The 144,179-nt window shown below is 41.3% G+C and overlaps 3 protein-coding genes across 4 annotated transcripts in view; 2 read left to right on the top strand and 1 right to left on the bottom strand.

Annotated features, from left to right (window-relative positions):
* LOC132893854 (coiled-coil domain-containing protein 9B) overlaps positions 1 to 6,854 on the top strand; it is an 83,556-nt gene extending 76,702 nt beyond the window's left edge. The window contains exons 13-14 of the mRNA XM_060933012.1: positions 1,418 to 1,500; positions 4,860 to 6,854. Of these exons, the coding sequence (XP_060788995.1) occupies positions 1,418 to 1,500; positions 4,860 to 4,886 (110 nt within the window). The 3' untranslated portion in view covers positions 4,887 to 6,854. The remainder of the gene's footprint in view (positions 1 to 1,417; positions 1,501 to 4,859) is intronic.
* Positions 6,855 to 30,691: 23,837 nt separating this feature from the next.
* Positions 30,692 to 32,138, bottom strand: LOC132893853 (uncharacterized). The gene has a single exon (XM_060933011.1). It carries the CDS (start codon positions 31,772 to 31,774, stop codon positions 31,169 to 31,171), a length of 606 nt encoding a protein of 201 aa, XP_060788994.1. The 5' UTR covers positions 31,775 to 32,138; the 3' UTR covers positions 30,692 to 31,168.
* A 10,611-nt stretch (positions 32,139 to 42,749) lies between these two features.
* Positions 42,750 to 104,963, top strand: plcb2 (phospholipase C, beta 2). 2 transcript variants are annotated; one of them, XM_060933993.1, is made up of 31 exons: positions 42,750 to 42,871; positions 43,860 to 43,937; positions 44,904 to 44,972; positions 48,959 to 49,099; positions 54,776 to 54,855; positions 55,155 to 55,208; positions 55,285 to 55,360; positions 55,958 to 56,058; positions 57,531 to 57,691; positions 57,843 to 57,989; positions 59,555 to 59,712; positions 59,958 to 60,040; positions 60,141 to 60,225; positions 62,448 to 62,804; positions 64,175 to 64,271; positions 64,403 to 64,487; positions 66,848 to 66,972; positions 73,829 to 73,980; positions 74,451 to 74,615; positions 74,790 to 74,889; positions 75,007 to 75,111; positions 75,251 to 75,306; positions 75,533 to 75,590; positions 75,732 to 76,289; positions 76,788 to 76,971; positions 78,375 to 78,504; positions 93,312 to 93,376; positions 93,952 to 94,008; positions 97,455 to 97,506; positions 100,850 to 100,948; positions 103,084 to 104,963. In XM_060933993.1, exons 1-31 carry the CDS (start codon positions 42,788 to 42,790, stop codon positions 103,252 to 103,254), a joined length of 3,933 nt encoding a protein of 1,310 aa, XP_060789976.1. In that variant the 5' UTR covers positions 42,750 to 42,787; the 3' UTR covers positions 103,255 to 104,963. The 2 variants fall into 2 exon arrangements, with proteins under 2 accessions (XP_060789976.1, XP_060789977.1); XM_060933994.1 differs by lacking the exons at positions 57,531 to 57,691; positions 59,555 to 59,712; positions 59,958 to 60,040; ... (17 more) ...; positions 100,850 to 100,948; positions 103,084 to 104,963 and having other exon boundaries at positions 57,843 to 57,887.
* The last annotated feature ends 39,216 nt before the right edge of the window (positions 104,964 to 144,179 follow it).

Below are 144,179 nucleotides of genomic sequence, written 5' to 3'. Positions count from 1 at the left end.
CAAAGACATTGAGGTCGTAGGTTGTCTTTTGTGTTGTATTCTCTGCCCTTTGCTCCTCAATAAACTGCTGGATTTGCTCGGCGTTATCAACAGTTACAGGTTTTCGGCTTTCTCCTGAAATGTTTTTTCTTTTATTTCGTCTTCATCAGGGTAGTAAAACTTGCTTTCGCTGTGAACACTGTCGTTATCGCTATCCATGCTGTAAAATTAATGCTATTATACTGAGAAATGCGAAAATTAATGTTGACAAAAAAATTGCTACTATCTTTGTGGTGGTGTTGTGAACGAGCGAGTCGCCAAAGGTCCGTAACCGGGGTCTGTAGGATTCCGGACCGCTCGTGAGCCAATAAGAGCGCACGATTTGATGGAAACCGGACCGCAAAAAAGATACACAGAGGATATTACACGGTTGCACGAAGTTGTGAAGTTTATTTTCGAGTAGTGAACGTATTCAAGAGTGAGTGAAGCGAACAAGTGAAAATATTTTCAACGTGAAAAGATAAACTTCATATCTTTGTGCCATCGTGGAATATTTTTTTATATTATATAGGCACATCCACAAAAAAACAACAACAAGAAGTTAATCAAAAGAATTTTAATTTTGAGCCAGTTCGCCATTTTGACAATGCATGTCTAGCCAATGGGAAAACGCTGGGAGTGACCTCATCGGAGTGAAATATCGGGAAATATGTCACTCCGATCATGAAAAGATAAACTTTATATCTTTAAGCCAACATGTGATTTTCTTTTTATTATATCAAAATATTCACAAAGTACCCAAATTTATCAAAACAATTCATTGATTTCCTCATGAGTGACATATCGAGATTTATGTTATGTACAGTTTTGGTTCTCCATGTCCAGGATGTAGCTCATATGAAAATTACAGGTGGTGTATTTCTCAGTAAAACACACTCATGTCCATATAATATATAAATGTATGGTATTACAGCATGTATAAAATACACCAGATGATATGTGGTTGAGGTTGGAATACAACGTAGATTGGATGTCAGTCCATCACAGGGCAGCATCCATACACTCATTTACACCTGGGGCAGATTAGCGTTGCCAGTTCACCTACAGGCATTTTTTTTGGATGTGGGAGGAAACCAGAGAACCTGGAGGAAGCCCAAGCAAATATGGAGAGAATGAAGAATATTGGAGCAATACCGGTTCAGGGTTTCTTGATAAGTCTGATTAGGAAAATCAGTCTAGTTTACCCAATTAAGTTACCTCCTTAAGAAACTTTTCCTAATTTAGTTACTACTAAGATGTGAACATTTCATGATGAATTTTTGTGCTTGAATAGTTTAACAAGAAAATTGCTCAGAATTATTCTATAGATTGATGGAACTGATCAGGCTACTGGAGTTGTGAATTAGTTACAAGATAATTTATACCCTCTCTCTTACAGACGAGCTGATTGACTCCAGTCTCTCAGTATTGAGTTTGGAATCTGGAGATCCTCTGCCTGTCCACAGCACCAGCACTGAAAAGGTACGAGCAATGGTCCATTAATGGGCCAAAGCCACATCCACTATTGTAGGTGGACTCTTTGAGGCAGTAGTATAACCTACAAGATGTCTCAGTCCTTCACTTTTGGGGAGGGCGAAGCACGTTTCAAATACAAATGAGTCAATTTCTTGTAGTGCATCATGAAAAGGCTGGGTTTAGTAATGCTCTGGCTGCATGCTGATGAGAATTGTTCGTTTGACTTGCAAATTAGAAGTATTGCTGCCTCATGTGGCAGTGCAGCTCATTGAAGCTCCATTAGACAGCTCAAGTGATTCATGAGGTTTGAAGGTGGCACTGTTATTCAGTGGTACTCTTCTTTCAGCTTTGCTTGATTTATTGCACCCGGGTTTCATGTGGTGTGGACAAGTGCCAGGAGGAATCTTAATGACGGCTTCACGAATATTCAGTTTTTATCCCCCGCTGGCCGAAAGGCCCAAATGGGGATTATGTCTTGGTGATTTCCATTCGTGCGGGGAAGGGTGCTCACCTTCTGAAATCAACTCTCACAATTTTTGGAGGAATTTCACGAAACTTGGCAGGATTCTGTTATATGTCGGTAATACACATATTGTAATTTCGTTAAATTGGGTCAGATTTTACCAGAGTTACAGCCCTTGATTAACAAAATTATAATTTAACAATTTCATGACAGTGCTTTCCTTCTGAAATCAACTCCTCTCGCAATTTTTGGAGGAATTTCATGAAACTTGACAAAAGGCATTGTTATATGTCGGTAGTACGCATATTATTTTGTTCAATTCGGTGGCATTTTGCCAGAGTTGTAGCCCTTGAGTAACAACCTTGTACTTTCACAATTTCATGAAGGTGTGCTTGCCTTCTGATATCAACTCCTCTCTCAATTTTTGGACGAATTTCTCGAAGCTTGGCAAAAGGCCTTGTTATATGATGTAATATGCATATTGCAATTTAATTTTGTTTGTGAAAATTTTACCAGAGTTTTGACCCTTGATTTAAATAACTTGTACTTTGACAATGTCATGAGGGTGTACGTTCTTCTGAAATCAACTCCTCTCACAATTTGTGGAGGAATTTCACCAAACTTGGCAAAAGGCTTTCTTATATGACCGTTATATGCATATTGAAATTTCGTTTAATTTGGGCAAATTTTCACCAGTGTTATGCCCTTGATTATTAACAAACTTGTACTTTGGCAATTTCATCAAGGTGTGCTTGCTTTCTGAAATCAACTTCCCTCACAATTTTTGGAGGAATTTCATGTAATTTGGCAAAAAGTTTTTATCCCCCGGTGGCTGAAAGGCCCAAAAGGGGATTATGTCGTGGCGATGTCCGTCCCGGGAAGGGTACTCACCTTCTGAAATCAACTCCTCTCGCAATTTTTGGAGAAAGTTCACGAAACTTGGCAGGATTCTTTGTTATATGTCGGTAATACGCATATTACAATTTCGTTCAATTCAGTCACATTTTACCAGAGTTATGGCATAGTTACCAGTGGGGGATATTGTGCTCTCAGAGCACTCTTGTTATACAGCTTGCACAGGACTTGTGTTACCTTAGTCTTAATTATTTGCTGCACTGTTTGCTTACATTATTATCCCTGTGATTAATTGTAAAGGGTAAGGTTGGGTTTTGAGCTGTAAACCAGACATAAGCAGCAGGTAGTCTTGTATCTAGGTGCCATTGCTTGTTATGCTAGTTTCAATGTTGGTGTGTGTGCGTATTTGTGGTTCAGCAGCTGCCAAGCGATTGTGACAGTATAAGTTCTAGCTAGTTGATGCACACGTACACAGATACCACTAATCTGCTCTAAGTGGTGAACGTCACCCTATCCTTGCTTGTGAACAGCTGAAACTTTCCGATTACCAATGAACTTGTTTACCTGTAGAATGTTCAAGTGGGTTTTTTTTTTTGAGGAGTTCACAACATTTCCAGTCTTTTGTTGCCCCTGTCCCAACTTTTTTGGAACGTGTTGCAGGCATCAAATTCGTAATGAGTGTATATTTATCAACAACAAAGTTTATCAGTATGAACATTAAATATCTTGACTTTATATTATAATCAGTTGTATATAGTTTGAAAGGTCTTTGCAAATCATTGCATTTTGTTTTTATTTCTGTTTTACACAGCGTCCCAACATTTTTTGAAATCAGGGTTGAATTTAATTTTGACAGCATGTTATGCTCAGTCATGGTTTTAGTGTAGCGCACATGAAATTGTATTTGTAGGTATGATTCGTGATTGTACCATTAAAGCTGCAGGAAGCATTTGTAAGGGTTCAGCACAATCTTTTATCACTGAAATTGGTATTAAATGATAAGAAAACTAAATATATGATCTTTTCAAGGAGCCGGAAGTGTATTTCTTCTATACCAACTTTTTATACGCTGCAGGGCAGATCCATAGAATTGGTCTCCTCCTACAAATATTTAGGCTTTGTGTTGGAGGAAGATCTATCTTTTAAACTCCATGTAAAACAATTGCTTTTTAAGCTAAGATTAAAATTGGGGTTTTATTATCGCAATAGTGCTTGCTTTTCTCAGTCTGCCAGAAGAAAGTTGGTAGAAGCTACATTTTTACCTGTTCTAGATTATGGGGATATTTTTTATAGAAACACCACTAAGGCACTTTTACAATCTTTAGATTCTGTTTATCATTCCGCGTTAAGATTTATATCTCGTAAAAATTACTCTACGCACCACTGTGTACTGTATAATCTAGTAGGCTGGCCATCATTACATATTAGACGGCATAAGCATTGGCTCCTCTTTGTATATAAGGCGATACTTGGTCAGTTTCCTTTGTATATCTGTAGTCTTTTATCTTGTAGCAATCAAGGGTATAATCTACGCTCAAGTAGTTACATTCTTTTAAATGTCCCTAAAATGAAGACAGAATTTGGTAAAACTGCTTTGTTATTGTGCCTCAGCTGCGTGGAATGAGATTCAAAAATCACTCAGACTTGCTAGTTTTATGTCTGTCAACGAATTCAAATTTTATCTTAATCATACATTCAATACTGTTTGCACTTGTTTTAATTTTTGATCTTGTTTTATGTATTTACTTAACTACACATTGTTTTCTATGTATTTACTATACCACACATGCAAAATTGTTTGCACTTGTTTTATTTTTGATTTTGTTTTATGTATTTTCTTTTGTATTGTATTCTATATTTTATATTTATTTTATTTTTTCTGTTTTTTTTGTATCTTGTGTGTTGTAATGTGTGCTGCTGCCTTGGCCAGGGCTCACTTGTAAAAGAGATATTTATCTCAATGTGATTTTGTTTCCCTGGTTAAACAAAGGTAAATAAATAAAAAAAAAAATAAAATTTGCTTTTTTTTTCTCTGTCTCCCATCCAGGCTAGAGAGAACGGGAAAATAGTTTAGATGGCGTGGTCTGTCGTGGTCACATCTGTTCAAGATGGAAGACAGAAACCAAACAAAGCAAAAGGCAGGACTGCGGTTTGCCTGTTTTAGTCTGTTCCAGCTTCAGGAATGGTTAGTTGGAGAACTAATAGAAATTAGCACCATGATGTAGTACGGCAGTTCTAAGATCATTAGTTGAAATACTCACTTTTAATGATGTTCAGTGGCTGTTATTAAGTCCATATACACAAACTGACAGTGAAGCATCTGTATTTTGAAAACTGTATGATGGTTACTGAAGACTAAAGATGCCTGTTGTCATTCAGAAAGCGGATTGAAGCAGCCGACTGTGTTGATTGGCTTACACGCTGCTCTTTCACACTAAAAACCTGAACAGATTTGGATCAGTTAGGGTGTGATATTTTGTGCTATTTATTTCATGACGAACAATTTGATTCAATGTTGAAGTGGTTTGCTCACTGACAAGCTTAAATTTCGTTTGCTTCATTTTTAAGTGTGATTCCATGATTGTGGTGCCATTTGGTTCCCACTAATTATTACATTTAAGTTATTCCACGAAATTGAGTTGTACATGAACCATGTACGACGAGATTGAGTGGAGTAACTGTTTTATTCTATCCACATTCACTGGATTTTGAGAAACAGCATTTTTATTTTTTGCAAATTCGATAAATAATTTTATACAAAACGTCCGACAAAATCATTTCCGCTTAGAATGTAAACAGACTGGCGAAATGACAGTAGCAAGTTGTGAAAAATGCTATAATAATACTTGAAAAATAAAAAAAGATACGTTCTTACTATCAAATACTTTTATTCCATATTGTGTTGCTCTTTTGTACGTTTCGGGGGTTTTGTTTTTGAGTTGAGTTTTTACTTTGTCCTCGGTTGGTTCAGCAACACGCTCTGCCATTTTTGTTTTTCTCTACTCATGGTATATAAGCTGATATCCTAGTAGTAGAGTAGCCAATCAGAGTGCGATTGCTCACATCCAGTGAATGTGGATAGAATAAAAGCAAATGTATATTTAAAAAAAAAATAGTCATACATAGGTAACATGTCCTTCACAACAAGATGTATGCCTATTTCAGATAATTTTGTTACTTTTCTTTCCTTTTTGGGCGTACAACAATCATAAACTAAAATGGAAAACAAAATAAATGCTAAACTATAAATAGCATCCGTCATCAAATATTACTCAACCATGTTTCACATGTTCTTAGAATTAAAGTTTGTAATGTATACATGCAGTTAACAGCAATAAAGACCGGTTAAGAACATGCATGTACATACAAGAGAGCAGGGGAAGCTCGTCAGTCTTGACCAGTAACCAAGAACCATTTCTCCCAATTTCTTTCAAAATCGTCCCTTTAGGTTTCAACATCTGGATTAGCCAATTTTGTCGTAGAGTTTTCTTGCATATTTCAAATAACTGAAAGAATTAATAAAACCAGCCTGTCCTAACCCACTATAACTGCACTTTATTCTAAAAAACATAACGTGTAGTTAAAATATTATTTTAGCATTATTGTGCAACTCCATTTAACATCCCATACTTGAAACAACATCTTTCTCCAATGGGTCATTATTTATAAATTGTGAAACATTATATACATTTTACTTGTGTCCCACAATATTCATAAACCCCAACACACTCACTCACCTCTATGAAATATTTGGAATGTATCCAAATTGCATATTCAACAGGAAGTGACATCATCCAAATTTGCCGATGATTATGGAAAGAATAAAAATACGTTCTCTCATTCATTCTACTATATTTCCTTTCTTTCTAGTGATATTGTGGTATTAATTGGTGAAGTCACTTTAAAGTATAACTAGGGCTGGGTGATATGGCCGAAAACTTATATTGCGATATTTTCTGACAGTTTCTCAATAATTATATTTATCATAATATAATATGACTCTAAATTGACCGTAGGTGTGAATGTGAGTGTGAATGGTTGTCTGTGTCTATGTGTCAGCCCTGTGATGACCTGGCGACTTGTCCAGGGTGTACCCCGCCTTTCGCCCGTAGTCAGCTGGGATAGGCTCCAGCTTGCCTGCGACCCTGTAGAACAGGATAAAGCGGCTAGAGATAATGAGATGAGATGAGATAATATAATATTGAACAGTTATTCCACAAAATCGAGTCGTACATGAGCTGATAGCCGACGAGGCTTTGCACTGAGTTGGCTGTAAGCCATGTATGACGAGATTGAGTGGAATAACTGTTTTATTCTATCCACATTCACTGGATTTTGAGAAACGGAGCATTTTTATTTTTTGCACATTCGATAAATAAAAACTTCATACAAAACATCTGACAAAATCATTTCTGCTTAGAATGTAAACAAACCTGTGAAATGACAATAGCAATTTGTGAAAAATGCTGCTATAATTTCATCTCATTATCTGTAGCCGCTTTATCCTGTTCTACAGGGTCGCAGGCAAGCTGGAGCCTATCCCAGCTGACTACGGGCGAAAGGCAGGGTACACCCTGGACAAGTCGCCAGGTCATCACAGGGCTGACACATAGACACAGACAACCATTCACACTCACATTCACACCTACGGTCAATTTAGAGTCACCAGTTAACCTAACCTGCATGTCTTTGGACTGTGGGGGAAACCGGAGCACCCGGAGGAAACCCACGCGGACACGGGGAGAACATGCAAACTCCGCACAGAAAGGCCCTCGCCGGCCATGGGGTTCGAACCCGGACCTTCTTGCGGTGAGGCGACAGCGCTAACCACTACACCACCGTGCCGCCCTGCTGCTATAATAATTCTTGAAAAATAAAAGATACGTTCTTACCATCAAATACTTTTATTCCATATTTTGCTGCTTTTTTTGTGTATTTTTGGGGTTTTGTTTTCGAGTAGAGTTTTTATTTCGTCCTCGGTTGGTTCAGCAACGTGCGCCGCCATTTTGTTTTTCTCTACGCACAGTATATGAGCTGATAGCCTAGTAGTAGAGTAGCCAATCAGAGTGCACAATTGCTCATATCCAGTGAATATAGATAGAATAATATGCTATACAAATACTGCTCAGAGACAAAAGAACATGACGACATATGCAGACTGTTTGGAAGTACTGTATATAGACGTCATGGAGTCAGGGGGCGCTCTTGTGCACACCTGTGGTTGGGTCAGGCTTGTGGGACACCTGTAATCATCACGTGATGCTCCCAACACAGGGCGTCTGTTCATGAGCTCCAGAGCTGTGCTTGTACACTGTTTTTGCTCTTTGCTCCAGAACTCTACCCATATCTGCTTTGCTTTCGTTCCCAGGGTTTTAGCCTCGTTTTCCATATGGCTTTTTTTTTCCTGCTCCTTGCTCCAGTTTTGGGTTAATAAAGTGTTTTTTAAAAACCCATCACCCAGGGTCTGCTCCTTCATCTACTGCTACTGCCGACAGAACGACTGCAATACGATAGGCCTAATGTTTATTAAGCTCGTTCTACTCATCATGTTACATTATACAGACTATTCATTGATGTATTCATGGGGTACAAACACTGCAGCTACCTGTTCATTTTTGGAGGAAAGTTGGCTGATGATATTAATGACCATATCACGATAATGATAATTGATCAATATATCACCCAACCCTAAATATAACATTGGTACTAAAATCATGTGTCAAAATGATCATACTTAACAATTTACTTCAAGTCATTTTTAAATATCCCTAATGTGGCATGACTATGGACGTGTCCTCTTCTAAACTGCGTAAAATGTCCAGGGTTTTGCTTTGCTTTCACATCAAAATTTTCTTCTTGAGTCGCCACACATTCTGTCCGAGTGCTTGCCTTGCTGTAACTCATCTCTTCATGTTCCACCTTCTCCCCCTCCACAATTAGTCGATTGTGTACACGCCCTGTGTGCAACCATTAGCCAAAAAGCTTCTCGGTCATTACCGTCAGCGTGTGTGTAGGAAGCGCTGCACCACCGCAAGAGTAACACATGAAGCCTGAGCACAGCCTAAAAATGCACAAACACAAAAGTAAATACACAGATCAATTGCAGAAAAAAAGATTCTTCTTTTCATCTCAGTGGTCCAGGAAGTGGACCAGATATTCTACCAGGAGTCTAAAAGCACTGAATTTCATTCAGAACTGCTGAAGATTGCACAAATTTGCTTTGCTATTCTCTCCGAGTCCAATGTTTTGCTAAGACTTTTATGCCTCAAGGGAAGTCTAGCCAACCTGGACACATCAGGAGCACTGAAATCTGTCCGGGGAAATAGTGGAGATTTTAAATTTTTTTTAAAAAAATCCCTCCGGCATATAATGCAAGAGATGTAGCTATCACTCTGTCCATCTGTAAACATTTTAGTTTCCGGAGCATAACTCAAAAACTATTAAGAATTATAACTCAAACTATTAGGAATTATTTTCACGAACCCTGACAGTTCTGTTAAGTGGCTAGAGGACTTGTGCCTTTTGACATTTTGGGATTTCGGTCATTTTTATTTTTTCCATGTTTCCATGGCAACCAGTTCAACTTAGGAAAATTTGGAATGGGGTTTCATGTGGGGACCGGGGGGGAATACGTCCTCTCCTGATATGACTCTTGTTTATTCTATGGTGATAAAAAGAAAAATAATATGTAAAAAGTGGTAAAAGTTCGATTATTTTTTTCTTTTAATTTCTATTTGTAAGAAACTTCTTTTAATTGAATTAAAAGGAGATTATTTGGCCATTTAGTTTGATACATTTATCAAGACGAGTCACCACAAGTGCCTGTGTGCCCCGCGCCACTCCGTGCCACCCTCTGCCCCAGTGTCCTCTTGAGTGAAAACCAAAATGTTCTCACCCTACCCATTGTCCTCATGCCATTAGCACAGATCGTAGCTAAGCTTATTTTTTTTGTATGTGCTAGTTTTCAACCGTTAAACCTTTTTACTTTGAACCATGTTATTTATTTAAGTGAAAAATGCACCTATTTGATCAAAGAAACCTTGAGATGAGATTGTGGTGAAAAAAATGATTGTTGCCTGAAAATGGATATTTTCTTAGATCAAATATACAAAGGCTAAATGGCACCCCAATCAAAAAAAAAATCTTTATACTTTTCCTGCATAAAGTACATAAAATCGATTTTGGCCTTACTGCTTGCTACTTCCATGACATTACTACCTACTGGGTTGAACACATTTTGCTAATGTGTTATATAATGATGACTTGAGTACTGTGTGTTTTGACGAAAAGAATACTAATACTACAGGAGGATGATGCAGTCTAAACTGGGGTGACAGCGATCACAATACATCACGGTGTATTTATATTTTAAGGAGACGCGGTCTCTGAAAAAGTAAAGAGTTTTTAAGTCTTGTGGAACTTTCTCAATCATGAGTGTTTCTCACACATCCAGTGATTTTGCAGTCTTGGTAATCACAGTTTATTAGGAGTTATTTTGAAGCTGTTTGGTTTCTGTCTGTGTTATGAGAGGGGAAAAAAAAAGTCGTGGTTAGGTAAACTGATGTGAAATGCTGAAGTCTTTTCATCATAGTGATGGTGTGCGTGCGCTGGGGTGATGTGACAATGTGTTTATTAAGAAAAAAACAACAAGTTTCACAGGAATGTACAAACGAGTAACGCTGACGCTTTCCCTTTCACCCATACATCCTGTATGTTATGTTACCCAAGTTGAGAGGAAAACCATGATTGTTGCTGTACGAGGCAAATAAATGAAAGTGCGACATAAATTAGAGAAATGAACAGGTTTTTTTTTTTTTAAAAGATGAATCCAGATGCTCATTAAGCACAGGAACACTTGCTTTACACGCACTAAAAAGATTAGGTAGAAAAATTATACACTTTTGTGGAAACCTGCTTGCAATAAACAATCTGGAAGGGGAAAAAAAGGATTTTGTATGACTCACCCTTGTACATTTATAACTTATTTAAACCTGACATTGTCTTTCACTAAAGATCAGTAGCAGACAGTGAGATCGGCTACAGTTATCGACATCTTAATGATCTTTTGGCCGTTGCAAAAGTAGAAAAGACTTTCAATACGTAAATTGTGCATGAATAATTACTCAAACTTCCACTGGAGGGGAAAAAAAGTGTTGATTCCTGATTACTTAGCGCATCAGGTCACGTGACACCGGGGGCGGTCCGACCAGGCAGCCGCCCGGGGCAGCATCGCGGCGCGGGGAAAAAAAAAAAGCCCCCCCCCCCCCCCCCCCCCCCAAAAAAAAAGGTCCCCCGGAAAAAAAAAACCAAGACGGGTGAACATTTTGGATGGGGAAGCCCAATACCAAAGTTGCGCAGGTGACGTCATCTGTGTGTGTGTGCCTAACTTGTCGTAGCCCCATAATATGCACAATCCCGCCAGCGGAACGTTGTACTAGTCATCAAAAAGACTTTACTACCATAGTATTACACTACTATGACATTACACAGAGTCTTAAGTAATACATTACGACTTGATCATTGCCATTCTGGTAACAGCAAATTTATAACGGGCCGTGTCCGCGATGTACAACACACGACGAGAAATGTTTAAACGACCATGTAAAGCTGTTAACATTCTGTTGGCTAATACAGAGCCCAACACGGGGGGCGGCACGAGCGCGGGCGGGAAAAAAAAAAAACCCTGAAAAAAAACAAAACAAGACGGGCGGGGGGCAGCAGGGGGTTTCGCCCGGGGAGTAAATCACTCTAGGATCGCCACTGCGTGACACCGTTCCACAATTATTGACACCTTTGTCCACAGTTATCAACACCGTTCCACAATTATCGACATCCAGATGATTGATTATTTTAAAAAAAAAAATCGGTATGTGGTATTAAGTTAACAAAACATAGTTTTTACTTAATTTGTTTTACATAGACTTGTATTTAGTACAAAATATCTTTTATATAAATATATCGATGTTGGTTCTTACATAAAAGAGGAAGTAATTCTAATGTTTTGTAAACAAATGAACAGATAATGTTTAACCTGTGTCAGAAAATCTTTTAGTTCCACTTTCTACCCACTTTCTAAGCATTTTCATAGATCACATTTTGTTAATCATTCGTTGTTGTTTGTATTAATTTCTAGTTTTGTAGTTTACCAATAAATGTTTAACAGGCGATTGACATTGTAACCGCATGAAATTCCAGGTCAAAGGTCGCATGTCATTCCTCGAACCAAAATATAAAATGTCTACTGATATTGTAATATGTGGTAGATATTTACAGCAAACTGCTCAAAAAAAAATCTGAATGGAATAGAAAAATCTGAATATTTCAAGCTTGTAATTTTTTATATGTTAGGAATTTAATTCTGGTCTAATTCTATTTATTGCAGTCGGATTCCAAATACTCCACAAACATTCCATTCTGTTATGAATCAGAAAAAAAAATAAATCACAGCACTTTTATTTTTTAAAGTACTTCATCTACTTCAACAATGTTACACAAAGATCGATCCATAACAGTTGTAAATGTCACTTAATTCTACAGGGTGTCGATAATGGTGGACACCGGTGAAAGTGATCACTATTATCGACACCTCACGTGACTTCTCAAACGCACGTTTAGATACAAAATGGCAACTGTCAAATGAAAGAGTAAGAAACACAATAGGTTTCGACAAGGAGATCATGAAATATTGGTGAATTTGATCAGTAAAAACATGTCCATGATCTTTCCACCATGCTCACCTGCGATGATGACGTCTGGGTTTTCCTCAAATTGCTGATTGTGCTTAAAAAAAAAATCCATCTCCGGTAACGAGCTGTCATCAGACGACAAGATCAAAGGGTGAGGGGGAGGTCTTCCGGTTGATTGATTAACCAATAATAACTGTTGCAACTGAAACTCACCTTTTGTAAAAAAAAAAATTATTGTTGAATCTGAAAAGGTGTTGATAATTATGGACTGTCGATAATTGTAGCCGCCGCTCTAGTTATTTGAAATGAATTTGAACTTTGTGTAGCACGTATTAAACCCTCACTGATTCCCATTTCTGTCCATGATCATATTAGCTCAAGAATTTATTACAGTCTATTTTATATATTCACTTCTTTGGTACTCTCGCCTCCTTGTTTTTGATTGTAACTGACACAAATTCGAGCCAGTCAAGTCTTATCAACTAGGAAACAGATACATGATTGAGAAATGCCCACTTTTCTTGCACTGATTACTGAAATGAAATGTTGTGGTTTGAAGGAGACTGTGTGCATTATGTTAAAAAGCACTACGCAGCATATTGAATGTCTAAATTATAATTTTTAAAGGGTTATTTGACACATTTTAATGCACAAAAAATAAGTATTCATGCTCACAGGAGGAAATCAACCACTTGATCCAAATTGTGTACATGCATACATACGTACATCCTCTCTACAGACGTATACACGGGATATATCGATCACATGCTACTGATTTTTTTTTTTTTTTTTTGTATTTTTGTATGCATATATTTTGGGAAGTGATATTTTGTGCAAAGACAGTTTAAGCAATGTTTACTGCTTTGAAAGTATGTTTATAAGCACTTTATTTTGTATAAATGCTCGCTATGTTCAGAAACGTTACCGCTCAATCTGATGAACACTGTACATTTTGAGATACAAACCCCTTTAAGACTGAACACTTCTGTCACATCACAAAATATCTGAAGTCCAGATTTGATTTGCTTCTGCAGAATCTTGTTCAGTTGTGACGAATGACAAAACGCATTTTGTATTTGCACATATTGTAGAACAGGCCTGAAGCAATACGCTTTGAATAAAAGTAATAACACACTACTTCTTTTGACTGACTTGTATAATACGAACACAAATAATTCAAGGTACGAAGAAGGAAAATGCAACCTGATTCAAGTCAAGTTGAAAATAATATACGTGCCTGTTTATAGTATAAAAAATGACCTAATATGCTAATATTTTCATCGGGAAAATTACTACCATGATTGAGTGATTGGATCAGTGACGAGATATTGTTCCAGGCCTTTTCTGAACATTTCATTACCACTAAATATAAGTAATGATTTTTGCTAACTTAATTCTGAAATATTTCTGTTCACTTGAATGTTGGGATTTTCTGCCTTATTTAAGCATGGATTAAGTGACTAATATTTAATTTTGTACATCATGCTGTAATTAATACATCACCACTTTGTGTCCAGCAGAATTTGAAATGAATTTTGTGTTCTACATGCCGTATTAAACAGATTTTGGCTCACGTTTCTGTACAGGAATCGTATTTATTATATTTTCACGCCTTTGTTTGTGTCATTGTTGTAGTAGTGTAATGTACTCTGAGTAGTTCAACACTAAAGTGGGAAATAAAGAATCAAATTTCTGTATGTGGTTCCTACAGTCAGTAAGGTTCTAATAAATACAGGAATTGAGTTATGATGTTGAATAATCACTCCAGTTGAGTTGGATTAGAAGAAAACGGTTGAGTTAAACTGTAGTTGTTGAAGAGGCTGTGGTGGTTCTGTGCTGGTGACTGAAAAACTTCTTCTTTTGGCTGCTCCCGATTAGGGGTCGCCACAGCGGATCTTTCGTCTTCATTGCTCCGTCTTCCGCATCCTTCTCTACCACACCTGCCATTTTCATGTCCTCTCTCACCACATCCATGTACAGTGCCTTGCAAAAGTATTCTTACCCCTTGAACTTTTTCATATTTTTCCACCTTACAACCATGAACTTAAGTGTTTTATTGAGATTTTATGTGATAGACCAACACAGGGGGCGGCACGGTGGTGTAGTGGTTAGCGCTGTCGCCTCACAGCAAGAAGGTCCGAGTTCGAGCCCCGGGGCCGGCGAGGGCCTTTCTGTGCGGAGTTTGCATGTTCTCCCCGTGTCCGCGTGGGTTTCCTCCGGGTGCTCCGGTTTCCCCCACAGTCCAAAGACATGCAGGTTAGGTTAACTGGTGACTCTAAATTGACCGTAGGTGTGAATGTGAGTGTGAATGGTTGTCTGTGTCTGTGTGTCAGCCCTGTGATGACCTGGCGACTTGTCCAGGGTGTACCCCGCCTTTCGCCCGTAGTCAGCTGGGATGGGCTCCAGCTTGCCTGCAACCCTGTAGAAGGATAAAGCGGCTAGAGATAATGAGATGAGATGAGATGAGACCAACACAGAGTAGCACATAATTGTGAAGTGAAACGAAAATGATAAATGGTCTTCAAAATTTTAAACAAATAAAAATCTGAAAAATGTGGTGTGCATTAGTATTCAGCCCCCTGTACTCTGATACCTCTAAATACAATCCAGTGCAATCAATTGCCTTCAGAAGTCATCTAATTAGTTAATAGAGTCCTACCGTGTGTAATTTACTCTCAGCATAAATACACTTGTTCTGTGAAGGCCTCAGTGGTTTGTTAGAGAACACTGAAGAACAAACAGCATCATGAAGACCAAAGAACTCCCCAGGCAGGTCAGGGATAAAGTTCTGGAGAAGAAGTTTAAAGCAGGGTTGGGTTATAAAAAAAAAAAAAATATCCCAAGCTCTGAACATCTCAAGAAGCACTGTTCAATCCATCATTCAAAAATGGAAAAAGCATGGCACAACTGCAAACCTACCAAGACATGGCCGTCCACCTAAACTGACAGAGCGAGCAAGGAGAGCACTGGTCAGAGAAGCAGCCAAGAGGCCCATGATCACTCTGGAGGAGCTGCAGAAATCCACAGCTCAGGTGGGAGAATCTGTGCACAGGACAACTATAAGTCACACACTCCACAAATCTGGCCTTTTTGGAAGAGTGGCAAGAAGAAAGCCACTGTTGAAAGACAGGCATAAGAAGCCATGTAGGGGACACAGCAAACATGTGGAAGAAGGTGCTTTGGTCAGATGAGACCAAAGTTGAACTTTTTGGCCTAAATGCAAAGCGCTATGTGTGGTGGAAAACTAACACTGCTCATCACCCTGCACACACCATCCCCACTGTGAAACATGGTGGTGGCAGCATCATGCTATGGGGATGCTTTTCTTCAGCAGGGACAGGGAAGCTGGTCAGAGTTGATGGGAAGATGGATGGAGCTAAATACAGGGCAATCCTGGAAGAAAACCTGTTGCAGGCTGCAAAAGACTTGAGACTGGGAAGGAGATTCACCTTCCAGCAAGACAATGACCCTAAACATACAGCCAGAGCTACAATGGAATGGTTTAGATCAAAGAATATTCATGTGTTAGAATGGCCCAGTCAAAGTCCAGACCTAAATCCCACTGAGCATCTGTGGCAAGACTTGAAAATTGCTGTTCACAGAAGCTCTCCATCCAATCTGGCTGAGCTTGAGCTATTTTGCAAAGAAGAATGGGCAAAGATTTCAGTGTCTAGATGTGCAAAGAGAGACATACCACAAAAGACTTGCAGCTGTAATTGCAGCAAAAGGTGGCTCTACAAAGTATTGATGCAGGGGGGCTGAATACTAATGCACACCACATTTTTCAGATTTTTATTTGTTTAAAATTTTGAAGACCATTTATCATTTCCGTTTCACTTCACAATTAAGTGCTACTCTGTGTTGGTCTCTCACATAAAATCTCAATAAAAAACTTTTAAGTTTGTGGTTGTAAGGTGGAAAAATTTAGAGCCACCAATTAGCCTAACCTGCATGTCTTTGGACTGTGGGGGAAACCGGAGCACCCGGAGGAAACCCACGCAGACACGGGGAGAACATGCAAACTCCACACAGAAAGGTCCCCGTCAGCCACTGGGCTCGAACCCAGAACCTTCTTGCTGTGAGGCAACAGTGCTAACCACTACACCATCGTGCTGCTGTTTTCTTTCTCTCTTTTCTAATCTTTCTTCTTTGATACTGCAGTAAATAATGATGCTTAAATGTGCTTGTTCGTTGAGAGCAAATGTTACGCTTCATTTGGAAGCTAATTAATTTGTCGTGTTCTCTGTTAAACAGGAAATAACAGTGTGATTAAATTGCAGCTAATATTCAGAAGAAAATGAACAAATATATTGTACGAGCTCTATTTTTCACTTCTCTCATATTGCATCACGTTTTTATTTATAATTTTTTTTTTTGTAATTCGTTATTGTAACAGCAGCAACCAGTTATTGTATCAGATGAATAATAATTTGTGTTCGTTTAGAAGTTGTGTAATGAAGTATCGGTTCTGAAATAGGATTTCCCCCCCTTTCCTTCATTACCTTTCTTATTTTTGCTGTACATGAAATAATGGGGGCGGCACGGTGGTGTAGTGGTTAGCGCTGTCGCCTCACAGCAAGAAGGTCCGGGTTCGAGCCCCGTGGCCAGCGAGGGCCTTTCTGTGCGGAGTTTGCATGTTCTCCCCGTGTCCGCGTGGGTTTCCTCCGGGTGCTCCGGTTTCCCCCACAGTCCAAAGACATGCAGGTTAGGTTAACTGGTGACTCTAAATTGACCGTAGGTGTGAATGGTTGTCTATGTGTCAGCCCTGTGATGACCTGGCGACTTGCCCAGGGTGTACCCCACCTTTCGCCCGTAGTCAGCTGGGATAGGCTCCAGCTTGCCTGCGACCCTGTAGAACAGGATAAAGCGGCTACAGATGATGAGATGAGGAAATAATGGAAGTTTGATCAGATATACAATATTTTTCCACCAACTTTGTCATATAATAAATAATAATAAATAAGTGGACTTAGCTGTTACAATCTGCTTTAGAATTATTGGCACCTTTTATAAATACAGGTTCAAGAATACCACGAAAAATATTTCTGGCTTATTAGGTTAAGCTCACATGGAAATTTAAGAGGATTCTTGAACTGTAATTGAAATAAGTTGGAAGCAAAGTTATTATATGTGCATGGCACAATTATTGGCACCCTTAGGAATTCTTATGACCAGACTGTAACTGGGAACCTGTTTTAGGACTCATGGATGCCATTAAGTACCAAGATATTTTTAATTAAAAAGAAAAAATAATAATCTCGCTACCATCTACCAAGAAGCTACAACTGAGTAATGATTTGATCTTCCAGCAGGATAATGATCTAAAATGATCAAATAAAAAAGAAGCCTTTATGGGTTGCATGCACACTCAAGCACAGCAAAATTCCTCTTTTGCATTTAACCCATCTGAAGCAGTGAACACACACACATACCCAGAGCAGTGGGCAGCTGTGCTACAGCACCCAGGGAGCAGTTGGGGGTTAGGTGCCTTGCTCAAGGACACTTCAGCGCTGATACAGAGGGAAGGGAAAGTGCTGTTCATTCACTCAACTCCCCTCATGTTTTTCTTGCCAGTATCAGGAATCAAACTGACAACCCTTTGGGCCCAAGGCCGCTTCTCTAACCTTCAGGCCATGGCTGACCCATACAACTGTACACACCCACTACAGACAGAGCCAAGCTTTTGACATGGCCGCCCCAGTTCCCTGACAGAAACCTCATTGTAAACCTGTGTGGTGAGCTGAACATGATGATCCAACAGAGAGGACCCAGGATCCTAGAGAATGAGGAGAAATTCTATATTGAAGAGTGTGTCACATTCCTCGCGGTGTATTTTCCAGTCTCTTTCAGGATTCTAGGAGAGGACTGTGCTGTTACATTGGTTTGGGTGCTTGCACAAAGTTTTAAATGCAGGGGTGCCAATAATTGTAACACACAGCCTCTTGATAAGGATTCTCACAGAACAAAAAATAATTTCAATGGTTATATTTGTCTTATAATTTCAGAGTGTGATTAAGCTAATTACCCACATTAGTTAGCTCATTAAAAAGACATTTTTATTTTTATGACATTTTCTCCATCCTTACCCACGCTGTGTGAGATTGTGGAACTGACTATATGTCGCAGGAACACATCAGTGAAAAGATCACGGTGTAACAGTTGAATATTCCTAAAGAAAAATAAAACACAAAGGTGTTTTGAAAGCTGCTGCTGGTTCTGGCTGTGTACACGGGCCTGCATTTGGGAATAGACTCTTATTAATGGTGAATTATTCATCCCTAAGGCCTGTTGCTCTGGAAATGGATCCCTGGGCTTCCTGAAAGGCGCTTTCCCTTCTGCTCCTCTTTTAATTACATTTTCCAAAAGGCCCTCTCTGGGGCAGCCTCATCCTTTGGGATTCAGTCTTCCACACAAGGCCTACGCTCACGCGGCTGCATGCGCTCATTTCACAGGGGCTGAAAAATGATTCCTGTCTCTGTCAGGATGCTTGGGTTCAAGGGTTGTTTTGCTAGACTGTATCATATTGGGCTGTTTCCATAACATCACTGTGTGTGTGTGTGTGTGTGTGTGTAGTATGTAGGGGTTAGTGATATCATCGGCTTGACGATCATTTTTCAGAAGAAATATAAATTGGACAAGAGTAACTGAGGGTCTATATTTGGACCAGGAATTTTCAACAACAGTGATGCTACTGCAAGTGAATGCTGGATTTTTTACTCGCGCTTAAATGTACAAGAGAGGAAATCTCTGTTTTATCTCATACCAAATGTCCTGTTCCATTCCAAACTTTCACCTAATTAAACTGACTTTGAAAATGTTTTTGTCATTCTCTCATTTTTAAAGCCTGTTTAAGGTTTTTTTTTTCTTTTCATACAGATGTATTATACTGGTATACACTATACAGTTCATGCCCTTAATGTAAAATAATCAATGATAAGGTCGTGGGATAAAACCATCATCACCCCGAAGTAGATTATTTTCCAATAGCAGCATGCGCTGAAAAGTATTAATACATCTATACTACAGCATTTTGCCAATGATTGCAAGTTTTAATAATTAAACAATAATGCATCGTTCCTGTTTATAATTACTCTTAATGTTTTACATTTAACGTCCATGAGAGACGAGTTATATCCTGTTTCATCACTTCATTGAAGCTATAAGCAGTTGTTCCCTCATCAGCCGCTATGCTTTTCTGTCTTTTTAAGTTAGGAATTAAGGTCATGATACCTTGGGGAAAAAAAAACAACACTTTCCCCGTGTCTGAAAACTAAGTTAAAGCTTTACGTCTGACCGCTACAACACTGTCAGAAATAGGGGTACAATAGGAGTCCATTTCTGTCCCCCAAGGTATAGTCTACACTAACATACCCCCTAGAGTTTATTATTGGACCCCAAAGTGACTGTGTGTATATTTTTAGGGCCAAAAAGGTACATATATGTTCCCAAGCAGTATATAAATGGTACAAAGGAGTACCTTAGAGCTGCCTTTCTCAACCGGGGTGCCGCAGCACCCTGGGGTGCCGTCTGGCTTCGTTAGGGGTGCCGTCAAAAAATTATATATTCTAACAATGAAATAAATAAAATGAATTAAAATTCCAAAAAACGATAGTTACACTAATACAGATCATCGCCGCCTCATGCATCATCAAAATTGGTCTCACGGCCCCCTTTCCCATGTCACAACGTCAGTGCCGGGGTCAGCGTATGGTCAGCGTGACTGCGTATATTTTATATGGGGGTGCCTTGAGAATTTGCATACTTCTGAAGGGTGCCGTGACTGAAAAAAGGTTGAGAAACGCTGCCTTAGAGGGTCCTGCCCGAGTGACAGGCCATGGTACCCCTAAAGGTACAATGATGTACTTTATATTTTCTGAGTGTGAAAGCACTAACGCTGGAGACTCATTCCAAAAATACAAAATAACATGTCCTTACTGACAATTGGCACAAGTTGTTACTGTAGAAATGATAAAGTAATAAAACAAGAACCTTATTACGAGCTGTTCTAGAAATGTAATCAACACCTTCTAACCAATCGGAATTGATAATAATTTAACAATGCTGCAGTAGACATTTTTGTATTTAATAACAGTTAAAGTTAGCACATAAACAATCACATATTTTTTAGCTTTACTCAAATCCATTACACAATGAATGAGCAAACCTCGGTGCACCATCAGTCTGTATGGTACAGTTTAATGGAATGACAGCTTCTGGAATAAAAGTCGTGCCTTGATTGATACTTCCCTGTGATCAATACTAATCATCTATAATTTCCTGCTTGCTCATCTTAGGTGAAGTAAACATGAGCTTCCCTGCTTGGCACCGTACTGAATGTTTAGCACAGCGCCATGTTTACTTTTCACTATTTTTTTTCAATGTTTGTTCTTTAATCATCATCTCTGGGTAGCTGCTTTTATAAAGATATACTGTATGATTAGGATTCCTGGGCATGAATGAAAAGAGACCCGCAAGAGCTTGTCACATGGAGTCAGATTTATCTAGCTTATTTAAAAATGCTGATCCAGGATCAGGTTATTGTCCCGTTCAGACAGTATAACTGCAATGCTCGTGGTGCCAAAGATCTTTGAGGGCAGCTCTATTTTTCTGCATTGCATATTTAGGATACAGATGATACCATATAACTCGGTGGTGTAGTGGTTAGCACGGTCGCCTCACAACAAGAAGGTTCTGGGTTCTAACCCAGTGGCCGACAAGGGCCTTTCCATGTGGAGTTTGCATGTTCTCCCCATGTCTGCGTGGGTTTTTTCTGGGTGCTCCGGTTTCCCCAAGAGTCCAAAGCCATGCAGGTTAGACTAATTGGTGGCTCTAAATTGACCATAGGTGTGAATAAGAGTGTGAATGGTTGTTTGTCTCTATGTATCAGCCCTGTGATGATCTGGCGACTTGTCCAGGGTGTACCCCGCCTCTCACCCATAGTCAGCCGGGATAGGTTCCAGCTTGCCTGCTACCCTGCACAGGATAAGCGGTTACGGATAATGGATGGATGGATGGATGGATGGATGGATGGATTATAGTGTATAACTGTGAGCAATTACATTCCTCATGATCAACCATAAACTCCAACACATGGCGGCTGAGCTGGGGAGCTATAAGCAAGCCCACACCAGCCCGCCGCCGCTCACCACGGGCGACTCCAGAGAAGTGGAAAGTCCAGCCCCTCTCGAGGAGCTGGGTCCCAGAGCCCAAGCTGTGCGTGGAGGTGAGCCCGACTATCTCTAGCCGGTACCTCTCAACCTCCTGCACAAGCTCAGGCTCTTTCCCCCCCAGCGAAGTGACATTCCATGTCCCAACAGCCAGCCGCTGTGTCCGGGGATCAGGTCGTCGAGGCCCCTGCCTTCGACTGCCACCCAATCCACACTGCACCAAACCCCTACTGCTACCTCTGTGGGTGGTGAACCCACAGAGCCGCCATGTGTTGGAGTTTACCCCAGTGAACGAGAGGGTCGCCTCTCTGCGCCTTCGGATTGGGGAGAGGGCTCTTGCTGTTGTTTGTGCCTACGGGCCAAATAGCAGTATAGAGTATCCGGCCTTCTTGGAGTCCCTGGGAGAGGTACTGAGGGGTGCTCAGACTGGGGACTCCATTGTGCTACTGGGGGACTTCAATGCTCACGTGGGCGACGACAGTGACACCTGGAGGGGCGTGGTTGGGAGGAACGGCCTCCCCGATCTGAACCCGAGTGATGTTTTGTTATTGGACTTCTGTGCTAGTCACGGTTTGTCCATAACGAACACCATGTTCGAGCATAGGGGTGTCCATAAGTGCACGTGGCACCAGGACACCTTAGGTCGGAGGTCGATGATCGACTTTGTAGTCGTTTCATCTGATGTCCGGCCCTATGTCTTGGACATTCGGGTGAAGAGAGGGGCTGAGCTGTCAACTGATCACCACCTGGTGGTGAGTTGGATCCGCTGGCGGAGGAGGAAGCTGGACAGACCTGGCAGGCCCAAACGTATGGTGAGGGTCTGCTGGGAACGTCTGGCCGAGCACTCTGTTGGGGAGGTCTTTAACTCCCACCTCCGGGAGAGCTTTTCCCAGCTTCCGAGGGAGGCGGGGGACATTGAGTCTGAGTGGACCATGTTCTCTACCTCCATTGTGGACGCAGCTGTTCGGAGCTGTGGCCGCAAGGTCTCCGGTGCCTGTCGTGGCGGCAATCCCCGAACCCGGTGGTGGACACCGGAAGTAAGGGATGCCATCAAGCTGAAGAAGGAGTCCTATCGGGCCATGTTGACCTCCGGGACTCCTGAGGCAGCCGACGGGTATCGGCAGGCCAGGCGTGCTGCAGCTCGGGCAGTTGCGGAGGCAAAAACTCGGAACTGGGAGGAGTTCGGGGAGGCCATGGAGAAGGACTATCGGTCGGCCTCGAAGAAATTCTGGCAAACCGTCCGGCGCCTCAGGAGGGGGAAGCAGTACTCTGCCAACACTGTTTACAGTGCGGGTGGGGAGCTGTTGACCTCGACTGGGGACATTGTCGGGCGGTGGAAGGAATACTTTGAGGATCTCCTCAATCCCACCGTCATGTCTTCCACTGAGGAGACTGAGGCTGATGACTCAGAGGTGGACTCGTCCATTACCCAAGCCGAAGTCACTGAGGTGGTTTGCAAGCTCCTCGGTGGCAAGGCACCGGGGGTGGATGAGATCCGCCCTGAGTATCTCAAGTCTCTGGATGTTGTGGGGCTGTCTTGGTTGACACGCCTCTGCAACATCGCGTGGCGGTCGGGGACAGTACCTCTGGAGTGGCAGACTGGGGTGGTGGTCCCTCTTTTTAAGAAAGGGGACCGGAGAGTGTGCTCCAATTATAGGGGAATCACACTTCTCAGCCTCCCAGGGAAAGTTTACTCCAGGGTACTGGAGAGGAGAATTTGACCAATAGTCGAACCTCGGATCCAGGAGGAACAATGCGGTTTTTGTCCTGGTCGCGGAACACTGGACCAGCTCTATACCCTTCATAGGGTGCCCGAGGGTTCATGGGAGTTTGCCCAACCAGTCCACATGTGCTTTGTGGATCTGGAGAAGGCATTCGACCGTGTCCCCCATGGTATTCTGTGGGGGGTGCTTCGGGAGTATGGGGTTCGGGGCTCTTTGCTAAGGGCTGTCCGGTCCCTGTACGAACGGAGCAGGAGTCTGGTTCGCATTGCCGGCAGTAAGTCAGACCTGTTCCCAGTGCATGTTGGACTCCGGCAGGGCTGCCCTTTGTCACCGGTTCTGTTCATAATTTTTATGGACAGAATTTCTAGGCGCAGCCAGGGGCCGGAAGGAATCCTGTTTGGGAACCACAGGATTTCATCTCTGCTTTTTGCGGATGATGTTGTTCTGTTGGCTTCTTCAAGCCAGGACCTTCAGCATGCACTGGGGCGGTTTGCAGTCGAGTGTGAAGCGGCTGGGATGAGAATCAGCACCTCCAAGTCCGAGGCCATGGTTCTCGACCGGAAAAGGGTGGCTTGCCCTCTCCAGGTTGGTGGAGAAGTCCTGCCTCAAGTGGAGGAGTTTAAGTATCTCGGGATCTTGTTCACGAGTGAGGGAAGGATGGAGCGTGAGATCGACAGGCGGATCGGTGCAGCCTCCGCAGTGATGCGGTCGCTTTACCGGTCCGTCGTGGTGAAGAAGGAGCTGAGCCAAAAGGCGAAGCTCTCAATTTACCGGTCGATCTACGTTCCGACTCTCACCTATGGTCATGAGCTTTGGGTAATGACAGAAAGAACAAGATCGCGGATACAAGCGGCTGAAATGAGTTTCCTTCGCAGGGTGGCTGGGCGCTCCCTTAGAGATAGGGTGAGAAGCACAGTCACTCGGGAGGAGCTCGGAGTAGAGCCGCTGCTCCTCCACATCGAGAGGAACCAGCTGAGGTGGCTCAGGCATCTTTTTCGGGATGCCTCCTGGACGCCTCCCTGGGGAGGTGTTCCAGGCATGTCCCCCCGGGAGGAGGCCCCAGGGAAGACCCAGGACACGCTGGAGGGACTATGTCTCTCGGCTGGCCTGGGAACGCCTTGGTGTTCTTCCCAAAGAGCTGGCCGGGGTGTCTGGGGAAAGGGAAGTTTGGGCTTCCATGCTTAGACTGCTGCCTCCGCGACCCGGTCCCGGATAAGCGGAAGAAGACGAGACTAGACAAGATGATCAACCATTGGTTTGGTTATTTTATCCTATATAATGTACAGTGGTGCTTGAAAGTTTGTGAACCCTTTAGAATTTTCTATATTTCTGCATAAATATGATCTAAAACATCAGATTTTCACACAAGTCCTAAAAGTAGATAAAGAGAACGCAGTTAAACAAATGAGACACACAATATTATACTTGGTCATTTATTTATTGAGGAAAATGATCCAATATTACATATCTGTGAGTGGCAAAAGTACCATATGTGAACCTTTGCTTTCGGTATCTGGTGTGACCCCCTTGTGTAGCAATAACTGCAACTAAACATTTCCGGTAACTGTTGATCAGTCCTGCACACCGGCTTGGAGGAATTTTAGCCCATTCCTCCATACAGAACAGCTTCAACTCTGGGATGTTGGTGGGTTTCCTCACCTGAACTGCTCGCTTCAGGTCCTTCCACAACATTTTGATTGGATTAAGATCAGGACTTTGACTTGGCCATTCCAAAACATTAACTTTATTCTTCTTTAACCATTCTTTGGTAGAACAACTTGTGTGCTTAGGGTTGTTGTCTTGCTGCATGACCCACCTTCTCTTGAGATTCAGTTCATGGACAGATGTCCTGACATTTTCCTTTAGAATTAGTTGGTGTAATTCAGAATTCATTGTTCCATCAATGATGGCAAGCTGTCCTGGCCCAGATGCAGCAAAACAGGCCCAAACCATGATACTACTACCACCACCATGTTTCACAGATGGGATAAGGTTCTTATGCTGGAATGCAGTGTTTTCCTTTCTCCAAACATCATGCTTCTCATTTACTGTAAACCAAAAAGTTCTATTTTGGTCTCATCCGTCCACAAAACATTTTTCCAACAGCCTTCTGGCTTGTCCACTGTGATCTTTAGCAAACTGCAGATGAGCAGCAATGTTCTTTTTGGAGAGCAGTGGCTTTCTCCTTGCAACCCTGCCATGCACACCATTGTTGTTCAGTGTTCTCCTGATGGTGGACTCATGAACATTAACATTAGCCAATGTGAGAGAGGCCTTCAGTTGCTTAGAAGTTACCCTGGGGTCCTTTGTGACTTAGCCGACTATTGCACGCCTTGCTCTTGGAGTGATCTTTGTTGGTCGACCACTCCTGGGGAGGGTAACAATGGTCTTGAATTTCCTCCATTTGTACACAATCTGTCTGACTGTGGATTGGTGGAGTCCAAACTCTTTAGAGATGGTTTTGTAACCTTTTCCAGCCTGATGAGCATCAACAATGCTTTTTCTGAGGTCCTCAGAAATCTCCTTTGTTCGTGCCATGATACACTTCCACAAACATGTGTTGTGAAGATCAGACTTTGATAGATCCCTGTTCTTTAAATAAAGCAGGGTGCCCACTCACACCTGATTGTCGTCCCATTGATTGAAAACACCTGACTCTAATTTCACCTTCAAATTAACTGCTAATCCTAGAGGTTCACATACTTTTGCCACTCACAGATATGTAATATTGGATCATTTTCCTCAATAAATAAATGACCAAGTATAATATTTTCAGCATCCTCATCCTCCTTGACCTCTCTGCTGCCTTTGACACTGTCTCCCACGCCATCCTTCTCAACCGTCTCTCTGAATACTTGGGCCTCACCGACACTGCTCTCTCCTGGTTTTACTCCTACCTCTCCAATAGGAAACAGTATATCACCATCAAGGACTCCAACTCTACCCCTGCCTCAGTCAACCATGGCGTGCCCCAGGGTTCAGTGCTAGGTCCCCTTCTGTTCACTATCTACATGCTCCCTCTTGGACAGATCATACGGCACCATGGACTCAACTTCCACTGCTATGCTGACGACACCCAGCTCTACATCAGCACCAAGCCCTCTGCCCAGCTCCCCCCCTTCCACTTATCAACTGCCTTCATGAAATAAAAACATGGATGACAGCTAATCTACTCAAACTCAACTGCAATAAAACAGAGCTTATGGTGGTGGCCCCTGGCTCACTAGCCAAGAAGGTTGGCGATCTTCGCCTTGATGTGGATGGCTGTACCATCATGCCATCCCCAGAAGCAAGAAACCTGGGTGTCATCCTGGACTCCAAGCTCTCATTCCAGACTCAAATCAAAAACACAACCAAATCTGCCTTCTTCCACCTTAAAAACATCTCAAGGCTCCGGCTATCACTCTCTGACTCTGTGACTGAGACTCTCATCCATGCATTCATCACTTCCCACCTGGACTACTGCAATGGAGTGTTGTATGGTCTGCCCAGCAAGGCCCTGGACAGACTACAGTATGTTCAGAACTCAGCTGCCAGAGTCCTAACCCGCACTAAGCTGTGGCAACACATCACCCCTGCACTCAAACAGCTTCACTGGCTCCCAGTCAAATCACGCATCTCATACAAAATTCTGCTCCTCACCTACAAATCCCTCCATGCACTTGCCCCACAGTACCTCTCTGACCTTCTCCACCCCCACTCCCAGTCTAGGTCCCTGCGGTCCTCTGCCAAGGACCAGCTCTCCATCCCCCATACCAGGCTGCGGACCATAGGGGACAGAGCCTTCTGTGTAGCTGCCCCCACTCTCTGGAAGAGTCTACCACTCCACATATGCCATGCCCCCACACTGATGTCTTTCAAAAAGCATCTCAAAACACACATGTTCACTGAGGCCTTTGGTCTCTAACTGACCCCCCTCCCCCATTTCCTCCTGTAAAGCGACCTTGGGTACCTTGAAAGGCGCTATACAAAGCTAAGCTATTATTGTTATTATATGTAATATCGGATCATTTTCCTCAATAAATAAATAATCGAGTATAATATTTTTGTCTCATTTGTTTAACTGGGTTCTCTTTAAGACTTGTGTGAAAATCTGATGATGTTTTAGGTCATATTTATGCAGAAGTGTAGAAAATTCTAAAGGGTTCACAAACTTTCAAGCACCGCTGTATGTTATATTGTTATGCCACGAAACCTCACTTTTTAGGCATATAAATAGAAGAGTTTACAGTATTGTTCCTCAGGCTCAACTTTCTAAACACCAGTGTTACAGCTTCATTCGTCCAGTAGCAAAAAAAAATAATTTCATAAATCTGATTACGTGAGTAATGAAACTAAAATAAGTCCAGGGTCTTTTCTTCACTATTGCTCCCTGCACTGTAAATGTGTCATGAAGGCACAGCTTGCTCTTTGTTGTAAAATGGCTCCTAAGTCTCTTGGCGCACGTTGCGTGATATCAGCTGCACCTGGGTCCTGCGTTCATAGCATAAACTCAAGCACACACACAAACACACCAAGCTCGGGGCTACTCCCGTGCTCGAGAGGATGTCTCAAGCTGTCGTTTGTGGTGTTAGTTGAGATCAGCAGGTGTGGGAACACAAGGTGGTGTGTATGCATGTACAGTATGTGTGAGTGTGTGTCTGTCTGGGATTGAGCCATCACCACTTGTCCTAATCCTCGCTATATCTCATTCAGATCAGTCCTGAAGCTCTGGTGCCTGTCTAAAGCCCAGGCATTATGCAACTCCATAAACCACATTTGCTATTTGCCTTTCAAAGATGCTTTTGCTTGATGAGCTGTGGTTTCTACAGTTGCTAATGCTTCTAACACTTATACACGTAGTTCCTTTTTGAACACCATTTACAATCCAGGCCTCCCTGAGACATTTGCAGATCGTTAAGTTTGATGGGAATGTAGGGGTAATGAGAGCAAAAGATGCTCTTAGAGTGGATTTCTTCATTAGTGACGACAGTGTCCGCTGGGACATTTGTGCATCCATCTGCCTTTTCTGTCAAAAATGAAGTCATTAGCACCAATATATTCAAAACAACCTGGGCTTAGTCTCATTAAGAGGTTTGATCATGTTGTATCATTGTATTGCTATCGTTTTAATAGCTTAATGCCCAACATATTCAATTTAAAGAGATCAAGCCACAAGGAAATTGATACATGTGATGCCTCTCAGTGCTTCCTATTGATTTGCTCGTATACAACCACTTAATCACTTGTGTGTTCTTCGCTAAAAGGCAGGCTGAATCAAAGAAGCCTATTGGGACACCTTGTTTACAAGAACAGCTGTCAGTGTAGCTACTATATACAATGCAGTGTGTGCATGAGAGAGAGAGAGAGAGAGAGAGATTATGATTATGCTGATCACATCCGAGATGGCTAGAAATGACTCAGAAGATGAATGAGCTCCCAGTATTGTCTCTTGATAAAGGCCCATAAACACTATGGTCCATTACCCTCACCCCATACACACATACGCAGAGACGTACTGTATAAATCATATACGTTTTGTGTTGATTAAACACTTACTACTGCATGTGTCATTATTTACAATTAAATGCTTTCAAACAAATATCCTGTATTTATCTTGTTCTTATTTTTCTTCATCTGCATCCCTTTAATTTCATAGCGATTTAAAGGAAGCCATTTATGTTCCAAGTTTTGTTACCTTAAGTGTAGGCGTCCTGCAACGCTGACTTTATAACATTGTACATTACATAACAGAAGTGTTTTTGCCTTTGCTCATCTGCCTACTGCCCTGCTTCCCTCCATCAAGTGCTTCAATAATCCACAGCTTATGTTAGATGCCATACGAGCAAACTAAACAGTATGTCCAAATCAAATGTAACTATAGTAACCTATGATGGAGTACTATTCTGATGTATGATAGCAGTATGTAGTTCAAGATGAAGTTAAATAATTTTGGTTAAAGAAAACCCCAAACTAGGGGACAAAATATAGACACTTCAGCTATTATAATAAACTCAATGTTCAATTTATAGCCACTGGTTCTTCAGGGTTTTTTTTTTAATTAAAGGGGAAGCCATGGGCTAATGGTTACAGAAACAGCTTTGGGACCAGAAGGTCACCAGTTTGATTCCCTGGAGCAGCAGGAATGGCTGAAGTGCCCTTGAGCAAGGCACCGTATCCCCAACTGCTCCCCAGGCTGCTCTGGATATGTTGTACATTGCTCTAAATAAGAGCATCTGCTAAATGCCTGTAATGTAATGTAAAAGCAGGTTCTATGAGAGTTGTCCAAAATGAAGAGCTTTAAGAAGAACCTTTTCAGGAATCTAAAAACCTCGAAAGAGCCTTTGACTGTAGACATCGGAATAAGATGCTTATCATTATTATGGACCATCAGTAGTGAGGTATTTTTAATTGGTAAAATAAGTTTCTACAAAAATAGGTATAGAAACCATGCATGTTTTTACAAGGGCCTTTATTTGCCTTTGGGGTGGTACACCCGCCCACCCACACACAAGTGTGTGTGTGCCTAGTATACATGATTTTGGTAAAAAGTAGCCTATGCTTGAAAGGTCAGTCAAGGCCTGAGCATGTGTACTATATACATTTACCAAATAGCCTACATGTGATATATACACACTACCGTTCAAAAGTTTGGGGTCACTTTGAAATGTCCTTATTTTTGAAAGAAAAGCACTGTTCTTTTCAATGAAGATCACTTTAAACTAATCAGAAATACACTCTATACATTGCTAATGTGGTAAATGACTATTCTAGCTGCAAATGTCTGTTTTTTGGTGCAATATCTCCATAGGTGTATAGAGGCCCATTTCCAGCAACTCTCACTCCAGTGTTCTAATGGTACAATGTGTTTGCTCATTGCCTCAGAAGGCTAATGGATGATTAGAAAACCCTTGTACAATCATGTTAGCACAGCTGAAAACAGTTGAGCTCTTTAGAGAAGCTATAAAACTGACCTTCCTTTGAACAGACTGAGTTTCTGGAGCATCACATTTGTGGGGTCGATTAAATGCTCAAAATGGCCAGAAAAATGTCTCGACTATATTTTCTATTCATTTTACAACTTATGGTGGTAAATAAAAGTGTGACTTTTCATGGAAAACACAAAATTGTCTGGGTGACCCCAAACTTTTGAACGGTAGTGTATATACATATAAAATGCACGATACATTTACATTGATATTTGCACATACCTGAGCGGAACTCGACACAGGTTCCTCTGAACTAGGAATCCTGGTTAATTGGGAGGCTATATGGAAATTGTTGAATGCTGAATGAAATGCAATATAAAATATTTTCCTCTTACAATGTTTTAATAGCTGGTCCAAAAAAAGTATCACTGTTCTAAAAAAACTGAGATGCTGTTAATTATATTCGTGCTGCAGTTCAAATAAATACGTCTGGCACACTATACCGGTTAGAAACTCTATGCAAGCACATAATAAAGGTGACTTGGGGAAGGAAGCTGGGTGTTTATGCCAATCAGTTTGAAATATAGTGTCCATCAAACAGGTGCCTAAAATGAAAGATTACACTTTGGACGGTTTAATGTTACATGGAAATGTTTTAAGAATAAGTCTGTGTAGTGCATTAGCATCATCATCATCACCATCCTAATCAAGTAGGCGTCCATGCACCAAGCGCTCAATACTTCACATCTTTCCATGAATCCTGGTGCGCGCGCTGCTATGCGCCAAACTTATGCGTCCTAAACCGAGTGCGCCGAAATAGTCCTGCATTTGCACACCGTTAGTGCATGCGGTTTAGAGTCGAAGTGTAAGCTTAAACCAGTGTGCGTCCTTCTGGTGCTCTCTTTTCCGGTCCGTTTTGAGAGCGCGCAGATTTCTCCGGTACCGTCTCGCGCTTTTCTCTTTTTGCGTCACTCGGACTCGTCCTGCTGCCCGGGTCTGGATCGGATCTGTACTGTCCAAAAGCGCTTTGTTTCATCTGATTACTCACAGGCGTGTATTCAATGGCGGTCGAGTATGCGTGCGCTCTTTCCGCAATCTGTGCGGCCGCGCTCTCGTTTCCAGCTCCGGTCGCATTAAACCCCAAGTCTATCTGCGTCCCATTTGCGCTCGTACCGTTATCCGTTTGCGTGAAATTGGTGCTCGTGCTGTTAACGCTGCTCGAGATGTTCTTGGACGTGTTGTTGTTTCCCACGGAGCTGTCCGTCACTCCGAGCCCCTGGCTGGTCGGTTTCCATATTAGGCTGTAATAAACAGCCAGGATGATCGCCGCCAGGGACACGGAGAGCACGTAGGCGAACACGGTGGCCAGCCGGACCCACTTTTTGTTGGTCTTCGCAGCCATCTTGGCTTTCTTGTCCCCTGTGTAGGTGGCCGGCTTGCCCCGCTCCATGTTGGGCATGAAGTCCCTGTCCCGCATGTTGGCCCGGTTTTTGCCTCGGTGCTCCACCACCCCGTCCGTCTTGAAGGCTTTTTAGAGGGTCTGGGAATCTGAGAAATGGAGGAGGTTTTAGATCCAAACGCAAGAAAGACGCACCGGACGCTTTAGGGCCTGCTCGATGCGTTTGTGGCTTAGAGCAGCTTATTTTTCATCCATTTTCCCTCCTCGAAGCCTTCTCAAAAACCCATAATAGTACACCTCATTTCATCCTCATCCTCGTCGGGTTTCCCCCCTTTTCTGCAGCATCCAGCCGCCAGTTTCCAGCAGGTGCGGATATCTAGGGACAGATCAAGCGCGCAAATGCATCATTTCACAAAAGTGCGGATTTAAGCCTGATCACTGATGACACACGCACCACTGCTCGTCCTGTTCAGCATCTGTAGAGCATTGCTCAGCTAAAAATACAGTAAAGGGGGCGGGCGAGGGCTCTTAAAGAGACGGCTATGACACAGCGGAGAACATGATGGGGTGATGATGCTCAGGTGCTCAAGAGGATGCGATCTAGATCTTTGGATATAACTGCAATTAGATTCCCACTGACCGAGAACGAGCATGGGATTTTTTTTAGGAGGAAAGTAAATGCAGAAACTGCATCAATCACTTCATCGATCACTGCATAATTCATCCAGACTTCAGCTCATGAATAAATATGATCAGCTCCTGAGTTATTTGCTGTAAAATACAGGGTACAAACTGCAGCCCTGCATATGGATGTAATTAGTGATTTCCCTGCTCCAGGCCAACTGATTGAACTTCTCAGATAATTTCTAAAAGCTATCCTGTAGCCTTCTCATATCCCCCAGAGTGGTCTCTGTACTGGATATAAACACTGGGTCTTATGTCTACAAGGTGTCAGAATGTAGGCAAAGTGAACCACTAGTGAGCAAGGGCTTAAAAAAGGGGAGTCGGGGGCTTGATCACATTAGTTCAGCACCTTGGATAGCAATAAAAATCCACAGTTATTTATGCAGTTACATGTTCTGAAGAATATTTGCCAGTAACTACGGTGCCTTACATTTCCACATTTCATAGTGTCAAGACCTGGAACTGATCTGGTTTACCATTTCACACAATATGTCGAATGTTTGAAGGTGCAAAATATTTTTCATTGTGATACAAAAGTTAATTAATTATTATTGGCCTATAATTATTCATTCTTCTGGGTCAATATGCAGTAGAACCACCTTTGGCTGCAGTTACAGTTGGGAGGATGTTTTTGCCCATACTTGCTCAAGCTCTTTCAGATTTGATGGAGTCTGTCAACAGCTATTTTCAAGCTTGGGGTTTTGACTGTGCCATTCTAACGCATTCAGATTCCTGGTATTGAACCAGTCCAGTGTCGCTTTGACAGTATGTTTAGGGTCATTCTCCTGTTGGAAGGCAAACCTCTGCCCCAGTCACAAGTCTTTTCCAGACTGGAACAGGGTTTTAGGTTTCTGCCAAGCATCGTGCTTTTTGCCAAAACCAAAATATTCAATTATGGTCTCAGACCAGAAAAGCATTTACCACATGTTTGCAGTGGCGCCAAATGGAATCTCCGCTATACACCACTCAGCCCTAACATTAACCCACTGGCATAATATTGTGTAGGTCCCCCTTGTGCCCCTAAAACAGCTCTGACCCATCAACACATGGACTCCACAAGACCTCTGAAGGTGTGCTGTGGTATCTGGCACCAGGAAGTTAGCAGCTCATCTGTTCAGTCAGATTGCGATCCGGGGAATTTGGAGGTCAAATCAACACCTTGAACTCTGACATGCTGCTCAAATCATTCCTTAACAGTTTTTGCAGTATGGCAAGGCACATTATCCTACTGAAAGAAGCCACTGACATTAGGGAGTACCGTTGCCATGAATGGATGTATTTGGTCTGCAGCAATGTTTAAGTAGGGGGTGCGTGTCAAAGTAACATCCACATAAATGCCAGGACCCAATGTTTCCCAACAGAACTTTGCCCAGAGCATCACACTGCCTCCACCAGCTTGTCTTCTTCCCATAGTGCATTTTTCAAGGCCCAGCACTGCCAAGCTGTTACTCTTGGGCCCTTGAGCAAGACCCTTATCCCTGTCTCCTCCAGCGATGCTGTATCATGGCTGACCCTGTGCTCTGATCCCAGCTGGCATATGTGAAAAAGACTTTCACTGTGCAAAAAATAAAGGCTTCTTCTTCTTCATGACCTTGTTGCCAGTTCGCCAGTTGTTCTTCCTTGTACCACTTTTGGTAGGTACTAACCATTGCATACCAGGAACACTGCAAGACCTGCCCTGTTGGAGATGCTCAGACCCAGTCATCTAGCTATCACAATTGCTTAGATCCTTACATTTGCCCATTTTTCCTGCTTCCAACACATCGAATTTGAGAACTGACTGTTCTCTTGCTGCCTAATATTTCCCACCCTTTGACAGGTGCCATCATAACGAGATAATCAATGTTATTCACTTCACATGTCATGGTTTTAAAGTTATGGCTGATCTGTTTAAATTTACAACTATTTATGCAGTTACTTATATATTCTGAAGAATGTTAGTCAGTAACTACAGTAAAACTACTAGGATTCATACGGTATGTACAGTGCCTTGCATTTCTACATTTTATAGTTTCAAGATCTGGAAATGAATTGGAATTAAATGCAACGTTTGCCATTTTATGAAATATGTAAAATATTTGAAGGTGCAAAATATAATTTTATTGTGATACCAAAGTATAATTAACATTGTTGAAGTCCAGTGTTTCACCAATAAAAGTTCCTCAGCATTACCATGGAAATGTATTTGAAATATTTCTATTTGTACTATTACATTCAGTCAGGCTAAGAATGCACCACCCATTCCCACTGGAACCAGAGTGCTGAAGCTCAAAGACCTGGCCAGAAGTAGATTAAGCAATATGGCATTTCACAAGAGCCAGATGTTCTCCAGCACCTGTAAACTAAAGTGTAACAACAGTGTGAATTACTGTAGAGAATGAAGAAGGTCTGCCATCGTAAAGGTTCTTTACAGTACTTATGCAAATTGGATTACAATTATTTAAGTTTCCTTGAGTGTATATTTTATGATATGCAATACACCTTCTGTTGATACTTGTTTTATCACAGTAGCATCTTTCAGCCAAATTTCAAGGACGTGCATGTATAAGGCGGGACCTTTTCAATGATGTACATTTGCCTAGCCTCTGAAGGACCCATCCTACCAAGGAATCACCCGTGACATTGAGAAACACTATTGTCTGGGTTGTCAGGACTTCTTTTTGTCTTTGACCATTTCCTGTTTCTCTGGGATACATGAAAAAAATGCACATGTAATGGATTCAAACATACAAAACCAATTAAAAGTAGACGGCCTTTCGATTTCATAAAATCAGTGAAATTTAGTTCCCTCTGAAATTTGGTCATTGTAATTATGTTTATTTCTGCAATATCTCCAAAAAAAGAAAAGAAAACCCCAGTTCATTCTGTGGCTGGGAAGTTATTTAATTTGAGGGGATTCCTGAGCAAATAATGTGCATGAAATCGCTCGCTTTGCGCAGTCAAGCAGACAGAAGAAGTCCGTGTGCGCATGTCCGGGTTTACCTTGACCGTGCACTGACAGTTCCATCATTCTGTCACTAAACAAACAGCTGATCACACCGGTGCTTGCTGACCGCCAATATTTATTAGTTTGGTCCTGCGTTTCCTTTCCTTCGCAACATAACATCTTTTCTTCTTGCTTTCCGTTACTGTAGTCGGTTTTTCACATTTCATTTGCACACTCACATCCGCCATTTTTCTCTCCTGTTTCAAAATTGTATCCAACAATGCCTTGTGTGAACGGGGAAAGCCCACCACGTGATGCATGACGTAGTATCTTGAATTGGGTCATGGTGAAGGAGGAAAAAATAGCAGAGAATTTAGGGTCATGTGACCCTAAATTCATTAATTGTTCTATTTAAAAAAACAACAAACAAAAAAAAAACCCTAATAAAATTGGAAGTCTGTGATTTGAATTCAGTAGCTTTCAGTCCACTAAACAAAAATAATTGGATGTCAGGGAAAATTCTTTTTATGACCTACTACACTTGAAAATTCTGAAAGGCAATACAGCTTTAAGTCTCATTATTAGGCATAATGGATTGGAATACAGTTTATTGTCTCTGTAGAAGTGCAATAAAATATTGTGACTTCCCAAGTATGATGCTTCGTGTTAGAAATGCACAAGTATTTCAGGTACAGGAGCTGTACCTGAAATGCTGCCTGAGCAGAGCTACTGAATAGCCAGAGACTTCACCCAGTCCTCAACACTCAACTGTTGACTTGACTATTGGACTGTTTACCCTTCTGCCCTCTGGCAAATGCCATGACAGCATGAGGTGGAAAACTGCCAGGCTATGCAGGAGCTTCTTCCCACAGGCCATAAGACTCCTCAATTCCCTTTAAGAATAAAAAAAATATACAGTACTGTGCAAAAGTCTTAGGCACATGCTGATCTACAAATGCTGTTGACCAAAAATGGCTTAAAAATAATGAAATGAAATGTTTTGATATAAAAACAAATACTATAAACAGCAGTAAGCCATAATAAATGAAACAAAGTCAATATTTGGTGTGAGAAACAAACAAAACAAACAAATAAACAAAATTATATATATATATATATATATATATATATATATATATATATATATATATATATATATATATATTAGGGCTGTCAAATGATTAAAAAATTTAATCATGATTAATCTCAGAATTTCATATAGTTAATCGCGATTAATCAGATTTTTTAAAATCTATGTAAATGAGTAAGGCTTTTAAAGTGAAATGCTACAATTAAAATGGTGAACACATTTTATGCTAAAAGTACTTGTTAAAAACTGCTGGGACAAGAGAAAATGGTAAGGGAGTTTATTCACTCCCATACTAGGCAGTACTGAACATACAAAACACAAAATTGGATTTTGTGATGGATTAGGGAGCTGTAGTCTCAAATATAAAACATGTAGTCACATACTACTGTGTCTCAGTTCAGACATATGTGACAAAAGAAAATAAAAATGAAATAAAACTTCAATTGTGCTGGAGTTGTGTTCAGTCACAGTGCTGTGCAAACAAAAATAAATTGCAGTTGGACTTCAATAAAGACATTTAGTGTCCTATCACAGTCCTACAGCATACTGAACTCTCACTTTACAAAAGTATTTTAGAACTGTAAAGTGCATACCAAAACCAACTCAATCACACTCTTCTTTTGAAATGAAACTTCCCGTTTAACAGACCTTTCTCCATCACTCACACTTACTCTTACTGATCAGTCCCCCCAGGATCCCGCGGGCCTTTTTTGTGATTGTTGCGGGCTAAAATGTCTGATGTTGCGGGGTTTTCCAACAAATTGCGATGAAAGTTGCGGTGTTTTTTAGGTTTTTGTTGCGATTGCATTGCGGGAGGAAGTGAAAGTTGCGAGAAATTGTTGCGATTTTCTCTTTTTGTGATTAAAATTGAGTGATATGTTAAATATTAAGTTATTACTGAAAAACTATTGATTAAAAAAAACAAAGACACTGAGAAATTGTCCTATAAACAACTTTACCAATATAAAAGATTACCAGGACTACAAAAATGCAGAAAAATAAGCTTTACTTATCCAAATGCACCTGTTGGTTCAAAAGTTAAAGTGCAGAGAACCTCACAGCACAACATGAAGTTACCTTCAAATATAATATAAATGCCTCAGCTTTCATGTAAGAAAAAAAAAAAACTATTAATACTAGTACTGTGTGCAGGCAGTCTCTCCTGAAGACTAAATTAAAGAATAATTATAAACTAATAAAATAAATGGCTCAGGCTTCATAGAAGAAAAAAAACAATTTGAACAGAATCTCACAGTATGATGCTGAAGCTGCCTAAACAATGGAAAATAAAATACCATTTTGGCAAAAATGTTGGCATCCATTAATTTCTTGTATTAAGTAAAAAATACGTAAAGTGCACACAGTCCTTCACTGTAAACATAACACACTTTCAGTAACAGCATTTAAGCCTATATAAACACTGACTCGCACATGCAGTGTTGCCAGATACTGCTGACGTTTTCCAGCCAAAATATGTTCAAAACCCGCCAAAATGGACTTGAAACCGCCCAATCTGGCAACACTGCGTGGCGTGCGCGCATGCTGCTTCTCTTGAACGTATACACGGAAGTAAGGTGGAAGGTAGTTTGTCGAAGTCACCTCAAGACGACGCCAACGATTGGTCAAATTTGCGGGAAAGTTGCGGTGATTGGATATAATTGCAACACCGCCCTGAATTCGCGGGGATTGGTTGAATTTGCGTTGAAGTTGCAAATCGCAACATCGCGAAATCCTGGAGGGTCTGATTGAAGCAGCGCGCGACAAGCCTTAACAAGAACTACGGGTGACTCGCAGGGCCAAATTAGAATTTGCGTTAACGGCACTATTTTTTTAAAATCGCGATAAATTGAGATTGCGTTAATGCGTTATTATCACGTTAACTTCGACAGCCCTTATATATATACAGTATACACACACACACACACACTAGTGCATCTCAAAAAATTAGAATACCATGAAAAAGTTCCTTTTTTCATAATTTAATTCAATAAGGTAAACTTTCATATATTCTATATTCATTACATGTAAAGTGAAATATTTAAAGTCTTTTTTGTTTGAATTTTGATGATTATGGCTTATAGCTCATGAAAATCAGAAATCCAGTATCTCAAATTATTAGAATATTCCCTAAGATCAGTCAAAAAAAGGATTTACAATACAGAAATGTCCAACTTCTGAAAAGTGCATTAATTTATACACTCAAAACTTGGTTAGGGCTCCTTTACCATGAATTACTGTATCAATGCGGTGTGGCATGGAGGTGATCAGTCTGTGGCACTGCTGAGGTGTTATTGAAGCCCAGGTTGCTTTGATAGTGACCTTCAGCGTATCTGTATTTTTGGGTCGGGTGTTTCTCATCTTCCTCTTGACAATACCCCATAGATTCTCTATGGGGTTCAGGTCAGGCAAGTTGGCTGGCCAATCAAACACAGTAATATCATGGTCAGCAAACCATTTGGTAGTAGTTTTGGCACTGTGGGTAGGTGCCAAGTCCTGCTGGAAAAGGAAATCAGCATCTCCAAAAAGCTCGTCAGCAGATGGAAGCATGAAGTGCTCTAAAATCTCCTGGTAGATGGCTGTGTTGACTTTGGACTTGATAAAATACAGTGGACCAACACCAGCAGATGACATGGCACCCCAAATCATCACAGACTGTGGGAACTTCACACTGGGCTTCAAACACCTTGGATTCTGTGCCTCTCCACTCTTCCTCCAGACTCTAGAACCGTGATTTCCAAATTAAATGCAAAATGTACTTTCATCTGAAAAGAGGACTTTGGACCACTGAGCAACAGTCCATTTCTTTCTCTCCTTAGCCCAGATAAGACACTTCTGACATTGTCTCTGGCTCAGGAATAGCTTGATATTAGGAATGCGAAAGTTGTATCCCCTTTCTTGAAGATGTCTGTTCATGATGGGTCTTGATACACTGACACCAGCCTCAGTCCACTCCTTGTGAAGCTCTCCCAAGTTCTTGAATCAACATTTCTTGACAATCCTCTCAAGACTGCGGCCATCCCTGTTGCTTGTGCACCTTTTCCAGCCACCCTTTTCAGCAATGACCTTTTGTGGCTTACCCTCCTTGTGGAGGGCATCAGTGATCATCTTCTGGACAACAGTCAAGTCAGCAGTCTTCCCCATGATTGTGGTTGTGTGTACTGAACTAGACTGTATTTTTATGTTTTTGTGCTGTATGCCATACAGATTAAAATTAAAATAGAAAAATGCTTGAAACATTTTAGTTTATGTGTAATGAGTCTATAATATATAACGTTTTCACTTTCTTAAATAACTGATGGAAAATATTGAACTTTTTCATAATATTTTAATTTTTTGAGATGCACTAGTGTGTGTATATATATATATATATATATATATATATATATATATATATATATATATATATATATATATTAGTCTCAGGTCCAGTCAGCGCAGCTTTATAAGGAAATGAGCTGTAGGTTTTACTGAGCATCTTACAGAACCAGCCACAGTTTTTCTGGACACTTTGACTGTCACACTCGCTTCTTAATTTTTCAGTAAAACCCAGCAGCCTTCATTATGTTTTCTTTTTAATCTGAAAAGAAAGTGGTCTCTTATGTAATATGCTGCTCAGATACAAACATTTTTTCTGTGACATTTAGTTTTTTGATGGAAAACGAATGTTTTGACTCAAAAATGTTTTTGTACTGACTCGATAATGTAGTAGTCATAACACAGAAATCTATAACAGTTTGTATGTAAAAAAAAAAAAATCAGGGCCCTAAGAATTTTGCATAATACTGTAAAAACACACATGCATGCACACACCCCTCATCTCCAGCCATTTTAATGAACATTCACTGTTTGCATTTCTTGAGCACTTTATTAATACACACCAGTGACAATGTTTGCATTATTTATTATCACATTGTACAATAAGTCCAGTACTGGAAATAACAGGTGCAATATTTGTCAGGTCTTAGTTTTCTATTTCTGTCTGTTATATTTTTCACTGCACATGGTGCTAGTAGAGATGATATTTTGTTCTGCTGTGCACTACTTGTTGTATGGTCAGAATGACAATAAAGTTCACTTTGATTTTGACTTTGACACTAATGATCCTAGAAGGCGCTTTGCAAAAGCAGCAGTACTGATTAGATACCACAGCAACTCTGACAGCAGAATGCTTTAACCCAAAACCTGGTTCTGTTTGTATGTACAGAACAACAGAAAAGTGAAATATAGTGATACACGTAATAATAATAATAATAATATAATAATAATAATAATAATAATAATAATAATAATAATAATAAAACAACTTTCATACTTATTAAGCGCAAAATTCATACAAATATAAACTAATGCATTGTACATACACACTCATTCACATACATAAAACAAAATGTGTGTGTGTGTATATATGTGTGTGTGTGTGTGTATATATATATATATATATATATATATATATATATATATATATATATATATATAAACAAACAATAACATTTAAAATGTCATATATAGACTATTGTAAGATAATTATTAAAATAAATAACAAACAGTAATGTCATAAATCATAAGCTAACCTAGGTGAGGGGCATTAGGTTAAAAAAAAGATTTTTCATGTGGGAAAATTCATAATTATCAAAAGATACTCTGGACATTGAGAACATTCATCTGTAACCACTTATCCTGTGCAGGGTCGCAGGCAAGCTGGAGCCTATCCCAGCTGACTATGGGCGAAAGGCGGGGTACACCCTGGACAAGTCGCCAGGTCATCACAGGGCTGACACATAGACAACCATTCACACTCACATTCACACCTACGGTCAATTTAGAGTCATCAGTTAACCTAACCTGCATGTCTTGGACTGTGGGGGAAACTGGAGCACCCGGAGGAAACCCACGCGGACACGGGGAGAACATGCAAACTCCACACAGAAAGGCCCTCGCCAGCCACGGGGCTCGAACCCAGAACCTTCTTGCTGTGAGGTGACAGCGCTAACCACTACACCACCGTGCTGCCACATTGAAAGCAATGTTTAATTGATTGTTTTCAAGAACAACAATTGTTTAAGGGTGTTAAAATTTGTGAGAATACTATTTAAAAGAAAATAAGTTTTGAGGTGAATGATTGTTAGAGGAAAGGTGAGTTTTATTTGAGTGGAAAACTGTAATAATTCTGCATAATATTATTTTTTGCCCATTCTCTGTATTGCTATAATTGTGAAGTTGACTAGGGTAAGAAGTCATGCAAGGTAAAGAAGTTTCTTTCTAGTGACTAACCTCCTTCACACACACACACACACACACACACACACACACACACACACACACACACACACACACACACACACACACACACACATATTGCATTTGCCAAATAAAAATACAAAATGTGAACTAATGCATGTTTAATATTCAGTACAGAGTTTGTAATATCACACTTGTATCTTCCAGAAGCATTGTAGTCTTTTATAGTGGCATTTTTATAAGTAACTCTAAAATGTTATAAATTAAGCATCACTGAGCACTGTAAAAGGCTTGGAAAGAATAATCTACTCTTTTTGTAAAGAAAGATTGCTAGCTTTAAGTGATTTATAACAATAGTTCTGAGTTAGGAACAGCAGTGGCTTCGTGTGCCTGGCAAGTTTGGAGAGGTCGTCTCATGCTAACATCTGCCTCCATGATTTACATGTGTTATTGTTGAACTTTCGGACATTTGACTATGACCGAAACTACCCTGGAGAAAGATGATTTAGCCATTTTCTCTCCCTTTGAGCCCAAATGCATTATTATTCAACTGCAATCTTTTACTTTTGAATTTATAATGTTTTATTTTATACCTACAAAAGATTTATCTGGAAACAGTAAAGTAGAAATATTATTAAGGCCTACAAGGTTCTCCCAATGCCATGGAGAATCTCCACTAGCATTATTATGTTGGCAGAGATGTTAAGGTTTTAATCTTTTAACTGCTATTAACATATTTATAAAATGGGAGTGTGTTTTTAAAATCACACAGTCAAAAGTGTATTTACAACCAAAATTAAGCACAACCAATAAAATCAAAGATTCAGTTTAAAAGCTGCGTTAGAAACCAATGCATGCTTTTATAAACGACATCATCCATCAAAATACACTACTATACACTACACTACTATTGTGATATATTATACAAGCCTGTATGTTATCCATATTTGCAAATTTTAAAAGCTTTTTTTTCACTCATACTGAAGCTCATACGAATCACCTGGAATGTTTTGGTTCTCCACCCTCGAAATGCTCATTTGCAAGTCATATGAAAGGTAAGGTGGTTTTAGAAGTGTTGCTTCACAATCTACAGCTGCCACTGTGCATGTCAGCTCCGATGCCCATCACTAAAGAACGAGCTGAGTAGGACACCATGATCAGGAAGCGTTATATTCTCAAAGAACCTGAGATCAAAGATTATTTGGTCAAAGGAGAACGATTCACAAAATGGAAAGAAGTGAGTGTTCAAACTTTCCTCTTCTTCTTCTTCTTCTTCTTCTTCTTCTTCTTCTTCTTCTTCTTCTTCAACACATGCTGTTTCAGTACTTGGATGTTTTGGATACAGTTCCTGCTTTTATCAACTATTGCTGCCATTCTTCACGAGACATTATTAGAAATGTATCTTTGAGTTGATCAGGTCGAGGTTTATTTGTATGTTGCTGTTTTAATCAGAATCAGAATCAGAATTACTTAATCCCTGGAGGGAAATTCAAATTTGCTACCAAGCTCCTGAATCAAAGAAGTAAACATGTCTAAAAATTGAAGATAAAATTGTCTGAAAGAAGAATAAATAAAAATAAAATAAATTTAAGTAAGTTCAGTAACTTAAGTAAAAGCAAAATGAAGTGATTTTATATACAATGATTCCTATATACATATATTGCACCTGAGTTAAGGATAAAGATGCAGTATGTGAGACAGTGTCTGGGTTTGCCTTTGTAAATAGAGGAGATACCAGATGTTCAAACCTAGGACTATTCCATGAGTCAAATAAACTGCGAGTGTCCTACTGTGTTTGTTTATTTACAAAATAATTTGCAGAATTATCTACATCACTAACTAGAAATATAAAGACGAATAAACAAGTCATTCTCAACTTGATTGTTTCTTCATTAATTAATGATTGATCTGTTCATTGATGAAGTCAGTTTGTATCATGCACATTAATCACTGAGCCCTTATTTTGGTTGAATCCTCGATCATTTCTTTGACGCAGTAAATATAGAGTATTTTGAACGTCAGAAAGATTCTGATATGGAAATGTCAACTGCATGATGATTTGTACAAAGCACACTAATTATGTGTACAAGATTGAGTCTACAGTATGTCAGTATTTATATTTAAGTCGTGTATGACTAGAAATTCACTTCTAAAACTCCGTTGTGTTCTTCCTTAACTCTGTAAAGTGCAGTATATTGTTTTGACACATTGGTTTCTAATTCCAGGACTCATCACGCACTGTGCCTGTCACGATGAAGATGGATCCAAAAGGATTCTTCCTCTACTGGATGAACTCCAGCAAGGTAAGCTGTGAAACTATAAAAAGCTCCAGTCCTGAAGCAGATCGTGGAGATTTAATTCCTTAAACGTACATGATTCAACTGACTAGCCATTTGCCATAGTGTATCCGAGCAGGTACATTACTATCAGACAATGTTTAAATACTTACAAAAGACATTTGCTGTTGTTACTTCTTTCTGTATTTAAATTTGTGTTTTTGATATTTAGATGATAAAAGGTCAAATTTTATATTCATACCACAGCCACTTTGACATGATTGAGAGGTGGACACAACTCCTAAAAATTTTCTTTCTTTCTTTCTTTCTTTCTTTCTTTCTTTCTTTCTTTCTTTCTTTCTTTCTTTCTCTCTCTCTCTCTCTCTCACTCACTCACTCACTCACTCACTCACTCACTCACTCACTCACTCACTCACTCACTCACTCACTCACTCACTTTCTGTACCACTGATTTGAACAATGTTGGAAATCAGTCTGCAGTGCTTTGCTCAGCTTAGCTGCCTCTGCAGACTGTAAAAGCACTGACTGTATCATTCCATGAGTCACAATTACATTAAGATATGTTTAGAACAGATGTGCGTGTTATCCAGAACACACACAGAATACAGATATTTAAATAAATAAATAAATAAATAAATACTGTAGTCTGGGGTCAAAGCACTGGGACAATACTGAAACACAGCAGAAGTGCTGTTTCTAATGTGCTGCATGCCATCTTTAGCCAATTCAGACATGGCATTATGTTATTACGTAACATATATTACATAAATACGAGTGAATGTTGATATTCGCAGACTTGCAAAATCACAGCCAGATTCTTTACATATTAATGCATATTACTGGTGTGTGACATTCTTTCATGTTAATGTTACATTATTGTCTTTATGATTATTAGCATTTTTATTTTCATTAAGACTGATCTGTGGTCATAGTGCTGCATTCTTAGTCTGTGTGTGTTTTCTTTTATTGTAGGAAGTAGAAATTGTGGATGTGGCGACCATACGGGACACACGGACAGGGAAATATGCAAAACTTCCCAAAGTAAGTGCCAATTTGTTTCATTTAATCAAAATGTTCTTTCATATCCTGACTGTGTTCTGTGATTACAGAAGCCAAGAGCTTGTGATTGAACTATTTGTATAAATTTGCACACACACACAGACAGAGAGAGAGAGAGAGAGAGAGAGAGAGAGAGAGAGAGAATGAATTTGACTTTGACGTGTCAATATTTTGACTACATTTTTGCCTGATTATCTGAGTCATGTGAAATGCTGGATGAAAAATGTGTTCATGTGAAGCAAAAAGGCAGAGATAGCCCAGAGGCGCTTTGATATTAAAGTAATTTATATTTTGTTCAATCAGAATTGGATTGAATGGTCTTTATTGTGATATGATGTAGTGAAAGTGATGTGAAAGAGCGACATGTGAGTTGCATCAGAGGTCACAAGTCAATTTTCTTCTTTCCTTTTCTTATGCATCAGACCACCCACACTAACCCACACACACCCACACACACACACACACACACACACACACACACACACACACACACACACACACACACACACACACACACACACACAAAATCAGGCACATACGCAAGCAGCCTGTGTTGTTGTGTTGAAGATTTGCATTAAGCCAGATTTGCTTGGCTCTGCTTGGCTTGTATTCACAAATGTTCTTTGCATGAAAAGCAGATGCAAGGGTGTTTAGAGTTGAAATGCTCTCAGCTGTTGCACGAGTGAGTTCAGACCCTGGAGTGAAAGATAAACAGGAGAATTGTACACAGCAAAATCCCCAGTGTTGAATTAACACCCAGAGTGTTGATTTAACACCCTACTGTGTTTATATAGGTCCAACTGGACACAAATTAACTCTTAAAGTGTTAATTCAACACTGAGGAATTTGCTGTGTACATATTCTGGTTATGTGGTTATGTTGGCCAACCACATAAGTATCCAATGAAATATATTCACCAGGTGAAGGCATACTCTGAAAACTCATAATGGCCAGTTGACCATTGAAATGACTTTTTTTAAATGGCCAATATTTAGCAAATGAGAATAATGTTACAAGAAGACTGTATTAATATTTTAAGTATTTGAATATCAAATCTGCCATCCAGAAATCTGCCATCAATAGGTCAGGCCTTTTAATTATTCATGCCCTTGATCTCATGATTTTAAAACTGTAATGTTTACAGCATGTAAATTTAAGAAAACTAGCTCACCCCAAGCCTTGACCTGGACCATTCCAAGAAAGAATCACACTCTATAAATACACAAATGAAATAGGCTTTGATTTTAATGTTTATGTACAGTGCTGAGCATAAATGAGTACACCCCCTTTGAAAAGTAACATTTTAAACAATATCTCAATGAACACAAACAATTTCCAAAATGTTGAAAAGACAAAGTTTAATATAACATCTGTTTAACTTATAACGGGAAAAAGTAAGGTTAATAATATAACTTGGATTACACATTTTTCAGTTTTACTCAAATTAGGGTGGTGCAAAAATGAATACACCCCACAACAAAAACTACTACATCTAGTACTTTGTATGGCCTCCATGATTTTTAATGACAGCACCAAGTCTTCTAGGCATGGAATGAACAAGTTGGCGACATTTTGCAACATCAATCTTTTTCCATTCTTCAACAATGACCTCTTTTAGTGACTGGATGCTGGATGGAGAGTGATGCTCAACTTGTCTCTTCAGAATTCCCCATAGGTGTTCGATTGGGTTCAGATCAGGAGACATACTTGGCCACTGAATCACTTTCACCCTGTTCTTCTTCAGAAATCCAACAGTGGCCTTAGATGTGTGTTTAGTCATGTTGGAAAAGTACACAACGACCAAGGGCACAGAGTGATGGTAGCACCTTCTCTTTCAGTATAGAGCAATACATCTGTGAATTCATGATGCCATCAATGAAATGCAGCTCCCCGACACCAGCAGCACTCATGCAGCCCCACATAAGGACACTGCCACCACCATGTTTCACTGTAGGCACCATCAGAGCATTTTTTAACATAGTTACTGGGAGACCATTTGGTCTCCTAGTCAATGCCAAACCAGCTTCACTGGGAGACCAAATTTTAAACCAAGTTATGTCTTATCATTTGGTTCAATCAGTTGCAATTAATTAACCAAGTACCATGTAAGTATACATTTAACAAGGAAAACGAAGATTTATGTTATAAGATATACACACAAGATCATGTTGGTTAAGAAAAACAAAACTAAAATTTGGTTACTGAGATGGCTGATGTCAGAATCCGATGTCATTACTGTGTAACTTTGAGTGTCTTTGACATAACATTTGTGCTTGGTAATTGCTCTTGATAGCTGTGTAGTCACTGTAGTGTGTTTGTCTGTGTGGTGATTGGTGAACCATTTTGCATCACAGAATATGCCACAGCGGTGCAACCGCATGGACTCTGGGGCCTGTGATTGTATTGCCCAGACCAGTTGGTCTCCTAGTGGAAAATCCTTAAAAAATGCTCTGGGCACCATGCATTTTTCTTTGTATTCCTCACCTTTGCGATGCCATACAGTTTTGAAGCCATCAGTTCCAAAAACATTTATCTTGGTCTCATCACTCCAGAGTATAGAGTCCCAGTAGTCTTCATCTTTGTCAGCATGGGCCCTGGCAAACTCTAGGCGGGCTTTTTTGTGCCTGGGCTTTAGGAGAGACTTCTTTCGTGGACGGCATCCATGCATGCCATTCCTCTGCAGTGTACGCCGTATTGTGTCACGGGAAATAGTCACCCCAGTTTGGCTTTCTACTTCTTTAGATAACTGCAGTGAACTTGCATGCCAATTTTCTTCAACCCTTCTCATCAGAAGACGCTCCTGTTGAGGTGTTAACTTCCATGGACAACCTGGACGTCTCTGTGAGATGGTTGCAGTTCCATCTTTCTTAATTTTTTGTACCACTTTTGCTACAGTATTCTGACTGATAAGTAAAGCTTTGCTGATCTTCTTGTAGCCTTCACCTTTGTGGTGTAAAGAAATTATTTTCTCTGGGGAATTCTGAAGAGACAAGTTGAGCATCACTCTCCATCCAGCATCCAGTCACTAAAAGAGGTCATTGTTGAAGAATGGAATAAGATTGATGTTGCAAAATGTCGCCAACTTGTTCGTTCCATGCCTAGAAAACTTGGTGCTGTCATTAAAAATCATGGAGGCCATACAAAGTACTAGATGTAGTAGTTTTTGTTGTGGGGTGTACTCATTTTTGCACCACCCTAATTTGAGTAAAACTGAAAAATGTGTAATCTAAGTTATTGTGGCAGCGGGGGCATGGTCAAGCGTCGGTCTGTGACCGGAGGGTGGAGTCAGGGAAGGTAAGTGGCAGAATCACTGCACCTGATGTCAATTAACCTGTGTTTGTGTGTCTTCCCCAGTGACCGCGCCCTATATAAGGAGAGAGAGAGAGCAGAGGAAGGGAGCTCTCGCCCCAACCAGACAAATGATGTGTGTGTGCGCGTCTGTGGTACTGGGAGATTGTGAAGGCTGAAAAGCTGAAAATACTGAGTTTTGAAAACTCAGTTCTGGCCTGCCATACTTCTGTGCTCCACCCACCCACTCAAAGTCTTACAGTGAGCTTTTCAGCCTTCACAATCTCCCAGTACCACAGACGTGCACACACACATCATTTGTCTGGTTGGGGAGAGAGCTCCCTTCCTCTGCTCTCTCTCTCCTTATATAGGGTGCGGTCACTGGGGAAGACACACAAACACAGGTTCATTGACATCAGGTGCAGTGATTCTGCCACTTACCTTCCCTGACTCCGCCCTCCGGTCACAGACCGACGCTTGACCACGCCCCCGCTGCCACAGTTATATTATTAACCTTACTTTCATGTTATAAGTTAAACAGATGTTATATTAAACTTTGTCTTGTCAACATTTTGGAAATTGTGTTCACTGAGATATTGTTTAAAATGTTACTTTTCAAAGGGGATGTACTCATTTATGCTGGGCACTGTAGCTTTGACATGACTTTGCTCTATCAACAGCATCAAAAAGTCCGAAACACATTCAACATGGACTTCCCTGACAGTAATTACTTGGCCAAGACCCTGACCATCGTAACTGGTCCTGACACGGTCAATCTCACCTACTACAACTTCTTCGCAGGCAAAGAGAAAATAGTGCAGGTAAGAATTTCAACCATTAATGACTTTCACCACCATAAACATCTAGGCCATCTTAATCTAAATTTGCTAAGTACACAAATAAATTAATTCAAAACAGAAGTTCACTGCGAGCTTGTTCAGTCATTTTTATTTTACAGAATTGGACTTAAATAAAAAAATATGTACAAACCCCAATTCCAGAAAAGTTGGGATATTTTCCAAAATGCAATAAAAACTAAAATCTGTGATTTGTTAATTAACGTGAACCTTTATTTAACTGACAAAAGTACAAAGAAAAGATTTTCAATAGTTTTACTGAACAGCTCAATTGTATTTTGTAAATATGAATGAAGTTAGAATTTGATGCCTGCAACACACTCAAAAAAAAGTTGGGACAGAGGCATTATTACCACTGTATTACAGCACCTTTCCTTTTATTAACACTTTTTAATCGTATAGGATCTGAGGATACTAATTGTTGCAGTTTTGCAATTTCTCAATTCTTGCTTGATACAAGACTTCACCTGCTCAACAGTCCATGGTCACCGTTGTCTGATTCTCCTCTTCATGCTGCATGATGCATTCTCAATAGGAGAGAGATCTGGATTGGCAGCAGGCCAGTCAAGGACACACACTCTGCATCTATGAAGCCATGCTGTTGTAGCCTGTGCAGAATGAGGCCTGGGATTGTCCTGCTCAAATAAACATTGATTTCCCAGGAAGAAACGTCACCTTGATGGCAACATATGTCTCTAAATTCCCAGTATATGCCTCTGCATCAATGGTACCTTCATACACATGCAGTTCACCCATGCGGTGGGCACTGATGCACCCCCATATCATCACAGACACTGGCTTTTTCACCTTTCTCTGATAACAAACTGGATGCTCGTGTTCACCTTTGGCACTGAGAGCTAGACATCATTTTTTCCCAAAAACAAGCTGAAATGTGGACCCATGTGACCACAGCACACGTTTCCATGGTCTTTCAGTCCAGCTGAGATGAGTTCAGGCCCAGAGAAATCAGCGTTGTTTCTGCATAAAATTGTTGAATGGGTTCCTCCTTGTGTAATACAGTTTCAGGTTACATTTCTGGATGCGGCAGCGGACTGTGTTAAGTGACAACAGTTTTCCGAAGTACTCCCGAACACATGTGGCTATATTTGTCACATTAGCATGATGGTTTCTCAGGCAGTGCCGCCTGAACAGAGGCGATTCTAGAGTCTGTTGTGGCAAAAATTTCCAGGGGGCCCTTCTGACCAGTGTTCATCACCAATATGTTATAAATAATCTGACACCAACGAAAAATGTATGAAACCAGAGTTTTTTAAATTCCAAATGTGAAAATACAATGGTAAAGAACAATAAAAACAATAAAAAACAAAATAAATAAGCCCTCAGGCCCCGACTCTCGGGGGGCCCCTGGGCCAGGGGGCCCCAAGCAGTTGCCTGCCTTGCCTGTTTACAAGCTGCGCGTCTGCGCCTGAGGGCTCGAAGGTCACGCATATTCAACAGTGGTTTCCAACCTTGCCTTTTACGCACTGAGGTGTCTCTGAATTCCCTGAATCTTTTCACATTTTTATGCACTGTAGCTTTTAAAAGACCTAAATTCGCTGTAATCTTGTGTTGAGAAATGTTCTTTTTCAATTAACTAACAATTCTCTCATGAATGTTGGCACAAAGGAGTAAGCCACGACCCAGCCTTGTTTGCAAAAACTGAGCCTTTGGTGCATGCTCCTTTTATATCCAAGCATGATACCCTCACTTCTTACCAGTTAACCTGCTTATTGTGGAATCTTCCAAAATGGTGTTGCTTGAATAATCGATCAACTTTTCAGTCTTATTTTGCCTCTGTCCTAATTTTTTTTTGAGTGTGTTGCAGGCATCAAATTCTAACTTCATTTATATTTACAAAATGCAATTAAGTTGGTCAGTAAAACTACTGATTTTTTTTGTATTTTTGTCAGTTAAATAAAGGTTCATGTGAATTAACAAATCATAGATTTTTGTTTTTATTGCATTTTGGAAAATATCCCAACTTTTCTGGAAATGGGGTTCGTAAAGTTTAAAAAAAAAAATCCAGTTAGTGTAGCTTGCATGGCTATTAAATAGCAACAAAAATCAGCAATAATGATAATAGAAATAATGAAATACTGTGTATGACCATGTAATCATAATGAGATTAAATTATACTACATAATAAATATAATAACTTTATTATTTTGGCATGCTCATAATTCTACTGTAGTATGCACCTTTTACTGAAACATAAAATTTTACTCCATACTGCTCAAACAATTGCTGTTTTATTACCTTGTCCCTGAGCCTGACTGACTTCCTAAATTCATATTCATCACCACTTGACAGTCATAAACTGTGCCTGAAGGCTGCCACAAATTTATGAGCTCTAATGCACTACACAAACCAGCTGTGGTTTCTGTGCCTAGGCAAATGCATTTTATGAGTTTATGACCCTAATATCCTGGTCACTGGTGCAGACTTACTGAGTTTGGTCAATATGAAACCATGTGTCTGTGAAGGTACGGTTCAGTCTAAGGTACTTAAATAGCCAACAATGTATGAAAGATGGTTGTATAGTTTAGTGAGGGGATAAACTCCTGTTACTCATGGAAAGCTCAGGGATCTTGTGCCCTCTGCTGGAAAAGACATTAAATGGACAGAAAGGATTGTGCCATAAAAGAGCTAAGGATCAGATCCACATAAAAAATATAAACATATTTGTATGCTGGCCTTGGAAAACCTTTTCATGTGGTGACATTTGGACATCTTCTTCTAGAAATGTTGTTCCCATTTTGATTTATCTTCCTTTAGAAAATGTTTTTCCTTTGCACTTCTCATCAAAAACAGAAGTAAAATTAGAAAGGTATTCGGAAGAGTGCATACCTCTGCCAAGCCATGCATTATCAAGATCAAAATCAAATCACTTGAACCTAGGATAATACTAAAGCTGTACACCAAATTTCATCCAAATTCGTTCACTATTTTTTGAGTTACATTGGGAAAAGGCAAAAAGAATCCTGGATCCGCATGCATATCCGGATTTGCATTAAAATCTAATCAGTTGTTCCTTCCCCGATGGCCCACCTTTCCTCGAAATTTCATCAAAATCTGTTCACTAGTTTTTAAGTTACAATGGGAACAAACAAACAAACAAACAAACAAACAAACAAACAAACAAACAAATGCAGGCAAAAACATAACCTCCTCCAACTAAGTTGGTGGAGGTAATTAAAGTATTTTTAAAGTCTAGTTACCTCCAAAAGTGCAAATAGAAATTCTATTCCACTTCAACTGCAAGAAAACAACACACTGATTGTCTAAAAGGAGCTGCAATAAATGTTAATGCTGTATACATTTCATTTGCACTCAATATAATGTGCAATAAATACAATATAAGAATAAGACATATATAACCATGAAAACAATGTCATTATTCCCACTTTCATTAATAGCTTTCATTAACAAAATTATAATATAATTAGTATTATTATAAATTATAAAAGGAAATATTTCTATATATATTTATTTTTTCTTAAAGTTGACGTGATATAGGTAAGTATGTTACAGACAGAAAATTTAATTGTTGTTGTTGTTTGTTTTTGTTTGTTTTTTTCCATAATTTTTGGCCAGAATTCAGGGACACTAACCATGCTTTTTTAAAATAATTTTTTCCTCTCTTTTGGAAACACTACTCCTGTTTCTTTCCTGATTTTAACATTGAGATTCAACATTATAATTATTAATCTCTCTTATCCGAGTCACAATGGCCTTCAAAAAGAAATGCAACGTACAACCCTGATTCCAAAAAAGTTGGGACAAAGTACAAATTGTAAATAAAAACAGAATGCAATAATTTACAAATCTCAAAAACTGATATTGTTCACAATAGAACATAGACAACATATCAAATGTCGAAAGTGAGACATTTTGAAATTTCATGCCAAATATTGGCTCATTTGAAATTTCATGACGGCAACACATCTCAAAAAAGTTGGGACAGGGGCAATAAGAGGCTGGAAAAGTTAAAGGTACAAAAAAGGAACAGCTGGAGGACCAAATTGCAACTCATTAGGTCAATTGGCAATAGGTCGTTAACATGACTGGGTATAAAAAGAGCATCTTGGAGTGGCAGCGGCTCTCAGAAGTAAAGATGGGAAGAGGATCACCAATCCCCCTAATTCTGCGCCGACAAATAGTGGAGCAATATCAGAAAGGAGTTTGACAGTGTAAAATTGCAAAGAGTTTGAACATATCATCATCTACAGTGCATAATATCATCAAAAGATTCAGAGAATCTGGAAGAATCTCTGTGTGTAAGGGTCAAGGCCGGAAAACCATACTGGGTGCCTGTGATCTTCGGGCCCTTAGACGGCATCACATACAGGCATGCTTCTGGATTGGAAATCACAAAATGGGCTCAGGAATATTTCCAGAGAACATTATCTATGAGCACAATTCAACTGTGCCATCCGCCGTTGCCAGCTAAAACTCTATAGTTCAAAGAAGAAGCCGTATCTAAACATGATCCAGAAGTGCAGAAGTCTTCTCTGGGCCAAGGCTCATTTAAAATGGACTGTGGCAAAGTGGAAAACTGTTCTGTGGTCAGACGAATCAAAATTTGAAGTTCTTTATAGAAATCAGGGACGCCGTGTCATTTGGACTAAAGAGGAGAAGGACAACCCAAGTTGTTATCAGCGCTCAGTTCAGAAGCCTGCATCTCTGATGGTATGGGGTTGCATTAGTGCATGTGGCATGGGCAGCTTACACATCTGGAAAGACACCATCAATGCTGAAAGGCCAGGTTCTAGAGCAACATATGCTCCCATCCAGACGACGTCTCTTTCAGGGAAGACCTTGCATTTTCCAACATGACAACGCCAAACTACATACTGCATCAATTACAGCATCACTGCTGCATAGAAGAAGGGTCCAGGTACTGAACCGGCCAGCCTGCAGTCCAGATCTTTCACCCATAGAAAACATTTGGCGCATCATAAAACGGAAGATACGACAAAAAAGACCTGAGACAGTTGAGCAACTAGAATCCTACATTAGACAAGAATGGGTTAACATTCCTATCCCTAAACTTGAGCAACTTGTCTCCTCAGTCCCCAGACACTTACAGACTGTTGTAAAGAGAAAAGGGGATGTCTCACAGTGGTAAACATGGCCTTGTCCCAACTTTTTTGAGATGTGGTGTTGTCATGAAATTTAAAATCACCTAATTTTTCTCTTTAAATGATACATTTTCTCAGTTTAAACATTTGATATGTCATCTATGTTCTATTCTGAATAAAATATGGAATTTTGAAACTTCCACATAATTGCATTCTGTTTTTATTTACAATTTGTACTTTGTCCCAACTTTTTTGGAATCGGGGTTGTATCTGTGGCCACAGCGCTGTAAAACATTTCAAATTGGTTTAACTTGGAAATGCAAGTTAACTCAATTTGACGATTATCTTTGTTTCAACTCAGAAAAAGTTTCAATTAGTCAAGACAACTAAGTAATTCAAGTCTAACTTTTGAAAACTTGCACAGATTAGTTCAAATTAAAACACTTTTCAGAGCTCATTGAATTAAAGAGAAAAAGTAAGTGGACATAACTAAACAAAGCTGAAATGTTTTACAGTGAACATGAAAACGTAACAGTAATCTTTTTTTTTTCCCCTCCAGAACTGGGCTGATGACATCCTGGCCATCGTCTATAATCCTCATAGGGCCAACGTCTGCAGACAAGTCTACCTGGATAAATTGTAAGAAACCAGATTTCAGAAAAAACATGTGCTCAAGTCACATTAGCTCATTTGTTACATTTTTATGCTGCATTTTAAAATAAGTGATGTACAAGTTTCATGTGCGCAATTCCAGGATCATTGGCTATAATTTCAGCATTTAAGCCATGATCAGCACAGATTTTCCAAAATAAATATCCAGATTATTTGTCAGGGACCGTCGTCTTGACTGGTGGCATGGGCAATACTTCATGTACACACATGAAAGCAACATTTCTTAAACATTCGTTTCATTTTTCTACATCTCTATTTGGTTATAGGTATGTTCGCCTCACACTGCAAACCAACAAGGATGGCAAGATTCCTGTTAAATAGTAAGTATTGTTTATGGTAATGTTTGGTTGTGTTATGATGGTTGTGTGTATCTAAACCCTAACTATTTTCCAACAGTATCTATAAGATGTTTCCAGCTGACAAGAAAAGGGTTGAGAGTGCACTAGCAGCTGCAAAGCTTCCTAAAGGGAAGGTGAGAGAGCTTATCAGTTTCAATGTGTACATTTTTTTTTTTCATTTCATATGTCTTTATGTGTAATAACGACATTATCGATTATGTGACCTTTATGATGTCATGTGCGGTTTAGAAAGCGATCTAATGAGATTTAATTTTTAATTTTTGTTATTTTTGTGATTGACATACGCACTTATATAAGTAAGGAATGATCCATGACTGGGATTATTCGTGATCATCCCCAAAATGGATTATCTTCCTATTACAGCGAGTCCTGATCTGTTTTATTCATCTTACACTACAGAGATTTGCCAACAACTGCAGTTTTAATAATAATAATTTATTAATGAACAACACTTTGTGATTTTTAACCATTTATAGTTACATTTACGGTAAATAATCTGTTACTATAGAAATAATAATGTACTGAAATGAGTGTATTAATATAAACTTATCATTTGAATTAGGGATGACACTACTGCCAGAGCTGCTTTTAAGAAAATTAATCAGCACCTTCACATTCAAGAATTCACCAGCACCATGGTGTAATATTTAATACTTCACATGGATGGTCATGTACTATAGAGCTCACACATTTTTTTTGTGTCTTCTTAGTTTGACTCCATAAAGCTTGAGGTGTTCACTGAAGCTGCATTCAAGACCTTCCTGATGACCCTTTGCCCTAGACCAGAGGTCTATGAAATCTTCAGCACCTAGTAAGACTCGTTCTGGAGCAAATGTCACTTACGTTACTGCTCATTATGTTATTCTTGTCTAAGAAAAAAGCATCTCCTAAGTATACCCTGTGAAATCAACATTAATGATATAGCGATAAATCTGGAGCCCACAAAATCACACAATATACATACATGGGATACATGTTTATGATTCCTCTAGGAAAATTAATTAATTCACTTTCACACAGTTCTTTAATAGACCATTAATTACAGAGGTGGACAAAGTACCCAACTTCATTACTTAAGTCAAAGTACAGATCCCACTGGTCAAATGTTACTCTGATACAAGTGAAAGTTGTCCAGTCAAATTTTTACTTAAGTTAAAGTACTGAAGTACCTGCTTTTAAAAATACTTAAGTATTAAAAGTATAATTTCTGTCAATGCATCATTGTATTATTGCCACAACGCTTACAAAACCTAAAGCCATTACCAAAGACAGAAATGTGAATTGACAAAATGAACGCATGCTGTGCCATCATGGTGGTTTAACGTTAAGCTCGCTAGTCAGTGAAGCTCCACCTGACATGCTAGCAAACTCTCTTCAAACTCTAAATCATATTGGGTAACTAATGCTATGAGATAATAAAGATTTCTACATTCTGTAGAAATTTGGCAAGATTATGCTAAAACATATTTCTGAAAGGACTTCAGATAAGTTAATGTTATTCATGTTAGTGTAACTCCATTTTTACATGCTAACCAACAGTGTCCAAGTTAACTAGCTATGTGTAAACATTAGCCGTAGACAAGGCGATGGCAACTTGGTGGGCAAATCCATAGAAAGTCATGTGACTAACCAGACTGCATAGCTATTGCAACGTAGCTCTAAAAGCACAGACAATTTCATTGCAAGCTTTCTCTTGGAATAAAACATTTACATCCCTCAATATGCTTCCGCAGGTTGGACGGTGAGTTTTTGTAGACTGTGATGTGGTTCGTTTTCGGCAAACAAAGCAAACATTTTAAATGAAACAAATCTTTAATCCTTTCCGAAAACTGAAACATGGGTTCTAGGTAAAGCCATGAGTGCGTGCATTCTCCAGAAGAACCGCCTCCTTCCATTCTGCCATCAACCTATCGTGTTAAATAAAGCTGCTGAGAAATCATTGAGCTTGATTTTATACAGTCTATGGATGTGACGTGACCCTAGTGATTACTGATCGGCTGTCTCAGTGTCACCTGTGAAAAAACCAATCACGCTTTAGAAAAAGAAAAGAAAAAACATCCACTTTCAAAGCTGCTTCATAGTAACGAGGACCTTGATAGAAATGTAGTGGAGTAAAAAGTACGATATATGTCTTTCAAATGTAGTGAAGTTAAAGTCATAAGTTTCCAAAAGAAATAATACTCAAGTAAAGTACAGATACTAAAAAGTGTACTTAAGTACAGTACTCAAGTAAATGTACTTAGTTACTGTCCACCTCTGATTAATTATTATCATTATGCTCAGTTCTAATAAGCCCTACATGACCAAGGAGGTCTTTAGCAAGTTTCTGTATGAGAAGCAGCGAGACTCAAGGCTGAATGAAGAGCTTTACCCACCACTGAGACCTGATCAGGTGAAGGCCCTCATTGACAAGTATGAGCCCGCATCCTCTAATTCTAACCGCGGTGAGTCAACTAATACAATCGATGTCCAAAGTAAGACTGAATGAAGATATTTGGAGCTTGATATACACCATGTACTGAATTTGAATGTGTGCCAGAAATGGCTATTTATCTCTTCTAAAAGCTTAAATGGTTTAATGCCGGCCTTTTTCAGGTCAGATAACTGCAGAGGGTCTACTCTTCTTCCTAATGGGGCCTGAGACAACACCTGTGATGTTAGACAAAATGGCCCAGTGCCATGACATGACCCAGCCCATCCCTCACTACTACATCAAATCCTCCCACAACACCTATCTCACTGGTAACGTAATTTCAATGAATCATAACCAATGACTCATATCCAACAAGCACACTAAACCACATGAGTTGTCTTAGAATTGGAAGTGTGTGTGTGTGTGTGTGTGTGTGTGTGTGTGTGTGTGTGGTGTGTATACAGTACTGTGCAAAAGTCTTCTGCATATGTACAGAAATGCTTTCGATCAAAAATGGCTTAGAAATAATAAAATAAAATGTTTCAACGTTAAAAAAATACTATAAGCAGCACTAAGCCATAATAAATGAAACAAAGTCGATATTTGGTGTGAGACGACCCTTTGCTTTAAAAAGAAAAAGGTAGTCTCAGGTACAATGAGTGCAGTTTGATAAGGAAATGAGCTGTAGGTTTTACTGAGCATCTTACAGAACCAGTCACAGTTCTTCTGGACACTTTGTCACACTCGCTGCTTAATTTTGCACCAAAACCCAGCAGCCTTTATTATGTTTTCTTTTTTAATCTGAAAAGTGCTCTCTTATGCAATATGCTGCTCAGATACAAAATTTTTTTCTGTAACATTTAATTCTGTGCTGAAAATGAACACTTGGAACTCTAAAATGTTTTTGTACTGACTCGGTAACGTAGAAGCCATAAAACAGAAATCTATAACAAAGTTTATATGAAAAAAAATAGTGTGCCTAAGACTTTTGCACAGTACTGTATATCATTAAAACCAAAATTAGAGCAAGCTTCTGATGTGTTCAGCAGAGGTGACAAGAATCCTCTTTTATTTGTAATGATTAACTGTAATATCTGTGACGTTTAACGTGCATTAAACCTAGTCCATCACTAAAATTTATTTTGAAGGATTGCATCTATCAAATAGACTGTATTTCCAATTACAGAGCTATAATAAGTTGTTTTTGGTTGCTTATTTATTTGTTCATTTGGTTACTAAAATTTTTATTTTAGACATCCAATCAAATTCACAGTTAGTTTTAATAATCATGCCAAGCATGCCTTTGACTTTCATTTCATCCGGGTTACCAAAGTCTTGAGTACTTGAATATGCTGAAGTGTCCATACTTTTTTGACTTCCACTCAAATAGATATGGCTGTATACTTCTGCTTTTAATTGAGTAAGATTTTGAAACAATACTGTACTTTTATTTAAGTATAGTTTCTCTGTACTTTTCTCCACCCCTGTGTAGTGTTCAGTAAATAAGCCAGATTTATTATTTTTGACAGGTTTTATACTTGTAAACTGTGCACATCTTTCTTTGGCTTTTGTGATATTCCATTATATTATTCCATTTTATGCTACACTCTGGGCGGTTTCTTCCCACAGTCCAAAGACATGTATTAGGTCAACTGGCTACTCTAAATTGCCCATAGGTGGGACTGTGAGTGTGAGTGGTTGTTCGTCTCTGTGTTAGCCTTGTGATAGATTGGTGACCTGCCCAGGATGTTTTCTCACCTCTCACCTGAAGGTAGCTGGGATTGGCTCCAGCTTCCCCTGTGACCCTGATGGATAAGTGATATAGATAATGGATGGATGGATGGATGGATGTTACTCTCTCTCTCTCTCTCTCTCTCTCTCTCTCTGTCCACAGCCGGTCAGTTCTCAGGTGCTTCCTCTCCAGAGATGTACCGTCAGTGTCTGCTCGCTGGATGCCGCTGTTTGGAGCTAGACTGCTGGAAGGGCAAACCTCCAGATGAAGACCCAATCATTACTCACGGCTTCACAATGACAACTGAGATTCTTTTCAGGGTCAGGTTTCCTCCAATCAGAGCTGGTGCAATCATAAAAATATCTAAATTATGAAATGTTTCCATCTATATCCTTAACTGATTAAGACAGTAGGTTTATAAATGTAAAGTAACAGAGAATGAATAAATGTCTAAACTATATGTAGGTTTAACACAGATGCAAGCTTGGCCGAAAACTAAGCATAGTTTTCAACATATACTTTAATTCACACAATGAATAACTATTTCATCCTTTCTCTGTGGTAGGATGTGATTGAGGCTATTGCAGAGAGTGCATTCAAAACATCTAAATATCCAGTCATCCTCTCCTTCGAGAACCACGTGGATACGTAAGACTCTGTTTCTACACCATGTCCTCATACTCTATATTTTGCATGTTGGCGCGACTGCTGGGAAAACATTTCTCTGAATTCGGATTTGTTTATTTAGAGTCAAACAGCAGGAGAAGATGGCTAACTACTGTAGGACCATATTTGGAGATGCTCTACTCAGTGAACCCCTGGAGAAGTATCCAGTATGTGTCTTCCACCATATTTAGGTCAAATGTTTACACCCAGTTATAAAACTATGGATGATTTTTATGATGGATTTATGATAGATAAAATAAGCACTAGGGGCGGCACGGTGGTGTAGTGGTTAGTGCTGTCGCCTCACAGCAAGAAGGTCCGGGTTCGAGCCCCGTGGCCGGCGAGGGCCTTTCTGTGTGGAGTTTGCATGTTCTCCCCGTGTCCGCGTGGGTTTCCTCCGGGTGCTCCGGTTTCCCCCACAGTCCAAAGACATGCAGGTTAGGTTAACTGGTGGCTCTAAATTGACCGTAGGTGTGAATGTGAGTGTGAATGGTTGTCTGTGTCTGTGTCAGCCCTGTGATGACCTGGCGACTTGTCCAGGGTGTACCCTGCCTTTCGCCCGTACTCAGCTGGGATAGGCTCCAGCTTGCCTGCGACCCTGTACAACAGGATAAAGCGGCTAGAGATAATGAGAGAGATGAGAAAATAAGCACTACAGATGCCACTATATATAGTGCCTTGCAAAAGTATTCATACCCCTTGAACTTTTTCACATTTTTCCACCTTACAACCACGAACTTAAAAGTGTTTTATTGAGATTTTATGTGATGGACCAACACAGAGTAGCACATAATTGTGAAGTGAAACGAAAATGATAAATGGTCTTCAAAATTTTAAACAAATAAAAATCTGAAAAATGTGGTGTGCATTAGTATTCAGCCCCCTGTACTCTGATACCTCTAAATACAATCCAGTGCAATCAATTGCCTTTAGAAGTCATCGAATTAGTTAATAGAGTCCTACTGTGTGTAATTTACTCTCAGCATAAATACACTTGTTCTGTGAAGGCCTCAGTGGTTTGTTAGAGAACACTGAAGAACAAACAGCATCATGAAGACCAAAGAACTCACCAGACAGGTCAGGGATAAAGTTCTGGAGAAGTTTAAAGCAGGGTTAGGTTATAAAAAAAATATCCCAAACTCTGAACATCTCAAGAAGCACTGTTCAATCCATCATTCAAAAATGGAAAAAGTATGGCACAACTACAAACCTACCAAGACATGGCCATCCACCTAAACTGACAGAGCGAGCAAGGAGAGCACTGGTCAGAGAAGCAGCCAAGAGGCCCATGATCACTCTGGAGGAGCTGCAGAAATCCACAGCTCAGGTGGGAGAATCTGTGCACAGGACAACTATAAGTCGTACACTCCACAAATCTGGCCTTTTTGGAAGAGTGGCAAGAAGAAAGCCATTGTTGAAAGACAGGCATAAGAAGTCCCGTTTGCAGTATGCCAGAAGCCATGTAGGGGACACAGCAAACATGTGGAAGAAGGTGCTTTGGTCAGATGAGACCAAAGTTGAACTTTTTGGCCTAAATGCAAAGCACTGTGTGTGGCGGAAAACTAACACTGCTCATCACCCTGCACACACCATCCCCACTGTGAAACATGGTGGTGGCAGCATCATGCTATGGGGATGCTTTTCTTCAGCAGGGACAGGGAAGCTGGTCAGAGTTGATGGGAAGATGGATGGAGCTAAATGCAGGGCAATCCTGGAAGAAAACCTGTTGGAGGCTGCAAAAGACTTGAGACTGGGAAGGAGATTCACCTTCCAGCAAGACAATGACCCTAAACATACAGCCAGAGCTACAATGGAATGGTTTAGATCAAAGAATATTCATGTGTTAGAATGGCCCAGTCAAAGTCCAGAACTAAATCCCATTGAGCATCTGTGGCAAGACTTGAAAATTGCTGTTCACAGACGCTGTCCATCCAATCTGGCTGAGCTTGAGCTATTTTGCAAAGAAGAATGGGAAAAAATTTCAGTGTCTAGATGTGCAAAGCTGGTAGAGACATACCACAAAAGACTTGCAGCTGTAATTGCAGCAAAAGGTGGCTCTACAAGGTATTGACGCAGGGGGGCTGAATACCAATGCACACCACATTTTTCAGATTTTTGTTTGCTTAAAATTTTGAAGACCATTAATCATTTCCGTTTCACTTCACAATTATGTGCTACTCTGTGTTGGTCTATCACATAAAATCTCAATAAAACACTTTTAAGTTCGTGGTTGTAAGGTGGAAAAATGTGAAAAAGTTCAAGGGGTATGAATACTTTTTCAAGGCACTGTATGCGATAGGTATGAGTTCCAATCTATTTGGGAGCTTATTTGATCAGATTCCCACACATGAAAGCTGGTGTAATGGGTTATATTGGGTGTTGCTTACAGTTGAAGCCAGGCCACCAGATCCCCAGTCCTTCTGAGCTGATGGGAAAAATTCTGATCAAAAACAAGAAGGGACCCACAGGCCCAGCCAAACCTCCACCAAAGAAAGCACAAGAGGAGGCTCATAGTGAGAACACCGGTGAGAAGAATCACACGCTGTTTCATATAAGCAGTCATGTTTTACTTAACCCTGAACAGTCAAGTGATGTGTTGTGTCTTTCAAAAGTAGAGCAGCCTGAGAATCCTGAGAACCATCACAATGAAAATGAAGAGCACCACGATGACCAGCACGATGACCATCATGATGAACACCATGAAGATGAGGAACAAGATGAGGAAAAGATGAAGAACTCAGATGAGGTATTGGAATTATATGATTATGATAAACAGTTACTTTCAAATTACAAGATAATGTATAAATTTGAGGGTAAAAATATCCAATATTATTCTATCCACATTCACTGGATATGAGCAATCGTGCGCTCTGATTGGCTACTCTACTACTAGGCTATCAGCTCATATACCATGAGTAGAAAAAAACAAAATGGTGTCACGTGTTGCTGAACCAAAATGGAGAATGAAATAAAAACTCTATTCGAAAACAAAACCTCAAAAAATACAAAAAAAGCAACAAAATATGAAATGAAATTATTTGATGGTAAGAATGTATCTTTTGTATTTTTCAAGAATTATTATTATTATTGCATTTTTCACAAATTGCTACTGTCATTTCACTGGTTTGTTTACATTCTAAGCAGAAATTATTTTGTCAGATGTTTTGTATAAAGTTTTTATTTATCGAATTTGCAAAAAATAAAAATGCTCCATTTCTCAAAATCCAGTGAATGTGGCTAGAATAAAACAGTTATGCCACTCAATCTTGTCATATATGGCTTATAGCCAACTCAGCACTACGTTCCTCATTGGCTATCAGCTCATGTACAACTTGATTTCGTGGAATAACTGTTAAATATTAAAAGTTAGTAACACTTCATGTAAAGGTAGCATTTATAATGCTACATGAGAATATCAACTGACATTCATTTTTAAAATTGTATTTATTTATTTATTTATTTGACAATTTTGATGTCAGGTTAACATAATACCTGAGTCAGTTTACACTTTCCAGAGTAACCTAAAACATCATCACCTCACTCTGTAACTTGGTGTATTTGGGCTATTGGTATGTCAGAGTCACATAATAGAATATCAAAACCAAATTCACTCTAATTTTAGGTCAGAATAAATACATAACTCTTATGGTATTGTATTATAATGTGGTGGACGCAAGTGCAGGCTTTTATTTAAATAAAAAATTAAATCTAACCAAATCAAAACAAGACATGGTCATGTGTTGTACTCTGTGAGAGCTTATGTGAGTCCAAGGCTGATGTGACAGATGTTGCTATAGATGTTCATAAAAAATATTATAAATATTAAAATGAAACTCACATAAGACCACAGTGTACACAATTTATATTTCAGTCTGAAAATAAGAAATGTAATTTACATTAGAGTCAGAGAAAATACACACAACTCAGTCCCTGTAATGTGATAACATTGTCATAAGTAGCCTATATATTAACCTACATTATATCATGTAAAACTCTGAACCCTTATTGACATTGTTACTGTAATTTATTTGTAACATTCTGCTTGTGTTCAGTTATTAATTGAAATCAACAGGATTTGACAATGTTTACTGTTTGGATCCTTTTTGCATTTGTTAGGGTACAGCTGGACAGGAAGTAACGGCTTTTGAGGCAATGTCTTCAATAGTCAACTATATTCAGCCAAACAAGTTCATCTCCTTTGAGCATTCTAGAAGTGAGTCATGTCCAGCCTGTATTTTTTTAAATACTCATGCATTAATTCAAACTCAGTTTCCTTTCATAATTGTAACGGGAAAAAAAATCCAAACTTGTCATTTACGATATTCTCTGATTTTCCAAGCGCAGCAAAGAACAGGAGTTATGCAATCTCATCTTTTGTGGAAACCAAAGGAGAGAGCCTGATCGCCAAGAGTGCTGTGGAGTTTGTCGAGTATCCTTTATATTTCATGAACCAATGAAATTTAAGAATCTTAAAAAATTTAATAGCAAGTATAAAGAAAAAACTGCACACCTTTCATGGTACCATACATTTATTTTGGCAAGTAAATTAGGGCATCTACTTTATTCATATCAGTGGTAATTTTTAAACCATTGATTAGAAACAGATTTATTTCAGCTTTAATTCACTCGATCAGTGGATAAAAAGTTTACCTACACCACGTTTACTATCTCTTTAAACAATATACCGTAGAAGATTCCAGAAATCGATGCGACTTTTATAAGCTTCTGATTGGCTAATTCCTGTGGTTCTAAAAGGGCCTGTCTTTAGAGGTGGTGCTATTTTGCCTTTGATACCATGATTAAATCCAAGCAACTCAGCCAAGACTTCAGAAAAAAAAAATTATGGCCCTCAACAAGTCCAGTTCCTTCTGAGGAACAATTTTAAAACAAGTGAAGGTACCACAACCATCTGTACTAACAACACAAAGACAATGCATCAGTCAGGAAAGAGGCACAAATGAGCTCAAATGAATGAAATTTTAGTCTGAAAATTGAACTTTGGTTCAATTGAACCCCAAGCAACAAAGGAACTTGTGAAGGAGTTGTAGGCATCAGGTACCTAATATGTACATTCACCATTAAGAGAGTTCTACATCACCATGGGCTGAAAGGCTGTTATGCAAGAAATGAGTCCATGTTCGACCATGTGTGTTAGATTGTTAGACCACAATAATCAGTGTTATATAGAGAAAAAGAGGCTTTTAATCCAAAGAATAGCATTCTAACCATGAAGCATGGGGATGGCAGCATCATGTTGTGAGGTTCTGCTGGAAAGGGGACTGGTGCACTTCAGAAAATAAATATCAGGCATCGTGAGGAGGGAAAATTATCTTGATATACAGTACTGAAGGAACTGCTCAAAACATAAACCAGAAAGTTAAACCTTGCTCTCAAATGGGACTTCCAGCAGCATACCTCCAAAGTTGTAACAAAATGGCTTAAAACCATCAAAATGAAAGTTTTGGACTGGCTATCACAAAATCCTGACCTGAATCTTTTAGAAAATTTGTGGACTGAAGTGAAAAAGCATGCCTGATCAAAGAGGCCTTTAAACTTGACTGAGTTACACCGGTTCTGTCAGGAGAAATGAGCTAAATATTCCAGCAAAGTATTGCGAGAAGCTTGTGGAAGGCTACACTAAGTATTTGATTCAAGTTCAAGCAATTAAAAGGCAACTGCTAACTACTACAAAGTGTATGTAATCTTTTGACCCACTGAAAATCTGATATAGTGAAAAAAGCATTATATTGAAATGACCTCTTATGGAAATAAAGTAGGTGCATGCATTGATCTATTGATCAGCCGTGAGTTGGCCTAGTGGTTAGCGTGTCCACCTCTCCATCGGGAGATTGCAAGTTCTACTCATGGTCGGGTCATACCAAAGACCATCATAAAAAATGGTACCTACTGTCATCTGGCAAGGCACGCTGCAATACAGATGCGAGTGGGGAGTCAAACTCTTGCAGTTACCTGAGGACTAGCCCCCCACTGTAACCCTAGCTATGTAATAGGCGAGAGGCCGAGGGCTATGGAAACAGAGATCGGCGCCACCGTATGCGCCACATGGTGTGGGAAGGACTTTGATTTGACGCATTGATCTAACATACAAAATGTATGGTGGAATAAACATGAAATATATGAAATTGTGAAAAATTGAGTTTGAATGGCTTTAGCCGAGGCGTATGTAAACATTTAGCCTCAACTGTATATGAGCCAGTCCTGCTGTATCTCTATTGCTTTAGTTTAGTATCTGAATTACTTTTACTATTTAAAAAACATGATAGTATATATATATATATATATATATATATATATATATATATATATATATATATATATATATATATATAATCTCATTATCTCTAGCCGCTTTATCCTGTTCTACAGGGTTGCAGGCAAGCTGGAGCCTATCCCAGCTGACCATGGGCGAAAGGCGGGGTACACCCTGGACAAGTCGCCAGGTCATCACAGGGCTTATATATATATCTCTCATCTCATCTCATTATCTCTAGCTGCTTTATCCTTCTACAGGGTCGCAGGCAAGCTGGAGCCTATCCCAGCTGACTACGGGCAAAAGGCGGGGTACACCCTGGACAAGTCGCCAGGTCATCACAGGGCTTATATATATATATATACACACAGTACATAGACATTTAGATGAAGACTGAAAACAGCCATGTTGTTATAAGAGCACAAGTGCATTCTACACAATTACAGTCCAAAAAATGTCTGTGAATTTACCATGTTCCTCACACAAGCATGAGTGAATTCCTTTACTGCATCCTTCAGATATAACAAGAGACAGATGAGTCGAATCTACCCCAAAGGAACACGTATGGACTCTTCCAACTATAACCCTCAGCCTTTCTGGAATGTCGGCTGTCAGATGGTGGCACTGAACTACCAGACCATGGGTAATATGACCTCTTACTTCGATCACTGTACTGACAGTACATTAAAGAGATGTTTATTTAGCATTTATTGAATGAGCCTTGGCTGGCAGCCATTTGTAAAAGTCATGAGGTTTTCTGCTATGGGAGTCTTGAAGACAGGGGACTTTATGCTTTCCAATAACATGACAGGAATAGGAATTAGAGAGGAGAATCAACAAGAACCTTCAAAGGTGGCTAGGAATCCATTATAATCAGTGAAGTTCAAGCTACATAAGGTTGGCTAGCTACAGTTTCCACTTTTATCGGTTGAGGAAGAGGTCAATGTGTCATAATGATATACAAAGACTCCATGGATGATTGCATCAGAGAAACAGGGATCACAACATGATCAGCACAACGGATGTATCTGCTGAAACTAAAATGATCTGAAATTCGACCCACCCCTTTCTAACAGTATTGAAAAGCAGACTCAAAAGAGAGGAGTCATGAGACAAGCTGAATTTCGAAACCTGGAGAAAGAAGGATGGAGATTCAGAGAAGTGGAGCTTGCATCATAAGGAATCTGGATAAAATGAGATCTCCCAAAATAGAAAATCATATGGACAGAATTATGGAAGCTGGCACCATTATGCATCTCATTTCAATTCTGTTCAGTTAATGACACACTTCCAACTCCAGTAAATTTGTACAAGTGGGGAACAAGGAAATACCAACGGAACAGCTTTGCAGGAGATGGGCACCATGGCGCACATCCTGGTAGGGTGTAAAGTTGCATCACCCAAGGGATATACTGGTGTAAGCATGATAAAATGTTAATGTCACTCACTAACACCTTAGAGCATGAAAGATACAAGAAACATCCTTATGAGACAAATGGCAACTGTCAAATTTGTGAGAGAGGGAGAAAAGCCTTCAACTACAAAAAGTGTAAAGAAGAACCTCAAATAGCTCAGTCATGGGACATGACATTGGACCTGGGAAAAAGGATGTCCAAACAACTCTGAGGCCAGACATAGTCATGTGGTCAAAAGAAGCCAAGAAAATCATCCTTTTTAGAGTGACAGTCCCACGGGAGGAGGGATGCGAGCACATTTTTGAACGATAAAACAACAAGTACCGAGACCTACTGCAGAAGGCACAGAATATCACTGGCTTGAATATCACAATCCAAAATACTGGCTAGAGGAATTTGTTGCTCATTTCATTCATCACAATATTTCATTTAATATTCATTATGAGCTCTACTTTTCCAAACTCACTGCAGAACTAAAGGTAGTAGCATGCAGAGCACGAAGTTTGCCTTGAAGCATGCTTACTTAATCGTCCAAAAAGTTAAGATAATCAGAAGGAAGCGTGAAGACACGTGTCAGACACAAGGGCCACAGCTTCATTTCATCTGGTCTATATGTGCTTGGAAAAGATTATACTGAAATGAGCTGTAATACACTACTGTTCAACAATTTCTCACTATCCAGAATTCACAGCCATCAGAAAGTACTTACCATAAAGCGCCGTACAGTATGTACAGTATGTACACTCAGGATTTTATTAAGGCTGGTTTGACCACAGTCTGAAACATGATTTAAAATCAGCTCCACTTGATGTAAGTCACACTTGCATCTAAAAACTGTTCAGAAGCATGCCATGTGCTGTCCTGGCAGTGGCATAACCAGAAGTTACGGTAATTTCAGAGAAATGAGGAAGTATATTAAATAAAATCATGATTGTTTTTCCCAACGGTACAATCAAATTGGTAAGATGCACTCATGCATTTCAGGTGGCTATCATCCCCAGGAGCAGGGATTGACACGAAATTCTTATTTAGCCTTCATTTATGGGACCATCTACCACTAAACAATCTTTCTATAGTAATAATGCCATCATGGAATACATGTAAGATGTTGAAAAAAGATTGAAATAACATTTTAATAATAGGCAAAAATTACACCATATATTATAAATCCTAATCTACATTTCTTATTATACAACATTGCAATATATTGGTCTAATTTGTTGTCAGTACAAAATAAATATATCAAAATTTCATATACCATCTCATGTCAATATTGACTTGTAACACCTGTATCGTATATGTCTCGTATTGTGGTTTAGTGTATCAGATCATGTCTAGAAGGCAGGAATGGCTATTCCCAGTCAGGGTGCGCTGCAGGGGGTTCCCTCCACAGTCGCTGTGGAGAATTATCCATCCATCCATCCATTATCTGTAGCTGCTTATCCTGTGCAGAGTCACAGGCAAGCTGGAGCCTATCCCAGCTGACTATGGGTGAGAGGTGGGGTACACCCTGGACAAGTCGCCAGGTTATCGCAGGGCTGACACATAGACAACCAACCATTTACACTCACATTCAGACCTACGGTCAATTTAGAGTCACCAGTTAACCTAACCTGCATGTCTTTGGACTGTGGGGGAAACCAGAGCACCCGGAGGAAACCCATGCAGACATGGGGAGAACATGCAAACTCCACACAGAAAGGCCCTCGCTGGCCGCTGGGCTCGAACCCAGGACCTTCTTGTTGTGAGGCGACAGGGCTAACCACTACACCACCGTGCTGCCCTGCTGTGGAGAATGCCAGCATCTTTTGGAATAAGGAGGAAGAGGAAGGCAGTGGTTTTTAGGATGGGGAAGCAGCAGAAAGAGACTCTTGGAATAGGAATGGAAAGGGAAGGAGGAGATAATCTGGAAGCCAGGAGGTGATGGGCAGTGACTTGGCCACTACTGCTGACCCACAATCATCTGAGGAACATTAGACATCACCTGAAGATCATATGTTCTGGCAAAGGCATCAGTCAGTGAAATATTGTGAAATAACTGAAATCGGAGCATCCCCAGATGTACTTACTGATACAAACTGCATTTTTTTGTCTTATTAAAAATAGAGAGGCTGGTGAGGGTATGACTGTTTATACCTGCTGTAATGTAAGTGATAATAGGAATGAACTTGTCTTGCTTAAATTTTATTAAAATAATAGTTGGAGTTATTGGAAATTAATTGGAATACTGTAATTGGAGATGAACAACATGTGGCAAGACATAAGAATCCACAGTTAGACTTTGGGCAGATGAAGTATGGGCTGCCAAAATGGATTTGTTATTCAGTTTTGTATGCTATAATGTCCTACTGTCAGAAAATGTCCACAAGATGACAGTATGTTACAGTAACTATGACAGATCAGTTTATTCTCATAATGGACCTCATTTATGAATCTTTATTTTGTGGAGTATAAATGATTTCATAGACTAAACACATCTAAAAATTATTGCAAGATATAAAAACATTTCAGTAATACTAATTTACTCATGATCATATGTTAAAGGTAGACTGCCTTTCAGATTTTCCAAGCTTAGGTCATAAAAAGAATTTTCCCTACACTCAATTATTTTTGTTTAGTGGACCGAAAGCTACTGAATTTGAATCACAAACTTCCAATTTTATTAGTTTTTTTTAAATAGAACAATTAATGAACTTAGGGCCGCATGGCCGTAAATTCTCCACTATTTTTTCCTGCTTCACCATGACTCAATTCAAGATACCATATCATGCATCACGTGGTGGGCTTTCCCCGTTCACACAAAGAATTATGGGATATAATTTTGAAACAGGAGAGAAAAATGGCGGACGTGAGTGTCCGAATGAAATGTGAAAGACCGACTACAGTAATGGAAAGCGAGAAGAAAAGATGTTACGTTGCAAAGGAAAGGAAACGCAAGACCAAGCTAATAAATATCGGCAGTCAGCGAGCACCTCGGTGTGATCAGCTGTTCGTGTAGCAACAGAATGATGTAACTGTCAGTGGACAGTCAAAGGTAAACCTGCGCATGCGCACACGGACTTCCTCTGTCTGCTTGCCTGCGCGAAGCGAGCGATTTCATGCACATTATTTGCTTGGGAATCCCCTCAAATTAAATAACTTCCTAGCCTCAGAATGGCCTGATATTTTGTGAGGTATTGCAGAAATAAATATATATATCACAATGACCAAATTTCAGAGGGAACTAAATTTCACTGATTTTATGAAATCGAAAGGCCGTTTAGCTTTAAAGTGCCATTCCACCATTGGATGTATTCTTTGGCATAAAATACAATATATTTTATGACAACATGACTAGACAGAGAAATCTTTTAGCTTCAAAATGATATATCAAACATAATTTTTTGACAACGACAAGTATATTAATTTTGCGACTAAAGTCACCTACCCTTTTAATTTCCGCGCGGTAGTGAAACGTGATGTCATCGGCAGGCTCCCCTTCTTGTGTACCACGTCACGTGTGACGTGGCACAGATTATCAGCAATGGCGGATAGAACGCGATTTCCACTTGTCGATTGCTGTGCCGATATTCACCATCGACCGTCTCCTTTGGGCATCACTTGCTATTTTCCTTCGCTTCTTTTCCGAAGCTGACAATCGCGTTCTATCCGCCATTGCTGATAATCTGTGCCACGTCACACGTGACGTGGTACACAAGAAGGGGAACCTGCCGATGACATCACGTTTCACTACCGCGCGGAAATTAAAAGGGTAGGTGACTTTGGTCGCAAAATTAATATACTTGTCGTTGTCAAAAAATTATGTTTGATATATAATTTTGAAGCTAAAAAATTTCTCTGTCTAGTCATGTTGTCATAAAATATATTGTATTTTATGCCAAAAAAATACATCCAATGGTGGAATGGCACTTTAATGAATGCTAGTCATCCTTAGCGCATTCATGTAAGAGCAAAACACACAAAAGACAAAATGGCAACTAAATGAAGAACCAATTCCTCCTAAGCTCGCCATGTGCTAAATCTTTTAGTAACGCACAATTTAGCTATCAATGTCTCGATTATGACAGGCACAGACAAACCCTTCCTTATTTTTATAGGATGCCATTTCTTTCTATTTTTTTTATTGAAATCTTTCTTAATTTCTGACTTTATTTTGGATTGCTTTCTTTCACAGTTTCCTAATTAGATGTGTGTAAATTTGAAATCAATATATTATTTACAACCCCGATTCCAAAAAAGTTGGGACAAAGTACAAATTGTAAATAAAAACGGAATGCAATAATTTACACATCTCAAAAACTGATATTGTATTCACAATAGAACATAGACAACATATCAAATGTCGAAAGTGAGACATTTTGAAATTTCATGCCAAATATTGGCTCATTTGAAATTTCATGACAGCAACACATCTCAAAAAAGTTGGGACAGGGGCAATAAGAGGCTGGAAAGTTAAAGGTACAAAAAAGGAACAGCTGGAGGACCAAATTGCAACTCATTAGGTCAATTGGCAATAGGTCATTAACATGACTGGGTATAAAAAGAGCATCTTGGAGTGGCAGCGGCTCTCAGAAGTAAAGATGGGAAGAGGATCACCAATCCCCCTAATTCTGCGCCGACAAATAGTGGAGCAATATCAGAAAGGAGTTTGACAGTGTAAAATTGCAAAGAGTTTGAACATATCATCATCTACAGTGCATAATATCATCAAAAGATTCAGAGAATCTGGAAGAATCTCTGTGCGTAAGGGTCAAGGCCGGAAAACCATACTGGGTGCCTGTGATCTTCGGACCCTTAGATGGCACTGCATCACATACAGGCACGAAATTATTATTGGAAATCACAAAATGGGCTCAGGAACATTATCTGTGAACACAATTTACTGTGCCATCTGCCGTTGCCAGCTAAAACTCTATAGTTCAAAGAAGAAGCCGTATCTAAACATGATCCAGAAGCGCAGACGTCTTCTCTGGGCCAAGGCTCATTTAAAATGGACTGTGGCAAAGTGGAAAACTGTTCTGTGGTCAGACGAATCAAAATTTGAAGTTCTTTATGGAAATCAGGGACGCCGTGTCATTCGGACTAAAGAGGAGAAGGATGACCCAAGTTGTTATCGGCGCTCAGTTCAGAAGCCTGCATCTCTGATGGTATGGGGTTGCATTAGTGCGTGTGGCATGGGCAGCTTACACATCTGGAAAGATACCATCAATGCTGAAAGGTATATTCAGGTTCTAGAGCAACGCATGCTCCCATTCACATGACGTCTCTTTCAGGGAAGACCTTGCATTTTCCAACATGACAATGCCAAACCACATACTGCATCAATTACAGCATCATGGCTGCGTAGAAGAAGGGTCCGGGTACTGAACTGGCCAGCCTGCAGTCCAGATCTTTCACCCATAGAAAACATTTGGCGCATCATAAAACGGAAGATACGACAAAAAAGACCTAAGACAGTTGAGCAACTAGAATCCTACATTAGACAAGAATGGGTTAACATTCCTCTCCCTAAACTTGAGCAACTTGTCTCCTCAGTCCCCAGACGTTTACAGACTGTTGTAAAGAGAAAAGGGGATGGCTCACAGTGGTAAACATGGCCTTGTCCCAACTTTTTTGAGATGTGTTGTTGTCATGAAATTTAAAATCACCTAATTTTTCTCTTTAAATGATACATTTTCTCAGTTTAAACATTTGATATGTCATCTATGTTCTATTCTGAATAAAATATGGAATTTTGAAACTTCCACATCACTGCATTCCATTTTTATTTACAATTTGTACTTTGTCCCAACTTTTTTGGAATCGGGGTTGTAAAATTGACAGCGTAATCTTTATATAAAATTGTCGTAATCCACACCAATTATACAATCTGAAGCCTATCAGTAGAGTTTCACACAAGTGAGTTTCCTTCGACGTAAATTTACATAAACCCAGTATCCAGGATATGAACATTTTTCCTTTTTGGATTATTAACCTTATTTTCATGGATAACACCTCTGGTAAACAATAACCAGTTGAATAAATGAGGCCCATTGTCACAGTGAAATGAATTATAAACTTAATTGGATGTGCTTTGATATGTAGATTTTCCCATGCAACTGAACATGGCACTGTTCGAGTATAACGGGAGGACTGGGTACCTCTTAAAAAATGATGTGATGCGGAGGAATGACAAGACATTTGACCCCTTCACAGACAAGATTGACACCAATGTGCCCAACACACTCTCAATCAAGGCAAGTCAGCTCAATTTAAACACTGGATCCTAAGCTTACAGCTAGCAGTGAGCATCTAATAAAAAATGTACAGCGATGGTTCCTGGCTCTATGGTCTGAAGTAAATGTCTAAATGACCGTAATAAATTGAAGACACTATTGAACAGTGGTCATTAGTCAAGCGTGTATTTGAGTGTTCTATAGCGACTTGCTATATTACTGCGTAATATAATAATCGACTTTCTGGTCAATTTATCCAAGTAAACTGGCAATTCAGTGTATAGAGAAGGTATGTTTATGTTGTATTCCTTTTTCTGACAAACAGAAAAAGTCCTTGGTTTGTCACTGATTAAATGTAGTGATTACTGATTATCATTTATAACAGTGTCTTCACATTTCAAGCATTTAAATAATATAAGGAATCTTGATGCATTTTTATGTTTTGTAATAGGTTTTGATGAACATCTCCACTCTTTCCCATGTGTTTACAGATCTACTCAGGCCAGTTCCTGTCTGATAAAAACGTGAAAACAGCAGTAGAAGTGGAGATCATTGGCTTGCCTGGAGACCCAAAACGCAAATATCGCACCAAAAACACGGCCACACCAAATGCCATCAACCCTGTATGGAATGAGGAGCCCTTTGTGTTTGAGAAGGTGTGGAAATATATTTTAAATGCCACATATTTAATCATTTAATCAAAAAACGATAACTATGATTTTTTTAACCTCAAAAACACCAGAAATTTCAAAAATGCCCAGAACATTTCTCTTATATTATTTTGCAGTTTGAGTTTTTTTTAAACATGTCTGATGTCTCTTGGCAAACAGATTCTGTTGACAGAACTGGCTTCAGTCAGGATAGCGGCTTATGAGGAAAACGGGAAATTCATTGGGCACAGAATTATTCCCATAGATGCCATCCAATCAGGTTAGTGAAAAGAGTTCAGAGTCCTACATTCAACATCTGCGGATTGACAAATTACAAAATATAAACTTAAAAAAATGTCCTTCTGCTTTGTGTATGATATACTGTGTGTGTGTCCAGGATTCCATCATCTTTGTCTGCGTAGTGAGAGTAACATGCCTCTGATGCTGCCTGCTCTGTTTGTCTACATTGAGGTGAAGGATTACATCCCTGCTGCGTTTGCTGGTACGCACAACCACAAAAGCATAAATAAGTTCTCTGAAATATTTACATAAAAACTTCTCTAAAATAATTACTTTGAGTTTTTCCAAGTGTTTTTTTTTAAATCAGTGTTATAATTCTGTCTGCATGTTTGTGTTCTCAGATTTCACAGACGCTCTCTTCAATCCAGTGAAGACCACAAAGCCTGCAAAACAGGAGGCAAGTAATAACTGCAACACAGCATGCGGTTACACACAAAATTGGCGTTTAGCTTTAAGATCACACAAAAGTTTACACTAAAAAAAAACCTTTTACTAATTCTACAGAATAATATCTATATATTAGGAAATGGTTGATGCCTGTCATTGGCAATGAAAGCAGACTAAAGTTTTGTCACATATTGTGGCAGGAGTCGTTTATCTAAATAATCTTAATTTGCTTCCAGAGTGCTAACTATGTAAGCAAATATGAGATGCCTGGTGCAGCAGCTGTTCCAGCCACAGGTAAGAAATATACACAAATGGGGTATGTTGCATTAATCAGAGATCAGCATCATATTAAATAGTAAAATTTGCAGACTAAATATTTATAGCCTTTCACTTTTTGCATTTATAGACCTTTTTCCTCTAACCATCTATTTACAGTGCCTGAGGTTGATAAAGCCCCAGCAGAGGGCGATGCTAACCCTGCAGAAACACCTGCTTCAGATGCAGAGCCTAAATCAGATGCCCCAGAGTCCACTGACGGAGAAAATCCCAAGTCAGATGACCAGCCAGAACCAGGGGATCAAGAACCACAAACATCTGAAGCTGAGCCAAACCCTGAGGCTCCTGCGACCTCAGAAGAGGCTCCTCCATCTGAAGCACCTCCACCCACCGAAGAGGCTCCTCCCACTGAGGAACCTCCATCTTCTGAAGAGCCTCCGCCCACTGAGGCACCTGCACCCACAGAAGAGGCTCCTTCTACTGAGGCACCTGCACCTTCAGATGAGGCACCTGCACCTTCAGACGAGGCACCTGCACCTTCAGACGAGGCACCTGCACCTTCAGACGAGGCACCTGCACCTTCAGACGAGGCACCTCCACCTTCAGACGACGTACCTCCATCTTCAGATGAAGCACCTGTACCTTCTGACGAGGCTCCTGCAGAAACTCCTGCACCATCTGAAACCCCTGAGGCAGAGAATCCCGCTGATCCAAATGGTGAGCCCACTGCAAATGTGGAGCCAGAACCACAAGTTAATGCAGTTCCAGACTCTGCGGAGCAGGATGCTCCTGTAGTTGACTCTGCAGCACCTGCGGAGGTTGCTGCCACTGGTCAAAGTGCAGAAACCTCCACGGCAGCGGATGCTGCTGGTGCGGCACCTGAGGGTTCAGGGCTTTGTGGAGCTCTTGGTAGGCTGTGTAAGATGTGAACCAGAGCACAATAAGTTATCTTCCAATGGTAATGGCTTAACAATACACACACCAGTAGATGTCTAAAGCAAAATATCCTATATACATGTATATTTCCTGTCAAATATATGTATGAAAAAATTATTTTAAAAAACTTGTACTTGCATGCTTGAACTTGTATTGCTTGAAATGACCTAAAAAGAATTAAAAATCCCACTGTCTCACTTACCATATTTGTCTCTCTGCTGTCTCTCACACAAAACCATTCACACTCACAACCTCACTCACAAACATGCACACACACAGAGCTGGCCTCTGTGACCTGTGATGAACTGCAGCAGCACAAGAACTACCTGAAGGTCACCAAGAAGCAGGAGAAAGAGCTGAAAGAGGTGGAAAAGAAGTTCCAGAAGAAGTCCGAGGAGCTAACTCAGAAATACAGTGACCTCTTCAAATCCCTCAAGAAGAAGACTTCACCGAAGAAGAATGAGTAAACAGAGAGCTACCACTGCTTTTATTTATTCAGTCCTGTTGAGAATATCTATTTCTGTGAATTGGCAATCTTGAGGGCGTGGATATTTTCCTGTGTCTTTGTGAACGTCGTGCTGTTGTGTTATGTGTTGTGGCCTGTGCTGTGATTTTGCTTTCTCTGTGAAAATGGTCTTAATCTGAATCTTCAATTAACCCCTTAAATGCCAATGATGACTCAGTACATCCAGACATGCATTTCTCACTTTCAGAACTACATGCCTATTAGTTTCAATACAGTTAGTGAACAAGTCATAATCACTGAATAATATACTTTAAGCTGAATAACAAAATACAATCTGTGGGTTTAAGGGGTTAAATCAGCTATGTGACTATAACATTACTTGACAATCATGCCGAGAGTAAAACTAATACATATATATATACTAGCAGGTTGCCCGGGTTTTGCAAAATTCTGGGTTGCCCCCAGACTTCCATGTCAAATTTGGTGAAGATCCATCGAGAAATGGTGATGTTAACCCAAGACAAACAAAAATCCAAACATCCACCTCCCAGGGGCCCACTGGGGACCCCCTGGGGCCCAAATATGGAATTTCTGAGTTCTGCCAAATTGTGGCTATCTCCTGTACCTACGTGCCAAGTTTAGTGAAGATATGTCAAGAGTTTGTGTTGATAAATGTAATGTGAAAGGCATTGAGGGATGGGGTGGGTGGATGTTGTGCCCCTCAGGGACCTCCCTGGGGCCTGTACATGAATTTTGTTTATATCTGCAAAATTTTGGGTCATCCCCTAACCTACGTGCCAAATTTGATGAAAATCCGTCAAGAAATGACGATGTTAACTCAAGACAAACAAAAAACAAACAAACAAAGATTACCTTGCCCCCCCCAGGGACCTCCCTGGGGCCCGTAGATGAATTTTGCTTATATCTGCAAAATTTTGGGTCATCCCCTAACCTACTTGCCAAATTTGGTGAAAATCCATTGAGAAATGACAACGTTAGCTCAAGACAAACAAACTTTGCCGCTTACTATATAAAACATGTGCGTGTGTATATATATATATATTATAATTTCAGAAAGAATTGTCAAGTGTACAATCCATGGATAGGCTACATTGGATAGTGAGTAACTGACACTGTATTGAACTGATCACTCAGACTGATATCTATAATCTGTGATCCATAAAGCAGGAATCTACTCCTAGGCATGATTAAATCCATTCATTCACTATTTTTTTATTTACAATTTACTATTATTTAAGCATTGGAGTTAAAGCAGTTCAGTGCACCTGATCACTTGTTTTCCTGTAAGTGTGTTTTCTCCAATCATTATTTTTATTGAAAAACCAAATTGACTGGGTCTGGGGAATTTGTAATGATTGACTCATTTCCTTGGTGTTCAGAGCAGGGGCTGAGGGGCCAAATGCAGGGCAAATCAATGAGCTGAAAAAAAAGCTGCAGACAGAGCTTCGATCACTGTGGGTGGAGAAGAACGATCAGCTGAAGAAGAAGAAAGAGCAGCATGCCTCTGAGGTACCAACCTGCACTTATTTCCACACCAAGATATTATAGATGTAGACTAAGTGCTCTTTTGCTTTTTTTAGAAGTTATTTAATAAATGCTTAACACTGCTAATATCGGTTCATAATAAAAGAAAGGTCATAGGGTCGAGTTAGCATTATGCAAAGTAGATTGTGTACTACTCTACACGTTCTAGATAGTTCATTCTAGTTTTCAGCAGGATTAACCTTTTGGCTTAGTTGAAGTGCAAATGAGGTTCAGCAGATAAATATTAATAGAGCTGAGTCCAACACAGTGTTAAAAAAAAATGCCTAGTTCATCATTTCCTTATCAGCAAACACTTTTGTGAGTGCTCTGATTATCAGAATGAAGGCAAGCCTGACTCATGAGTACTGAACATTGATGGTGTTTGTGTCTACAGCACAGTGAACCCATCCTTAGTATAGAGAGTCAGTTTTTCCTGCTTTAAATCACCTGATTCATTCATGTATGATGAATCACACGTTTCAGAGCAGGAAGAGTTTGAAGAATGCCTTGTCCAAAGTTACTTCCTTTAATAATAATAATAATAATAATAATAATAATAATACAATGTGTTTCAAAAGCTAAAGAACTGGCTCTTGGCCAGGAAAGCTGTTTTGAAAGCAGCACCAACACTTTGTTGGTCTAGAACCAAGAATTGCTTACATCAGGGGCTGGAGGCAGGATTCTCACAACTAACAAGACCAATGACAACTTTGTGACCACCATTTAAAAAAAAAACAGAAAAAACCCCAGAGTTCGTGTGGCATCTAGACCCTGTCCACACGTAGCCGGGTATCTGCTAAATTGAAGATATTTTTCTATGTTTTGGCCTGTCATCCACATGAAAACACATCAAAAACGAATATTTAAAAAAACTCCGGGCAAAGTGAAGATTTTTGAAAACTCTGTGTATGCCTTTTCGTGTAGACAGAGATAACCGGAGTTTTGCGTTTTAGAACGTCACAATCTGCGCCAAAAAATGACAACAAATCTGCCCTGACGTCAAACGTGCGACCTTTGTTTACTGCAGAAGCCAGATTAAGCATGGACAAAGAGTAATGGATCAGAGTAGTGCCTTGAAAGCGTTAATTATTGTGCAGGTGCTATTTACATGTTTAATTTTAGAAGCCCAACTACTGATAAGATTCCCAATCAACGTTTTCTTGCGTCTTTTGAAGTTTATACTCCAAAATTGTGTTTAGAAGCAATTCTGTCTCCGAGTCTGTCCAGACGAACGAGCTTGGCGCCATGTTTTATGTTTAGGCGGAAGTGACGCCAACAGAGGGCTATTCTGATGTGATTAGGGGGTAGGATTTGGGGAAATAATGCCATTTACAGGTTTGGAATGCTTATGAATGTGATTGAAAACGCAGATGTTCGGTTATGTGTGGAAGGGATTTTTTTCGAAGACGAGGTGGTGTGGATAAAACATTTTTATAAACGGAGGGGGGGAAAATGTTCGGTTTTAAAAATACCCGGCTACGTGTGTACATGGCCTCAGTCTCCGTTGGTTTATTTGTTTGTTCTCAGTAACTTAGCCTTTTGGGAAGTAGTTTAAAACTGAGTGAGTGTTTGTTGCTTGTTTGAGCTTTAACGTTCTTGGTGTTTAGTTAAGCTAAATATTGGTAAACAATTAGCTGTTTGTAGATTTTTGTCTACTTGGTTCTGGTTATTAGTTACCAGTTCATTTGTGTGGTGCACGGTTTTGTGTATCACAGTTTGTTTGCCATTGTGTGTAGCCTGCATGTGTGAAAGAGAACTAGTGGCCTAGCCTGTAATTTCTTTGTGCCTCAAATTTTGATTGTTTTTGTAGCTGCTTGTGGCCGCTTGGTAGCCCTTTGCTGTGTATGGTATCCTAGCTTGTTTTTTTTTAAACCCCTATTGTGGCAGAATAGGTAACGCATAACTATACTTTTGTGTGAAGTGGGCATAGTGTTTGTACTGGTTTGTGAGTTTGAGTGAGTTAAAATGGCAACCCCTGAAGGTTTTATGACGAAGCCGTCTGAGGAAGTGTTGTCTAGTTTAACCAAGGTGCAACTCTGTGCAGTGGCTGAGCATTATCAACTGGCCTTAACTACTCAAGAGAAAAGCTTGAGAGAGACATTATTTCAGTCTATAAGGAGCCAGCTTATACTTAAAAGAGTGTTAGAATCAGAGGCTCCTCCTTCAGACCAGTTACAATTTGAGAAATTGAAGGCTGAGAGGGAGGCTAGGGTTCTTAGAGAGAAAGAGATGGACTCAAAGAGGGCTTTAGAGGTTCGCAAACTCGAGCATGAGCTCGAGTTGAAGCGTATGGAGAATGAGGAGCGAGAGCGAGAGCATTCTTTGATCTTGAAGAAGCTTGAGCTTGAACTGAAACAACCCATTCCTCCTGCCCGTCCGCAACCTGGTTTTAATGTCACTAAGAATATTCGCTTTGTCCCACCCTTCATAGAGAAAGATGTCGAGAAATATTTTTCTCACTTTGAGAGAGTAGCAACCACTCTTAAATGGCCCGAGGAGGTGTGGCCTCTGTTGCTTCAATGCGTTTTTATAGGGAAGGCACAGGAGGTGCTCTAAGTTTAGAACAGGCTATGAAGTATGAGGATGTGAAAGCGGCCATCCTCCATGCTTATGAGCTTGTCTCTGAGGCTTATCGCCAAAGGTCTAGGAAGACCAGGAAGACAGAACAGCAAACGTTTGTAGAATTTGCATGTGATAAAGAGCGTCTGTTTGACCGGTGGTGCTGTTCACAAAAAGCGGATTCCAGGGAAGACCTACGACAACTTGTCCTCGTAGAGGATTTCATGAATTGTCTCCCTGAGGCTGTGGCTGTCCACCTGTATGAACAGGAAGTGCAAAAGTTGAACGAGGCTGCTGTTCTTGCTGATAAGTTTGTTCTTACACATAAGTGTGTACTTGGTAGTGGCTGGGTAAGCCATCAGAACAGAACACGACCCCCTCCTAATAGTCAGCAACAGTCTGGAGGGGGAAATGATGCTCCGCGCTCATCTCCCCCTGCTAATGTTAGCTGTCCTACTACTAACAACACAGGGGTCATTTGCAACTATTGCAAGAAGGTAGGCCATATGAAATATGATCGTGTAGAACTTCGTAAGAGGAAAGAGAAAGAGAAGGCCAAGAGTTTTGGCCTGGTGGCTTCCTGTGGAAGTGCCCTGTCTTCTTTAAATAATACTCTGAGTGTTGGGCCTATGGTTGCTTCTAAGCAAGATAAATGTGAAGTTGATGCAGAGTACACTCCCTTTGTTACCAAAGGCTCTGTGTCTTTGCCTGATGGGCATTGTAGTGTGCCAGTACGTATACTAGTGCATCTCAAAAAATTAGAATACCGTGAAAAAGTTCCTTTTTTTCATAATTTAATTCAATAAGGTAAACTTTCATATAGTCTATATTCATTACATGTAAAGTGAAATACTTAAAGCCTTTTTTGTTTTAATTTTGATGATTATGGCTTATAGCTCATGAAAATCAGAAATCCAGTATCTCAAATTATTAGAATATTCCCCAAGATCAATCAAAAAAAGGATTTACAATACAGAAATGTCCAACTTCTGAAAAGTATTTATACACTCAATACTTGGTTGGGGCTCCTTTACCATGAATTACTGTATCAATGCGGTGTGGCATGGAGGTGATCAGTCTGTGGCACTGCTGAGGTGTTATTGAAGCCCAGGTTGCTTTGATAGTGGCCTTCAGCGTATCTGTATTTTTGGGTCGGGTGTTTCTCATCTTTCTCTTGACAATACCCCATAGATTCTCTATGGGGTTCAGGTCAGGCAAGTTGGCTGGCCAATCAAACACAGTAATATCATGGTCAGCAAACCATTTGGTAGTAGTTTTGGCACTGTGGGTAGGTGCTAAGTCCTGCTGGAAAAGGAAATCAGCATCTCCAAAAAGCTCGTCAGCAGATGGAAGCATGAAGTGCTCTAAAATCTCCTGGTAGATGGCTGTGTTGACTTTGGACTTGATAAAATACAGTGGACCAACACCAGCAGATGACATGGCACCCCAAATCATCACAGACTGTGGGAACTTCACACTGGGCTTCAAACACCTTGGATTCTGTGCCTCTCCACTCTTCCTCCAGACTCTAGAACTGTGATTTCCAAATTAAATGCAAAATGTACTTTCATCTGAAAAGAGGACTTTGGACCACTGAGCAACAGTCCATTTCTTTCTCTCCTTGGCCCAGATAAGACACTTCTGACATTGTCTCTGGCTCAGGAGTAGCTTGATATTAGGAATGCGAAAGTCGTATCCCCTTTCTTGAAGATGTCTGTTCATGATGGGTCTTGATACACTGACACCAGCCTCAGTCCACTCCTTGTGAAGCTCTCCCAAGTTCTTGAATCAACTTTTCTTGACAATCCTCTCAAGACTGCGGCCATCCCTGTTGCTTGTGCACCTTTTCCAGCCACCCTTTTCAGCAATGACCTTTTGTGGCTTACCCTCCTTGTGGAGGGCATCAGTGATCATCTTCTGGACAACAGTCAAGTCAGCAGCCTTCCCCATGATTGTGGTTGTGTGTACTGAACTAGACCGAGAGATACACTGTGTTCATACTGTTTTACTCAAACTCAAAATGAAATATTCTAATATTTTGAGATGTTTTTTTAATGTTTTTGTACTGTATGCCATAGTGATTAAAATTAAAATAGAAAAATGCTTGAAAGGTTTTAGTTTATGTGTAATGAGTCTATAATATATAACGTTTTCTCTTACTTAAATAACTGATGGAAAATATTGAACTTTTTCACAATATTCTAATTTTTTTAGATGCACTAGTATTAAGACACTCGGGCAGCTCAGTCTTTTATGCTGTCTGGGGTTTTGCCTTTGTCTGACAGTACTTCCACCGGAACACATGTTCTAGTCAGGGGTTTGGCAATGACTCCTGTTCAGGTGCCATTACTGTACATCGAGTTTGTCTCTCTTCAAAACTGGTCAATGGTGATGTGGTGGTGGGAGTTCGTCAGTGTCTCCCTGTACCAGGTATTTCATTTATCTTGGGCAATGATTTAGCTGGGGGGAAGGTTTGGGGTAACACCGAGGCCGTCTCGCCACCTGTTGTCTTTGATTCGGTGCCTGAAGTACCACCAAAGCCTGATCAGTGCTCACGGCGGCATCCTGATGTGTTTCCTAGTTGTGCTGTCACTCGTGCCATGGTAAAATGTGGCCTTGATTCTGATTTGGTGTCTCTAAATGACATTTTTCTTACTAAACCTGATGTTGTGTGTAGTGGTTCTTCACCATCACCTGTAGGGGAGCTAGAGACTACCAACACTAACTTGGATGACTCCACTGGAGGTGGTGATGACTCAGATGTTGAGAGTAAGTCTGTGAGAGTAGCCCCTCCTTTGGGAGTGATTAATGGTGAGTCAGAAGTCACAACTTTGAGTTTGAATGAGCTTGAGCGCTGTTTTTTGCCTGACTTGTTCAAGGTTTCACGTGAAGATTTGATTAGAGAGCAGTTGATTGACTCTTCTCTTAAACCTTTATTTGTTTTAGCATCTCAAGAGAAACCTGAGGATGAATCCTCCTACTTTGTACAAGATGACTTGTTGTGTAGAAGGTATGTATTTCAAAAAGAGACTTTTACCAACTCTTTTGTACAGGTAGTAGTTCCTTGTAAGTTCAGGAAAGCAGTGCTAGATCTAGCTCACAACAAAGTAGCTGGACACACTGGAGTGCAGAAGACATATGACAGGATTGTGCATTGGTTTTATTGGCCTAAGTTGAGGAAAGATGTTGCCTCCTATGTAAAATCATGTCATGTGTGCCAGTTAACCGGCAAACCTAATCAACAGATTCCTGTCGCGCCATTGCAGCCCATTCCTGTAGTGTCCAATCCTTCTGAACACCTCATAGTTGATTGTGTGGGTCTATTGCCTTGCTCTAAGGCTGGACATCTTTATCTATTGACAGTGATGTGTCAATCTATGCGTTATCCTGTAGCATATCCACTTAGGTCAATGACGACTAAATCTGTGTTGAAGGCTCTTACCAATTTCATGTCAATTTTTGGTATTCCAAAAGTCCTTCAAAGTGACAGAGGGTCTAATTTCATGTCAAAACAGTTTGCTAGGGCATTATGTCAATTGAAAGCCAAACATAATATCTCAAGCGCTTACCATCCCCAAAGTCAGGGTGCTCTCGAATGTTTCCATCAGATGCTCAAGTCTCTGTTACGGTCTTACTGTGTAGAACTTGGGTCTGATTGGGAGGAGGGTCTCCTTTGGCTTCTCCTAGCAATTAGGGAGGTTGTTCAGGAGAGCACGGGCTTTAGCTCTAATGAACTAGTATTTGGACATGCTGTGAGAGGGCCAACTGCTGTCTTAGCTGAGGAGTGGTGTACAGCTGAGACACCTATGAACATGTTGGATTATGTTAGTGGATTTCGCTATCGTTTGTAAGCTAGAGCTGCTGCTAGACGTAAACTGGGTAAAACTCAGTCCAAGATGCAATGTCTTTATAACCTCAGGGCGAAACAATGTAGTTTTAACCTTGAGGATAAAGTTTTAGCTTTGTTGCCTCTTTTGAATAGTCCCTTTCAGGCTAAATTCAGTGGCCCGTACGAAATTGTGAAATGTTTCAATGATCACAGTTATGTTCTTAGTACGCCAGATCGGCGGAAAAAGGTGCAGGTTTGTCATATTAATCTTTTGAAACCTTATTTTTCTCCCTTACCAGTTGCACCTGTTGGATTAATTGCCATTACGCCTCTAGGGGGCTCTAGTGATCCAGATCATGTGATCTCTTTGGCAGATAATGGTTCTGAAAGTCTTGATTTTGTCAGTGAGGAGTCTAGTGAGGGCGTGAGAGGTCCATCACAGGCGACTGTGGAGGGTCGTCTGTGAAATTCTGAGTTCCTGGCACAGTTAACTTTACATCTTTCCCATTTGAATGATGTGGAGAAAACAGATATCATTGGGTTGATTGAGTCTTTTCCTGCTCTGTTCCCTGATGTTCTGACCTGTACATCTGTGATTGAACATAATGTTGGTGGAGCTTTGCCAATTAAACAGCATGCCTATCGTGTCAATCCTAGGAAGAGGGAATTGTTGCAGAAAGAAGTAGACTATCTGTTAGCCCCGAATCTTGCTGAACCTAGTTTTAGTGCATAGAGTTCACCCTGTTTATTAGTGAACAAACTAGATGGGACCTTTTGTTTTTGCACTGACTATCGTAGACTGAATTCAGTTACAAAGCTAGACTGTTATCCATTACCTCGATGTGATGATTGCATAGACCGTGTTGGCTCAGCCAAATTTGTGAGCAAATTTGACCTTCTAAAAGGATATTGGCAGGTCCCTTTAACAGCCAGGGCTAAAGAATTATCTGCCTTTTGTAACATCTGATAATTTCCTGCAGTATCGTGTTATGCCATTTGGGGTCAGAAATGCTCCCGCCACTTTTCAAAGGCTCGTCAACCGGGTCTTGGCAGGTATGCAGGGTTGTGAGGCATACCTTGATGATGTGGTTCTTTATAGTACCAACTGGACTCATCATTTAGACCAGATCAATGAACTTTTTACTCGTCTTGCTACCGCTAATCTACCTATAAACCTTGCCAAGTGTGAGTTTGGTAAGGCTAGTGTTACTTATCTTGGTAAGATAGTTGGTGGAGGACAAGTTCGACCAGTAGGAGCGAAGATTGAAGCCATATGTAATTTTACTATACCTGAGAACCGCTGGGAACTCCGGAGGTTTCTTGGTATGGCAGGTTACTATAGGGCCTTCTGTAAGAATTTTTCTTCTGCCATTACACCTTTGACAAACCTTCTGAGTCCTAAGGTTCAATTTAATTGGTCTTCCAGATGTCAAGAAGCATTTAATAATGTTAAGCTTTTGTTTGCTTCTTCCCCTGTGCTATCTGCTCCAAATTTTGACCGTCCTTTCAGTGTTGCTGTTGATGCCAGTGAGAGTGGCGCTGGAGCAGTTCTGTTACAGGTAGGATTAGATGGGGTAGAACACCCGGTAAGATACTTTTCAAAGAAATGTAATCACCATCAGCAAGCCAGGTGGAGAGAGAAGCGCTAGCTTTAATTCTTGCAGTACAACATTTTGAGGTCTATTTGGGCTCATCTTTGAGTCCAATAGACATTTTCACTGACCATAACCCATTGGTCTTTATTGATCGTATGCAGAACCAGAATCAGCGCATTATGCTTTGGAGCTTAATTTTACAACAATATCCATTAAAAATTCAACATATCAGAGGCAAGGACAACATTGTGGCAGATGCGTTGTCCAGAGTCTAAAATCACATGTGTTGTTGTTTTTTTTATTTCTACTCTGGTTATGTAAAGTTCTGTAGTATGGGTGTTGGTTAGTATGGGTACTGATGTGTTGCATTTCCCTAGTCCTAGGGAGCCCCAGGATTTGGGATAATATGGCACAGGAGGTCTTTTATTTATTTATTTATTTATTTATTTATTTTATTTGTTTGAGGTTTACTTATAGCAAACCTCTTAGGGAGGGAGGTGTGACGCCCATCAGCACCCCCTTCAGGTTGGCCCTGTCAGTGCACAGGCATGGGCTGAACCTGAGCCTAAGTGCTTTATTGTCTGCACCTGTATTTAGGGTGGGGCTATAAAAGGGTTTCTGTCTTTCTCTCAGGGGGGGCTGGAAGCACTTCTTTTCGGTTTTTGTAGGCACTATTTTTGATATTTTCTCTCACACAGGTACTTTGACTCCTTTTTCAATCTGTCCCCCTTTACATTTCTTTAGCTCTCACTTTCTCATTTATTTACCTAACATACTGATGCATTCATTCACCCACTCATGCACGACATCGACCATTATCTTTTTCATACCCCTATTTGATTATTAATACTGGTAGTAATAAATTATTGATTTGAACCATTTTGTGTCTTGTCCCTCATTATGTGATGGTAAACGAGTCTGCCGTTACACTAGTTTGTGGAACTCATTCATACCAAGAGAAAAATGCACATGACTAAAACACACAAAGTTTAATATCAAGAAGAATGTTATGCATTGATACAAAATATACAGTATAACAGTGCTGAAAAATACAAATGAAATTAATTTGATAGATGGAACAATTGGATAACCAGTAGAATATAGCTGATAGCAAGCATACACTGAGAGGTTAAATTTAGGCAAATACATATCCTGAATAGGCGGTGGTGTAGTGGTTAGCATTATCGCCTCACAGCAAGAAGGTCCTGGGTTTGAGCCCAGCGGCCGGTGAGGGCCTTTCTGTGTGGAGTTTGCATGTTCTCCCCATGTCTGTGTGGGTTTCCTCTGGGTGCTCCGGTTTCCTCCACAGTCCAAAGACATGCAGGTTAGGTTAATTGGTGGCTCTAAATTGACCGTAGGTGTGAATGTGAGTATGAATGGTTGTTTGTCTCTGTGTGTCAGCCCTGCGATGACCTGGCGACTTGTCCAGGGTGTACCCCGCCTTTCGCCCGTAGTCAGCTGGGATAGGCTCCAGCTTGCCTGCGACCCTGTAGAACAGGATAAGTGGCTACAGATAATGGATGGATGGACATATCCTGAATACTGGGTTATGACCATACTATATAGTATTATATAGTATATTATAATTACTGAAGTTATTATGATGAAGATACCTTTAAGCAAAAGTGGATTAAATTAATTTCTTGGATTTTTTCCCCTATCATTCCTTGTGGTAGACTCTTTCTAATCCTGTGGTGTGGTTTATAGCAGAAGTGTCAAAGGCATAACTGACAGGCTGTAAATCTGGCAAAGTTTCTACTCGTGATTGGACTGATGTGACTGTTCACTGCTAGTCAGACACTTTTGGTGTAGTCATGACCATGTGTGTAATCACATAGTTCTCTAACACATCTAGATCATCATCCTTGTGCTAGTCCAGTTTGTGAGGATGATTTTCTCAGATACCATGAGGATCTATTAGGCTCCAGGCCAGTACTCTATATCATTAAGCTAAATTACACACTTGGTTATACAACTGTGCAGCATGTGTTATATGTGACAACATGGCAATCACTTGGTAAATCTTTCTTTTTAATTCTGAATACAGCAATGTCCTTTAACTGAATCACATTTAAAGCGCATATTACACAGTGCCTTGAAAAAGTATTCGTACCCCTTGAACTTTTTCACATTTTTCCACCTTACAACCACAAACTTAAAAGTTTTGTATTGAGATTTTATGTGATAGAACAACACAGAGTAGCACATAATTGTGAAGTGAAATGAAAATGATAAATGGTCTTCAAAATTTTAAACAAATAAAAATCTGAAAAATGCGGTGTGCATTAGTATTCAGCCCCCTGTACTCTGATACCTCTAAATACAATCCAGTGCAATCAATTGCCTTCAGAAGTCATCTAATTAGTTAATAGAGTCCTATTGTGTGTAATTTACTCTCAGCATAAATACACTTGTTCTGTGAAGGCCTCACTAGTTTGTTAGAGAACACTGAAGAACAAACAGCATCATGAAGACCAAAGAACTCCCCAGACAGGTCAGGGATAAAGTTCTGGAGAAGTTTAAAGCAGGGTTAAATTATAAAAAAAATATTCCAAGCTCTGAACATCTCAAGAAGCACTGTTCAATCCATCATTCAAAAATGGAAAAAGTATGCCACAACTGCAAACCTACCAAGACATGGCCGTCCACCTAAACTGACAGAGTGAGCAAGGAGAGCACTGGTCAGAGAAGCAACCAAGAGGCCCATGATCACTCTGGAGGAGCTGCAGAAATCCACAGCTCAGGTGGGAGAATCTGTGCACAGGACAACTATAAGTCGTACACTCTACAAATCTGGCCTTTTTGGAAGAATGGCAAGAAGAAAGCCATTGTTGAAAGACAGGCATAAGAAGTCCCGTTTGCAGTTTGCCAGAAGCCATGTAGGGGACACAGCAAACATGTGGAAGAAGGTGCTTTGGTCAGATGAAACCAAAGTTGAACTTTTTGGCCCAAATGCAAAGCGCTGTGTGTGGCGGAAAACTAACACTGCTCATCACCCTGCACACACCATCCCCACTGTGAAACATGGTGGTGGCAGCATCATGCTATGGGGATGCTTTTCTTCAGCAGGGACTGGGAAGCTGGTCAGAGTTGATGGGAAGATGGATGGAGCTAAATGCAGGGCAATCCTGGAAGAAAACCTGTTGGAGGCTGCAAAAGACTTGAGACTGGGAAGGAGATTCACCTTCTAGCAAGACAATGACCCTAAACATACAGCCAGAGCTACAATGGAATGGTTTAGATCAAAGAATATTCATGTGTTAGAATGGCCCAGTCAAAGTCCAGACCTAAATCCCACTGAGCATCTGTGGCAAGACTTGAAAATTGCTGTTCACAGACGCTCTCCATCCAATCTGGCTGAGCTTGAGCTATTTTGCAAAGAAGAATGGGAAAAAATGTCAGTGTCTAGATGTGCAAAGCTGGTAGAGACATACCACAAAAGACTTGCAGCTGTAATTGCAGCAAAAGGTGGCTCTACAAAGTATTGACGCAGGGGGGCTGAATACTAATGCACACCACATTTTTAAGATTTTTATTTGTTTAAAATTTTGAAGACCATTTATCATTTTCGTTTCACTTCACAATTATGTGCTAGTTCGTGGTTGTAAGGTGGAAAAATGTGAAAAAGTTCAAGGGGTATGAATACTTTTTCAAGGCACTGTTTATATATATTATCCACATTCACTGGATATGAGCTATGAGCAATTGTGTGCTCTGATTGGCTACTCTACTATTAGGATATCAGCTCATATACGGTACCATGAGTAGAGAAAGAAATGGTTGAGTGCATCAAGTCAGATATATCACTTTGTTATTAAGTATTTAAAACCAACAGAAATAACAAAAGAATACACCCCCCCTGAATATCTCCTGTTCCACACTCCAGCCCAGTCGATAGCAGTAATGCACCTTTAAGTTGGTTTGCCAACTGCCAAAAAAACCCTAAAGAAGAAGGAGAAAATGGCAGAGCGTGTTGCTGAACCAACCAAGGACGAAATAAAAAGTCTACTTGAAAACAAAACAAAAAAAATACAAAAAAAGCAACAAAATATGAAATGAAAGTATTTGATGGTAAGAACGTATCTTTTTTCATTTTTCAAGAATTATTACAGCATTTTTCACAAATTGCTACTGTCATTTCACTTTTTTTTTTACATTATAAGCAGAAATGATTTTATTGGATGTTTTGTACAAAGCTTTTATTATTGAATTTGCAAAAAATAAAAATGCTCTGTTTCTCAAAATCCAATGAATGTGGATAGACTAAAACAATTATTCCACTCAATCTCATCGGCCATGGCTTATAGCCAACTCGGCGCTACGTGCTTCATTGGTTATCAGCTCATGTACGACTCAATTTCGTGGAATAACTGTTAAATGTAGATTGATTTATAATATATGGTGTAATTTTTGCCTATTACAAAAATGTTAATCTTTTTTCAACATCATAAATGTATTTCATGATGACATTAATACGGAAATATTGCTTGATGGTAGATTGTGTGAAGGCTAAACAAGAATATATATATCTGTAAAAAAATTAAGAGGCCACTGCAAAATTATCAGTTTCTCTGGTTTTACTATTTATAGGTATGTGTTTGCGGAACATGAACATTTTTTAAATTCCATAAATTACTGACATTTCCCCCAAATTCCACATACAAATATTGTCTCTTAGAACATTTAATTGCAGAAAATGACAACTGGTCAAAATTTAAAAAAAAAAGATGAAGTGTTTTCAAAAAAATCAAGAACACATTCAATTTTGAACAACATACTAATGTTTAAACTTAGGATGAGCTCTGAGATCAATATTTGGTGGAAAAACCCTGACATTTAATCACAGTTTTCATGCATCTTGGCATGCTCTCCACAAGTCTCTCACATTGTTCTTGGGTGACTTTATGCCACTCCTGGTGCAAAAATTCGATCAGCTCTGTTTTGATTGATGGCTTGTGACCATCCATCTTCTTCTTGATCACATTCCAGAGGTTTTCAATGGGATTCAGTTCTGGAGATTGGGCTGGCCATGACAGGGTCTTGATCTTGTGGTCCTCCATCCACACCTTGATTGACCTGGCTGTGTGGCATTGTTCTGCTGGAAAACCCAATCCTCAGACTTCGGGAACATTGTACGAGCAGAAGGAAGCAAGTTTTCTTCCAGGATAACCTTGTACATGGCTTGATTCATGTGTCCTTCACAAACAAAAATCTGCCCCATTCCAGTCTTGCTGAAGCACCCGCAGATCATCACTGATCCTCCACCAAATTTCACAATGGGTGTGAGACACTGTGGCTTGTAGGCCTCTACATGTCTCCGTCTAACCATTAGACAACCAGGTGATGGGAAAAGCTGAAAATTGGACTCATCAGAGAAGATGACCTTACTCCAGTCCTCTACGGTCCAGTCCTTATAGTCTTTAGCAAACCTCAGCCTGGCTCTTCTTTGTTTCTCATTAATGAAGGGTTGTTTTCTAACTTTGCATGACTTCAACCCCACCTGGAGGAGCCTGTTTTGAATTGTCTTTGCTGTGCACTTAACTCCATCTGCAATTTGCCATTCATTTTATAGGTCACTTGATGTCATCCTACAGTTGTTGAGTGACATTTGAAGGAGTTGACGATCATCTTGGTCAGTGAAGAGTCATTTTCACCCTCTGCCAGTCTGTAACTTAAACATGTAAACATGTGATTTTATGAAAAATAATTATTTCTTAGGGATTTTTTATTTTTATTTTTTAATTCACTTGAGTTAAAGGTTACATTTTTCTACAATTTTCATTGTGAGATTATGCTTCTACAATAAAAATTGAATTTATTTTAAGGCTTTTAACACATCTTAACCAGGGGTGCCAATAATTGTGGAGGGTGCTGTGTGTGTGTGTGTGTGTGTATGGCTGGCTACATTTTTTCCATTGGTCCATCTCTGTTTCCATCCCTGTGTCTGTCTGAGATGATTCTCATTAGCATGATATCTCAAAAACGAGTGGTTGAATGTTTCTAGGTTTAATACAGAATTATCATTATCATTTTTTTTTGTAATTGGTTTATGTTGGAGTTGGAGTGCAAGAAGGGATGTACTGATTCTGCCTAACCTTTTGATATTTTATTCTATGATAAACAGTAAACTCACACCGTAACTCCTGCATCATCAAATTAAAATACACATATGCTCTGAGCTTTCTCAAAAGTAATCAATAATTGTTGCATCCAAATACTGTGCAGTGTGCCATCATTTTTGCAGAAGTCTTGAATTCAATTCAACTCAAAGGGGACAATCTGGAAAGATGCCACCATGTGGAGGACGTTACTGTTGATGCATCAATATTACCCCAAAGTGGCATTCTAGTTTATTATACCTGTTCTCTCAGTTCACTGGCAGTGCACCATGATCACGTGTCCTCATTAATCCCACCTTAGTGGCGCTCTTTAGAGGGGATGCCTCCTCTAATCAAAGGATCTGCATGGATCAAGGAAGTCAGCAGGACTTCACTTGCACACCAGTACTTCTCCATAAGCACTCATTTAACTCCATATCAACCTGCCAATGGCTGCAAAGTAATTCTTTGTGCTGTATTAGCATATGCTGAACTTCAAAACTGTGTGATATCATCATAGCATCAAGCTATGTACACTCGTTGGCTATAATTTTTATTTCCATTTAAGAAAACGGTAGGGTATTGAGCAATTTCCAATACAAAATTAAAACTCATAATTAATAAATGGCAGAGTGGTAGTGGGCAGATGGGACAGCTTGTGGGTGTCTTGTGGGTGTAAGTGCAACTTCCTGTGTTCTTTCTGTGTTAAAGTGTTTGACCAAGCTGCTGGAGTTGGCTACAGAGAGACACGCCAGTGAACTAAAGGCACTGAACAGGTTTGTGTGTGTGTGTGTGTGTGTGTGTGTGTGTATAAGTGTATACCCTTGACCTTTTACGAGAGAGAAAAACACACAAATGAGTGATGAGTCACCTTGTGTTGCAAGCTATCTAGCTTTCTCATTCTACTAATGGATTGGAGTGCATTTTGTGTGTATGTGTGTGTGTGTGTATGTGTGTGTGTGTGTGTGTCTGTGTGTGTACACGCGCGCACACATACTTATTACCCTTTGTGCTGTATGTGTTTTGATTATGAAGCTATTCTCTGTGATTTTATGTACCCATACAATCCATATTGTTTCTTCAGAATTTTTGTTGTACGTTCTGTTGTGATCAAAAAGGGAATCAGAGTGTCTGAGTGTTGTAATGTGACTATTTTTTTTTTGTTCTGTGGTTTTGTTCTGAGAGAGTAAATGTGTCCATGTACAAGTGTGTGTGTGTGTGTGTGTGTGTGTGTGTGCGCGCGCCGTTGTGTATAAGACTCAGATAAAGTGTGTGTGTGTGTGTGTGGGGGGGGGTTAGATTCCAGTGAACAAAGCTCTGTATCAGTGTCATGCTGTATTCCTCTTTTCAGTGACAGTAAAGAGGGGAAGAAGAAAGAATCAAAGAGCTCAGGTTCTGAGAAAAGCAGGTAAGGTGATGCATTTCTCTCTCTCTCTCTCTCTCTCTCTCTCTCTCTCTCACACACACACACACACACACACACACACACACACACACACACTATCATCTTGGTGTTGAATAGCAACCTGTGTTTAAACTCTGTCAGTATTTGCCATGACTAATATTCAGAATGGTGGCACGGTGGTGTAGTGGTTAGCACTGTTGCCTCACAGCAAGAAGGTTCTAGGTTTGAGCCCAGTGGCCGACAGGGGCCTTTCTGTGTGGAGTTTGCATGTTCTCCCCGTGTCTGCGTGGGTTTCCTCCTCCTGTAGGCTCCAGTTTCCCCCAAAGACATGCAGGTTAGGTTAATTGGTGGCTCTAAATTGACCGTAGGTGTGAATGTGAATGGTTGTTTGTCTCGATGTGTCAGCCCTGCGATGATCTGCCGACTTGTCCAGGGTGTACCCCGCCTCTTGCCCATAGTCAGCTGGGATAGGCTCCAGCTTGCCCGCGACCCTGCACAGGATAAGCGGCTACAGATAATGGATGGATGGATAATATTCAGAGTGTAACATCTCGTCTCGTCTTCTTCCGCTTATCCAGGACCGGGTCGCGGAGGCAGCAGTCTAAGCATAGAAGCCCAAACTTCCCTTTCCCCAGACACCTCGGCCAGCTCCTCGGGAAGAACACCGAGGCGTTCCCAGGCCAGCCGAGAGACATAGTCCCTCCAGCGTGTCCTGGGTCTTCCCCGGGGCCTCCTCCCGGGGGGACATGCCTGGAACACCTCCCCAGGGAGGCGTCCAGGAGGCATCCGAAAAAGATGCCCGAGCCACCTCAGCTGGTTCCTCTCGATGTGGAGGAGCAGCGGCTCTACTCCGAGCTCCTCCCGAGTGACTGTGCTTCTCACCCTATCTCTAAGGGAGCGCCCAGCCACCCTGCGAAGGAAACTCATTTCAGCCGCTTGTATCCGCGATCTTGTTCTTTCTGTCATTACCCAAAGCTCATGACCATAGGATGACCTACGTTCCGACTCTCACCTATGGTCATGAGTGTAACATCATAAATGTATTTTATCAAGCAATAATTAAAACATACAGTCTCCTTAAATATTTCTTTCTCTTGTCTGAATGTCTTAATATCGGCTCATATTTTCTTAAAATAAACAAAGCACTGAGAATTCACTAACAAACAACAAGCTGATACAGTAAAAGTGGCGTGTTGTTTTGCTTAATATTCTTTTACTATGTCTTACTTTTAACAGTTGTTAGTTTTTCAGTTTGGGTTTTAAAATATACTCACTTAATCTAATGTATGCAGAATACTCAAAATGCAGTTCTAAAGCAGCCCAGTCCAGAGTAAATGCAGAAACACAAGCCTGATCAACATGAATGTGGCATGTATGTCAAGACTACACTATATGGCCAAAAGTTTGTGGACACCTTCCCATGACACCCATACAACCTATAACTAAGAGGCCTACCCCAAACACGTTGCAGTATGACAATGCCCCTGTGAACAAAGTGAGCTTCATGAAGACATGGTTTGCCGAGGTTGGAGTGGAAAAACTCGAGTAGTCTGTATGAAGCCCTGACCTCAACCCCAGAAAAGAACTGGAATGCTAACTGCATCCCAGGTCTCCTTACAGGCATCAGCGTCTGACCTCACAAATACCCTCTTACCCTCTTGCCAACAGCCACATTCCAAAATCTAGTGGAAAACCTTCCCTGAAGAGTGAAGGTTATTATAACAGCAAAGGAGGACTAATCCTGGAATGGGATGTTTGAAAAAAGCACCTATAGGTGTGATGGTCTGGTGCCCATAAACTTTAGGTCATAGAGTGTACCGCTAGGTTTTGAAATTCCAAAGAGCCCATTAGACTGTTATTATTTGTGTATTCATGAAGACACAATGCATGTGTTCTGTGGTGGGTTTCCCAAAAGCCTCTTAATATCAAAGAGCATCTTAACTAAGAGAGAGAGAGAGTGTTCATTGTGCTGCTCGCTCTACCATTTAACGATGATCTTTGTGCTGCGATGCGTTTGGGAAACTCAGGCCTGGTTTTTCCAAAAACCAACACAGCAGATAAACAAAAGGGCTCGATAATACTCAGAAACATGAGGTGGACAAATAGTCAGATGATCCTCAAACAGGCAAAACATCCAAATTCTAGAAACAGCCAGATAACAAAGGCTTAGATCATCACAGATGCAATGTCTCTACTGAGACTCTAGAAAGCTCTAGAAAGCTTTGCATACAAATGGAAAGGATTCAAGCATTTTATGGCATATTAAACATGATGAAAAAACCCCCTAACAATAGTTTATTTTTCCATTCTGTTTCTTTTTTTCTTGATACCTGATAATTATCCACTAACTAGAAAGCCATTCGCAACTCAAGGCCAATTTATGCTGACAACCCAGTCCTTGCAGATGGTGTCGCAGATGGCGTCTGCGAAGCCCCCCCCTTCGCAGACGCTCTGCGCGCACCTCCCAAAAATTGTGACCACCGCAGACAGCCTCGCAGACAAGAGGGCTCTGATTGGTCCACTCTACATCCACTGTACATGCACTTCCGCTTCCCTACTTTCCCGGTTTGGTTTATTTTCACGACCGCCATTTTTAAAAACACGAGCGAAGATGGAGCAGCACGAAGAGCGGTTGATCGAGGAAGTGAGGAAGTACGTACATCTATACGACTTCAGTTCTAGTCATTATAAGTAACCGGAGGATAAACACTCCACTAACCACACCCACCAACTACTCCTAGCGATTTCGCAACTTCGCGCCCCCTTGCGTTGTGGCGGTGAATAACATCGTGCACGCCTATTACTCTCCGCTCAACGATAAATTACAACTGTCTGCAAAAAGCTATCTGCGAAAGCCTTATCGCAAGAGCATGCAGAGGCCTTCACACTTCAGGCCAAACTGGCTCTTGACAAAAATACAAACAAACAAATAAAAATAATAATATTCAAAGACGGGGCGGCACGGTGGTGTAGTGGTTAGCACTGTTGCCTCACAGCAAGAAGGTCCGGGTTTGAGCCCTGTGGCCGGCGAGGGCCTTTCTGTGCGGAGTTTGCATGTTCTCCCCGTGTCCGTGTGGGTTTCCTCCGGGTGCTCCGGTTTCCCCCCACAGTCCAAAGACATGCAGGTTAGGTTAACTGGTGACTCTAAATTGACCGTAGGTGTGAATGTGAGTGTGAATGGTTGTCTGTGTCTATGTGTCAGCCCTGTGATGACCTGGCGACTTGTCCAGGGTGTACCCCGCCTTTCGCCCGTAGTCAGCTGGGATAGGCTCCAGCTTGCCTGCGACCCTGTAGAACAGGGTAAAGTGGCTACAGATAATGAGATGAGATGAGAATATTCAAAGACCTGTGCTATCTCCTGCTATCATATCAGTCACTTAAAACTGATTCAAAGTTTTGTTTATATAGTTTGACTGTACATCATGTAACACCCTGCTAATGTGTTATAGCTTGAAGAAGAGCAAGAGTACGGAACAGCTTGACAATAACGATGGTGCACAGGTAATTAATACTGACAGTGATGTGTGAAAGAATGAGAGATTGATGAGGGACAAATGGGAAGAATGAGAGAAAGGTCATCCATACAAGAAAAAGACAGAGAGAAGAGAAAGCATGTGATCAAATGTGTCCAAACCAGTAACCATGGCTACTGTAATGAGCTTGTAGACAAAAAGAGAGATATACTCTTACACACACACACTGAAATCAGGGCACCCTGACCAAAGAGCAGTTTGTTGTGAGCATATGGGATCTGACTAATTCTCTATCACATCCTTGCTCATCAAAATTCATTCAGTGGTTTTGTAGCACCAAATCATTGTGGAAATCTGGATTGTCAGAGCAAAGTTTAAAGAGGACATGCCATGGAACACTTTTCTTATTCTTTTTGTTTGTGCCTTAAGGGCGCACTGGGCCTTTCAAAGTGGACTGTTATCTTCCCAGTCTGTAATGGCCATAGAAAGTAAATAGTCAAGTCAAGTTTATTTTATAGCGCTTTTAACAGTAGACATTGTCACAAAGCAGCTTGACAGAATTTTAGTGACTTTAAACATGAGCTACTTTTATCCCTAGTCTATCCTTAGTCTATCCCCAGTGAACAAGCCTGTGGCAACATTGGCATCTCGTTTTCTGTTAGAACTTGGTAAAGAAAAATATAAATATATTATTTACCAGCTTAAGGTTGGTCCGTATGGTGAAATACCATGACCTCAGCCTTGAATACTGACCTCGGCCCAGAGGGCCTCACTCAGTACTTTCAAGACCTCGGTCACGGTATTTCACCATACGGACCTCCCAGCTGGTAAATAACATATATGTATTAATGCACTCATTCTAATGTGTTACATGACAATGTACGCAGCCACTGACACAAAAATATGCCATTGATCGGATGAATTTTTCCTGTGAAAACTATATACATTAAACATTTACTATTTTTTAAAGAAATCTCTAGTATCAGTGTTTTGTAACAGTAAGAGGTAAATATGTTATTTTTAAAGTTTTCCAAGAATGGAAAGGCTTCAAGACAGAAGGTTTTGCAATTTGCAGTTTCTTTGTGACATGATAAGTTCTATTTTTATGCCCCCACCACTTAATAGTAGAGACATTGTGTTTTTGGGTTTTCTATCTGTGCATCCATCTGTGCATCCCTTTGAGATTCTTGTTAACATGAAATCTCAAGAACGAGTGGTTAAATGTTTATAAGATATATATGGAATTACCATGGTAACCATCAGACGAACTGATTTGTTGTATACTGTATATAATTGTTTCTTTATTTCTGTTGTATCTATTAAGGGGTTTTGAGGCATACACATTAGTAAGAAGAAAGATCATCAAGTTCTGCTTGTTGTCTCATTAACTTAAAACTAAAGTGAAGAAAATAAAGTCTTGTCAGGGATCAGTTGTTTATAGCTGTTATTATTTAAATGATTAAAAGGTATTGTACATGTTCCACAATATTAAATGTGAATATAACTGATTTTTAAAAAGTATGACATGCCGTTCATTATATTTAAAAAAATCACTGTGGTGTAAGAAGAATAAAACACTTCCAAGCATTCTGTTATTAGAAATTAATCAACTTTGGCCTATATCTGATTATTTTCCAAAAATAGCATGTTCTGTCATATTTTATTCTTTGCATAATGTTGGGGCACTACTGAATTTTCAGATAAGTATGCTCCGTAGATACAGTATACAGTGTCTTGCAAAAGTATTCATCCCCCTTGGTGTTTGTCATGTTTTGTTGCATTACAAGCTGGAATTAAAATGGATTTGCGGGGGTGAGCACCATCTGATTTACACAACATGCCTACAACTTTAAAGGTGAAAATTGTTGTTTTATTGTGACACAAACAATAATTAAGATGAAAAAGCAGAAATTTGGAGTGTGCATAGGTATTCACCCCATCAAATTCAATACTTTGCAGAGCCACCTTTTGCTGCAATTACAGCTGCAAGTCTCTTGGGGTATGTCTCTATTACCTTAGCACATCTAGCCACTGGGATTTTTTGCCCATTCCTCAAGGCAAAACTGCTCCAACTCCTTCAAGTTAGATGGGTTGTGTTGGTGTACAGCAATCTTCAAGTTATGACACAGATTCTCAATTGGATTGAGGTCTGTACTTTGATTAGGCCATTCCAAAACATTTAAATGTTTCCCTTTAAACCACTCCAGCGTAGCTTTAGCAGTATATTTAGGGTCATTGTCCTGCTAGAACATGAACCTTCGTCCCAGTCTGAAACCTCTAGCTGACTCAAACAGGTTTTCCTCCAGAATTGCCCTGTATTTAGTGCCATCCATCTTTCCTTCAGTCCTGACCAGCTTTCCAGTCCCTGCAGATGAAAAATATCCCCACAGCATGATGCTGCCACCACCATGCTTCACTGTAGGAATGGTGTTCTCAGGATGTTGGGCTTGCACCATGCATAGCATTTCTCATGATGGCCAAAAAGATCAATTTTAGTCTCATTTGACCAGAGAATCTTCTTCCATGTATTTGGGTAGTTTGCCACATGCTGTCGGGCAAATTCCAAACGTGTTTTCTTCAGCGATGGCTTTTTTTCTGGCCACTCTTCCATAAAGCCCTGCTCTGTGGGGTGTACAGCTTAAAGTGGTCCTATGGACAGATACTCCCATCTCCGCTGTGGATCTTTGCAGCTCCTTCAGTGTTATCTTTGGTGTCTTTGTTGCATCTCTGATTAATGCTCTCCTTGCTCGGTCTGTGAGCTTTGGTGGGCGTCCTTCTCTTGTCAGGTTTGTAGTGGTGCCATGTTCTTTCCATTTTGCTATAATGGATTTAATAATGCTCTGTGGGATATTCAAAGTTTGGGATATTTTTTATAACCCAACCCTGATCTATACTTCTCCACAACTTTGTCTCTGACCTGTTTGGAATGGTCCTTGGTTTTCATGTTGCTTGCTTAGTAGTGTTGCAGAGTCAGGGTCCTTCCAGAACAGGTTGATTTATACAGGCATCATGTGACAGATCATGTGACACAGATTGCACACAGGTGGATCTTAATCAACTAATTATGTGACTTATGAAGTGAATTGGTTGGACCAGCTCTTATTTAGGGGTTTCATACGAAAAGGGGTGAATACTTATGCACACTCCAGATTTCTGTTTTTTCATCTTAATTATTGTTTGTGCACATCTTGTAATGCAACAAAACAGGACAAACACCAAGGGGAATGAATACTTTTGCAAGACATTGTATCTGTAGCTACAAGCATAGATGTTGACAATGTATGTGCATGCATTCATTTACATAAATGTATGTGTGAGAAATATGTGCGCAGCATGAGTCTTGTAAATGTGTCTGTCCCTTCTGTCTTCAGTCTGCATCTAGCGATGGAATTTCATTACAAGAGCAGGAGCAGAAACTTAAGAAGAAACAGGCTGAAACTCTGGCTGACATCAGAAACGTGAACAGTCAGGTAACTTCCATCTCCATCTCCACCATCCTCCTTTAACAGAAAAGTTGGACAGCTGACTGAGAGACAGTAAATTATATGGCGTATAGGTAGAAGTGAATGCATTTAAAAGTTGTTTAATTATCATCATGCAACAGAATACAATTCATATACTGAGGAGATTTTTTTTTTTTTTAAGAACTGCACCAAGCAATAATTTCCCCTGGTTCAAGTTTCTCTTTCCTCATCAGAATATATAAATTTGTTCAAAGAGTAATCATAGTTTTTCATATCACTGCACCACACCTTCATTTTTATCCACTCCATTACATACTGCGCATGTGTTCGGAGTCCACCTACACCATGCTTCCTTTCACTGCCAAATCTGTATAATAAAACAGACAGCACTTTGTCTGTGGATGGTTCTTAGACAGACTGATCAGTGGTGGGTTTCCCAAAAGCCTCTTAATGCTAACAGCATCTTAACTAGGAGAGAGAGTGTTCATTGTGATGCTCGCGCTACCATTTAGCAATGAACTTTGTGCTATGATGCTTTTGAGAAACCCACCCCTGACCTCTCTAGACACGTGCTATATGACATCTTGATATTAACACTGGAAAAAATAACATCAAGTGAAAATAATCTTGAATATAGTCATATTTGTCAAGTGTTTCCTAGTATTATATGGGCACGAGTGTTGTACTGGGAAATACACCACTCATATTTTTCATACGAGCTACATCTGGGACATGGAGAACCAAAACCTTGACACAAATCTCTATATGTCACTTGTAAAGAAATCAATGAATTGTTTCGATAAATTTGGGTACTTTTTGTTTGTGAATGTGTCTATATAATAAAAAGATCTGAGTGATATATTTAAATAATATTGGCTGGCTTTGAGTGGTATATTCCACTTAGCTAGCATGAGTGGTATATTCCATTCAGCTAGCATGATATTGAACTCGTCTTTGACTCGTTCAATATCATATTAGCTGAATGGAATATATCTGATATACCACGGAAAAAAAGCCAGCCAAGATTATTATTATAATACATACACATTCGGTGGAACAATTATAGATTTTACAAATTGTCACCGTCACTTGCTAGTGCAGAAGTTTCACGTGTAATACATATCTTATGGCATTTTCGATTTCGACAGTTTACTGTGGGTGCTGTTAGCGAACAAAGAAATGCTTCTGCGCATGCGCAGCAGAAAACTTTCTCGCTGAATATTCGCATCAGCTCCAACATGACATCATGTTGTCTTGACAACCATGCAATATCGTAAACCATATTCAACGTTCAGTTGGGTAGAGTGACGTAATACATGTAGGATAAGCGATATACTAACAATATCGCATGCTATCAACCTGAATGAATGAAACCTGCTAGAAGGGAATAGAACACATTTTTATTCCATCGAAAAAGTGTCCTGTATGTATAATAATTCCCAATATTTCACTCCGATGATGTCACTCCCAGTGTTTTCCCGCTGACTAGACACACGTTGTCAAAATGTGAACTGGTTCAAAATTAAAATTTTTTTGATTAACTTGGAAATGTTTATGGATGTTTCCATATAATATAAAGAACATTACAGAGTGGCGCAAAGATATGAAGTTTATCTTCTCATGCTGAAAAATATATCACTCGTTCACTTCACCCACTCATGAAATATACGTTCACCACTCGAAGATAATCTTTGTGCAACCATGTAATATCCTCTATTTATAAGATTACAGTAAACCAAATATATGATTATTAAAGCTATTACCAATTTTTAAAAACTAATTTCAAGCATGGAAGAGTCTTGTTATTTTGGTAAAAAAAAATATTTTTTTCTAATTTTCTGCATTTATTTCTAGAAAAAGCAAAAAGAACAAGAAAATTTAAAGATTGAAAAGTGTGATAACTTAAAGAAGGCTGAATATTATTATGTGCATATTTATAATAATCACAAAATAAGAAATATTAGATCAATTTGCCCATATTCAAGATATATTCGCTTGCTAAGATATGATTTTTGCAGTGAAGAAGGCTCTGACTCAAGACCTGAATATGCAGTTTATATATGCATTATGAAAGTGTAATCAAGCCAAACACCAATGAACAACCTTTAACCTCTTATCTTTTCAATTCTGCACACCTTCAGATGAACCAGCAGGCTGTATCAGAGCATGGTAAGAAGATGTGGTCTCTACCAGGCGATCTTAAGGAAGCAGTAAATTCCTGTGTGGGCGCTCACTTTCCTGAGCATGTGGATAAGGTTGAAGACACCAAGTCAGACCAAAGTAGCCAATACGGCCAAGTTTACAGAGGCTAATGTCCAGTCAGCTGCTTTTCCTTAGCTCTCCTTATCATTTCTGCAAGCGTATTTGGAAAATTTTGGAAAATCATTCTGCAGGAACTTGATGTGTTTGATCCTCATGTTTCAGTCCATATGTTGATACAATTTTTGAGTGAAATGAGTGCAATGTTCCAGAATTTCTCCCAAGACATTTATAGTAAAGCCATTAGCACCATGCTTTAAAGATTTCTCAGGATGAGGGTGAATGTTGATTCTGTAAAAGCGACGATCACCTGCAGCGCTATGCTGTTACAGAAATGTGTTAGTTGTGTTTTTAGGGCGTATTGAATAGTTATTACAAAGGACATTGATCTATGGTCTTCATTTAGCACTTTTTAGCCAGTTATTTACGCAGGCATTTTGGTATGTGTACATTTGGAACACATATACAGACAAATGTCTATGGACTTCCTATTCATATAGTACATATCAGGGCTTTGAACCGGTTCAAGGAACGAAAACGAAAACCGGGAACTTTTTCTATTTCACATGGAACAGAAACGAAACCAGAAACTTTATTATTTTTTATGTTCCGGAACAGAAATGCTTATTAAAAATAATGGTAACCGGTTAATACCGGTTTTTATTTCGTTCCTCAAAGTTTCCGTAGCCTACAAATAAAAAAGTCATTCTTCTCCTGTGCAAGTTTCTATGACCCGCTGGGGTTCACTTCCTGTGTGACGTTCGCTGACTGAATGGAGAGAGCGGGAGGGTGGACTACTATCACGTCTCCACATCTTAAATCTCATCTCATTATCTCTAGCCGCTTTATCCTTCTACAGGGTCGCAGGCAAGCTGGAGCCTATCCCAGCTGACTACAGGCGAAAGGCAGGGTACACCCTGGACAAGTCACCAGGTCATCACAGGGCTGACACATAGACACAGACAACCATTCACACTCACATTCACACTTACGGTCAATTTAGAGTCACCAGTTAACCTAACCTGCATGTCTTTGGACTGTGGGGGAAACTGGAGCACCCGGAGGAAACCCACGCGGACACGGGGAGAACATGCAAACTCCGCACAGAAAGGCCCTCGCCGGCCACGGGGCTCGAACCCAGGACCTTCTTACTGTGAGGCGACAGCGCTAACCACTACACCACCGTGCCGCCCGCCACATCTTAAATAAGAGGAAAATATTGCAGTCTGTCGTTATTCGAAAACGTCAATTTCAAACATGATATCAATATATTTGTCCACGTTAATGAGAGGCTCGCGAACATTAAATGACGTTAACCTCTATTAGCCTATCAATGCAAGGCCTGACTAGCCTTTGGTAACACACTAAACGAATTATCTTTCATTTTTGGCACTTTTTCTGTTTGTGTAGATGGGAAGACATACTGAGAATCCAAATCGCCAACATCTGAAATAATAATTGTTTTGAATTATTTTTTGTCTTATTTAATGAAGGTTGTAATAGAATTAGCCTACATTTGGCTTAAGCCGGATGAGACAGAGACATAATTTTATAGCCATTTGTTAAACAGCTGACAGGGAACGTAATTAACCGTTCCGGGAACTAAATTTTTTTGTTCTAACCGGTTCGGGAACGTCTATTTAATGGTGGAACCCAAAACCGGAAACGTTAAAATTCTGTTTCTGTTTGGAACGAACCAATAGGAAAAAAATTCTGGTTCAAAGCCCTGGTACATATAGAATATAATTAAATGTTACTTATTAAGGAGCTAAAAGTGTCATCTCACTAATAGTACAAATACACTTTAAAGAACGCTTAGACTGAAATAATAGTGTATTCCCTTCATGTAATAATATTTCTATTTGATCTTATCTAAAAGGTAATAAATGTTTACAACTAGGTAACTGTGTGTCATTTATTTTAATATGATAATATGGCAGAGATGCGATGAAATATGAGACATTATGAAAGTTATTAATGTTATGAGAGATTCTGGAAAAGGCTAAATGCAATCTGATGATAGAAAACACAGTTGCAGTTTCTCATTAAACCTTTACACATTTCAGTCAACAAATGGCACCAACCCACATGAGTAATAGGCACTGAGGGGAAAAGTCGCTGTTTCTGCATTACATTTACTGAGTGCAGTCGCTCTGTTTGTTCATCACAGTTTAGTCTGAACGTGTTTTTTGAAAACACTCCACACCTACACATGCATCTCTCTGTCTCTGTCGTTCAACCACACGATTATTGAGCCGTTTTAATGAAACAATGTCCTACATAATATATACATGGGTGGATCTATTAATATAAGGCTGAGCAGGTTTCAGTAAAAAGATTGTCAGGCAAGATGTTAATTATTGAACAGATTGCTTGAACATGCTGGTCTACTGTAAGTATTAAAATTTATGGGCTAAAAAAAAAACTATCTATCTATCTATCGCAGCAGGAGGTAATCATGCTAAATATACAGTGCTGTGCAAAAGTCTTAGGCACCTTGTTTTTTTTCATACAAACTTTGTTATAGATTTCTATTTTATGACTGCGACATTATCGAGTCAGTACAAAAACATTTTAGAGTTCCAAACTCTGTGGCTGGTTCTGCAAGGTGCTCAGTAAAACCTACAGCTCATTTCCTTATAAAACTCCACTCATTGTACCTGAGACTGCTATTTTTTTTTAAAGCAAAGGGTCGTCTCACACCAAATTTTGACTTTGTTTCATTTATTATGGCTTACTGCTGTTTATAGTATTTTTTAAAATATTGAAACATTTCATTATGTTTAAGCCATTTTTGGTCTACATCATTTCTTTACATGTGCCTAAGACTTTTGCACAGTACTGTATGTATGAAATATAATAACAAATGTCAGCTGGGTGAAGTATTCTGTCAGGGATGGGTTGGAGTCAGATGTATGTGCAGAAGAGTTTTATTAATAAAAATCACAACAAGCAAACAATCCAGAATGTCAGGCAAAACTGGAAACGGGAAAACAGGCGAGGCACAAACAGACTATCATAGACTAGGCAGGAATCAAACACGAGAAATAGGAAATCAGGGATCAGAAAACCAGGAGAACAATCAAGGAGCAAGGCTCGGTAAAGTGTCAGCAATGCAACTCAATACTTCGCAAAGTAAATGTGCTTTCACAGTCTTTATATAGGCGTGCTGATTGCACCTTAATCCTGTGCAGGTGTGAGTCATTTACGACGTGCATGTGAGAGTTCGCTTGGCACGCGCGCTGTCTGGAGCGCGCCCGAGAGTCTGTCTGATGCACGCACCAAGGTGCACAGGTGTGACAACAAATATCAACGTGATTCCCATAATTAACTGCTACAAGTGATCAGGGAATGTTTGTATAGTATGTATGTTTGTGTTTGAAATCTTAACATTTTTATACATACATGTTATATGTAACACTTAACATTAAGATTCAGTCAACAAACATTATTCATTGCATTAGTTAACATTAACAAACCATGTTTGCTGAAGCATTAATAAACCAAATAACATTTACATTACAGGCATTTAGCAGAGGCTCTTATCCAGAGCGATGTACAACATACCCAGAGCAGCCTGGGGAGCAGTTCAGGGTTAGGTGCCTTGCTCAAGGGCACTTAAGACATTCCTGCTGGGCTAGGGAATCAAACAGGTGACCTTTTGGTCCCAAAGCTGCTTCTCTAACCATTAGACCATGGCTTCCCCAATAATAATTAAGTAAATAATAATTATTTATTTAAGTATTAGCAAAATATACCATTCATTATCCGTAACTGCTTATCCTGTGCAGGATCACAGGCAAGCTGGAACCTATCCCAGCTGACTATAGGCGAGAGGCGGGGTACACCCTGGACAAGTCGCCAGATCATCGCAGAGCTGACACATAGGCTACATCCACACGACAACAGCAACGAGATGTTATTTAAAAAAAATATCGCGTCCAAATGGGCAACAATCAGTAAAATATCGGGTCCATATGGCAACGCAACGCTTGCTGAAAACGATGCAATACACATGCCACACCTCTAGGGGCGCTGCAAGACGGTCCCTTCGGAGACACCAGAACAATAGAAGAAGTAAGGACGCATGCGCATAATGCGCGAGACTTCATATTAGCCACAAAGTCAGGAAAATCTGTTTGTAAAATTACATTATAATGACCAAATACAATGAAAAGTATTTTTCCAGTCTCACCTGTGAAAGGTAATCCCATGTGATCTCGTTTAGACAGAAAACCTGTTGGTACAGTTAAAGGCAGCGCATGAATCTTTATTCTCTGCTTTGACCTCTCCAATATGGCGGCGAGGATGACGTATGATTCTACGCGGAAGGCGGCGTCTTTAATGGTCCAGAATAAATTGAATACTACACGTTGATGGATTAATTTGTTTCTCACCTGTGAAAGGTAATCCCATGTGATCTCGTTTGGACGGTAAACCTGTTGGTACAGTTAAACGCAGCACATGAATCTTTATTCTCCGCTTTGACCTCTGCAATATGGCGGCAAGGATGACGTATGATTCTACGCGGAAGGCGGTGTCTTTAATGGTCCGGAATAAATTGGATTAATTTGCTCCTCTACGCCCTTTTTGAGGAATGTATTGTCGGACTTAAATCAACATCTGAAGAGGTGAGATCGCTCCTTTTTTTCCCTATTTTTGCTGGCGGGATTGCACCATTACACAATAAGTATTCACAGTGAAAATATTTTGTAAGCGCGTTTCATGAACCAAGTTATAGGATTTGTTGACAACTCGCATCGCAGTGAGATCATTGGCACTACTGGTGTTAAGAATCAGACCATTTCATAAATGAATATTTTGCTGTAGAGCTGCAGTGTTTGTACAATTGCATGTTTTTGCTTCACTATTACTGTCACTATTCTGCTTCTTGCATTACTACTGTGAACTAACACTGAACATAATAATAATAATAATATCCAAGCTCGTGTTTCACTCTCACTAGTGCTCTGTAAGGCTTTTTCCTGGTGATATTCGTTACACTTCTACCCGGCGTGAAGCACTCACAGTCATGTGGTTGTGACGTCATCGTAAACAAATCCATTCTACTCATCCAGACGACTTCACAACGGCAACGTTGCCAGATCTTTCCACTCTGGAACCCGTTCGAAAGATTGCGTTTTGGGCACCCAAAACGCCGGTGCCATGTGGACGCCAGGCCTAAACGATAAGCAATTGTATCGGAGTCACCTGAATCCGTTGCCGTGTGGACAGGGCCATAGAGACAAACAACCATTCACACTCACATTCACACCTACGGTCAATTTAGAGCCACCAATTAACCTAACCTGCATGTCTTTGGACTGTGGGGGAAACCAGAGCACCCGGAGGAAACCCACACAGACACGGGGAGAACATGAAAACTCTACACAGAAAGGCCCCTGTCAGCCACTGGGCTCGAACCCAGAACCTTCTTGCTGTGAGGCGATAGTGCTAACCACTACACCACCCCAAAATATACCTGTTTTGATGAATGTTTCTTCAATCCATGACTAAATATACATAAGTCCACATAAATCACATAAAATAAAAAGGTTAAACTAGAAAATGGGCAGCACGGCGGTGCGGTAGCATTTCTGCTTCACTGTTGAACTCAGTCCTGAGCTCAGGTTACTGTCTGTGTGGAGTTTCATATGTTCTCCTTGTGTTCTTGTGGGTTTCCTTCAAATTCTCTGGTTTCCTCCCACCAGCCAATAAAACATACAAGTAGGTGGATTGGTTGTGCTAAATTGTCTGTGGGTATAAATGTGTATAACTATGCGTGTAAATGGCAATGGACTGGCATACCATCCAGGGAGAAGTATCCCGCCTTAATTCTCCTGCCTTGAAGGGTTAGCTCTGCCTTAACCAGGAGAAAGCAGTTACTGAAGATGAATGAATGAATGAAATAGCAAGATGTTCCTAAATGCTGATAACACTGATGGTTGGTTTCCAGGTGTAAATACTGAAACTTTCTTCAGCATAATTTCTGAACTATTATTCAGGTAGGTGTTCATGTTGATCATTGTGGGCTTGATTTTACTCATTGATGGTATGACCATTGTTAAATACAGGTTGACTATTTGTTTAAGGGTGGCATGGTGGTGCAGTGGTCAGAACTGTCACCTCCCAGTAAGTAGGTTCTGGGTTTAAACCTGCTGGTCAACTGGGGCCTTCCTAGTGGAGTTTGCATGTTCTCCGCATGCCTGTGTGGGTTTCTTCCCACAGTCCAAAGACATGCAGATTAGGTCAACTGGCTACTCTAAATTGCCCATAGGTATGAATGTGAGTGGCTGTCCATTTCTCTCTGTTAGCCCTGCGATAGATTGGCAACTTGTCCAGGGTTGCCAATCTATTGCAGGGCTAACAGAAAGAAATACCCCACCTCTCGCCCAGTGTCACCTGGAACTAGCTCTAGCTCACTCGTGACCCTCAGTAGGGTAAGAGGTACAGAAAATAGATGGAGGGATGAATTATTTGGTTTATTATTGAAAAAAATCAATTAATAAAAATGTTAGTTTGTTAATAGCTTTGTTAATGTCACTTATGATGTATTGATAATGCTGAAATACATGGCTTATTAATCATGTTAAGTAATAAAGTTTAAAAAAAATTAAGCCACGTCAGTTATGGAAACCTTAAAATAAAACATGACCATATTGTATATAATCTCAGTTGTGCATACTTTGTAATATAGAATATGCAGCACCATGTCTTAACATAAAAATAAATCTGAATGTACATATAATCTGATCTCTTATGATATGTAAGCATCTCTTTTTACTTCATGCCTCTTAAAAAAACACACACACAAAATGCAGTTAGCCTATGTCTAGACAGAAGCAGCTTTTATTAATGAGAAACAGCCTGGCTTTTGTTTTGAGGCTTCAGAAATATGTGGCATGTGGCTGTGCTGCTGGTCTCTGTCACGTGGCCTGCAACCATGCAGTTTGAATGCAATTTTCTCCTCCTGTTTTGAAAGGAAGAGTGGAAGAGAGCTGTACTCCCAGCCTTATTGAACACACAAATGCACTCTGCGACACTGTTGTGTGAAGCAATTTATTCAAACTGACAGATTCAGCTCCAATTTTCTTTAATTACACTTTTATGATTTCAAAATACTAAAATGGTTCACTCTCTTTAAATAGCCCAGGCGAGTGAAGAGCTTTGACATATACCGTACATAGTTCTGAATGTCTGAAGTGAATATCTGAAGTTCGTCTATGACTAACAAATACATTTAAAAAAAAAAGATCAATATCAACCTTCACTCTTCAGGGAAGGTTTTCCACTACATGTTGGAGTGTGACTGCGGGGATTTGTGCTCATTCAGCCATAAGACCATTAGTGAGGTCATGTTGGGTGAGAAGATCTTGGGTGTTGTCAGTGTTCCAGTTCATCCCACTAATAGTCAGTATTTTGCTACTTAAAAAAACTTCATAAATCTTGATTTTACCCGAATAACAGTGTACAGAAAATTGGTGGAAACAATAGAACCAAAGGTTATTTACTACATTTGCTAATAGTTAAATCCAGATTATTTTCAATATTAGGAGTACATTAAAAATGGATCAAAAAATAAATCTTTTAATTTAAAAAATTAATATAAAAAATATCATCTCATTATTGGACAAGCTGAATTTGAGGTTAACTTTGATGATGGCTTAAAACAGGCAAAATCACTGAGCCAAGCCTTTTAAGCCTAGAATAAACAATAAAGGACTCACTGAAGAATCTTCTTTATGTGGTATGTGTTTATGTAGCGCTATAGTACAGGTTTGCTATATTCATTATAAATATGCCAACAAATAACCAAGATATTCAGACAATGGGAACAAGTGTTTTATTTTTATTTTCGAATAAAATGTTGGTTAAAGATTAAGGTGATTAATTTCTATTTCAACTTTGAGAACTTCGACTTTGCCCACTTGATGTAGAATTTGATATTTTAAAAAATAATAAAAATATTGCTCCATTGTTTCCCTTTCTTCTTTTCACCTCTTATGTGTTAAACCTCTTGTACATCCATCCATCCATCCATCCATCCATCCATTATCTGTAGCCGCTTTATCCTGTTCTACAGGGTCGCAGGCAAGCTGGAGCCTATCCCAGCTGACTATGGGCAAGAGGCGGGTTACACCCTGGACAAGTTGCCAGGTCATCACAGGGCTGACACAAAGACAAACAACCATTCACACTCACATTCACACCTACGGTCAATTTAAAGCCATCAATTAGCCTAACCTGCATGTCTTTGGACTGTGGGGGAAACCGGAGCACCCGGAGGAAACTCACACAGACACGGGGAGAGCATGCAAACTCCACACAGAAAGGCCCTCGCTGGCTGCTGGGCTCAAATCCAGGACACCTCTTGTACAGTTTGGAGCTATCTACATAACAGCCTTTTGACTTCAGTCAGAGCTTTAGATAACCTGTCCTCCAAAGCTGGATCGATCTCTTTCCACGTGTTCATAGCTGTGGTGAGTGTATTTTATACTTTTTGGAGCTATTTTGAACTCTATGGATAACTTGAGCTCAGTTCCCTTGTTTGCTCATGATAGCTGTCACTCATGCACAGTGTGGAATCACCCTGCAAGGGGCTGAGAGCGACATTTTCCTCTCAGTGTTTCCCCCAAGAGTTTATCATGCCTCTCTTCCCATACCTGCTCTCCACCACTGAACATGCAGAATTAGGACTCCACTAACATGCATAGAGGGGCTGTGATTTGGAATTTACTCTATAACACCATTCCACCACCACCACCACCCATATCAGTTAAGTGGTACCTCCATGGCCACTTTTGGCCCTTTTCCACTACCCTTTTTCAGCTCACTTCAGCTCGCTTCAGTTCACTTCAGCCCGACACGGCTCGCGTTTCGACTACCAAAGAACAGCACGACTCGGCTCGCTTCAGCCCTGCTTAGCCCCTAAAACTCGCACGGTTTTGGAGTGGGGCTGAAGCGAGCCAAAGCGAGCCGAGTGAGGCTGGGGGCGTGAGCAGACACTCCCCTGTGCACTGATTGGTGAGGAGGAGTGTCCTCACATGCCCACACACGCCCCGCGAGCACGCTGGGATCTGTAAACACCGTAAACCCGGAAGAAGAATAATTACGAATTACGAGAATTTCTGGAGCCTTATGCGCCTCGCCTCATCTATACGCTCTTGCCAGTATCTGTTGGCGTTGTCAGTGACAACAAGCCACAGAACCAAGACCAGCAACACTAACGACTCCATGTCCTCCATGTTTATTGTTTACTATTCGGGTCGTGAGACTACCGCTTAAAAGCTCACTGTCACTGTTTGCGCCGCCTAACGACATCACGTGACGTCCACCCACTTTCGCTAACTCCACCCAATGTGTCCACCCACTTCCAGCCAGCATGGTTCAGCGCGGTTGTAGTCGAAATGCAACTCCAACAGCCCCGCTCAGCTCGACTCAGCCCAACTCAGCACGGCACGGCTCAGCCCGATTCAGCCGCATTGGTAGTGGAAAAGCGGCATTTGACTCTTTTCTAGAGCCTCTGACTTTCAAATCTGTGGCTCATCATGGCTAACACAGTCAAGTGGCTCTCCCTCAACATGCCACTCATTGTTGAGCTTGTTACACAGACTCAAGTGGAGTCTCCCTTCAAATGCCCTCATTGCATATAATTGATTATAGAGATGCTTGTGGTCCCTTTATAATGTGTTTGGTCTATTTGTATGGTGGACTTATAGATTTTTTTTTTTTCCTGAGGTCTTGACTGTGTTGTCTAGATTTCCCCATGGTACCAAGGGTATGCCCATAAATACAGCCACAGGTGCCCTCCCAATTAACTCTTCCTGCTTAAAGTCATTAGATCAATTTCTGGACTCTTCTGGACTGTTTTAAGAGACAGCCAACTTAGTGTATATCAACTTTTACTTGACAGTATTTCTTATATAGTGAATTAAAGCTGAAATAAATCTATCTCGAATTGATTGATCAAAAGATGGTAGGTTCTGTTCAATTGTACATGTGAGAGGGCTAAAATTGTTCCTCCTGTTTTGCATGTTAAGGATATCAGATGTGCAGTGCAGCCACAAGATTGGCTGGCATCAATGGACATGTGGTTTGCCTTCCAAGGACAGGCAATCCAATTAAAAATCCTACCCTACACCACTTCTGTCTAGCACTTCTTTCGAGGGTGTTCTTGAGATTTATGTAGGTGGTCCTGTCAAGAACACTAGGCTTTCTAACCACAGCTGCAATAGTAGTTCCCTGGGGCTTGTTTAAATTAAGGGACTTTTAAAAGTGGGTTATTAGCCTGTGTCTAAACCCCAAATACCACTGACAAAGATTTGTCATTGTACTTGAGACCTACTAATGTCTGAACACCTTGACAATTTATTCCCCAAATATATTTGTTGTCCTAAATAAATTTGGTAAAATTCGGTCTTTGCACCTGCACCTGTGGGTTTGGCCCCTTGGTCACTTGGCTATTTGCAGGGACTGCTAGACAGTGGAAAGATGTACATAGAAGCCATGGTGTATGATGTATTTTAGCACTTTGCTGGGGCCTCATAAATTTGTCACAATCTTTCTGAAAGAAGTAAGATGCCTTCATCTACCAAGCTCGCCCAAAAGCCTGATGCTGGGAGTTCATAGTTGTACTTGAGGTCCTTAAAAAGGACTCAAAAAGGATGCCAAATTGAAATGCGTATCTCTAATGACAGCCTTTATGCACTGTCAGAAAATAAAGTCCATTATTGTACCTTTAGGGGTACAATGGCTTGTCACTGGGGCAGGACCCTCTAAGGTACTTATTTGTACCCTTTATATACTGCTTGGGAAAATATAAAAAGGAACACATTTTACCTTGAGGTGTAATAATGAGCCCTAGGGGGTACGCTAGTGTAGATTGTACCTTAGGGGACAGAAATGGACTCCTACTGTACCCCTATTTCTGACAGTGTGCTACCACATCAGCAAAAAAGAGTGGGAGAACTTACCTTTATAAATTCACCTTGTATGCAGTGATGGCCAGACAACTGCGGAGTGGTGATCTGGTTAAACACAAGGTTTGTGCCCCAGTCATATAACCTACTTTTGTTAAAGGTCCTATGTGTAAGAAATTGTCAGAATTTAACTTTAAAACATTCAAAAAGTAACCAAAATTATTGACAGAATGTGAAGAAATGACAGTTTTGACATGATGTCAAACACGTCGCTATATGGTGATGCAGAGATATCTCATGAAGTTAGCACATAAACCAGCTAGCCCCGAGATAAGACACGCCATCTGTCTCATAATACTACTTTGTACCTGAGCAGGCAGTAGTAAGTCACTGTCATGTCCCAGTCTGCCCTCAGACCAACATGAGAGAAGCTGCACACATGATAAAGGTTAGAGAAGCAGTTTTGGGACCAAAAGGTTGCTGGTCCAATTCCCTGGACCAACAGGAATGGCTGAAGTGGCCTTGAGCAAGCCACCTAACCTCTAACCGCTCCCCAGGCTGCTCTGGGTATGTTGTACGTCACTCTGGATAAGAGTGTCTGCTAAATGCCATTAATGTAATATAATGTAATGATGTCACTGCATGCACACACGCAAATGGGATCCAGGCACCAAAACATGGATTTGTGGCTATTTTTGGAGAAGGAAAAAGAGATAGATAAGGCACCAAACTGGAAGAAACTGAATGGCAATGATGCACAGCAGCTGTTAAAGAGTGGATCACAGACCCTCGTCTCATTTTTGGACTGAGTGCATACATTTTGCACGAGTTTAAAAGTTACAACTCTTGTACAGTAACTCATGAACAGTTTCACAGTGGCTGTGTGGAAGATCTACTAATGCTGACTTAGCAATTTGCAAAATATATATGTAATGGATATAAATGTCATTGTTTTATTTCCTGTCATTTTAAAACCGGTTTCTTATGATAAGGGTGGACACTCCAACTTTCTGGTGATATGCCCCTTATTTGTTTGGAATGTGGAGTATGAATTCACCAGGTAGCCACATTCTTACACATAGCACCTTTAAGCAATCAATAGACCTTCCAGCATTCCATGAGAGGAAACTCAGTAAGCATTCCTTATTATGCCTTGCAATTGTACTACTTTATTATTTGGTCCACATGGAAGTGATTTGATCAAAATATCAACTATTCATCTGTCACATCACTTTGAGCATTACTTAGGGGAGACTCACATAGGGGGGCGGCACGGTGGTGTAGTGGTTAGCACTGTCGCCTCACAGCAAGAAGGTCCGGGTTTGAGCCCCTTGGCCGGTGAGGGCCTTTCTGTGCGGAGTTTGCATGTTCTCCCCGTGGCCACGTGGGTTTCCTCCGGGTGCTCCGGTTTCCCCCACAGTCCAAAGACATGCAGGTTAGGTTAACTGGTGACTCTAAATTGACCGTAGGTGTGAATGTGAGTGTGAATGGTTGTCTGTGTCTATGTGTCAGCCCTGTGATGACTTGGCGACTTGTCCAGGGTGTACCCCGCCTTTCGCCCGTAGTCAGCTGGGATAGGCTCCAGCTTGCCTGCGACCCTGTAGAACAGGATAAAGCGGCTACAGATAATGAGATGAGATGAGACTCACATAGGAAGTCAAGTCAAGTTTATTTGTATAGCGCTTTTAACAATAAGTATTGTCGCAAAGCAGCTTTACAGAATTTGAACGACTTAAAACACGAGCTAATTTTATCCCTAATCTATCCCCAATGAGCAAGCCTGTGGTGACGGTGGCAAGGAAAAACTCCCTCAGACGACATGAGGAAGAAACCTCGAGAGGAACCAGACTCAAAAGGGAATCCATCCTCATTTGGGCAACAACAGACAACATGACTATAACATTAACAGTTTTAACATGAAGTCAGTTTCGTTGATGTTATAAACAATTCATTGATGAAAACTTAAGTGTTAAACTGTTCATGACAACTGCAGTCCTAAAGTTAGCAAGTCAACTGTAGTCCTCAGCCATAAAACATATACATATTACATATTACTGTAAGCGTCCAGAGCGTCCTCCAGGTATGACTTTCAACTGTCCACATGGGGCCATCCTCCACAGGAGTGATATGATGAGACTCCAACCAGACACAGGGCACCAGGATGGATCAGGAAGTCTGCGCTTCTGCTAGTCGTATCAGTGGTATTTATTTGACAACATCATACTGTCACTTTGTAACTTTGTTGAAGCCCCTGACATGCATGTGCCCCTGTACAAGGAGGGATCCAGGCGACATTCACTGCCCCGGCAGCTATCAGGCGTTCACAAAAACACAGTTACAAATGTGACTTGCAATATATAAAGCAAAAGAACAAGTATGCTTTCAAATCTATGTGCATTTGTGGTTCATTTACTTAGAATAATGTCACATTTACTGTTCATTCCCCTTCCTTTTGGTGAGTATTACTACTAAAGTAAGCAGTATAATTCAGCAACAGTGAAGACATGAACAGCTTGCTGCATTCTTACTTTGCCAAGACTGAAGCCATTTTGTTAATTGGCGGTGTTTTAGGGTTTCTGGTTTCCTTTTCAGCAAGTAAGATACATGTATGCTTGATTGGATATTGTGCTGATATGCTGATTTTTTTTTTTCATAAAGCACTGCTCAGAAATACCCTCATATGTATTTTTTCAACTTTATTCAAAGCTTCTTGGCTTTGCACTGCACTCAACTAAATGTCTAAATGAGCGTTATTGGGAAGCTCTTTCAGTCCGCCATACTTTTCTTACCTTCCCCTTTGTTACTTGGTACACATTTTCTGCAGGCTGGCCAATGTGTGATTGCTATGTCCTTACACCCCACGATGAGTGCAAGGGTATGAGTCAGTCACTGTGAGTCATTTTCAGTCTTACAGAATTATCATCTTCCAGAAACCCATGAACATTTCACCATATCAAGCTGGTGGCAATGGAGTCTCCTTGTCCTGGCTTACCTCTCACAAGCCACTTTGGTAATTAACATGCTAATGAAGAACAACAACAACTATTATTATTATCTCATCTCATTATCTCTAGCCGCTTTACCCTGTTCTACAGGGTCGCAGGCAAGCTGGAGCCTATCCCAGCTGGCTACGGGCGAAAGGCGGGGTACACCCTGGACAAGTCGCCAGGTCATCACAGGGCTGACACATAGACACAGACAACCATTCACACTCACATTCATACCTACGGTCAATTTAGAGTCACCAGTTAACCTAACCTGCATGTCTTTGGACTGTGGGGGAAACCGGAGCACCCGGAGGAAACCCACGCGGACACGGGGAGAACATGCAAACTCCGCACAGAAAGGCCCTCGCCGGCCACGGGGCTCAAACCCGGACCTTCTTGCTGTGAGGCAACAGCGCTAACCACTACACCACCGTGCCGCCCTAGTATTATTATTATAGTTCCTTTCGGAGAACCCAAGGATGCTTTACCTAGTGAAATAATAATTAAAAAAAAATTAAAAACAAAAGGCATGAGCGAACAAGGGAGTTTTTACGTTTATTGAAGGAACCAAGGGAAGGAGCATTACAGATAACCAGACGGAGAGATTTCCAGAGAGTGGAGGCAGCTACACTGAAGACTCTAGACATTCTTGTCTAGGTGTGTGAATGTGATGAAGTGAAACTATTAAGGGAGAACAAGTTAATCAGCTTATTTGTACACTTTCTGGTGTTTCATATTATGCACAGTGATTATCATTCTACACCCTAAGATATAAATAAATAAAACAAGTCTTCCTCAAGCTGTTTTGTGTGCTAAAGAGTTATCATATACTAGCATGGTGGTGTAGTGGTTAGCACTGTCGTCTCACAGCAAGAAGGCTCTGGGTTCGAGCCCAGCAGCCGATGGGGGCCTTTCTGTGTGGAGTTTGCATGTTCTCCCCGTGTCTGTGTGGGTTTCCTCTGGGTGTTCCGGTTTCCCCCACAGTCCAAAGACATGCAGTTAGGTTAACATGGGGTGGCCTTAGGCTGAGGTGCCCTTGAGCGAGGCACCTACTCCTCAACTGCTCCCCGGGCGCTGTTAGCATGGGTGCTCACTGCTCTGGGAATGTGTGTGCTCATTGCTCATGTGTTTGCATGTGTGTGTTCAGTGCTTCAGATGGGTTAAATGCAGAGAGGAATTTAGCAAGTGTATGTGTGATGAATAAAGTTTAGAACCCTACCCTATCAGAAGGGGGTCAAGAAGAACCTTCTTAGCAAGGTTCTTCTTGACCCCCTTCTGATAGGGTAGGGTTCAACAAAGAGCCTTTTAAGGAACAACCTCAAGGAACAACCAAAGAAGAGTTTGAGGTGTAACTTGTGGGTTTTAATAAAATGCTATAACACAAAACAAGACTGATAACTGGAAAGAAGGAGAGCATATATATATACAGTGTTAGTCAAAATTATGTTAACACAAATAACAGAAACCATTTATTCACAAAACATACATCATATGCACAAGAAGATTTACAGGACGGTCTCAACCTGTTCGCCATCGTGTTCAACACACAAAAACCAGCGAGCAACAGTACCATTTAAAGAATAATAAAAATAATCCATTAATGTTAACATAATTTTGACTAACCCTATATATATAGTGTGTATACTACCATGAACCATTCACATTAAACTAGAAAGTGGTAGGAAAAGGACCATACAGAGTACTGAAAATGAATGAACTTTAGATTACATGTAATACAAGCACATAGAGCAGAAATAATTCAGATTTTGATCACAGAAATGTGACAGAGGGAAGTGGCAGAGCAACAGCACACTATTCCTATAATGCGGTGCAAAGACTGAAAGGTTGTGAGTGCTTATAAAGTGCCCTTGATTGTGCTTGGAAACAGACTGCAGCTGTTAATATTCGAGCCACATGGAGAGCTGAGCACACACTGCCAGGGGCAGGTTGGTAGCAGAGGCATATACAAATGTCCAAAGGTTAAGGCTGTAACCTATAAATTTCAGATTAACATCCATGAACAGGGGGCGGCACGGTGGTGTAGTGGTTAGCACTGTCACCTCACAGCAAGAAGGTCCAGGGTTTGAGCCCAGTTGCCAGTGAGGGCCTTTCTGTGTGGAGTTTGCATGTTCTCCCCGTGTCTGCGTGGGTTTCCAAAGGCATGCAGGTTAGGCTAATTGGTGGCTCTAAATTGACCGTAGGTGTGAATGGTTGTCTGTGTCTATGTGTTAGCCCTGTGATGATGTGTACCCCATAGTCAGCTGGGATAGGCTCCAGCTTGCCTGTGACCCTGTAGGACAGGATAAGCGGCTACAGATAATGGATGGATGGATCTATAAACAGGGTGGCATGGTGGTGCGGTGGTTAGCACTGTTGCCTCACAGCAAGAAGGGTCGGGGTGCAAAGCTCATGGCTGACTGGAGCCTTTCTCCCCCTGCCTGTGTGGGTCTCCTCTCATAGTCTAAAATATGCAGATTAGGTCAACTGGCTACTCTGAATTGCCCATAGGTGTGAATGGTGGTTTGTCTCTGTGTTAGATTGATGACCTGCCCAGGGTTCAGCCTGCCTCCTGCCCGAAGTCACCTGGAATTAGCTCCAGCTTCCCCCATGTCCCTGATGGATAAGTGGTATACAAACTGTAAATGGGAACTAATTACAGGTTGCAACTAAAGTTTGCGAGCACGGATATGAAAAAGCATTGGAACACACACACACGCTCCATAGGATTGATCCAATGATTCATTTGATCCAATTCTTTGGATTTGTTGCTCTATGGAATCAATTTTGTGCCAAAATGTTCATACAATACTTTTGAAATATCAAACAAAAATGACAAATCAAAATATAAAAAAACAAAAAAAAGTCAATTTTTTTTAGACTGGCAAACAAATTATTCATGTAATCATGCAAAATATCAGTCTATTACTCTTCAGAAACCTTTTATTTTTGTTCCGCGTCTCTCTCAGTTTTGCTTGACGTAATTTATTTTGGTTGCGATTCCAGCTTTCTCGTTTGCGCGCCCTGACTTTTTGCTTGCAGTTTTGGCACAAACTTCACATGTGGGTGGGCTGTCCAGGAATGCATTCCCATTGGCTAACTTGTGTTTGACTGACAGCTACGCTCAGCCATTCCCTACTCGGATTCTGGCGGACTGTTTGACGAGTGACCGATCCATTGACGGTAAACAAGGATCGAGTGGACTTCAGTGGCAACTATGATATTGAATTTACACTTTGTTGAATTAATTCAATATCATAGTTGCCACTGAAGTCCACTCGATCCTTGTTTACCGTCAGTGGATCGGTCACTCGTCAAACAGTCCACCAGAATCTGAGTAGGGAATGGCTGAGCGTAGCTGTCAGTCAAACACAAGTTACCCAGTGGGAATGCATTCCTGGACAGCCCACCCACATGTGAAGTTTGTGCCAAAACTGCAAGCAAAAAGTCAGGGCGCGCAAACGAGAAAGCTGGAATCGCAACCAAAATAAATTACGTCAAGCAAAACTGAGAAAGACGCGGAACAAAAATAAAAGGTTTCTGAAGAGTAATAGACTGATATTTTGCACGATTACATAAATAATTTGTTTGCCAGTCTTAAAAAAATTGACTTTTTTTGTTTTTTTGTATTTTGATTTGTCGTTTTTGTTTGATATTTCAAAAGTATTGTATGAACATTTTGGCACAAAATTGATTCCCTATTGCTCTATTGCCTCATACCTAATTTCTTAAAAAAACTAAATATTACTTGCCCTGTTATCACTTTGTTACTGGCTGCTGTCACTAAAATTGTAGCTCTGTGTCATGCCTGTGCAAAGAAAATGAATGCTCTGTTAATTTGTCGCTTGCCAATGTGAATGTAGGATAATGTAGCAGCATGGGTTATAAAGTAGCTGCCATCTGAGAGATGGTAAATGTGAGATTGAATAAGACTGTCCATTAATATTTAGATTGGATTAATTCTGGCTGAATATTGATTAATAATTGTTTAAAAATGTACCCACATGGCCACAATAAGTAGATAAACAGGCCTTAGCCAGGTTGGAGCTAATTAGAATGTTATTTTCAGTGCTGTTCTTTGTATAATGCTTTCTATTTTGGTCAGCAAAGCAAGGTACTGACTCAACAGCCCCCCAAGTTTCTCTGGTAAACATGTCCAATCTGGTGTTCCTGATGGTACAAGAGCGTTCCAGACTTGGTTCTATGCTATATGTCCAACCCACACATCCTTCCTCCCTTCCATCTTCCACCTCCACCTCAGAATTCCTCGGTTTGCTCCCTGTTGTGCGGGGTATTGAATTGCATGCTATTTGCCAGGCTGAACAGTCATCATAGCGTCGTCTGTCAGGATTGCCCAGTTCATTAGTGCTACCCTCTCACACCGCCTCTGGGCCATCTGGATAATGGTGATGGCCAAAGTGATGACCAAAGTAATTAATAATCAGAATCAGTTATGGCGTGGCAGGATGATGATGATGTTACTCTTGTGGAAATTGGGTTTAAATGTTTCTGCAGGACATTATTCATTCTCTGTGAAAGGCCATCCTGTCAGATGAAAAGATGTATCGCTGTCATCTTGGGAAACATGACATTCAGATATACTGTTTTCACCTTATTCTGTCATTAATGCAATACTTTAGTCAACCAATTAGTTAAAGCCTTGTGGGATTTTATAAACCTACCAAGATGTCAAGTAACTATATCAGAAGAAATATTCACAAAAGGACAGTCACAGGAGACAGGACACATCTTTTAGTGTGTTCTCTGTGTAAATACAATTTGTACTGCATGTATCTTGGATAGTCAAGTGGGTGTTATATGTTTATAGTAAGTTTAAGAAACCCGTATTCATTTTGATCAAAAGTTTGTTTCTAATACTTGTGTATATATAATGCTGATCTTCTTCTTCTTTTGGCTGCTCCCGATTAGGGGTATTTGACATCTCAGTCTCATCTCTCTTAGTTTAATTCCCAAGCTCTCCACATGTGCTGTCCCTCTGATGTGCTCGTTCCTTATCCTGACCAACCTGGTCACTCCCATCACAAACCTTAACATCCTCAACTCCACCACCTCCAACTTTGCCTCCTGTCTCTTCGTTAAGGGTACGGTCTCCAATCCATACATCATAGCTGGTCTCACTACTGTCTTATACATCTTACCTTTCACTTTTTCTGGGACTTTCCTATCACAAATGACTCCCGAAATCCTTCTCCAACTGCTCCACCCTGCCTGCACTCTCTTTCTCACCTCACTATTGCAGCCCCCATTTTCTTGCACAGTTGACCCCAGGTACTTGAATTCACCAACTTTCTTTACGTCTACTCCTTGCATCTTCACTACACTCTCATCCCCATTCTCAGTGATGCACATGCATTCTGTTTTGCTACTGCTCACCTTCATTCCTCTTCGTTCCAATGCATACCTCCATCTCTCCAAACCCAACTCAACCTCCTTTCTACTTTCACCACAGATTAGATTAGATTAAATTAGATTAGATAAAACTTTATTGATCCCTTTGGGAGGGTTCCCTCAGGGAAATTAAGATTCCAGCAGCATCATTACAGATAAACAGAGAAAATAAATAGAGAAAACTTCTAGATAAATTACAATACATTATTTACATATACAAATATAAAAAGAATAAGATATGAGGAAGAGGGGGGGAAGGAGGGGGGAAGGGAGGGGGCGGCGGCAGGAGAGATATTGCACTTTATATTGCACATTATATTGCACATTGTCCGGTATTGCTTATTGTTAGGCTAGGCTACTGCTCCTTCCCATCCTCTGTCCTCCTGTTACCCCTCCTCCCCCCCCAGAGAGTAGTTGTACAGTCTGATGGCGTGAGGGACAAAGGAGTTAAGTCTGTTCGTCCTGCACTTGGGAAGGAGCATTCTGTCACTGAACAGGCTCCTCTGGTTGCTGATGACGGTGTGCAGAGAGTGACTGGCATCGTCCATGATGTTCAATATAGTTTGTCCATAGATCTCTTCTCTGCCACCGTCACCAAAGAGTCCAGCTTCATGCTGACCACAGAGCTGGCCCGCCTGATCAGTTTGTTCAGCCTGGATGTGTCCTTCTTGGATGTGCTGACCCCCCAGCACACCACGGTGTAAAACAGGACACTGGTGACCACAGACTGATAGAACATCCACAGGAGCTTCCTGCGGATGTTAAAGGACCACAGCCTCCTAAGGAAGTATAGCCTGCTCTGTCCCTTCCTGTATAAGTGATTGGTGTTGCAAGTCCAGTCCAGCTTGCTGTCCAGCCACAGCCCGAGGTACTTGTAGGAATCCACAGCCTCCACCTCGACTCCCTCGATCAGAACTGGTCATGACCTTGGTCTGGACCTCCCAAAGTCAATGACCAGCTCCTTGGTCTTCGAGGTGTTGAGCTGCAGATGGTTCCTGTTGCACCACACAGCAAAGTCCCTCACCAGGCTCCTATACTCCTCCTCTCTGTCATCACTGATACACCCAATGATGGCTGTGTCATCGGCAAACTTCTGAATGTGACACAACTCCGAGTTGTAGCAGAAGTCCGTGGTGTACAGGGTGAAGAGAAGAGGGGCCAGCACCATGCCCTGGGGTGCTCCGGTGCTGCTAATCACAGTGTCAGACGTGATGTCCTTCAGCCTGACATACTGCGGCCTGTCAGTGAGGTAGCTGGAGATCCAGGTGACCAGGTAGGGGTCCACTCGCATCCTGTTCAGTTTGTCCTGAAGTAATAGGGGCTGGATGGTGTTGAAGGCACTCGAGAAGTCCAAGAAGAGGATCCTCACTGTGCCATTTCCCTTATCCAGATGCAAGTGGGCTCGGTGTAGCAAGTAGAGGATGGCATCTTCCACACCGACACCTGTACGGTACACAAACTGCAGACAGTCCTGGGCATGTTGTACCTGGCGTCTGAGGAGGCTGAGGAAGAGCCGCTCTGATGTCTTCATCAGATGTGAAGCGAGCGCCACCGGTCGGAAGTCGCTCAGCTGGCTGGGCTGATTCTTTTGGGGAACTGGAACAATACATGATGTCTTCCAGAGGGTTGGCACTCTCCCCACCTGCAGGCTGAGGTTGAAGATGTGTTGGAGTGGTTCACCCAGTTCAGCAGCACAGGTCTTCAGTAGTCGGGGACACACCTTGTCCGGGCCTGCTGCTTTCCTGGGGTGAAGCTTCCTCAGTTGACCTCTGACCTGGTCTGCAGTAATGCATGGAGGAGTCTGTGTTGAGGTGGGGGAGGAGGGGGCTGCTGTGATGACTGGGGGGAGGTGTGTTGAGGGAAGAAGGCGAGATGGCTGCAGTGAGGGAGAGGGTGGGGGGGACGTGGGCTGGTTGAACCGATTGAAAAAGTCATTCAACTCATTCGCCCTCTCCACTGTCCCCTCAATGACTCTGGTCTTTGTATTGTGGCCTGTGATGGTTTTCACACCTTCCCAGACCTCCCTCATGCTGTTCTCCTTCAGCTTCTGCTCCACCTTTCTCCTGTAGCTGTCCTTAGCTTCCGTCATGCAGCGTTTCACCTCCTGCTGTGCTGCTTTCATTACCTCCCTATCCCTGCTCCTGAAGGCGGCCTTCTTCCTGTTGAGGACAACTTTGACTTCTTGTGTTACCCATGGCTTATTATTAGGGTAACACTGTACAGTCTTAGCGGGGGAGACCACGTCTGCACAGAAGTTAAGGTAATCCGTCAGACAGTGTGTCAGCCCCTCTATGTCCTCACAGTGTGGGCTGAGAAGCACATCCCAGTCCATGATTTCATAACAGTCTCTGAGGGCATCTTCCATTTCAGGGGACCACTACCTGATGGAGCTAGTTGTTGCAGGCTGACTTTGAACCAGGGGGGTGTACTTCGGCTGTAGAAGAACCAAGTTGTGGTCAGACTTCTCTAGTGGGGGGAAGGGTGTGACTCTGTATGCATCCCTCACATTAGCATACAGCAAGTCAATTGTCCTGTTGTTCCTTGTTGGACAATCCACAGCCTGGTAAAAAGCAGCCAAAGTAGAGTCCAAAGTAGCATGATTAAAGTCCCCAGAAATGATGATAAATGCCTCAGGGTGCTGTGTCTGCAGCCTTGCTGTGACAGAGTGAATCCTCTCACATGCAGCGTCTGCGTCTGCCCTCAGAGGGACGTAAACACAGATGGTGATCACATGACTGAACTCCCTCGGCAGATAATATGGCCTCAGGCTAACGACTATCAGCTCCAAGTCCGGGCAACATAAAACTGTCTTTACAGAGATATGTCCCGGGTTACACCAGCGGTTGTTAACATAAACGATGAGTCCCCCACCTTTGCTTTTCCCGCATGTGTTAGTGTCTCTGTCAGCTCTCACAGCAGTGAATCCCCACAGGTCCACGTTAGCATCTGGTACGAGGTGTGTTAGCCATGTCTCCATAAAGATAAATAAGCTGCTCTCATGGTAAATCCGCTGGTTGTTCAGAGCGGAAAGCTCGTCGACTTTATTCGGCAGCGAGTTCACATTCCCCATGATAACGGAGGGAATGGATGGTTTGTAGCACCACCGGTTGTCCACTAGCCTAGCCTTTAGCTTAGCTCCAGCCTTGCAGCCCCTGGGTTTCCTCCTCAGCTCGGCCAGGATGGGGTGTCATATCCCGGCTCGTCCCATTGTTTTCAGGGCCAGCAGCTCCTCTCTCGAATAAGCAAGAAAACTAGCTCCTGGTTGCATGTTAAAGTTAAATATATCCATGTTATATAGTAAAACACACTGTCTTCGTAAGAAGAGCAGAAAAGTTAAAAAAAAGGTGGAAAAAAAAGAGGTTTAAAGAGCTAAAAACTACTGGAGAGGCAGCCGTTTCGCACAGCGCCCATTATTATTATTACAATAATAATGTACATATCACAATATCATCCGCAAACATCATGTTCCATGGTGACTCTTGCCTCACTTCGTCCATCAAGCTATTCATCACTATGGCAAACAAGAAAGGACTCAAAGCAGATCCTTGATGAAGTCCCACCTTCACCTTGAACCATTCAGTCGTTCCAACTGCACACCTCACTGCTGTTTCACTGTTCTCATACATGTCTTACACCATTCTAATATACTTCTCATTCACTCCATACTTTCTCATACAATACCATAACTCGTCTCTCGACACTCCATTGTATGCCTTCTCCAGGTCTACAAACACACAATGTAGCTTTCTCTGGCCTTCCCTGTACTTCTCCATTAACATTATTCAAGCAAAAATTGCATCTGACATGCTTTTCCTTGGCATAAACCCGTACTGCTGTTCACAGATTGCTACCTCTCTTCTCAAGCTCGCCTCCAATACCCTTTCCCATAACTTCATGGTGTGGCTCATCAATTTTATCCCTCTGTAATTACTGCAGCTCTGTACATCTCCCTTATTATGTATATATAATGCTGATGTATTTATGTATTTTTAGCTATGGTTAATTTCACAATTTCCCATGATATGCAAGTATCAAGTGCATGATAAAGTGCATGGCAGTACAATATCAGAAAACTACAAACAGGTGTCTTCCACTTTTTCCACTATGCTTCAACATAAGTATATATAACATATAGCAAGTAGTTATTAATATACATATTAACATTAATATGTAATAACATAACATTATAATGTAACATTACATTACATTATTAGATATTAATGTATATTAATTAATATACATATTAACATATTAACAACATTATGTTATTAATTAACTAATATTAATAACTAATTTATGTTATTAACTAATTGTTAGAAATTATATATGTCTATATGTTACAAATAACTACACTGTAAAAAATGATTTGTTGTTTTAACTTAAAGTTAGTACAAGGGTTGCCTTAAGGGCTGCCTTAAAATTTTGAGTTCACTGAAATTAATATAGTAAGTTCACAACAGTTTAACTTACTATGTGAATTTCAGTGAACTCAAAATTTTAAGGCAGCCCTTGCACTAACTTTTTTAAGTTAAAACAACAAATATTTTTTTACAGTGTATATAGCTGTGGCAGCGGGGGCGTGGTCAAGCGCCGGTCTGTGACAGGAGGGCGGAGTCAGGGAAGGTAAGTGGCAGAATCACTACACCTGAGGGCAATTAACCTGTGTTTGTGTGTCTTCCCAGTGACCGCGCCCTACTTAAGGAGGGAGAGCGAGAGCAGAGGGAGCTCTTCGCCCAACGAGATGCCGATTGTGTGTGTGTGTCTGTGGATTTAAAATAGTTGTTCACTGAAAATTGTGGCAATAAAAACGCTGTACCAACCTAAACTCTGTCTTGCCATCTTCTGTGCTCCGCCCTTATATGAGAACCGCTACAGTAGTGCCGAAACCCGGGACATCTGGAGCGCAGAAGCCGAACAGCCCCATGGAGTCCTCCCCGTTCGCCAACCTGGTCCACGCCCTCGCCATGGCCCAGCAAAGCCAGCACCAGGCGCTAGTCACCCTCTGTAAGGAGCAGGAACAGCGGTTCAAGGCCCTGGTGTTGGCCCAGCAAGAGGATCGTCAGGCGTTCCGGCACCTCCTCGCGTCGGCGGGGTCTACCAATGCTCCCACCGCGGGCCCATCCCCCCTCACCCTAACAAAGATGGGCCCGCAGGACGACCCCGAGGCATTCCTCACGCTCTTTGAGCAAGTCACAGAGACCTCGGGGTGGCCGATGGATCAGCGCGCGGCGCGCCTCCTCCCCCTGCTAACAGGAGAGGCGCAGCTGGCCGCGCTACAGCTCCCCGCTGACCGCCGGCTGGCCTACGTGGACCTTCGCCGGGCCGTCCTCCAGCATGTGGGGCGCACCCCCGAGCAGCAGCGTCAGCACTTCCGCGCTTTACGCTTGGAGGAAGTCGGCCGGCCGTTCGCGTTTGGCCAGCAATTCCGGGACGCCTGCTGGTGGTGGTTGAGGGCCGACAACCGCGACGCCGAGGGGATCATCGATCAGGTGGTACTGGAACAGTTCATCGCACGCTTGCCAGCAGGAACCGTGGAGTGGGTCCAGTGCCACCGCCCGGCGTCGCTGGATCAGGCCATCGAGCTGGCGGAGGACCCTTTGGCGGCTGTCCCGGCGGCAGGACAGCAGAAAGCCTCTTCTCTCTCTCCCTCTCCTCCTGTGTCCCGTCCTTGCCCCATTCCCCCACCGCAGAGACGGGGGCCGGCGCCACCCCAGCCGGCCCGCCGCACCCGTGGTGCCCTCCCGTTTCTCCCTTCTGTGTCTGTCTCTCCCCCCCTCAGGTGAGTGAGCCCCAGAACACCGGTGCGGAGAGGAAGCCCGGGCCGGTTTGCTGGCGCTGTGGGGAGCCGGGCCACCTCCAACAGTAGTGCACGGTAATGGAGGTGGGCGCGGTGGTTCGGATCCCCGACGCGCCAGGAGCCGCCCTCGATCGGGCCGGAGCGTATCGCATACCGGTGAGTATTCAAGGGGATACATATCAGGCGTTGGTGGATTCTGGTTGTAATCAAACCTCAATTCACCAAAGCCTGGTGCAAGACGAGGCATTGGGGGGAGCATAGGGGGTGAAGGTGTTGTGTATGCACGGGGATGTTCACAGCTACCCTTTGGTGTCGGTCCACATTTTTTTCCGAGGGGAAAAATTTATAGTAAAGGTGGTGGTTAATCCTCGCCTCACCCACTCGATAATTTTGGGGACTGATTGGCCGGGATTCGGGGAGTTGATGAGTCATTTAGTGAGGAGTGGGTCCTGCCATAGGTCAGCAGGGGGAGGTCCCGGTGTCGCCTTGGCGGGAGCAGCTGTCACAGAGCCGTCTACATCATCTCCGCGTCAGAGTGAGGAGCCACAGGCTCCTCCTCCCTCTGTTGGGGAATCCCTGGCGGATTTCCCGTTAGAGCAGTCACAAGACGAAACTCTGCGGCATGCATTTGACCAAGTGAGAGTAATCGATGGTCAAATGCTCCCGCCGAACGCCACCCCGTCCTTCCCCTATTTTTCTATTATGAAAGATAGATTATAACGAGTGACACAGGACACTCAGACGAAAGAGCAAATCACACAGCTTTTGATTCCAAAAAGCCGCCAGGAATTGGTATTCCAGGCGGCTCACTTTAATCCCATGGCTGGACACTTAGGGCAGGATAAGACACTAGCCCAAATAATGGCCCGATTCTATTGGCCGGGGATTCACGGCGATGTCCGTAGGTGGTGTACGGCATGCCGCGAATGCCAGTTAGTAAATCCAGCGGCCATTCCAAAAGCGCCTTTGCACCCTCTACCATTAATCAAGACCCCGTTCGAAAGAATTGGGATGGATCTCGTCGGGCCATTAGATCGGTCAGCACGAGGGTACCGCTTTATATTAGTTCTGGTGGATTATGCAACGCGGTACCGGGAAGCAGTGCCTCTCCGCAATATCTCAGCACGCAGTATTGCGGAGGCACTCTTCCACGTCATCTCCCGAGTTGGAATCCCGAAAGAGATTCTGACTGATCAAGGCACCTCGTTTATGTCATGAACACTGAACGAACTGTATGGGTTATTAGATATTAAGCCGATCCGCACCAGCGTGTATCACCCACAAACAGACGGTTTAGTTGAACGGTTCAATCGCATCCTCAAGAATATAATTAGAAAATTCTTAAGTGAGGACGCACGTAACTGGGATAAATGACTCGAACCCTTGCTGTTTTCAGTGCGAGAGGTCCCCCAAGCCTCCATGGGGTTCTCCCCGTTTTAATTATTATATGGGCATAAGCCGCGCGGCATTTTAGAAGTGCTGCGAGAAAATTGGGAGGAGGGACCTTCACCAAGTAAAAATGAAATTCAGTACATTATTGACCTGCGCACAAAGCTCCACACACTCACACACCTAACCCAGGAGAATTTGCGGCAGGCCCAAGAACGGCAAACCTGCCTGTACGACAAGGGTACGCGCCTTAGAGAGTTCGCACCGGGAGATAAAGTACTCATACTGTTGCCCACATCAAGCTCCAAATTAGTCGCCAAGTGGCAAGGACCCTTTGAGGTCACACGGCGAGTTGGGGACGTTGACTATGAGGTGAGGTGAACGGACAGGGGTGGGGCGCTACAGATTTACCACCTCAATCTGCTCAAACTCTGGAACGAGGAGGTCCCCGTGGCATTAGTGTCGGTGGTTGCGGAGCTGGGGCCGGAGGTTCAAAAGGGAACATTAGCATCACGTACCTCTCCGGTCCCCTGTGGAGACCACCTCTCCCCAACCCAACTCGCGGAGGTTGCCCAGTTGCAGACTGAGTTTTCGGACGTGTTCTCGCCCCTGCCCGGCTGCATCAACCTCATAGAGCACCACACTGAGACACCCCCGGGGGTGGTAGTGCGTAGCCGCCCTTACAGGCTACCCGAACACAAGAAAAAAGTGGTTCAGGAAGAACTCGAGGCCATGCTCGAAATGGGCATCGTCGAGGAGTCCCACAGTGACTGGAGCAGCCCGGTGGCCTTGGTACCCAAAGCCGACGGGTCGGTCCGGTTCTGTGTGGACTATAGAAAAGTCAACGCGGTGTCTAAATTTGACGTGTACCCAATGCCTCATATTAATGAGCTGCTCGATCGACTAGGCACGGCTCGCTTTTATTCGACACTGGATTTAACAAAGGGATATTGGCAGATCCCCTTGACTCCACTATACTGAGAAAAAATGGCCTTTTCCACACCGTTCGGCTTACACCAATTGGTCACACTTCCTTTTGGGCTGTTTGGGGCGCCCGCTACGTTTCAGCAGCTGATGGACAGGGTCCTCCGCCCCCACGCCACCTATGTGGCCGCCTACCTCGACGACATTATTGTCTATAGTAATGACTGGTCGAGGCACCTCGAAAATCTGAGGGCCGTCCTTAGGTCGCTGAGGCGAGCGGGTCTCACAGCCAACCCGAAGAAGTGTGCGATTGGGTGGGTGGAAGTACGGTATCTGGGCTTCCACTTGGGCAACAGGCAGGTGTGTCCCCAAATTAACAAGACAGCAGCAATTGCGGCCTGCCCGAGGCCCAAGACCAAAAAGGGGGTGAGACAGTTCCTGGGGCTGGCTGGCTATTATCGTAGGTTTATACCTAATTATTCGGACGTCACCAGCCCGCTGACTGATCTGACTAAAAAGGGGGCACCAGATCCGGTCCAGTGGACAGAGCAATGCCAGCGGGCTTTTTCTGAGGTAAAGCCCGCACTGTGTGGGGGGGCCACTTTTACACTCCCCTGACTTTTCTCTCCCCTTTATGTTGCAGATGGATGCGTCGGACAGAGGGCTGGGGGCTGTTTTGTCCCAGGAGGTGGAGGGGGAGGACTGCCCAGTCTTGTACATCAGCAGGAAGTTGTCGGTGCGTGAGGGGTGCTATAACACCATTCAAAAAGAGTGCTTAGCAATCAAGTGGGCGGTCCTCGCCCTCCGTTACTACCTGCTGGGACGCCCTTTCACCCTCTGTTCGGACCACGCGCCCCTCCGGTGGCTCCACCGCATGAAGGATGCCAACGCGTGGATCACCCGTTGGTATCTGGCACTCCAACCCTTTAATTTCAAGGTGATCCACAGGCCAGGGGCGCAGATGGTCATGGCGGACTTCCTCTCCCATCAAGGGGGGGGGAGTCGGCTGCAGGCCGGACGGTCGCCTGGCCTGAATCAGGCAGTGGGGGTATGTGGCAGCGGGGGCATGGTCAAGCGCCGGTCTGTGACAGGAGGGTGGAGTCAGGGAAGGTAAGTGGCAGAATCACTACACCTGAGGGCAATTAACCTGTGTTTGTGTGTCTTCCCAGTGACCGCGCCCTACTTAAGGAGGGAGAGCGAGAGCAGAGGGAGCTCTTCCCCCAACGAGATGCCGATTGTGTGTGTGTGTGTGTGTGTGTGTGTGTGTGTGTGTGTGTGTGTGTGTGTGTGTGTGTGTGTATTTAAAATAGTTGTTCACTGAAAAGTGTGGCAATAAAAACGCTGTACCAACCTGAACTCTGTCCTGCCGTCTTCTGTGCTCTGCCCTTATATGAGAACCGCTACAATAGCACATAGATATATAAATTAAAAAAACTGACTGGAATATTTGTCTTGTATATGCATCAGAAATACAGTTCATAACTCAACTATCAACACCGTGTTATTTATGATGGATTTATAGCAGTAATAATTTATAGCAAGTCTTTGGCAGATCGTTTGGTTTGCATGCGTGTTAAGGAACACTTACACACTTGAGTGCCTCTTTCAAGAAGTCGCCACATTATTGAGCCATGTCCAAAAATATCTAAGTGAAAATATTCCCAACAGGATGTGAATAGCTCGCTCCATGGCAACACCATTTGCCAAATGACCTGGCTGCCATGTGCTACTTAGTAAACCAGCTGAGGTAACATGGCTGATAAATTATGAATCTTAATTGTTTTTTAAGAGAGTACAATAAGATGGCCTATTGTATGTGGTTACATTGCAGCCACCAGTTGCTTGGTTTACTAAAGCTAATCCTTATACCGTAGGTATAATTCATGTAGAGTTATGACCAGTTAAAAATTCCATAAAAATTATAATAATGAAGAATAATGATGATCACTGTATAATCTACATTGCAAATGTAATGTACTAAGCTGTACTATAATATGCTCCACTTTAATGTTCTGTACTATATTACTCTACAAACATTTAAACCCACCTGATGATCATTTTCTTGCTTGTTCCCGAAGTGCTACTTTCCAGTTACATCAGCCCCTGCATTTTCCTGAAAAACAAACCGTGTTCCCATGGGTAATAAGAACAAAACAATACTGAGAGACACAATAACACTTGGATAGCTTAATGTGCAATGATATCCTACACCTGCACCTATAAGTGGCACATTCACAAGTTCCACAACAATTAGAGCCATGTGCAAAAATGTGAGGAGTGCTGAGAAAGCTTTGGGGAAATCAATCACTCCATCAACAACATACCATCTGAGTCTTTTCAGTGCGTCAAGGCTGAGCTCTGATGTTTTTAATTGTTACTCTTCAGCTTTAGAACTGAACAGATAACCTTAGAGGTTCATGATAGGTACAGAAAGGAAAGCTAGCAAGTTTTTTTTTTTGGGGGGGGAACGACTTTAGCATTCCCAGAATGTAAAGGCTTTATAACCATGAATACTGAATTCAAGCTGTCCAGTCTTCTCTGGGTCTTCAAAATTATCTCATGGTTTTTAGTCCTCATGTCTATTGCTCTATTCAATATCAGCTTATCCAAGTGAAGGTCCATTGAAATTGCTGGTTCTTAAAGCTAGACGGCCTTTCGATTTCATAAAACCGGTGAAATTTAGTTCCCTCTGAAATTTGGTCATTGTGATGTTTATTTCTGTAATATCTCAAAAATAAACAGGCCATTCTGTGGCTGGGAAGTTATTTAATTTGAGGGGATTCCTGAGCAAACAACGTGCATGAAATCGCTCGCTTTGCACAGTCAAGCAGACAGAAGAAGTCCGTGTGCGCATGCGCAGGTTTACCTTCTTATGCTTCTTTTTCTTCTTTTGGGTTTTACAGCAGCTGGCATCCATTGTTGCATTACTGCCATCTACAGGTTTACCTTGACCGTGCACTGAAAGTTACATCATTCTGTTGCTAAACGAACAGCTGATCACACCGAGGTGTTTGCTGACCGCCGATATTTATTAGTTTGGTCCTGCATTTCCTTTCCTTCGCAACATAACGTCTTTTCTTCTTGCTTTCCATTACTCTAGTCAGGCTTTCACGTTTCATTCGCGTCCTCTATTTTTCTCTCCTGTTTCAAATTTGTATCCCACAATGCCTTGCATAAACAGGGAAAGCCCACCATGTGATGCATGATGTATCTTGAATTGGATCACAGTGAAGCAGGAAAAAATAGTGGGGAATTTAGGGCCACATGACCCTAAATTAATTAATTATTCTATTTAAAAAAAAACAAATAAAATTGTGATTCGAATTCAGTAGCTTTCAGTCCACTAAACGAAAAAAATTGGGTGTCAGGGAAAATTCTTTTTATGACCTACAATTGAAAAATGAAAGGCAGTCTAGCTTTAATGTGAGATTACTAACAAAACAATCCTTTACCCATGTCTATGGCATCTTGTGTACTGTAGCAACTATGTATCAACTGCTTTGGAAAATTTACATTTTCCAAAGCAGTTGATACATAGTTGCTACAGTACACAAGATGCCATAGACATGGGTAAAGGATTGTTTTGGCTCAGTCCAAAGTAAGCATGCTAAAAATGCATCTGTTATGTGTTTGTCCAATTTATTAAGCTGTCAGTTGGATGAATTGTGTGCACTGTCAAGGGCAGAGAATCTCATCAGGTCATCTAGCTGCTGCAGTGTCTCACTGACATGGCCCCAGATGGCCATATTCACAATCACATTCATCTAATTTCACATATTCTAAAGGTTTTCAACCTTTTTTGACCAGTGACCCCATTTTAACTACCTAAAATACTCACAGCCTCCTCTCCCACGCACATGCATTTTTTTTTCCAGTGAGTCTGGAATCATAGGCCTACTCATTTGAAAATCTATGTTGAATGACTTAAAATAAAAAACTATGAAGTAAACTTTTTGAAATTAAATCTGTGATTTTAACAATTCACATTCATTGGTATTGTATTATTGTTTTAGTGTTATACACTCACAGTCCACTTTAATAGAACACCTGTACACCTGCACATTCATGCAGTTATCGAATCAGCCAATTATATGACAGCAGCATAATGCATAAACTCATGCAGATACAGGTCAAGAGCTTTGGTTAATGATCACATCAAACATCTGAATGACGGAAAAAATATTATCTCTGTGACTTTCACTGTGGCATGGGTGTTGGTGCCAGATGGGCTGTTTTGAGTATTTCATAAACTGCTGAAGTTTTACCCCCACAACAAGTGTCTAGATTTTACACACAATGGTGCAAAAAAAATATATAAAAATATTGAGTGAGCGACAGTTCTGCGGGTGGAAACATCTTGTTGATAAAAGAGGTCAGAGGAAAATGGCCAGATTGGTTCGAGCTGTCAGGAAGGATATAACAACTCATATAATCACTCTTTACAGACGTGGTGAGCAGAAATGCATCTCAGTATACATGACAAACCTTCAGCTCCAACCACATCAGGTTCCATTCCTGTTAGCCAAAAACAAGAACTTGACGCTATCATGGACACAGGCTCACTGAAACTGGACAGTTGTAAAGAGTGCTTATTTGAGTTACTATAGACTTCTTGTCAGCTCAAACCAGTCTGCTCATTTTTCTCTAATCTCTCTCATCAACAAGGTGTTTCAGCCAGCAGGCCCTCCTTTCATAGGATGTTTTTTGGGGTTTGCACCATTCTGTGTAAACTCTAGAGACTGTTGTGTGTAAAAAAATACATAAATAAATAAAATTCCAGGAGATCAGCAGTTTCTGAAATATGCAAACCAGCCCATCTGGTACCAACAGCTTTTTCAAGATGACATTTTCCTGATTCTGATTTTTGATGTGATGATTAACTGAAGCCCTTGACTTGTATCTGCATGATTTTATGCATTGTGCTGCTGCCACATGGTTGACTGATTAGATAGCTGCATAAATGAGCAGGTGTACAGCTGCTTCTCAAAATCCAGTGAATGTAGACAGAATAAAACAGTTATTCCACTCAATCTCGTTGTACATGGCTTATAATAGCGTCTTGTCACACACACACACACACACACACACACACACACACACACACACACACACACACACACACACACAGTGCCCTGCAAAAGTATTCATCCCCCTTGGTGTTTGTCCTGTTTTGTCACATTACAAGCTGGAATTAAAATGGATTTTTGGGGGGGTTAGCACCATTTGATTTACACCATACCTACCACTTTAAAGGTGCACATTGTTTTTTTTATTGTGACACAAACAATAATTAAGATGAAAAAATAAAAATCTGGAGTATGCATAAGTATTCCTCCCCTTTTGTATGAAACCCCTAAATAAGAGCTGGTCCAACCAATTCACTTCATAAGTCACATAATTAGTTGATTAAGATCCACCTGTGTGCAATCAAAGTGTCACATGTTCTGTCACATGATGTCTGTATAAATTAACCTGTTCTGGAAGGACCCCGACTCTGCAGCACTATTAAGCAAGCAACATGAAAACCAAGGAGCCTCCAAAAAGGTCAGAGACAAAGTTGTGGAGAAGTATAGATCAGGGTTGGGTCATAAAAAATATCCCAAACTTTGAATTTCCCAGGGAGCACCATTAAATCCAGTATAGCAAAATGGAAAGAATATGGCACCACTACAAACCTGACAAGAGAAGGTCGCCCACCAAAACTCACAGACCAGGCAAGGAGGGCATTAATCAGAGATGCAACAAAGGAACCAAAGATAACATTGAAGGCACTGCAAAGATCCACAGCGGAGATGGGAGTATCTGTCCATAGGACCACTTTAAGCTGTACACTCCACAGAGTGGGGCTTTACGGATGAGTGGCCAGAAAAAAGCCATTGCTGAAGAAAACAAGTTTGGAGTTTGCCCAACAGCATGTGACAGACTCCCCAAACACATGGAAGAAGATTCTCTGGTCAAATGAGACAAAAATGTTAGGGATGGTGGAGGTGTGGTGAGATAAGAATCCACAAGCAGAACACAGACAGTAATCCAATAAATAAGGTGCTTTAATCCAGAGAAAAGGGCGTGGCAAAAACGGAACAAAAACAAATGGCAAAAATAGTCCAGGTAAAAAGAGAAAAAAAACTTGACAAAAACACGAGACAAACAAGGACAAAAACGCTAGAGTAAAAAAAACATAGGACTGGAGACCAGGGGTTTAAGCTGTGATACGTGAAAGGTGGGGTGAACAGGTCGCATGCTGAGTGGTAAAGCCAGTCTGACAGAACATGGATTGATTACCTTGTTGATGAGGAAAAGTCCTAGGTACCTGGGAGCCAGCTTGCGGGAGATGGTTTTGAGTGGCAGGTGGCGTGTGGAGAGCATGACTCGTTGCCCCACCCAGTAGGTGGGCGCCTTAGAGAGGTGTAATTCCTGCCTCTTGGATGCTAGGGCAGAGCAAATGAGTCTTCTCCGGGCCATTGCCCACGTCCTCCTGCAGTGGCGTATGAAGATCTGGACTGAGGGTATGGTGACCTCTTCCTCCTGGCTGGGGAACAGTGGTGGTTGGTACCCTAGTGAGCACTGGAATGGAGAGAGACCTGTGGCAGAGGAAGGGAGAGTGTTATGTGTGTATTCAATCCAAGGTAGGTACTTGCTCCAAGAACTGGCATCCCTGGACGCCATGCACCTGAGCGCAACCTCCAAAGCCTGGTTAGCCCGTTCTGTCTGGCCATTGGTCTGTGGGTGGAAGCCCGAGGACAGACTACAGGTGGCCCCAATGAGTTTGCAGAAGGCTCTCCAGAACTGTGCAGTGAACTGAGGACCCCAGTCAGAAACTATGGCGGTAGGCAGACCATGTGGGTGGAAAACGTGGTGGATGAGTAGTTCTGCGGTCTTTTTGGCTGAGGGGAGCTTGGGCAGAGGAATGAAATGGACGGTCTTGGAAAAATGGCCAATGACAGTGAGGATGCATGTATTGCCACCTGAGTTGGGGAGTCCTGTGATGAAGTCCAGGGCGATGTGAAACCAGGGTCAATGAGGAATCGGGAGGGGTCTTAGCAAGCCGGCAGGGGGTCGATTGGCTGTATTGTTCCAGGCACATGTGTCGCAGGCTGCCTCGAACTCCTGGACATCTTCCTTGATGGATGGCCACCAGAAGCGCTGTTGGACGAGCGCCAGGGTTCGAGCAGCTCCTGGGTGACAAGCCAACTTGGAGCCATGACCCCACTGCAGCACCTGGGTTTGCACAGAACAGGGAACAAACAGATGGTTAGGTGGTATGTTGCTTGAGTTACCTTCACCAGAGTCCTGCTCCAGGGCCTTCTGCACAAGCATCTCAACCTCTAGAATGGCGGCTCCCACCAGGCAGCATGGAGGAAGGATGATCTCGGGTGGCTTGGACTCCTCTTGGTGGGAGGAGAACATCCTGGACAGGGCGTCGGGTTTGCCGTTCTTGGAGCCTGGGTGGTAGGAGAGCGTGAAGTTGAACTGGGAGAAGAAGAGAGACCAACGGGCTTGACGGAATTGAGACGTTTGGCAGACTTGAGGTACTCCAGGTTTTTATGGTCAGTCCAGACTAGGAAGAGGAGATCCGACCCCTTGAGCCAGTGCCTCCACTCCTCCAAGGCTAGCTTGATGGCCAACAACTCTCTGTCGCCGAGGTTGTAATTACGTTCAGCAGGGGACAGCCAATGAGAGAAGAAGGAGCAGGGGTGGACCTTGTTATTGCTGGCTCTCTGGGAGAGAATGGCTCTGACCCTGGACTCGGAAGCGTCGACCTCCACGATGAACTGTTTGGTCGGGTATGGTGAGAATGGGTGCTGTGGTGAACTTGCGCTTGAGCATGGAGAAGGCTTTCTCTGCTTCCTCCCCCCACTTAAATGAGGTCTTAATCGAGGTCAAGGCAGTGAGAGGTCCGGCCACCATGCTGAAGTCACGGATGAAGCGCCTGTAAAAATTAGCGAATCCCAGGAAACGCTGGAGCTCTCGTCGTGAGGATGGGGTCATCCAGGTACATGAAAACAAAGATGTTAAGAAAGTCCCTTAGGACATCGTTGACGAGTGCCTGGAAGACTGCGGGCGCATTGGTCAGGCCGAAAGGGACCACGAGGTACTCGTAGTGGCCAGTGGTGGTGTTAAAGGCCATCTTCCACTCGTCCCCCTCCCTGATCCTGATGAGATGGTAGGCATTGTGTAAGTCCAACTTGGTGAATATCTTGGCTCCCTGGAGTAGTTCAAAGGCCATAGTCATGAGCGGTAGGGGGTAGTGGTTCTTGACCGTGATGGCGTTGAGACCTCGATAGTCAATGCAGGAGCGGAGCGACTTGTCCTTCTTTTCCACGAAGAAAAATCCCGCCCCTGCTGGGGAGGAGGAAGGGCAGATGATCCCAGCTACCAGAGACTCGGAGATGTACTTCTCCATGGCTTGCCTTTCAATGGGAGAAAGAGAGTAGAGTCGCCCTTTGGGTGGCACCGTTCCAGGCAGGAGGTCAATTCCACAGTCATAGGGTCTGTGAGGAGGGAGGGACACTGCTTGGGTCTTGCTGAAAACAAGTCTTAAGTCCAGGTATTCCAGAGGCACATGAGAGAAGTCGGGAAACTCGTTGGCTGAAGGCTGCGTTGGTTTGGCGGGAGGCAGAGCGGAGTTCAGGCAGGAAGCTAGGCAGAAATGGCTCCAGCCTAGGATGGTATTATCGGCCCAGTTTAGGTGGGGGTTGTGCTGCATTAACCAGGGTAATCCTAGGATGATGGGTACGTGGGGGTTGTTCATGACATGGAATTGGATGGTTTCAGAGTGGTTGCCGGAAATCCTCAAGGTGAGCAGGGCGGCAAGGTGGGTGATGGTGGTCAAGTCAGTGCCATTGAGTGTCAGGACTGTGAGAGGGACATTGAGGGCGAGTAGCGGAATTCCCAGACGCTTGGCAGTGGCGGAGCAGATCAGGTTCCTGTCCGCCCCTGAGTCAATGAGGGCCTGGAGATGGTGATGCTGGTTGTTGTGGATGATGATGACAGGGAGTAACAGCCGATCAGTGGGAGGCTGGTTCCGAGTGTTGCCCACCAGGGCCCCTTGATTCACTGGTGGTCTCGTTCCCTTTAGCGGGCAGGCTCAGCAGATGTGTCCTCGCTGACCGCAGTAGAAACAGGCCCCTGTGCTCCACCAGCGCTGTTGTTCCTCTGCTGACACCCGTACCCGGTCTACCTGCATAGGTCCGACGGACGAGGCGGGAGGTGGAGAGGAGGTGAAGCTGGGGCGGGTCTTCTCTCTCCTCCATTGCTGGAACTGGGTGTTGACACGGTTGGCGAGGTCCATGAGACTGGAAATGTCCGACGGCAGTTCCCGCGATACCAGTTCATCCTTAATGGCGTCAGACAAGCCATGCAGGAACGCGTCGACCTGGGCGCTCTCGTTCCAACCGCACGATGCCGCCAATGTCTGGAACTCGATGGCATAGTCCGAGGTAGACGGGGACCCCTGCCACAGCTCCATGGGCTCTCTAGCTGCCTCCCGGCCTGAGCGGTCAAAAGTTTGCCTCATCTCCTCGGAGAAATCATTAAAACAGGAACAAAAGGGTGCATCGGCGTCTCAGACCGCTGTTCCCCACTCTCTGGCCTTGCCGGTGAGGAGCGTGATTGTATATGCTACCCGGGAGCGTTCTGTGGGGAAGGCCAGAGGTTGCAGCTCTAGGATCAAAGAGCATTGAGATAGGAACGATCTGCAAGTACCTGGTTCTCCATTGTAGGGCTGAGGTGCTGGAAGTCTGGGTTCGTAGAGAGGAGCTGAAGTAGGAGAAGGCTGGGCAGGGGTAGGCACGGCTTGATAGCGCTGCATCTGTGTGGTGAGGAGATTGAGTGAGTTGGAAAGAGTGGCGAGGTTCTGGGTGATCTGCTGGAGGTCTTGTTGATGGGTCCTGAGGAAAGTCTCTTGCTGCTGGATGGTCGTTCTCAGACGGGTGAGTTCCGCTGGATCCATGTTGGCCAGAACGTACTGTTAGGGGAGGTGGAGGTGTGGTGAGATAAGGATCCACAAGCAGAACACAGACAGTAATCCAATAAATAAGATGCTTTAATCCAGGGAAAAGAGCATGGCAAAAATGGAACAAAAACAAATGGCAAAAATAGTCCAGGTAAAAAGAGACAAAAAACTTGACAAAAACACGATACAGACAAGGACAAAAACGCTAGAGCAAAAAACCATAAACAAGAAAAAACCCTCAGTGCAAAAACCATGAACTAGAAAAAACCCTTAGTGCAAAAACCATAAACTAGAAAAATAGCTTGAGCAAAAACCATGAAACACAATAAAGGCACAGAAATGGCTAGAATAGCGAAACGAGACGTTCTGGCAAAGTCAGGGTCTGAGAATGGCTTATTTATACACAGCAGAGAGAACCAGGAAGTGAAGTGCAGGCTAGATGGAATTCCCGTCCCGGATCCGAATTAGCGCTGACCTGGGAGATAAGTAATCTCTGGAGTGGAAGTCTGGGGTGGAGCATGACAAAAAAATTGAACTTTTTGGCCATCATGGGAAATGCCATGTGTGGTGCAAACCCAATACCCTGAGAACACCATCCCTACAATGAAGCATGGTGGTGGCAGCATCATGCTGTGGGGATGTTTTTCATCTGCAGGGACAGGAAAGCTGCTCAGGACTGAAGGAAAGATGGATGGCACTAAATGCAGGACAATTCTAGAGGAAAACCTGTTTGAGTCAGCCAGAGGCTTGAGACTGGGATGAAGGTTCACGGTCCAGCAGGACAATGACCCTAAACATACTGCTAAAGTGATACTGGAGTGGTTTAAAGAGAAACATTTAAATGTCTTGGAATGGCCTAATCAAAGCCCAGACCTCAATCCAATTGAGAATCTGTGGCATAACTTGAAGATTGCGGCACACTAACGCACTCCATCTAACTTGAAGGAGTTAGAGCAGTTTTGCCTTGATGAATGGGCAAAAATCCCAGTGGCTAGATGTGCTAAGCTAATAGAGACATACCCCAAGAGACTTGCAGCTGTAATTGTAGCTCTACAAAGTATTGATTTTGAGGGGGTGAATACACTCCAGATTTCTGTTTTTTCATCTTAATTATTGTTTGTGTCACAATAAAAAAACAATGTGCATCTTTAAAGTGTTAGGCATGCTGTGTAAATCAAATGGTGCTACCCCCCCCCCCCCCCCCCCAAAAAAAAATAAATAAATAAATAAATAAATAAATCCATTTTAATTCCAGCTTGTAATGCGACAAAACAGGACAAACACCAAGGGGGATATTTAGAATGCTCACAACATCTGGAGTTTAACTAATACTGTACTGCATGTTGACTCAGCTACAGCCTGAAATATAACTGTTTAGATTATGGGAATACACTGCAAAATATAACATGAATTTTGTAACATGTGGTGTTTCTAGATTAAAACCATAGAAATATAATTCAAAATACTAACTTTGTAACTTTGATGAACATCCCCAAGGTTTAAAACCTATTGCATATTCTTTCATTACCTGCAACCTGTGTATGCCTGCCTTTATTCAGTGTCTGTTGTGCAATAATTATTTTGTTGTTTGTCCACATGAGCCCTACAGACTAAGGCAAAACATTTTCAATGATATATGCAAAATATCTGATTACCCTTAGCTAAGTGGCTTGCAGATGTATCTTTCCCAGTTATTTAGACTGAGAGGAAAAGCAGCACAAGGGGAGTGAAAAACAGTGAAATGGGGACCTGTGTTGTTTTGCTGTTTATTCAGGGGAAACAGCTTTATACCTGTTTTTGCGTGGTTATATCTCTAATTGCATTTAGGTATTTGACAAAATCCTTCTTCGTTATCAAATCATGTAAACCGATTTTAAAAGAATATTACCTTATTACTAATAATGGAAATGTTTCAAACTGTTGTTTGCATGTAAACATTCACTAAAGACATGGTTTGGTTCCTGGACACAAATTTTCCATGAAGGGAATTTTAAATAAGGAATTAATTAACATACAGTACCTAACACACACACACACACACACACACACACACACAGAAAGAGAGAGCGAGTGCTTGTGAGGACATTCCATAGTTATTAAATGCAGATAGCTAATGTTATGACAACAGCTGAACTTCATTCTAAAATTTAATTCTTACCTTAAAGCAGATACACAGAACCTTTATTTTTAAATAAATTTCTGAGTGGATAGTATCCCCATTCTTGACTCTTGTATGCTGCATAAATGGGAATAAAAAAATATATTTTTTGAGAGTTAAAATCGACTGCAAAGTTGGCATTCGAGCTGCCCCGCTGAACCAGCCAGCCCTGAGTGCGTGACGTCACAGCGGTAACCGGTTTTAAGGCCGAGGCCTTTTACAGCTATAGACCAAAGTCATATAAATAAAAATTTATGGTGAAAGTAAGAAATACTGTTACCGACTTGCTCAACTAAGACTGATTTGACTTCACTGATTGTGTGTTGACTTTCATTAAAACAGGAGAGGTGTTATAACTTATGCAACATACATGTACATGCATGCATTTTCACTGATAAAACGTAAAAGGCTAATTAAATAATCAGATGAACTGAGACAATCACATTCTGAAGCAAATTAAATAATCTTATACCAGTAACTTAAATACACAATACAAGTTACATGTATTAATCTAAATGCAGGTAAACAACGTGTTGTTTTTTTATCAAAATGAGAGTTGGCGCTTACCCGTCTGTATTCTTGCTTCTCGAAGGCTGATCTTGTGGCCAATTGTTTTTGAAACAATCTGACTTTCAGTTGTTCGTTCAGTTCTCCATTCATTCACTTCTTCCACGTAAGGGCAAGATGGCAGCAATATCCAGTTTAGAAATAAGACGGCTGCTCCACTCATTCACTGTTAACTTCATACTGTGTATTCCACCATTACTGCTGGGCTCAGGCAATTACTAAAACCCGGGACGGAACGGGATGTCACCGGTTTTAGCAACAACCGCAGGGAGGTCACTGCCCGAGCAATATGTCCTGTCCCGTTCTGTCCCGGGTTTTAGCAACAACCCTCGGCTCACTCCGGGAGGACTGGTGCAAGTGAACTCACTTTCCTTTTAAAAATAAATAAATAAATAAATAAATAAAATACTTTCCTTTTCTTGTAGTTTTCTTTTTCTTTAATTGTTGGTACTGCACCCTTTTTCAATACAGACTTATAGCCAACGCTCCTCAACAGATCAGAGGTCTCGTACGAGTCTTCAGTAAAATGGGCAGAGCAGAGGAGAGACCACTTCATAGGCGCCCAATGTGCCCATGAACTTCTCACAAAACGCATCCAAATCTTTGCAGTTTGAACATTCTTGGGCCATGAATGCAACGTAAATCCACCTTCTGTCATGTTGCTGCACTGGCCAAAAACACATCTACGTGGCATGGCGATAAATTAGCTCAAAATGGAGGATCAGAGTTGCAGTCAGCTCTGTGTTTTAGTATAGCAGAAATGGTGATGAGACTGATGGACTTCCTGTTGTGACGTTACGGACATCAAGGTCATTCACTCAGGCCGCTACCTATATGAAATCACTTTAATCGTAAAAATTACTATATTAGATTTAT

This window comes from Neoarius graeffei, chromosome 11, assembly GCF_027579695.1.
Source record: "Neoarius graeffei isolate fNeoGra1 chromosome 11, fNeoGra1.pri, whole genome shotgun sequence".
Lineage (NCBI taxonomy): Eukaryota > Metazoa > Chordata > Actinopteri > Siluriformes > Ariidae > Neoarius > Neoarius graeffei.
This window is presented reverse-complemented; position numbering and strand designations above follow the sequence as displayed.

Excerpts from the sequence above, each read along its gene's own strand:
- LOC132893853 (XM_060933011.1), bottom strand. The coding sequence starts at position 31,774 with ATGCGGGACAGGGACTTCATGCCCAACATGGAGCGGGGCAAGCCGGCC.
- plcb2 (XM_060933993.1), top strand. The coding sequence starts at position 42,788 with ATGATCAGGAAGCGTTATATTCTCAAAGAACCTGAGATCAAAGATTAT. Across the intron at positions 56,059-57,530 it reads TATGAAATCTTCAGCACCTA|TTCTAATAAGCCCTACATGA; the intron begins GTAAGACTCGTT and ends CATTATGCTCAG. Across the intron at positions 57,990-59,554 it reads CCACAACACCTATCTCACTG|CCGGTCAGTTCTCAGGTGCT; the intron begins GTAACGTAATTT and ends CTCTGTCCACAG.